This window comes from Magnolia sinica, chromosome 6, assembly GCF_029962835.1.
Source record: "Magnolia sinica isolate HGM2019 chromosome 6, MsV1, whole genome shotgun sequence".
NCBI classification, from domain to species: Eukaryota; Viridiplantae; Streptophyta; class Magnoliopsida; order Magnoliales; family Magnoliaceae; genus Magnolia; species Magnolia sinica.
The window spans coordinates 103,444,367-103,588,545 of record NC_080578.1 but is presented as its reverse complement, the minus strand read 5'-3'; the positions used below and the strand labels follow the sequence as shown (position 1 = coordinate 103,588,545).

The window sequence follows — 144,179 nt, the reverse complement described above, 5'->3', positions numbered from 1 at the left end:
CTAATGACGATCTCTGATGAGCGATATTTCGTCAATGTCGTCAATCTAAGCTTAGGACCCTGCATATCAACGGTGTAGATCCTCACTTGAGGGACCCTCTAGGGAGGCGAGCATTGCATTTCTTTTCTTTTCTTGCTTTGATGTACGGCTGAGATTTTTTGTTGCTTGAGATTTTCCTCTTTTGTTGCATTTTTCCCTTATTTTGTGGGTTAGATGAATGCTTTCTTGAGTTAGATATCACCATTTATTGCTCCCACCTTTTTTTTCTTTCTTTCTTTGTGAGTTCTGTGAGAGGAGAAACACCCCTTCTGGCCCACCATCTGATGATCCATACCGTTCATCTATGAGGTCCCTCAGTGGATGAGCTGCGATGGAAAAATCTCATCCATCAAGGATGTGGCCGTCCGTACGAAGTCGGGTGGGAAACAACGGTCCAGAGTAGCTGTTTCTGAGTGACCTTGGTGTGGACAGTGAGGATGTCTGGTCAATGAGGCTTTTTTTACCGTGCGGCTCATGTACGACTGGGCCATCTATACGAACGGTCTGGATATTTTAAGAAAAGTAACGAACGGTCTGGGTTATCATGTGGTGCAGAAGCGGCTGGCAGCTTGCATTGCATTCAGTTGAATTTGTGCATTTTCTTGAGCAAGCTTTTTTTCGTTTTCAAAGATAATTTTATGGGTTCTGTTAGAGGAGAAACATCACTTCTGGTCCATTATCCAATGATCTAGACCGTTCAACTATAAGGTCTCTAAGCAGATAACCTGCTCTCTAAAAATCTCATCCATCAATGCTATGACCGTCCTTACAAAGTTTGGTGCAAAACAACAGTCCAGACTAGCAGTTTCTGATTCACCTTTGTGTGGACGGTAAGTGTTTATGATCAACGAGGTTTTTACCACGTAGCCCATGTACAACTGGACCATCTAGATGAACGGTCTGGATCATCATATGGTGTGGTAGAAAGGGTTAGCAACTTGAATTGCATTCTGTTGCATTTTGTGAATTTTCTGGAGTAATTTTTTTCATTTTTCTTTCTGCAATTTAAACAAAAATTCTTGATTTTTGGGCGCATTTGGGAGTTTGCCTTAACCATTAGTGAGGTTGAATGTTGGAGTGAAAGCATGCTTGATTGGATTCCAAACCCATTTGGGTCATGCAGAAAGTCGAAATTGCTCAAACTCGATTTTGGGTGGAAATCAATTCCACCTGCAGACATTCTAAAGATACCCAAAAACGCACAGTAATATCTTTCTTGCATTATCTGAAACATATCTGCATTTTCATTTTAGAACCGTTCGTAGCTCAAATCTCTCTTTTCTTTTCCACTGTACTGAAGCCATGGTATTCAATAACTGTAACGGTGGTCATAACAGCCAGCCTCATGGCTGTAACAGCCGTTACAATTTTTTAAAGGAAAAATGCATCGACCATGTATAGGCCTGTTAAAGGCCCGTATCAATTTTTTAAAGGAAAAATGTATCGACCATGTATAGGCCTGTTATAGGCCTGTTAAAGATACCCAAACGCACACTTACATCTTTCTTGCATTATCTGAAACATTTCTGCATTTTCATTTTAGAACCGTTCGTAGCTCAATTCTCTCTTTTCGTTTCCACTGTACTGAAGCTAAGGTATTCAATAACTGTAACGGTGGTCATAACAGCCAGCCTCATGGCTGTAACAGCTGTTACAATTTTTTAAAGGAAAAATGTATCGACCATGTATAGGCCTGTTAAAGGCCCGTATCGGTCCATTACAGCTGTCACGGGTCTTTCTTGTTTCTTTTCTTTTTTCCAAATTGGGCATTACAGATCCGTATCAACTAACAGTCACTGCCATTACCGTCACATAATGGCCATTGTAGCCATGACACAGCCGTTTTTTAATACCATGACTGAAGCATTCATTATTATGCATTTTCATGAATTATTCTAAGTTGGGATTGATGTAGCCAATTGCATTAGTTTTGTCAAATTCATTACTGCATTGCAATTCGTAGTAGGGGTTGAATTGTATCGAATTGCAAATTGTATCATAAATCATAATCTTTTTCCTAATATCTGAAAAAATATAAGTTAGAAAATATTAAAATGCATCAATCATCCACTTTCCATTTACATGCACCAAAAACATAATCATGATATTATCAATTAATATATGTATATGGTATACATATCATGATAGCAGAGAATTCTGGTCTTTTTCTTTTGTTGTCTTTCAAAAATCACCTTAAAAAACATTCAAAAAAGTCCTTTAATAATTTTGTTCTTTTGTACATTTCTTGAGTGTGAATCAGGTTAGAAAAAATGGCATTTGATTGAGTGAATAAAATGATATCTTGATTTCTTTGTTTTGTGTTTTTTATTATCAAAATCCCCAAATATCCTTTTTCCTCTCTCTCTCTCTCTCTCTCTCTCTCTCTCTCTCTCTCTAAAGAAAAATGAGCATAAGGGAGTGCCTTTTTCATGTTTTATAAGCAAAATGGTAAAAAGAAGGAAGAAAAATTGAATAATTTTTTGACTTTTAAGTAATTTTTTGGGCCCATTTATGTAGTATACGATTATTGTACGATTCAAACGAGTCGATAGGATTATCGTATGATTTGATACAATTTGTACGATGGTTATACAATCATTTATGATTTACGATTTGGTTGTATGATTCAAATTGTGTACCCATACGATATGACATAAATGTATGATTCATGTTGTGAATCGTACAATTCTGATAACACTGTTTGGACACCATTTGCAATGAATTGAATTCTCTTCAATATTTGCATAACAACTTTGCACTAGATTACAAGCAGGGTTTTATGTTCATGTGGCATGTGGAGGCCATGATTGGCATCACTGGGATCTTAGACCAACATGTTAGTTGTTGGACGCCATTGCGATGTTGTGAAAACTCTTCACAATTTAGATTATGACTCATACTAGAAATAGGAGAATCATGGGGTAAGTTTTGCCAACAAGTAGGATTTGACTCTTGTGGGGCCCATGGCCGGCAATCCAAACCGTTGATCTAATTAGCCCGAGAATTGATAGGGTACACCACGGAGATCTTCCATGGTGGAAGGTCTCAACCCTTCAATATGGTAGCCTATGAATTGACAGTTAAGAGCAAGGTTTAAGGGCTAAAAAAATTTGATGATTTTTTTAAACTATGTTTTAGAAAAGAGAAAGTAAAAAAGGCAAATCAAAGGGTTTGAATTTTCCAATCTGGGAGATTTCAAGGGCATACCACATCTGTGGTTAGGCTAATCACATGATCTATTGGGATCATTAAAGCATGGGTCGTGCACATATAGGATCTCAAATTATACGGTTGTTGATGAGCACGAGCCTGCAATTTCTCCTCAAAACAGAACTTCCGCAAATTTTCTCTGAAGTAACCTGGTTGTTCAATTCATAGTTTGGTGAATGTGTCCTGATAGGGTTGAAATCTTAGATGATAGCAAAGGGGAGAAGCGAGTCACTGGAAATGGAGCAGTACGAAGTACTTGAGCAAATTGGGAAAGGAGCTTTCGGTTCCGCTCTTCTTGTGAGGCATAAGCATGAAAAGAAGAAGTGAGAATATAGCCATCTGATTTTCATTATCTTATCTTCCCACCCTCTCAGTTGTGACAGTTTATATCTAGCTTGAGAATTTAGTTATGATTTGACTGGTTTTTCTCTCGATTTTTTGTTCTCTTTTAAGGTATGTCTTGAAGAAGATTCGGCTTGCCCGTCAAACTGATAGGTGCCGCAGGTCTGCTCATCAGGAGGTGAGTTCTCTTTCTATTTGTGTCATTCATTTATATTTTAAGTGAGATGGTCCCTTCGTTCAATGTCACGAAAATCATTCTGTTAAGAGCTCTTTTTATGTTTTGCCATGTTGAGTTCCTCGATGGAATTATGTTGTCGACCTTAAGGTAAAGGTTGCCCATTCGTGAGATCCCTAGGAGTGCATAGGTTGAGAAATACAAGATTTTGAGTGTAACTATAGAGAAATTATGACATGAATACATGAATCATTCACTTATGCATGTTGGGAACATTGACAATTTCTGTTGGTAGAAAAACCAGACAGCTAAATGTTTGGGTTTGGGTGTGGGTCTTTGAATCACTGAAATACAAAATGACTTGAAACTCATTGCCTTTTTGTGGTAAATGGTGATTGGTCTACAACTTGAATTGTTTTCCTTCAGAGAATATTTGAATTTTGCTTTCTTTGATTGTATGTTGGAAATATGAGGGCCGAATTTGATCTTACATGCCACATGCAGTGCTTTAAGACGCTAATGGTTCTTCTGACTGTGTAGATGGAGCTTATTTCCAAAGTGCGCAATCCATATATTGTGGAGTACAAAGATTCTTGGGTAGAGAAGGTCAGTAATTTATACCAACATAACCATTTTCATCAGGGATTCTCAATTACTTTGTTTGATAATTTTTGTACATTTTCATCCAATTGATTCTGTTATTTTCTATTTTCTCTGAACCACACATTTTTTAAAATGCTTGTCAATGTGTAAGTTTTGCTATTTCTTCTCGTTTGTTGCAGAAGAGTGAATCCTGTAATTATTGTTGTGTAAGTTAAAACTTACCCCATTGAGAGTGTTTCAATCCTCTAGTTTATTGTTTCTCATCCTTTCTTATATGCCTGAGGATACTGTTGTTACTTTGTTCTTCCTTCTTTTTTTTTTCTGTATACTGTTGAGGATTTCCCCTCTGGTTCATGGTAGTTGGCAAAAACTGAAAATTTCTGTTCCCACTTCTTCTTGTACTATGTTTCAATGTTTAAAGTTCTGGGTAATTCATATGAGGAGAGATTGAAGAGGTGATTCATGGCATTTATGTGAGATATCTGGGTGATTCCTCAGGTAGGGGTCAATGCAAACATTTCCATGGCCCAGAAATCAAGCTAGTCCACTCTTCAGGTGGCCACACATGGATGAGAAAGTTATGACAAGATGATTGAATATATTCCACATAGACATCTGGCCACCTGACTAGCAGACCATCTTGCTTTTTGGGTCAGAGGGCCCCCACCTGATCAATGGCCCGGATCCTTCATACATGTACCCACTGAAACATGTGCAGCGACTCCTGAATTTCCTCAGCATTCTAGTGATGTTCTTCTGGAGCATTCCACAACCGATGTTATTTATCATACTGCCATTCAGTTTTTCATAATGGCTGGATCAGCAATGTGCACTTTTCAGATTGAAAACATTAGGAAAGGATATTCTGTGAAGGGCTTGCAAAATTTTCATTGAATGTGCTCATATTGACCTCAGATTAAAGCTAAACAAAGCTGTTCAACATTTTGAGCCACATTGGACATTGGCAGCATTACTTCTCCAGCAGTAACAAAGTGGAGATAGAACAAAGTTTCAAATGTATGCATATTACAAATGAAAATGCAGCCATCTTTCTGATAATCTACCCACCAATACAAGAACTTGGGGTTTTAGTATCTCAAACCACGAATCTTTGTGATTGATACTCTCTAACAATTTCTTTCTTTCTTTCTTTTTTGTTCTAAGATACAGGATTCTTATACCACATGTTTTTGTGTGAACCAATTGTGCTTACTGCTCTTGTTTGTGGCATGAATAACAGAATTTAGGTGCTTTTGGTAGAGGATAATGCTTTCTGCATGCTTTTGACACTGTTGATTCCTTTTGCTTTCAGGGATGCTACGTATGCATTATTATAGGATACTGTGAGGGGGGAGACATGTAAGCTCCCTTTTCTCTGGGAATTCAAGTATTTGCGAATCTGTCGATCCATCTGCTTGAAAACGATCTTTGACCTGTTAACCTCATATTTAATGTTCCTTTTGGTTGTGCAGGGCTGAAGCTATAAAAAAAACCAATGGAGTTCATTTTCCTGAGGAGGTTGTTTAACTTGTGGCAACAAAATTCTTAATATTTTCAAAGGTTTGCTAGTTCCACATGAACTGTATTCTCCTATATATTTACACAAACAACTACCCACCTTATGCACAGTTCACATGTCCCACTCATGCTAGGTTGGTATGTGTTCCATGTGCAAAGGTGTGCGTGGAGCTAGCAAACCTATGTTTGTGTTTGCCTGTTTCGATTTGTTGTGTTTTAAGCAATTGACCACCCAAGTTCTTTACATTTGGTTACTCAAAATTCGAACTGTATGCAGAAGCTTTGTAAGTGGCTTGTACAACTCCTAATGGCGCTTGATTACTTGCATATGAATCATATTCTTCATCGAGATGTGAAGGTCAGTTATATCTCTCAGTGCAAATAGTGGAGGTAAAAGTTTGGTGTTCTATGTGAAAGCTCTGAAGCTTTTAATGTACTGATAGTGTTGCGCAATTGCCTCAGTGTTCAAATATATTCCTGACTAAAGATCAAGACATTCGTTTGGGTACATTACTTTCTCTTTCTTTCTTTCTTGGGTCCAGAATAACATTAATAAATATTTTGCAATTTCTTTTTTTAAGGGGGTGTTTTGGAATGTGGAAAACCCTGGAAATGAAAACAGATTCATGGAAAGCCTACTTTTCCTCCATTTCAGAAATAAGTAAGTCTTGGAAACCAATTTCCATTTCCTGGTTTTTCCTGAAAAAATGTGGACATTCATTTACCCCAAAAAGATGTTAAATCAAATTCCGAGGCAGAGAAGACACAAGTTGACAGTTTGAGGTGACTGTAGGTGGAATCCATGTAAAATTGGAATCTGAAACAAAGCAAAAGGAAAATCAGAATCCTTGGTTTACTATTTCCTGAGGATTCCAGGTTACATTTCCATATCTGCGTTTTAGTTTTCCTCCATACAAAGCCCCCAAGGGATAAAGGATCAAGTGCTATCAATTATATTCCAAGTTAATTATCAACGACTGTCTCTGGACAGTTCATCTATTGGTACTACCATTGTTGGGTCACACCCAGAAAGTCGCACCAGTCCAATGATCCAATCCAAATGAGTGGAGCGATTTTCAGGATTACAAATGGATAGTTAGAATTAATAAAAAATCTCAACTATTGGCTGACATTCAAGTGATAATTATCCAAATCGATAGTGTGATTTTTGGCATCTGGCTCATCCAAAGTAGGATGAATGGTATGGATCTTGTATTTCTGTGCATTGACAGAGATCGACTGAGATTTCATTTAACTTAGATTTTAGTGTTTATTACCACATCCTTTCCCATTTTGAGGTTTGAGCCGTTTAACTTTCCATGATTGATTGCAGGTGATTTTGGACTTGCCAAAATGTTGACTTCAGATGACCTTGCCTCCTCCGTGAGTATTTTTGGATTTTAAAATTCTCCCTTTTCTTTTTCTTTTTTAGCTTTGCTAATCGCACATGCATTTGTAGTAAAGGTCATCTACATGCCATGCATGTGACAGCATGGTACATAGGTGCAAGATCTTATCCATACATCAGGTTGCTCCGACCTTGTATATGTTTTCGCAAAAATAAAGTCTGGTCCAATCAACATGTGGTCCTCAATATTGGAAACAGGCAGATTGGTTAGAAAACTTCAGCCAAGTTTTTCAGAGCCGTACATCTGTTTTCAAATTTTTGCCCACCTGACCAGTGGATCAACCTGATTCTTGAGCTAGGGCATGAGTATTGTGGTGCTGTTCTGATGGATGGATTGGATCTTGGACCTATCATGCCATGATGGCACATGTGTAGTGTGTACATGAGTTTTATTGCACACGTGTGGCTTTAAGAAAGCTCCATTTGTTTCTTTACCAGTTTGTGTTATTTATGATAGTTATTGGTCATTCCACAGGTTGTGGGAACTCCCAGCTATATGTGCCCCGAGCTTCTTGCAGACATACCTTATGGCTCTAAATCTGATATTTGGTCTCTAGGTAAACTGCACATACAGCTCATGTTAGTCTCATTTACTTGTAAGTTATTTACCCAGATCATTTATGCACGCCTTAATTCTGTATTTGTCCAGGATGTTGTATATATGAGATGACCGCACACAGGCCTGCATTCAAAGCATTTGTAAGTCCCAAGAACCCAATGTTACAAGTAGTTTGTAGTTACTGTCCAAATGGTACTTCTTTAGTCAAAAGTGAGTCCCTTTGCTTGAATAGTGTGGACAATGTATTCCTCTGCTGCAATTTTAGTCCCTGTTTGGTTGCTATCAAAGTTTTGTTCTGATAGAACTTTTTGAACACATGTCTAGATTATGGTTTCTCAACAGGCTTGTATGGTTGGAATATTTTACTGCGTTGTTATATGCTGGTTGCGCTTGTTGATTAACATTGGCATATGCAGCACATGTGGTTACTTGAAGATGCATGGTGGCACGTATCAATCTCTTAACATGTTTGGTGGCACGTGGCATGTCGCATGTGTACAAATGGGTCTTGTCACATATGGGCATTTGAAAGCTAAATGTGGCACATGTGAAATGGTTAAAGATGAGCGGCTTCACTAGTGACATTCTCATGGTTTCTCATGTGGCGTGTGCAGGAAAGATCACTAATCTTTCCTCGATTTTATGGAAAATGAGCTAAAGCCAACTTTGTGTCCAGATTGCCCAATCCATTCTAACAGCTATTTTTTTGGACAGCTTCATCTTTTGTTTTATTGGAATTAGTACCACTGTCCGGATTTGTCTTGTCTGGGCATGGCTTCCGAATGGAACTTTTTCGGTAACCAAATGGCCCCATATTGTATAAAGTTTCATGGAGGGGGCTGCATTGGCAAGTATTTAAATATGGTGGATGAGATGGAAATACATTTTCAGATGTAGTCAAGTAACTCCTAAAGTAATATCTACAATTTAGCTTTGCGCTTCGTGTAAAGAACTAATGATGATGCTAGGTGGGAAAAAGTGCTGTAAATCAGAAATGAAGAACTCGTTTAAGAACTGTGGGTAGCACGATGCGATTTATTTACTCTTCACAAAGATAGACCAACTGTAGTGAAAGATACGCTTGTTGGAATGAAGTTATCTGCTTGGTTTGTTAGAATTAACTCATTTTATCTGAAGGTTTATATCAATGGGCAAACTCCACTGCAGACCTGGTTTCTATAGGTGCATATTGAACCGATCCAGAGCATGGTCAAACATATAATGCTGAAAATCAATGAAACAGCTCACAGGATATAGACCCTTGCCAAGGATATTCATCTAGCACGCATGCGAGTATGGGAAGCATGCCAGGGATTGGGCAGTTCATCAGATTAGTCAAGATGCCCCGTCCCAAAAATAGGCTTGTCTACTCATCAAGTGGGTCTTTTGTACAATCAATACGGACACTGGGCCTGCATGATGAATGGTCACGGTTGGGTTGTTTTTACCAGGGCATGGTCAAAGTGGGGCATGCCTGATAGACAACCCCAGATCTTGTGCACATGCCATGCTTGCACAACTGTGCAATCCACAGGACTAGTATTTGACTTCTCGATATATGAGGTCCATTTACTGTAAAATCCAGGATCCAACTTCAGCACTTTTGATGGCTTGGATCAAACCTCGATATGCAAAATTTTCAATATTGTACTATTTTTGCTTGAAAACTGTTTCTACTGAAGTAAATGAGGGTTAAAGACTGTAGGTCAATGGTAGACAGGGCGTGTTTCAACATTGGTCTCGGTTGAAGCCTAGCTTACCCGATGCATGGATATTAATCCTTAAAAAGAAAGAAAGAAAAACTACTGAAGTAAATGCACTCATGCACCCATTATAGCAACTGATGGTGGGGAACACCATGCGTTCAACGTTAATCATATTGTTGTAATGATCGTTCTACCAAATTTGCATGTCCTTGCATGCATGCACATTTTTCTTTTTTCCTTTCTCAGTAAATATCCATGCATGTGTATATGGAAGTATCTGTCCACGTTGATGCATGTAGACCTATTTTTTTACTAATCATTCAAGGAATGCTTGGTTCCTGCTTTATGATCAGGATATGCAAGCACTGATCAACAAAATCAACAAGTCCATTGTAGCTCCGCTTCCGAGCATGTATTCCGGTGCTTTGTAAGCCCTCATCCTGTCTGCAGTTTTTGTAAAGGTGTATTAGTGTGGAAGTATAATCCTTCTCATCTAGTCTTTTCTTGTTTGTTGTGTGCTTTCAGTCGAGGACTCATTAAAAGCATGTTGCGGAAGAACCCAGAACATAGGCCAAGTGTATGTATTGTACACTGCCACCTCTATGTTCATCAAAGTTGGAGCAGAATACATTTGCATCATACAAACACATCTGCTGTTTGCATATATACAAGAAATGCAAGAGCAATTCACACAGAGAGATTGAATATGCGATTTGTGGTGCATGCGCCAACCAAGGTTGGCTGACTAGGCAAGTTGACTCAGGATTCATCCAAGTCAACCCTGTTTTTATGCCCCCACCAAATAAAAAATGGTGCAGACTTGATTGGAGTAGAACCAAGGCATGAACTGTGCAGGTTGACTCGGTAGCTCTGACGAGTCACTAAGCCTGGCCGAGTCATGTACACCACCTCTTCTTCCTTCCTCCCTCCTTCCTTCCTTTTCTTCCTTTTTTTTTTTTTCCAGAAGGCAAGGAAAATACTCTTGTTTCTTCCAAAAGGAGACGCAACCCAAAAAATATAAGGGGGCCTATACCTCGGGTCAGGGAAAGAAAAGAGAAACCCACACCCCGGGCCAAGGAGCAAAGAAGACACCCGCACCTTGGGCCAAGGCACGCCCACACCCCTAGATAAAGTTAGCCCTCTAGATAAAGGGGGTTAGGATACAATTTAGAGGGGATTTGTGAGGCCAACTCAGTAGAGACAATGATCCGATGGAGATTGTTGGCAGGAGAGCTCACAAGATTATGAATGAGAGCTCTCTTGCTCCTATCAACCTCTACCATTCTTCTAAAGGAGGAAAACCGCAAGTGCAAGGTGCAAGCAAGAGCTGCAAACTCCAAGATGAATCCAATGGATCTTTGATAGCTGTTGTGACAGTCCTCATTGTGCACTTCAATCGGGATACCTGAGGCCAAAGTAGAAGAAAGTCTCAGAAAACATATATAGAACAGGAAGGCTCCTATCCCTAAGCCCTAGATTATCAATCCTCGTTTTTCTTCCTTTTAATTCCTTCTTCCCCTATTTGTCTGCTTTTAGTGATGTTGCATGCGGCTGCTTTTGTCTCATACTCTCAATGATGGTTCACATCCAACCCTAAAAGAAAAAAGAACAGAAATTTTCCAATACTCTAAGAAATTATACATGCACTAAGAAATTATGCATGCAGGTGGCACACAAGTGGCTCAAATCAAACTATCCAAATTGTGGTACACAACTCCGACTAACAATTTTACTGATTATAATACCCAAATATCACACATAGCATGTTCAGATGGGACATTGAAGACTGGTCCAGATCACACTCACCTTTGCCATGAATCATCTCTTGGATCTCTCCACATTGAATATAGACATGCCTGGTCACTTGATGAATAGACCAGACCTGTATCATTTTTTTCTCATGTCATTCAGTGGGACTCTGATGACTGGTCCAGATCACACACTTCTACTGCGAATCACCTCTCAGATCTCTCCATGTGTGAATTGCATTAGCATTTCTCTGTATCTTTTCAGTTTACACTTCTAATTACTGGCATCTATTATTCTCTTTGCATTGTTAGGCAGCTGAGCTGCTCAGGCACCCACACCTTCAGCCCTATGTTCTAAAGATCTACCTAAAATCCAGCCCTGGCCGCAATCCCTTGCCTGTTCACCACCCTCCAAATAACTACATAAAGAAAACTAGATTTCCAGAGCCGGAAGAAAATGACTCCCTATGCATGGGCCAAGAAAAAAGGCGATCCTTCAGCAATGACAGGGTCATGAAACTGAGTCATGCAATGGAGCGGGACTCTGCTGGTTCTACTCAAAGAATACAGGATTCTCCAAGTTGTCTGAATCAAAGAATCACAGAGTTATCTGCTGGCAGCATCCATGTTGAAGAGACCAGTGTTTATAAACCTATAAATGCAAAGGCTTCAAACATTGCAAAGACGCCGAGATTGACTCCTGCTAAAGGGTCTGTGAGTCCAAAGAGAAAAACAGAGCCTTCAAAGATAGTCCGTGGTCGTCTAAATCGCGAATCGGTACTCTCCAGATTAATGGTTACTGATATTTTAATTTTGTCAAAATTGTAAGTCAGAGGAATGCTATTTTGAGCTGTGTGCTTTGCATGCAATGTACTGAAGTGCACAGCAATTGCTGATTTGTCACATGTGACGGATCCAGGAAGTTCATCGGGCTGGCCAACGAATTAGGTGGTGCTCACATGTGCACGTATGTGGACCATTGGTTATCCTTTTTCAATAGTTGGGTCCTACCGATGAACCGCCTGGATTTCGCCCATATGCCACATTGGCATGTATGGTAACTCTTCCGTGCATGATGATTGCACGGTTTTCAAATGGTGTTCTCCTTTTTTCCCAGCTATGCTACAAATATTCACATATGCTTATCACATGAAATTGTCCCCTGTGAGTAGTGCCGCAGCGGACGTTCAATGCAAGCAAAGGTGTGTTGGCCCAGGTGGGCCCCATTGTGGTGTGTATGTGAGATGCATCACCCTATTTAGGCCCAATGCCAAAAAAATCTGTCCAATCCGTGGTTCAGGTGGGTCAGACGATTGTGAAAATTGAACAGGGGAATGCTCACTGACGACCGTTTCCTTTGCTGTGCCCCACCTGAAACAAGGGCCTACCTTGGGCCTAAAGTCTGGTCACACATCTAATGGTCAGAGTGGATGCCACATACACATTACAGTGAACCTTTTAGTCGTAGAGAATCAAGGGTCCATTTCCCCCCTTCAATTGTTTCCCTTGGTGGGGCCACCTTAATTACAGATCAACATGAGCTTGGACCCTGGGCCTAAAACTTGGTGGCTGTGGATGTTCCATACACAGCACTGTGGGGCCCACAGAAATTCAAGGTTGGGTCACCCCCTCTCACAACTTCCCTTGGTATGGTCCACAAGAATCACAGATCAACCTGATTTTTGGGGGCTTGGGCCTAACATGGTGAGGCACTTGATGGTATGAGTGCATTTCACTTACACATTACAGTGGGCCATCAGAATCGGCCATGCCACTTTGCTGGTATGCACTGCCCGCAGGAGACCATTTCTCTAGCTATCACATTTTTATTGATGTATGTTTGGATTATGTAAGCTTTTTCTGTGCACGTCTGTAGTTTGTTGACATTTCGGCTTGAGAAGAATGAACTCATCTTACAGAATCATGCCTTTTCCTTCTACTTCTAATGCAGCTTCCAACTTCACGAACTCCGGCTGATAAATCCACCCATCCAATTCGCAGAGCATCCCTTCCCTTACCCACCAGAGCTGCAACTGTAGAAACCCCATGCAGGCCCAACACAAGTCTCCTCCACCGCATGAACTCACCCGATGTCTCTGTCAATGCTCCCAGAATAGAAATTACGGAATTCCCATTAGCCTCATCTGAGGACCCCCTCTTTCCTATTCGCAAAAACAGATCGATGGCGTCTGCTCAAGGCTCCTCCAACTCTCCACATTGCGGTGACCGGTCGATCATGAAAGACAAGTGCACAGTCCAGACCCACGAGACCTCTTACAAGCCGAGCTTCATTGGTGAGGCGGGGCATGCAATCCGGCATGGCATGTTTTGGGATGGTGGGGATGAAGGGAGTGAGTATTCTGAGAGGAATCCAACAGCAGAGGCGTCAAGCCGGGGGTCATCAGAGTCACGGCAGCGGAGGTTCGACACCTCGTCATACCAGCAGCGGGCGGAGGCATTGGAAGGGCTACTGGAGTTCAGTGCACAGCTGCTGCAGCAGGAGAGGTTTCAAGAGCTTGGGATACTGCTCAAGCCATTTGGGCCAGGTAAGGTATCTCCAAGAGAAACTGCTATCTGGCTGACCAAGAGCTTCAAGGAAACCACGGTGAAACAGGAGTAGGACTCTAAGAGAGGTGGGCCCCACTTGTACTCGACCATTACGATGTAGTAGTTTGAAATTTGAATTTGCAAGGGAAAAGGAATCAGATGCTTAGCCATCATTTTTGCAGTGGCAGGGTGTAGAGACTTTACTGCTTGGAAGTAGGTTTGGCCTTTTCTTTTACCTGAGGCTCTAGTATGTCTATGGTAGCGGCACTGTTACAAACTGGCTGAGATTTTGAAAATCTTGCGATATTTCGGCAATAAATAAACCAAGGATGTGTTTCGTTGCAAGAAATATCATGATATTCGCCCCTAATTAGACTGATTGTTCATAAAATATCATGATATTTGTTGCAACCAATTGCAGGTTAAATGCCCCAATAATATCGTGTGATTTTTTGAAATATTATTGTGTTTCAAATTTTGCAAATTTTTTTTTTTTTTGGTGAAATCATCATGATTTTAAATCAAAATTTCAAAATATTTGTTAATGGGGTGTGGTGCAATGAACAAATGGGGTGTGGTGCAATGAACACGGAGGCTGAAGGGAGAGTGATTTGGAGAATGGTGGCAACTGTCCTGTAAAAGCTGTTAGGAAAAATTAACCAATAAAGGTCATTACAGCCTCCTAAAGGCTAATTACCCCACTTTAAAGGCGATAATAGCCCCAATGGTCCATTATAGGTGCAATGAACATGGAGGCTGAAGGGAGGGCGATTTGGACCATGGTGTGCTGTAAAGGCTGATGTTAATGTATATGTAATGGTGGCAACCGTTCTATAAAGAGAGTTATGAAAATATGAGCTGTAAAGGTAATTACAGCTCGATGACAGCCTATTATGCCCCCTGTAAAACAGCTTCAACAGTCCATTATAGGGTCAACACATGTTTTTCGAGTTTTTCTCAATAGAGAGAGACCATAACAGCCATTGACACCATTACACTTTTATTGTAAAAGTGGCCACCATTAGGAGAATACCTTTAATTTGGAGCGAAAGGGATAGGGTTGCAACGCGAAGAGATTCAAGGAGAGATAAGAGAGATTAAGGAGGGAGGTAAATTAGATAGAGAGAAATTGGGTTGAGATATTAGGGGAGGGATAGATATTAGGAATACATTTGCTGGTAAAATCAAAGCCATTTATCTTGCCGGGATCCACCAACCAGACCCAATCAAAGCCATGTATTCACTGTTGGGTTTACCTTTGGCTACATATTCCATTCTTACACTCGAGTCGGGTCAAGCCAGATTGGCCTGGTTGGTGGAGCCGAGCTGGATTACACGATTAACCGAGCTGGGATGAACTGAGCTTGGGCTTGATGATTTTAATTGGGTAACATTAGGCCACAGTTGGGTAGAACTCTTTAGCCCATTTAGGAAACAGGTTCCGCTCGGGCTGACCCCCAAGTGGACCTGAACTAGAAGCATCGCTCCCCATATGTGTAGGCTGTCAGTAGGAAGGGGCCATGGTTGATTTGGGTCCAGATATTGATCTGGCAGGTAAAGCTTATTGGCCTAGCCCTATACAAATGTTGGTTTTGCACGGCCTGGACCTAGCATGTGTGCTTTGCGAAATGCTAAGGGCCTGTTTGGATGTTGGGCAGAAAAAAAAAAAAGCCCAGCTAACTTTCTGCTATTCCAAATAAAGACATTTTACAGTAAATAAATATGGCTGCTACAGAAAACATGGCCTGAAAAGGTGGGATTTCCCCATCTTCATGGGATAATCAACCAAGTTGGCAGGCTGACTCGACAACTCCTGTCGATCAAGTCAGAACTAAGCCTTGTTCATCAGTTTCTTAGGGACCGCTCAAGATCTCATTGAGTCGAGTTGACTCAGTTGATAATGAAGTTTTTAGAACCATGCTACACGGGTGGGATTTCCTCATTCTTCAAACCATGGTTCTTGCTTGGACTACACTGGATCTAGGGGCGTTGCACATCTGCCAAGCATACAAACTTACTGATGAGTCATCTAGTTTTAGAAGTATGGTGAAAAGTAGGGTCCACCTGATTAGAGGATGGGGCTATTTTGCATAACATAATCATCATAATGGGACCACCCTATTGGGTGGGGTGGATGTCATATGCACATGAGAGGTTAGAAGTTAACCGCAGACTGGACAGCAACTTATCATACAACTGGTTGGAATTGAGTATTTCTCATTAAAAGAAAATTCAAATGGGTCGCCTCCAATTTTCTTAGCACGCATAACAGACCATCTCAGCCTTCTTCTTTTTTTTCTTTTCTTTTTTTTTTAAAAATCATTTCATCTCCTAAATACTGTTAATGATAAGGCCTGTTTAGATTGTGGAAAAAGAAGAGAATAAGTGTTTTCCATTTTTTTTGGAACTTTTGTGTTGTTCAGATAGCAAAGGAAATAGTGGATTCCACATAGTAATCATTATCTAGATACCATGGTCAAATTCTAAAGCATAAAATACACAATACAAGGTGACCATTATCAGAGGAATATGAAATTTTCGCTTGCTATCTAAAACAAGGCTTCCAAAAGTTAGAATACATATTTCAACAGTGCTCATGGATTCCATGGAAAAAAACAAAAGGTGCCTTGGAGGTTAACTTTGTTGGCAAGTATATGAGCCATTTGGAGGGAAATGAATAATTGACGCTAGAAATTGGCTTCAGAGCTGGCTCAGAAGTGCCAAGGTGAATGTCACAAGGTGGGCCTCCTGTTTTGATTCCCTTGTAAGTTGTAATCTTTCCCCATTTTATTAGGCTTCTTTCTTGTAATTAGCCAATGTTTTTAAAGCTTCTCAATAAAATTTTGCTACCGTTCAAAAATTATGTATCATATATGAGGACTACAAGACTCCAATAGGATTTATAAGCTTAAAGCCAAAATCACTATCGTAAAAACCTGATTTGCGAATAAGTTTGGAATTAGAGCTGAAGAGGAGTTGATTCCTGGCCTAGGCAATGCAACAAACAAAGTACATTCTCTTTTCCTTTCCCTTTTTTTTCTCCTTTTCTTTTTAGGGATTGATGCATGTAAATACAAAGTCAAGAAAGGAAATTGAGAACCAAATCATCGTTACTGCATACACTTGTAGAGGAAACCTCTCATGTGGTAGAATGATCAAGTGATGGATTGGCCTGCCCATTCGCGCTCCCGCCTCTTCAGCTTGGCTTGCATCTTATTGAATTTCTCTTTACCCTTCTCAAGAAGAGGATCATGCACCACATACTCATTGGGGTCGTCTTTCCGAGCCATGCCATCCTGCATACAAATGAATTAATAGGCATTAGCCCTCGTACCAACCACGAAACCAGGAAGGGATAGAGGGAAAAGGATCATGCCTTGTTGGAAGGGTCAGGCATGAACTTCAACTGATGTGCTGTCCAGCCAGATTCATCTGCCTCATCATCACCTCTAGACTCATTGCTAACTGGTATGATGGGCTTCAAAGCAACGGATTTCCTAAATCTCTCCAGCTTTGCCAGCGTCTAATATTACCAAATCATGACAATAAAACTAATATGAGGGAAAATAGCAACATGAGAAAATATAGATAAAAGGAGTTGAATAAGAGATTTAAAATTTGGAAGTATCAATAAATGACATGTCTCTTCCCTTTAATAAATGGCTAACCTACTCTAGAAAGTGTGGGATGAGAATGCACAAAAAAAAAAAAAAAAACCCTCAAAAGAGGATTGAGGAAGAAATTATTGGATTTGGGCAAAGTTGTCTCGCAACACGCAGTTGCAGCACCCGTACATGACCATGGTTTGTTAACCCCCCTTGTGCATGAGAATCAGTGAACTTTTGGACACGTAGTCATGGATATATGACCGTTGGAAAATGGATTGCGTGTCTCTTGTGGAAAGGTGAAACTACCTGTCAATGACACTTTACAGCTTCAACGGCCATGAGGATCACACTTATCTATGCACACGTGTAACATGTTCCAATGTGCCACAAGTTCAACTGTCCAAATTGAAGCATCTCACATGTATATATGTGCTTCCAATCTTCAAGAACTTAAAAATGTGGCATGCATCAAATGTGCACATGCATATGCATAAATGTGCCACCAACCAATCTTTAAGTTCCCCACGTATCACAATCTATCCTGTCCACATTCCTGGGTGTTTGATCAATGGATGGAAAACTAGTCAGCAACAGCATGTTCATGACCATCTAGCGCTGACAACATGCCTTGAATTGGTAGTTATGGCACACTTTGCCCAAACCAAACAGGCCTTTTATGACCAGCAAATATTAGGTTAAAAAGAGAAATATCATGATGGCCCACATGCAGCCGAAAAAGGCTCCTATCTTGGAGATTTTTGGGGCATGGTCTGTCCCAATGGACCACGTAGAAAATAGTCTGAATAACTGAAGCATGGGCTCCATTTTACAAACTAAAATACTACACATTCTTAGGTTGAGGAAGGCTGGGGGGGGTGGTGGTGAAGGAGATGACTTGGCTATTCTTGCAAATCAAGAAAGAACTGTTCATATGAGATTTTATTTTCAGGGTATAAAATAAAATAAATAAACAATCAACCACAATTGCATATACACAACATACATCTTCTTCACGGCCCTGTAATCTTCGCTTCTTCTGTTTCTGCATCTGTCTATGCCGCTCATCATCACCCAGTAGCTGTAAGTCTGCATCTGCTTTAGCTAGATGCTCAGCCCTGGCTTCAGAGCCGATTCCTTTTTTCTTCAAAGAAAGCTTTTCCTTCTTGGAACCTCTCCTTTCCAAATCTTCACCGTTGCTCCTGATACATGGAAGTAACCTCAGAAATGAGCTCATAACCCCGAGGACTTCCATAAAAAAAAAAAACCAAAGAAGCACCCAGAAATGAGCTCATAATGCTAAGGACTTCCCATTAGGCTGCATTTGGGTGCACAAGTGAATTAAATGCGAATGCCTAGTTTAGTCAAAGAGGAAATAGAAGCTAAATAATGATGTTTCTAGTATACATAATGAGGAAGTAGCCATCAAATTCTTTCTTTCCTTTCAAGTCCAACTTTGAAGTAACATAATTACAATTTGGAGCCTGGACCCTCAATGTAGATGCTAAGGAATATGACTACAACATGATCATTTCCGCTTGACTGGACTAATGATTTCAATCCAATTTGATAATGAATCAAAACATATGTTTTCTACATCAATGGGAAACAAATATCACCATATAACATAAATCTTAAGCTTGAAAAGTTACTAGTTTATGGGGAGTTATTTGATATTCCGGCTGCATATGAAGCTTGATACACGGGCATAAATCTTAAGCTTGAAAGGTTACTAGTTTATGGAGAGTTATTTGATATTCTGGCTGCATATGATGCTTGATACACAGGCACTTAGAAATGGTACACAGGGTACATTAACCCAAATTAAACCATCTAAATTGTGGGACCTACTGTCATTAAGTTACAACATAAAAATTAGGTTGGTTGAACGATTCCAAATTAAACCGGCTAAATTGTGGAACCTACTGTCATTAAGTTACAACATAAAAATTAGGTTGGTTGAACGATTCCAAATTAAACCGGCTAAATTGTGGAACCTACTGTTGGGTGCCTTGAGTCTAGTACTGAAAATAGAAAGAATACTAACCCCAAACTTAAGAATCCATTTACAAGTTGAAAAACAGTCAAAAGAGTTTAGCAACCAATATATATGAGTTGGTTTCTCATCACTTGCATTCCAAAAGGAGCTCAAGATGCGGACAAATTGCTTCAGATTTGTACTAACATAAATCCTTTGTTACTGCATGTATTCTTTTGTTTTGACTAATGAATGCTTCTGATTTCAACCAATGCATGCTTCTCTTGTAGTCGCATGAAGTGTGAGGCAAAGCAGAATACAGATTCGGGTGATGTTGGGGTGTAGAGTTTGTTTCAAAATCTTAACTAGGAAGTGGTGATGGGAGCAGCACCTGACCATAAGTAGACTCTGGCCTCTAATTTTCACATACAATTCTTATAGTGCATGATATATATAGCATGCTTCATGTCAAAAGATCAATTTGATAAAAATGTAAAAATTTTAAATTTTAAAAAGAAAAAAGCTAAGTATTTAGTGCTTTGATGTTTGTAACACTAAGGTGTCTGTGTCAAGTCAACATGGATATGATGACTCTACGCATCTATAAGCCACAGAGAGCATGACAGTTACACATGAAGACAGTGGCTTTAAGAAATGCCTGAAATATAGGGAAAATGTTAGAATATAGCAGAAAGTTAAATCAATTGAATCAAAACCAGTACCTTGGAGAGGCCATTCCATGTTCCTTGGGACTATATTCATCTGCAATACAAGAGTTGCACAAAGGTTACTTAATGTAATACTCCATCTGTAAATGATCTGTACAAAGGAAATACAGCAAAATAAGGAAAAGGAAGGATATGCAATTTCGTAGTTGTTTTGACTGGAATTTGAAAGACCAGAGCAAAATGTGGACAAGTTCGACATGAATGCATGTCCATTGGTAACATAACAACATTCAATCAGGTCAGTATCTTTCTACATCGACATACAAAAATTTGCACCCCTTTAGATATGCTCCAAGGTATAGTTACACAAACTGTGAAGAGAAGTGACATCAAGTTCAGCTGTAGGAGCAAGGAAGCACCTGTCTCAAAATATTAGTAGGTATAAACAACTAGGAAGCAGGAACGGGAGCACAAGTGAGAAGCAGAATTCGAAGCAAGTGTGGCAGGCAGGTGGAAGATTAATGCAACCGTGTAGTGAGTATATGACTGCACATGCACATATGCAGGTTTGCATGTGTTTTTACGTAACTAGGAATGCATCATATGCATTATAAATCAAGGAGAAAGCATGTGTGTGTAGACATAATACATGGATGAATCATGAAAGAAGTCCACATCCCATAACTTAGAACGTCAAAGCGCTGATTAAACGGCAAATTGTCCAACCTGGGTTTTCTCCACCTTTCACCTGTTAGCAGTTTTGTGTAAAAGTATATGATTGCACATGCACATATGCAGGTCTGCATGTGTTTTTATGTAACTAAGAATGCATCACATGCATTATATATCAAGGAGAAAGCCTGTGCATGTAGATATAATACATAGATGAATCATGAAAGAAGTCCATATCCCATAACTTGGAATGTCAAAGCGCTGATTAAACAGCAAATTGTCCAACCTGGGTTTTCTCCACCTTTCACTTGTTAGCAGTTTTGTGCAGAATTGCACTACGGATGCGCAAATCTGATTCTCTTCAACCCTTTTGTCCTTCCAGCACCAAGCTACTTACCCTACCGTTTCTTGCCCTTGCGCTGGACAGATTTTGCTGATCCAATGGGTATTGCTAGTCACAGGCCAAGGCCCAACTTGAAACACGGGATTTTTCGATTTTTTGGGGATTCTACAAATTCGACGCATTTACTTTCCTGCACTGCGTTGAAAACTGGTCCTATTTACTTTCCTGCCTTTTTTTACAAACATTCCAGTGAATATCGATCTCCTGCTAATACACTAACTCACTAATAATTCAGTTTATACTGGCCCATTTACTCTCCTGCATTAACATTATGCTGCTCCAGTGAATACCGGTCTCTTGCTAACACACTAACTCGCTAACTGTCGAGTTTATACTGGTCCATTTACTTACCTGCACTTACATTCTGTTGTTCCAGTGTATGTTGGTCCATTTACTTTCCTGCACTTAACATTATGCCATTCTAGTGTACACTGGTCCCATTTAACTTTCTGCCTTTACATTCAGTCATTCTGGTGTATACTGATCCCTTTACTTTTCTGCCATTTACATTCCACATTTTGCTTCATGTTGTAATTATCTTTTTCTTTTTTTAAAAAAAAGTTAAAAAATCAGAAGAAAAAAAGAAAAAAGAAAAAAGGGAGAGAGAGATAAAGGAACGAGACGACAACAACAAACCAGTGAAAGCAAGAGGCCCTTCTGTCACCATTGGGCCCAAAAACCGTTTGCGGGTTCGGCGCCCCTTGAAATCCGTGTCAAACTCCCAAAGCATCATCGACACTCTTGCAAAAGCCACCATGTCTATCCAAGAAGACTTTCCCAACCCCTCGCCTCATCCTGACTCGCCCAAATCCCCGACTGCCTAGTCGACCGCTATCCCTTCCATGACCAACATGGTCGTCCGCCTGAAAAGGCTTGAAAATCTCATGGCTCGCTTTCTCCAAACCAAAGCTAAAGTCGCAGTTCCTAGTAAATCGATGAAGCCACTTAGCTTGCGCATCAATCCCCCAGATCTAGCGTCGCGCACAGTCAATCAGTTCCCATCGACTCCCCTTAAAGGGAGACGAGTACATTTCCAATATCCTCCTGTCACGGAGGCCCAATTTTCAGTCCAATTTCCTCTTCCTAACGGGAGCAACAGGTAGGTCCTAGCAGATACCCCTGGCGGGAGCCAGTTTCCAGTCCAATTTCCTCCCCCTAATGGGAGTCGAACATTGCCTCAGCCTCAACATCCACTTCCCAGTCAATCTCGGTCATATTTTCCAGTCATGTACATCCTAAAATACCAGCTTTGCCCCGCAGTTGGGGGTTTCTTTCCAACTCCCTCCTCTTACAGTTCCAACCCAACAAAATCCCCCCACTAGGGATACCAAAAATGTTGAAGAGATCGATCACTACGAGGAAACAAATCGTATAATGCAAGGGGCACGGCTCCCTCCATCTAAACCCTCCGAACTTGACAAGCACTAGGAACATGTCGAGGATAAGCTCAAGGCAATGAGGTAGGAACTTCAGAAACAACATGGTGTGGATCTCCCATCCAACTAAATTTTGGAACCTTTATCCCTTTCCAGATGTCAGGGTAGCCCCAAATTTTAAGGTATCAAATTCAAAGATTCGGCGGTACGGGTTGCCCCATTGTGCATTTGAAAGGCTTTTGCGGCGAGCTTGATGTTGTGGCAAGCGATGATGGGGCACTAATCCGCTTATTTTAGAAATCCCTAAAAGGTGATGCGCTCGATTGGTATACCTCACTTGATTACCACTAGATCAATACCTAGAAACAACTTTCTCAGGCCTTCATAGACCACTTTACGTATAATCTGAACATAGCGCCAAGAAGGGTAGACCTTGCTGCCCTTCAACAGAGAAACAACGAGTCCCTATTGGCTTATGTTAGATGATGGTGGGCTATGGCTGCCAAAATGAAAACACCCATCAATGATAAAGAACAATTTTTTATGATTGTTCATTCTGCAAATCCAAATATATCAGGATATCTGATCTCGTACTCATATGCCAACTTTGTGCAGCTTATCCACGCAGGGAAACAGATGGAAGTCAGAATAAGAGTCGGCACAATCGCTCCTTGGCTACACCAATTCGCTCCTGCACAGAAGGCCAAGTTCGAAGAAAACTCTAGCTAGTATGGGACCAGAAACAGAAACGTTGCCACCTCTCGGCTAACGGAAACCAACAACCTTGTCGCCTCTACACAAGGTGCATTGTTTGCCCCTCGGCAACGACAAAAATGGCAACAGCTTCAACAGTAGCAAACCAAATGGAACCCGCGATACCCGAACCAAAACCGAAGACAGATAAGACTAAGAACCTACGGGGTTCACTCCTTTGGCCCAGTTGTACAGTGACATTTTGACCACGCATGTTCAGCAGCATCTTCTTGCCCCATTACACCTAAGGCCCCCACCGAACCCCTTGCTGTCAAACTACGATGAAAACGAGTATTGCGCATTCCATCAAACTAGGGGTCACACAACAGAGCATTGTCTCTCTTTGAAGCACGCGGTCCAAAATTTAAGTGACCAAAAGAAAATCATGATTATGACCGTTGACTCAACTGCTAACAACAACATACTTCAGAATCATCTACCACAGCATCAAGCAAGTCCCAACACACTGGGCAATCTCATGATCCCATCGTCAACGTCATTCAGGGAGAATACCCCAAGGTATTTCAGAAAATCTTAGCCTGAGGAACAACCAAGATATTCCTTCGCTCATCTCATCTTGCAAGGGCCGCCATCTCTTCCAATGTTAGTCCTATAGGAAAATGCCCCTGAACCCAATCACAATCTAGCTCCCCATCACAGTCAACCATGAAGCTAACTATTGGTTCTTCAGGGGAAGGCCCTGGACCCAATCATAATCCTGCTCCTACTCTGCCATTGATGCTCCAAGGGAAGGCCCTTAAACCCAATCACAATCCAGTTCCTAATCAGCCAGCCACTGGTCCTCCAAGGCAAGGCTCCTGAACCAACCCACAATGTCGACATCACATGAGCTTGCCAAGTCAGGACCCAATCATAATCATGCTCCCACTCTGCCATTGATGCTTCAAGGGAAGGCCCTTGAACCCAATCACATTCCAATTCTCATTCAGCCAGCAAATCGACAACCACTGGTCCTCCAAGGCAGGGCTCCTGAACCAACCCACAATGCCAACCTGAAGTGGAACAGTCCATTGGTTGAGATCCCTCAGTCATCCTAACTTCATTAGCCCTCAACTTTTAATATCTTAGCCTCCTCTGGTTCTTCAGGGACGGGCAATTCCCGTCTTCAATAACAAGGCAGTACCTTGGCATTATCTTGAATGTGTTGAGGTGAGAACATGAACCACAACGGACGAGCCTTCAGAGAGATATTCCTATGAGTGACCCCAAAGGAGCTTTAGCAAGAATTGCATCCAAGAATGAGGTTGCCTACGATGTGGCGCCTCAGCTTGAGATGATTCTTGCCCAAATATCCGTTTGGGAACACCTGTGCACATCTACAGAGAAGCACCACCTGAAATGGTCACACACATAATTGGACAACTCCTTACACCATGGACGGTCACATTTTCAGATGAGGAGCTACCACTTGAGAGCACCTCGCGTGTGGGTGCGTTCACAAATTTGGCCCCCGCACGTGAGGTGCCCTCACTTCTTGGCTTTATCTTAATTTCTCGATGCAGCTGGAGTATAGTATTGACTCATGTGTAAAAATGCATTTGGTTTGGAGTCGCCACTAGCCAAATGAAGCTTAAAATCTATGGTTAAGGGTTGGAGAATCTTACGATTTCCCAACTCAAGTAACTCCTGCGGTTGGTTTGCGACCGTAGATTTCGAGAAAGGGCCTCAGTGAGGAAAAATGAATGGGTTAGGCACCCTTTTTCTCATGCGCAACATGCGGGTCTCTACTTTACGGGGTTTCACGATTTTTCAGGGGATTGGCAGAATTTTGGCACTTTTATATTTGGTCGTGCTTCAAATAGCCATAGGGGTTGGGCATGCAGGAAAAAAAAATAATTTAAAAATGAACCATCTAGCCTTACATCGCAGAACCAAGTAGCCCCATGTAGGTAAATAAAGTAAAAATGTAGTAGATAAAATGGAATGCAAACTAGCCTTACTTCATGGAGCCAAGTGGCATGTTCGTATTTCCAAACTGAACACACATGATAGGAAATGGAAATTTTTTCAAGTAGGCAAATAAAGTGAAAATACCAAAAAAATAAAATGAAGTGCAAATTAGCCTTGCTTCGTAGGATTTAAAACCCTAGGCAGACAAATAAAGTAAAAAAAGATGGAAAATTGAGAATAACGGATAATAAAGTTAAATGAAAATGTGAATGTAGTAGATGCACTTGCAATATGTGGACTGGAATGCGATTTGAATTAAGGTAGGAAAACTCTTAGATTCAGTGACTTCTTTAATGGGCTTATTTTGTCTCATATGTCAGGCAGCATGTCAACATGTCAAAAATCTTTAAGGTACCTCAAGTAGTGCCTTCACGTGAACTCCAACCCTCGAACTCTTTTCTATCTCTCTTTCCACTCTCTCTGTATTTTTCTCTCGCTCTCTTCCTTTTGTCTCTCTTTTACTCTTTGTTCTCTCCTTCGTTGTCTACTCTCTCTCCCCCCTCTCGTATGCATGGTTGTAGATTCCTTATATAGATGACACAGCTTGCCGACCTTACAATGACTTCTGTGGGCACCGTAGTTTTTTTAAATAAAATATTTTATATCTGGCTTCAGACATTACATGCAGTAAAGTTTTATATATATATATATATATATATATATATATATATATATGGGAAAAGGTACTATGCGCTCGACCTCACGATAAGCTCCCGTGAGGTCGAGCTATGTGGGCCCCACCGTGATGCGTGTCAACCATCAACACCGTGCATTTGATGGGTCCCCTTTAAATTATGGGATATCCCAAAAATCAGCCGTATACGAAACTCAGGTGGGCCATACCATCTAAAATCATGTGAAGACACCGTTAAAACATATAAAAGCACTTGGTGGGGCCCACCTGAAATTTGCATGCGTCTGAAACTTGGTCTGAACCCTCATCCAAGTGGGACACACATAATGGATGGGCTGGATTTGCAAAACACATCTCGGTGGGCCCAAAAAATGATTATGAATGTTTTAATGGTGCACGGCCCCTCTCCACTTCTGTATGTGGTGTGGCCCACACAAGTCATGGATTGACTTGATTTTTGAGACCTAGGCCCACAATGGAATGGTGCATCTGACTAATGGGGTAGATGTTCGAAACGCATCACGGTGGGGCCCACACAGCTCGACCTCATGGGACGGACTCGTGAGGTCGAGCGCATAGTACCTTTTCCCTATATATATATATATATATATATATATATATATATATATATCTATATATAGAGAGTGTCATGGGTGTCTAATCTGAACGGTCCATGTGATGCAGAATTCTATGAAACCCCATGTGACAAACTTTCACCCTGATCTAAAATTCTGTTGGGCCATAGCAAAGAGAAATGCAAATCAAGGGAGGACAATGTTTTCATTTTTCATGGGCCATCAAAGTTTTAGATCAAAGTAAAACTTGGGCCGTGGGGGTTTCACGAGGTGTTGCTTCACATGAACAGTTCAGATTTTGGATCCACATCAAGTAGGATGGGTTCTCAAAAAAGTTCGTAGGTGAGCGTTTCCGTATATATATATATATATATATATATATATATATATATATATATCAATGTTTTAAATAGAGTTCTTAACGTATGCTATGTAGCGTAGCGTAGTGTAGCTGTAGCACTACGCAGCGTAGCTAAATAGTGTAAATCCCAAGGTGTCCCGTATCGGTATCGGTTGGCATAACGGTGCCCTCCGAAACCGATACGGATACGGGGGCGTAACGGCCCGTAACAGCGCAATTTTATTTTAAAAAATATGAAAAAATATAGATTAAATCCGAAATATTCTAAGCATTCCAAATATGCATTCATTTATAAATTGGAACATGTTTATAGTAGTGTAACGGTCCACTCTTTGGTAAGAAGTTGTATCGGACTGTCTGATTAATTTTTTAACTAGGTAATTTGAATTTGACTACAAAATTCATATATTTAATTTTTTAAATATGTAATTTATATACTTAACAACTTGATATCATTTCTCCCAATAGTTCTTTAAAAAAATGAAATTAAATTTAGGTAGATGGCGTTGCCAATTTGGGACTGACTTGGAGGACCAATCTATTCTCCAAATCAGCCTCAAATTCATGCCATTTATTGTGATTATCCCACTTATAAATTGGTGGACATTTATTGGATAGTGAATCATAAAAAAAATAAAAAATCAAAAGGCCCTATTTTAAAAAATAAAAGTTCACAAATTAATAATTAAAACTATTCAAATAATTTGATTTTGGCATTGTGAGTTAGCAATTGCAGTCCATAATTTAATTGTCAAATTTCAAGTTAATATATGTCTTGTGTACAATTTTTTAAAGCTTGAATTATGAGGGACTCGGATGTAAAGTGCAGCACACGTGTAAAAGTTTTTTGGGCCTAACTCGTGATGAATGTGTTATATCTACACCATCCATCTATTTTGCCAAATAATTTTAGGGCATGAGCCCAAAAATGAGGCACATCCAAAGCTCAGGTAAATTGCACCATAAGAAACAACAATAATTAAACGTTCACCGCTAAAAATTTATTGGGGGCTAGAAAAGTTTTAGATCAAGTTGACATGTGTGTTTTCCCTTCATCCACATCAATGTGACCCAATTAACAGGTTAGATTGAAAATAAACATTACAGTGGACTTTAAGTAATTTTTAATGGTGAGCATTCTATAACCATTATTTTCTATGGTGTGGTCCACCTGAGATTTGGATATTATTAATTTTTTGAATCCTGACTTAAAATGACGTGGCAAAATGGATAGACGGTATGGGTAAAATATATACATTACGGGGGGCCCAATAAACATTACCGTGCGCCCTATGAATTAATTGTGAAAATCATTATCTCTGCTGCTATTTTTGGCGTGGTCCACATGATCTCTGGATATAATTTATTTTTTGGCTGGTGCTCTCAAATGATCTCTGAAAATAGATGAACGGTGTAGATGTGATAAATACATCACCGTGGAGCCGATATAACTTTGATCTCCTTTGAACCGTTCGTCCAACTCGGAGCTCGAGGAGTGTCAGCGCTCGTCTTTGCGTGACACGTACCTACCGCTGCTGGAAATAAAAAAAAAAAAAGAGAGAGAGGGAAACGAAAAGAAAAAACAGAGGGAAAGAAAGAAAAGAAAAAAAGAGGGAAAGGGGGAAAGAAGAGATTGAGAGAGAGAGAGAGAGAGGAAGAAGAAGAAGAACAGGAAGGAGAGAGAGTGAGAGAGAGAGAGGAAGAAGAAGAAGAAGAACAGGAAGAAGAGGTAGCAGCCGCAGCCGCAGCTGCTCGAGAAGAAGAAGAAGAAGAAGAAAGAGAAGAAGAAGAAGAGAAGAAAGCAAAAAAGGTAAGGTTTTTTTTTTTGTTTTTTTGTTTTTTTTTATTCGCGTAACGGGTCCCACCGTTACCGTTACGTATCGGTTACGGCCGATACGTAACCGATTTGGGATACCCTGGTAAATCCCCTATAGCGCATACGCTATAGGGGTCATAGCATACATTACAGCTACGTAGCGTGTAAAGTTTGTAGCATATGCTACAATGTATTTTTTTCTTTTTCTTTTTTAAGTTTTTTTTATTATGTAAAATTCACATCATAAAAAAACATTAAAAAGTAAAGTCAAAACCAAACCTTTTTATATTTACTTTCACTTAAAATGGTGGTGATCCTTTGTTAAAGTTTGTGTGAAACTCGCACACTGAAAAACTTTAAAACTAAAAATAAAAAGGGTTTTAAAAGAGGGTTTTCGAATATAGATGACATATATATCGTCCTTAATACTCTTAATCTAAGGGATTCTTATTTCTTTTCATCCTTGTGAGTTGTGACTTGTGGTTTCAATTAGACATTATTAATTAAAGTGGTTTTTTTAGAAAGTTGTTGAGCGATAATTATTTGATTTGTTTTTTAATTTTATATATGTAGATTAGCTTTTGATAAATGATAATTAATAATTTGTTTAAACTTTATACTTGAAAAAATGAATCATCTGTTAGCCATATATATATATATATATATATATTTTAAAATTAAAAAATATAAGTATCATGTAGCTTAAGCTATACGCTACAAAGGGTTAAACACTACGCAACGAGCAACAACTATTTAAAACATTGATATATATAAAAGCAATGATAACATTATATATATATAAAGTAATGATTACTTATATATATATATTTATATGTTTATATATATAACACAATGATTACTTTTTTAAATATTAAAATTTTATTGTCTTTTTCTATGGCCATATAAATGTATGTAGTTTCTCTGTTTTCTATTTGTTTTCTGTTTGTTTTCAGTAATTTTGGATCCACTGGAAAGATCGTTGGATAAGCTTTCCAACGAAACTAAAATCGCTTTAATCGAACCTCATTTGACTTATCAAAAGTACAGTTGTTCGGTGTGCGAAACCAATCACTTGCAATTTGACCAAATGCTCACATCTTCATTGTTACATGTCCAGTTTCAGTGATCTTAGGCTTATTGGAAAGGTCATTTGAGAAACTTTTAAATGAGATTGAAACCACTTCAACCAGACCTCATTTAACCAGTCAAAAATGTGGCTAGAGTTATTACGATTTCAGCCACTCGAGAATGCGCAATTTAATAAGCGGGCCAAATTTTCCTCATCATAACTCGGATTGGAGGAAACTTAAGTTCGTTAGGAAGATTATTTGACCACATTTTCAATGTACCATAAATCACCTTAATAGGGGATCATTTGACGTCGAAATTTACTTTCCGTAACATCATGGCCAATTTGTACACAAGAACGACCGTATTTTTTTCGATTTCAAATATGTGACTTTTCAAACCTTAACACCGCATTATCCGGTGGAGACTAAGTAGTAAGGAGAGTGATCCTTGGGTAGAGAGAGCTCATTTTATTCTTTTTGGCACATCAGATGCTACGTACAAAGATTTCTCGATATTCTGGAGTTCGGATGCACAGCCGTGACCGGATCTTTGCTGGATTTGGCGCTAGCCGGTTGGTTCCAATGGTTGTCTACGAGACGTGCCGAGGATGCTTCACGTTTGACCCATTTGGATTTTCAATGATTTCTAAGTTAATAGGAGACCATTTTATTGAAGTCAAGTTAAAGCTCAAAGAATAACTTATTCTCATTTTAGGTGGGGTGTCTATAGGTTCAAGTCTAGTTGTGCTCCCAGATTGCAATTTCTATACCAAGTTCATGTTTTGATGCGAAACAACTAGAGTGGAGTTATTAAAACATACCAAGAAATCCAATCACAAATAGATTTGGGCAAAAAATAACCTTTTCTATTTCTTTAAAAAAATTTATGCGGAGTATGTCACACATTGCTAACATCAAGTGTCAATCAATATCGTATTATTATAACAGGACCCTCACCACATGACGATATATTGGCATGTAACGATGTAATTTTTGTTCTCCCTTGGTTGCATATTGCTGACCAGTGATACTGAAAGTATCAACTGACACATGCACTGAAATTAGACAATTATTATATGAGAATGCCAAATCCAAGTTAAACAACATAATTATTCTGAATAACAAATCAGATTTAAATGGTTACAGTCAACAAGAAACAGGTTCTTAGTTGCAAAGAAGAATTGCATGAGTGATGGCTCATTAGCTCATCCACTGCCATAATTTTTCAAAGTCTAGAAACAAATAAGCACGTTGCATGTAAAGAAACTGTAATGTTACTGAACAGTATAAGATGAAAGAATAGCAGGAACATGATTAAAGTACTGGCATTACATAAGCCTTACATGCCTATATGGTGATTCCAGTAAAGACATAATTAGATGTACTGGCAGAACGATTTCGAAGTTTACACTACCATCAGTCATTTTCTGCCGACTGGTGATTTCTCCCAGATCCTTCCGCTTTCTAAGAATTTGAAGACGCATCCGTGCATCAAATTTGGCCTCATCATCATCGCTCAGGTCATTACCATCAGAAAGATTGATATCTGATTGTCTCTCAGTGTTGTCACGCTTAGAGGCTAGAGCTTCTCTGACCGATATCTGCAAATCCTTTTTCCTCTGGACTTCTAACGCATTCTGCAGATAGAAATTGGTTATGAATATTATGTGCCCTTTGTGAACATTTAAAATAAAGCAAAAGTAAATTCAAAGCAAAGATATCTTCATCTTGTTTAATGAAGATGGCACATGGAAAATTGCATAAATCTATGGACACTCATGTTCCACATATATATCCCAGATAAAGGATGCCAGCTTATACACATACAAGGACAGTCGGGAGTAATGAACTCAACAAGCTAAACCCAACAGCCACACAGCTTGGGTCAAATAATCTTGAAAGCATAAGATCTGCAAAGAAAAGTTACAATAGTACGCATTTACAAAAAAGAATAATATATCAGCACACATTATGAAGTAAAGACAGGAATCATACAATCCTCGACTTAAGGATGAGAATAATATCCTCTAGTTTGTAAATGTGGAGCCCATGGTTTGGAGATCCACACTGCTGCTATCAAAAGTGCCACCATGGATGGACTATGCCCTAAAAATCTTCTACATGGCACAATAATGCAACTAGATGTTTTTTAACAATAATGCCAATGAGAAAGATGTAAAAGCAATCACTTGGCCCAACCCCGCCCAGGCGACTCAACCTTGTAGGGCCAGGGCCTGGGCCCCTGTACTTGGCCCAAGGGCTGGGCCTCAGCTTAAAATCTAAACCGATGCTCAGACCAGGCCAAGCAGGGGCCAACAATAAATTGCCCGGTCTAGTCATCAAGCAGGCCACCATTCTATAGTAAGAATGGACGGTTTAAAGACACTTGTTAGAGGTCTCATACAAACATACATGTGTAGTTGAAGTCATGTTGGATTCCAGATCATGTTTCACTGATCCAAACTGTTTGTACGTGGGAGTCATCATGGATGGAGGATACCCCCAAAAATTAGATTGGAAGTACATTAAACACTTGATCATTTAACTCTTTTCCTCTACCAGGACTTTTTCCACCTAATTAGGGCCAAGGCCAAGGCCAGGCTAGGGCCAATCCTGGCCTGACCCTAGACGAGAATTGCCATCTCTATTGGCAGTAGGTGCTACGAAGCCTACATGACCCATTGCTGGTTGCGATAGGATACTAATTTCATTCCTCTTTCTTTTCATAATAATTTGACCCCCAATAGACGATTCAATTACAATCATGCCTTACATTTGATTTGTATTCTTATATCTCCACATGATACATAAAGACCAGTCTTGAACATGCATGGGCACATGATCCATGTGGAGGGTGGGCCCCACTATGCAAATAACATGGCTTAGAAATTAGTCATGGGCCGTAATCATGTGAGCCCCAAGTGTATGCGAACATCAGTTTTAAGAAACTTGCCAAAGATCCACATTTGACATACACGTGACCCACATGATGGGTGGGAGAGCCTATTTTCATTCAAGGTCATCCACGCCATGGGTTAGGATCGATGAATCATAAGCCCCACTTGTACCAAGTTCCGACTATGATGTCCGCACTCTTTGAGAAGAGATGGTAACATGGGAACAGATCCATGGTTCTGTTTATGCTGAAGGCTAGCGATAAATGAAAATGTAACTGCTTTACAACAGACTCACCCAACGCAAAAGTTAAATAACAAACAAACAGAACGAAATAGAAACAAGCTTCAGTTATGCTTTGTTTCAATTCCCCTTATACAAAGCCAAAAATGAACACCTAAATGTACAAGGAGATGACCAAAGAAGCCAACTGTTTGATGAGCTGTTAGTTTCAGTTTCTGAGATGTATGAGGAGATGACCAAAGAAGCCAACTGTTTGATGAGCTGATAGTTTCACTTTCTGAGACTCAGATCATAGTCTTAAACAGAACCCAAATAATCACCTAAGCAAAAACTAGAAGAATCCAGGAAGTAACTGAATACAACATTTAGGAAGTGAATAACGACATCTTGAGTCTAAAACGAGCTTGGAAAATGGCATGATAATCAGGCATAAGGTTCAAAGAACAATTAATCCTCTATGAATATTGCACAAGGAATGTATCTTCAGTAGAAAAATGGCAGAAACCATAAAATGCAGCGATTGGGCATTACCAATTCCTCTTTTGGTGCTTCTTTAAGCAGACGGGGATCGTTTAATACATCATGACTGCTCTTAATCTTCTCTTTCACTGCTGCCAGCTCTTTCTCTTCTTCTTCTGCTTCTTCTCCAAAAGATAGCAAGTTGAGCTTCCTACACATTGGAATTAAGACATGTGCCTTACTGGGTTATTGGGATAATTTTAAACATGTGAACGCCAAAACTGAATGAATGTTTTCACCATCCATACAAATGTCTTAACTTACTTCACAGCTTTCCTCTTCTGATCTTTGCCCTCAGTGTCAGCTGTAGAATAAGACAACGACTTCTCAGGTGCTTTCCTTGGAATTATATCATCAAAAGGGTTCCACAATACCTGAAGCATAGACTTCAATACTGTATCCCATAACACTCAAAAGAATAAACAATCGCTATTGCTTGATGAAAAAGCTACATTCTCAATTCAAATCAGAAAGAGAAAGCTCATTTGCAACAATGAGATAAATTGGAATTGTACAGAAAATATTCTTTGAATCCAACTATCATGTCAACTACATATTTAAATATGCATATAAACTAAAAAAGCATATCAAACTATCATCATCATTATAATAGGCTTGTCCTAGCTATTTGTGGTCGACTATATGAATCCTACTTCATCAACCATACAAAACAGCACACCAAAGTGACTAGTGTTTTAAATAGCAAAATAGCATGTAGCATAGCATTCACCCCTCTGAAGCGTGAGGCTTGAGCTACAAGCATGTAATGTAAGCTAAATGCTACTTCTAGATTTTTAATTAAGGTTGTGCTTGGTTGCACCACATATCATGAAATTTCACGATATATTGCACGGAATTTATCTGATTGATAGTGAAATTTAATGAAATTTGGTTCAACTAAAAACAGCCTAAAATAATAAGATAAATAGGCAAAGATTTAAGTATAAAGGTAATGAACAAGCAACCTGAGTTAATACTGATATTATTTCTTCTTCTTCACAAGAGTCAAGGTGCCATTCAGCATCAATGCAAAAGTAAGGACAAGGAAGAAGGGAATGAAGGTAACACGGTTGTTATACACAGCTTGGAGAGTAGTTTACATTGCTTGACTCGAGAAAAGGTGACAAGTGAACAGGAATCGGCCACATGGTCCCAACAAGGTTATTAATTCTATGGATTTCAAGCATTTCAAATCTGTATAAGTCTTTCAACCAACTATCGAAGTCTTCTCCTAAGAATATGACATTTGCTATTATGAGCTGCCATCTATTGCCACTTGCCACCAGTGTTCCAAATATCAAAAATAATATTATTGATAATACTGCCAATATTATCTAACATTTCTACTGATAGCTAAATTCACTAGAAATAAGGAAATCCCTAGATACAACTCTTTCTCTAGAAAGGCAATATGCTCATTTGATTGTGAGTCAATGCATTAAATTCCTCATCAAAGAGCTCATTAGTGAATAAACGTTTGCACTCTATCAAATATCAGTTAACCATGCATCACCAAGTATTGCTTTCATAAGATGTCCCATTACTACCCGAAACAAAGTAATCAAGAGCTAAAACATATCACACATATGAATCAATGACAGATGTGTATTAAACAAAGTTGCACCATGTGAAATAAAAACTACCTCAATGGAGATGATCCTTGGAGGAGGATTCAATGGTCGGTCATTCTTATCTGTGTCGACTTCACCTAATCTTAGGAGATTAAATATTGAGTCCCCAGTAACCTGTAAATATGGGGATCAGATCCAACAAAAAGTGAATTCACTTCACAATAAGAAAGGGAAACAGAACCATATACCTTTCCGAAAATGGTGTTCTTCCGGTCAAGCCAATCGCAACGATCCAAAGACATGAAGAACTGGCTACCATTTGAATGTGGCGACCCAGCATTTGCACATGCAAGTAAGCCCCTATGGTTGAATCTTAGCCGTGAATGGAATTCGTCAGCAAACACACCCCCGTAAATGCTTCCACCACCTGAAAAGAAGAGATATGAATTTTTTTAACAATAGACCTATCAGAATCTAGCTAGTGATTGTGGTGAGCCTAGAGAACTCCCCATAAGAATTTCCACGCCTACAATTACAACACAATCAAGACAGTTCCAAATTGGGTATCGATCACCCATCATAACTACAAAGAAAAATAAAAGGGGAGAGCCATAGTTGAAATGGATGCGGAAACAGTATTTTCTACAAAGAGTGTAAGAAAAGCATTTAATTAGTAAACCTTTAAGACACCCTAGATTGCCTTAATCATGAAGTGAAGTCCTTAAATACATGCACAAGGTAGAACTTGAGAAATAACAAGATAGACGCTAAGTAAAAGAATTCATCATCTATAAATAAACTAATTCAATAGTCCGTCCAATATGGGACTTCACCGGGGGGGTGTTGGCATTGTTAAGTGCATGGTAACTGCTTGGTTACTTCTTTTTTCTTCTTTTGGGGCTGTGACAATAACACCCGAGATCTATGGGGACCACCATCTTGTGCGTGTTACATATGCTCCATACAATGAGTGAGCCACTTGCTGCTAGGCCCTGTGGTCAAATATTTGACCGATCAACAAAAAAGGCGGGCCACGACAGAACAGGGAAGATGCTGAGTCGCCAAACATAGGTTTGTGTGCGTTGATACTAACACGGTGTTTATGTTCCCATCCAACACTCATTGAGTGAGCCTCAATAGAAAAAAGGGGGGACAATCTGAAAATCAGCCCAATCCAAAACTCAAGTGGGCCACACCTGCCACATGTACCATGCATCGCACAAGCCAAAGGTTCAAGAGACAAATTTCATGCAGATTTCTCCCAAATAGAAATCAAATGTAATAAAATGCCATTGGCGCTCAGCAAACAGACAGTTGGGAAAGAGAACACAGCCATGCTCACACGCAGATTTCCTACAACCCCTATAACAGGGAGCCTGTGTAACCAAAAGCTCTGCAGGACCCACCATGATGTTTGCGCAACATCCACTCCGTCCATCTGTTGTAACAGCTCATGTTCAGAAGTGTGGCAAAAAATGACGCGCTCCAAAATTTAGTTGGTGCACACCACAAGAAACATTGGGGATTGAACGCTCATCATTGAAACCTTCTTGAGGTCTACAAAAGTTTTGGAGCAGGCAAATGTTTATGCTTTCCCCTCATCCCGGTGGGAATCACTTTATGATATAAACATCACGGTGGGCACCAAGAATGTTTCAATGGTGAGAGTTTCCATCCCTACCGTTTCTTGTGGTGTAGGCCATAGCCCACTTGAGTTCTGGATTTGCCTCTTTTTTTGGCCCACGTTCTAATATGAGATGGCGAAGCTAATTGACAGGGTGGATGTCACAGTCACACAGACATCACAGCAAGCCCCACAGAGATTTTGGCAACACAATAGGAAGTTCATATCCGCAACGGTCCAAAACCAACTAAACAAAAAAATTGTCAAGTATTTGGCAGCTACGATCTTCCGAAATGAGTTTTTATCACCAGTGTCGGTGTTGTTGGGATTGTTGCCTTCAACGAGGAAAATTTTGATGATGCAATGGAAGATGGTGTTGTTGTAGTACTCTTCAATACAGAGGTGGACGAAGTTGGATGTCATCTTCAACACCACCTTCCCCTTCATTGGAGGCTCTGATACGTAGATTGAAAACGTGCAAGCAAAGAGAGGAAGAAGAGATCAAGATCAGAGTTCTAAAAAAGCTAGGGCACCGTTCTTAAACAATTGATTCATCAGATTTGGAATTTCCCTTCTCAGACAATGTGATAGAAATATGGAAGAAGAGAGATTCTCTGTACACGCTTGGGAAGGACTTGGGTGACCGCATCAATTCATGGGACCTTATGTTATCATAAGCCGAGTTTGTGTATAACAGTTCAGTGAACTGTACTATAGGACTCTCTCCTTCTGAGAATGCAACAGGTATTCAATCTCAACAGCCTATCAATTTAGTTCCCCTTCCTATTGCAACTTGACCGAGCCAAGACACTGACGCTTTTACATAGCATATCAAGGAGATGCATGAGGAAGTCATGCAAAAGATGACCCTTAATAATGAAAATTACAAAGGTATGCAAATGTTCAACAGCGTTACGCACAATTTCAAGGGGATAGGCTGATAGGGTCATGGTGTTGTTTAGACTTGAGGCTTACAGTAGGGCTTTACACCAAGCTGCACTTTTTCTTTTCTTTTCTTTTCTTTTTTTTTTTTTTGGGGTGGGGGTGGGGGTGTTAGGGTTCCTTATAGTGTTTTGAAGAAGCTAAGAAATAATACATACATGATCATACTTCACCCGAAATGAAGATCAACCTTATTTTCAATGTGGAAGGCCTTACAGTTTGTCTTGGACATCGCGAAGACAAATGCACAGGAGAATGAGCTATCCAGATACCCAACGTATGACACAAGTTCGAGGAAGTCACTGAAGATGAGCTGGATGATCAGATAGTTTCCACATGCCAAGGAGGATATCAGAAGTTTCTTATCAAGTGGAGGGGTCAACCGATATCTAAAGGCACTTGGATCTCAGGGAGTCGTTGCTCCTCATCCCACACGTGGGCTCAAGAATAGGTCTAGATATGGGCCCACTTACGCACAGGTGGCAAGAGTCTCTTATTGGTTGCAATTTCCTCTTGTTTAAGCTTTCTTAGTTATTTCTTTCTCACTTTGAGAAAGTCTAGTTGTAGTAGATTAGGAAGAGCAATCTTCCATGACTTATAAACAAGCTCTTATGGCTATGCGTATGGAGAACTTATTATAAGATTTTCTTTCAATAAGTATTGCTAAGAGTTTTTCTTGCGATAGAAGAGGGTAGAGGGTGGTGTGATCTCCAACGTAAGGCAAGAGGACTGTCGAAACTTGCTCCGTCTCTTTTCTTCTTCCTATCTATTGGAGCATGTGAATGTTTTGAGCTTCACATGGCAAGTAAATTTCAGTTTGCAATTAGTTTTAGGGCCTGTTTGGATGCCTGTAACTTTTCTAAAATGTAACAAAGTTATAGGTGACTTTGTTACAGTTGGTGTTTGGGGGAGGAAAGTCACAAGTAACTTTCTCTCAACCTGTGACTTTCTTACAAGAGAAAGAGACGAAAATGATACAGACACTTGAGTGGTTTTTCAAGTTACCTGTATCAATGCAGGTAACGGTTGGAAATTTTTAAATGAAAATCTTTTGAAAGAATCACACCTGCATTGAAGAAGCATATCTACCTTCAGACGGAGTGAAGGTTGAACAGCCATTGAAGATGAGGCTACAAGCGGCCATTGAAGTCTATCAAGCTACATGCGAGCACAATGAGGGCTACGAGGCTGACATTGGGGAGAATCGCAGCTCTGTATTGAAGAAGGTTGGTGGCCATTGCTATATAAATAGATATCCCTCTCCAATGTCTTCATCTCCCTCTCTCAGCCTCCGTTTCCCTCTCTCAAGTCTCCTTCTCCCTCTCTCAGTCTACTTCTCCCTCTCCCATTGAGCTTCAACAAGGTTGGAAACCCCTTTTCTCTCTTTCTATTGCGTTTTTTCTTTCTTTCCTCTTTTTTTTTTTTTGCTTTTGCATTGACGGACGCAGCTTGGTGAGGTGGCGTGGATAATGGTTGATGATCTGTGGGGCCCAGCATATTGTATTTGTTTTATCCATACCATCCATCCATTCTTTTGGATCGTTTTAGGGCTTGATTCCAAAAATGAGGGATATCTAAATCTCAGGTGGACCACACCACCGAAAACAATAATGATTGAAAGTCCACCATTAAAAAACTACTAGGGCCCACTGTAATGTTTGTTTCACATCCAAGCTGTTGATTAGGTCATAAAGACCTGGATGAAGGGAACAAAACAAATATCAGTTTGATCAAAAACATTGGTGGCCCACCAAAAGTTTTTAATGGTGGGTGTTCAATCAACATTGTTTCCAGTGATGTGGTCCACCCAAAATTTTGATGTACCTTATTTTTGGGCTGATGACTTAAAATGATCTGGAATAATGGATAGATGGTGTGGATAAAACAAATACATCATAGTGGGCCCACTTAACACGTCAGCAGCCTATGGACGGTTGTCAAGCTGCAGGTGTTGTGGCTGTTTGAGGACCCATTTTTGTTTTTGTTTTTTTTTTTTTTGCTTTCTGCTATGTGGGCTGTTGTGGCTGTTTGAGGAGCCCATGTTTATAGGACCCATTTTTGTTTTTTTCCCTTCCTGCTATGTGGGTTGTTGCGGCTGTTTGAGAAGCCCATGTTTACAGGACCCATTTTTGTTTTTTTTTTTACTTCCTACTATGTGGGTTGTTGTGGCTGTTTGAGAAGCCCATGTTTACAGGACCCATTTTTATTTTTTTTGCTTCCTGTTATGTGGGTTGTTGTGGCTGTTTGAGAAGCCCATGTTTACAGGACCCATTTTTGTTTTTTTTTTTTCTTTTTTTGCTTCCTGCTATGTGGACTATTGTGGTTGTTTAAGAAGCCCATGTTTACAGGACCCATTTTTGTTTTTTTTTTTTTGCTTCCTACTACATGGGCTATTGTGGCTGTTTGAGAAGCCCATGTTGATTGTACATATCAGTATCTTTGGTAGGATTTTTTATTTTTTATTTTTTACTTATAGTTTTGACATTCATTGATGAAATTAGCCTTGTTAAGCACATGGCTATGACAACTGCCCTGCACAGGAGATTCCCTTCCATGATTCACCACAGGCATCACTACCAATTAATCTCCATCTGCACAGAATTGTATTACAGAAACAACTGGAAATTAGAAGATGATAACTTCAAGGGCCTGAACTGAAAATTAGAAGATGATAACTTCAGTGCCTGAAGAGTAGAAGGAATATACATTCGTGGAAGGTTATCAGATCCCAAGCCATCCATGTCTTCGTGGATGGAATATACATTCCTCCCATAATTTGTGAATGCATGGATTATCAGATCCCACAATCCACGAAATACCAGATGTCTAAACTGGCACTAAGGTGTGCTTGTGAGGGAGGTTAACTTGGGACCAACGTTGTTAAATGCGACCACATACTCGCATATGTGAATTCCCATATGCATATCGCATATGCCATCATTGCATATGCCATTGCAGTGCATATGCGATCGCATATGCCAAATGTGCGAGGATATGCAATCGCATATCTGCCAACTGTTGGCACATTATTTTGTTTGTTTATTTTTTATTTTTGCAAAAAATCAAACTTTCCTAAGTAGTGAAACTTTGTAACTATAAGTTGTGTAAGTATATTTTTGAATGTAAGTTAGTGTTAGTGTAACTAAGTTGTAACTTATTGTAACTAAGTTGTAAATTGTAACTTGTAAGTAGTGTTAGTGTTATAATATATAAATAATAAACATTAAGATGTAACTTCAAAATTGTATTTGTACAATAAATAGTTTATTGATTGTTTTGTTACTTAACTATATTGTTGAATGTAGAATTTGATGTACTTCATTCATTTTTCCAACAAGTCACAAACTAACTTTATATATGCAAAATTACTATATTAGTTATCTATTGACTTAGGGAAGCTTCTCCTAGGTTCTTATATTTTTCTCCATTTTTTTCAATTTTTCTCCTTTTTTTTTTTCAAAAAAATAATAAATAAAAATAAAAATTATGCGATTGCATATGAGCACAAGCATATCCGATCGCACAGAACCGCATATGCGGTTTGACAACATTGCTTGGGACGATCACTGAAGTTATGTTGTCTCAGTTACAGTTTATATATTCCCCTCAATTAGCTCATCCTTACAACATGGGCTTTCATCAGCTTCAGCAGTTAAATTTTTATTTAAGTATGGAAAAATAAGTTGATTCCCTGTAACTTTCAAACAACTATCAGCTTCTATACTAGACACTCCCATGGTTACCTCACATGTTATTTGCAGAACATAACAATACCAACAAGTAAAAAAGTGATTTGATTAACAAGCAGATCTTTGCAACAAGTTGCATTTGATCAATAATAGATCTAGATGATGAAAAAGGAGCTCACCTAAATGTTCTTCTGATCATTTGAGACTACAAGACTCAGGGTAGGAATTAAGGAGAGCAACTTTGGGAGCATAGCCTGTACATTAGTGCAAGCAGTGTTCGAGTTGTCGGTGTCGCTACAATTTTCACTGGCCGGAGATAAAGATATAATATCGTTATCGCCGATAATATCGCCGATAACCGGAAATGCAGGGAAAAAGGGGGAAACATGGAGAAATTGGTGGAAATTTTCAGTGAAACTTCAGGACATGCCTAAATACATATATTTACATATTCAGGAATGAAAAATTTGCAAAAAGAATACATTAAATTAAAAGTTTCCATTTAATGGGGGCCAAAAAGCATGTGTTGTCGTAAGAAATCACTCAAATAGTAATCAAAATGAGTTTATCTAATAGTTTTAAGATTGGTCAATGTTCATTCAACACTGTTTCCTGTAATGTGGTCCACTTAAGATTGGGATATACCTCATTTTTGGTCTCATACTGTAAAATTATCTATAAAAATAGATGAACGGCATGGATGAAACATATACATCATGGTGGGGCCCACAGAGCAATGGCTGGTGGCAGGGGAATAGCCAATCCGTTTCCGATCCGCGCGGACGCAGCTTAGATACTGACGGGTTGAGTAGCGGTCGACTACTGAAGTGACGTCACCATGTTCTGTAGGCTCCACTACTATGTGTTGTATCCACACCGTCCATCCATTTTGAGATATCATTTTAGGGCATGAGCCAAAGGATGAGGTAGATAAAAATCTGTAGTGGACCCCACCACAAAAAACATTTGAAGAGTGATTCCCACAATTGAAACTATCCCAAGGCCCGCCATAATGTTATTTGAAATCCAACCCATTCAAAAGTTAAAAATGACACAAAAGAAGAGAAAACACGAATATCAACTTGATCTAAAACTTTCGTGCCATTTAGAAGTTTTTAATGGTGGGTGTCACTGTCCCACTTTCGTGGCATTTAGATATACCTCATTTTTTGTCTCATACCCAATAATGGTCTAGAAAAATAGATGGACGGTGTTGATACAACACATACATCATGGTGGGGCCTACAAAACTTGGGGACGTCACCTCGGTAGCAAGTGTCCCTATGCCAGCAGCTAATCCGCGTCAGGGGGGTTCTTTATTGCAGTGGGATGCTATGTGGGGCCCACCATAATGTTTCTAAAAAATCATGTGGATCCACCCCGTTCATCCGTTTTTTTAGATCATTTTAGGACATCAGACAAAAAATCATGTGGATCCAAAACTCAGGACAGCCACACGAGAGGAAATAGTGGAGATTCAGTGATCACCGTTTAAACATAATTAACCACTCATTTGGGCCCACCTTGAATGTATGTGGTATATCCACGCCGTCCATCCGTTGTTCCATCTAATTTAAGGGGTTGAGCCCAAAATTGATTCATATCCAAAGATTAAGTAGATCATACCACTGTAAACAGTGGGGATAATGATTTCCACCATTGAAACCTTTATAGGCCCCACAGTGATGTTTATTTTTCATCCAACCTCTTCATAAGATCATACAGACATGGATGAAGGGAAAACACAAATAGAAGATTGATCCAAAACTTCCATGGCCCTCCAAATATTTTTCAACGGTACACATTCAATTCAACTGTTTCTTATGGTGTGGTCCATTTGAACATTGGATATACCTCAAATTTTTTTTATAAAGGCCTAAAATTATCTGTTAACATGTATGGACGGAGTGGATGAAATAAATAAATCATGGTGGGCCTTACATGTAGTGGTTGTGCTGCCTTTATACACGCACGGATTGTTTTCTGTGTAATCCGTTGATATATGCTCGCTGCGAACCAGTTCGTACGTAACTAGTGCGAACTTTTTGGTGGGCCATCATACATGATAGGAGTCCAAAATCTGAATGGTCCACGTGATGCAGCACCCCATGAAACCTGTAAGGCCCAACTTTTACTTTGATCCAAAACTTTGGTGGGCCATGAAAGAAGAAAAATGTTTCATCTATTAATTTGCATTTCTCTTTTCTATAGCCCACCATAGTTTTAGATCAGTATGAAATTTGTCCCTACGAGGTTTCATGTGATTCCGCATCACATGGACCGTCCGGATTACACTCCCATGACACGTGTACAAAGGTGCGCATGCCTCATTAGGCTGGTATTTCTTTAAGAAAAAAAAAGAAAAAAAAATCCCGATATCTATTACGGGTTTTTGTTTACGAAAAGAAAACAAAACAAAACCCCTAAGATTTCGTGAAAGAGAGATCTTCACCGAAGAAATGGGATTTTTGAAAGAGGGTTGATGCAGGAAGGGGATTTTCATACCTGAAAATCCGAACGAAATGCCACCCGGCACTGTGGATCGATGCATTCTTCCGAGCTCCGACTTCCGATCCGATCAACAAGTAGGCGATCTTCTCGATTCCGATATTTTTTCTGAAAGAAGGGTTTTCTTACTTCCGATATTTTTTTTGATTTTTTGAAAGAGGGGTTTTCTTACATATTTATTGGATTTATGGGTTGTTGGCCACAGTTTTCCCGTGATAGGGATCCTAGTTGGTAGCCACAGTGCGAAAATCTTGATATTATCGGCGATAATCCAAGATTTTCGCCGATATCTCCGATTTTTCACCGATATCTATAATTTTTCACCGATAATCCGAAGAGAAACGCAATAATGGGGTTTTAGTATCGCAAGAATAGCGATACCGATATTATCGGCAATATTTTGATAATATCGTCAACAACTCGAACACTAAGTGCAAGTACCTCAATTTCTGACCTTTATGTGCCTTTTATGTGGGACAATTGATTATTCGTAAAAGTTTATCCAAACACACCTTAAACATGGCGGATTCAGATCTCATGATGGAGCTAAATAACATGGTGGCAGCAGCTGCGGCAAGTGTACTAATGATCTGTTGGCTTGAGCAAAATAATATGCTAGAAGAGCCTCATGAACAACAACCACGGAATTGGACAGGTGCACAAGCTGCAAATCCAATTATTAATGGGTCGGGGCTAACGTGCTTCAATTACATTCGTATGCACAAAGATGCATTTTTTCGCCTTCGCGACATTATACGAGAGAAGAGTCACTTGCAAGGCACATTTGGCGTATCCTTAGAAGAAGGATTGGTGATTTTCCTTCATACACTTAGCCATCACGTAAAGAACCATATTATGCAGCATCATTTCAACCATTCTGGGGAAACGATTAGTCGTCACTTCAATAGGATGCTTAACGCAATCGTCGGGCTACATTCCGAATTTCTAAAACCGCCCGAGAATGAGTTGCCTCTTGAGATATTGAATAGTACGAGGTTTTTCCCTTATTTTTAGGTAAGTACATATTTTGCATTTTATAAATTCAATCCTAAAGTAAGGAAAAATAAGTTCTAATTCTTTTCCTTAGGGTTGTGTTAGAGCCATAAACGGCACACACATTCCAGCCATGGTCGATTTGAAGGAGCAAGCTAAGTGGCACAATCGAAAGGGATATATCTCCCAGAATATCGTGGAAAGCCGTTCTTTTGATTTAAAATTCCAATATATACTAGCTGGCTGGGAGGGATCAACCTCGGACGAATGTTAGCAGATGCTGTAAGCCGAAACAATAAATTGATTGTCCTAACAGGTATTAATTCAAGTCAATCAACAAATACATATTAATTAGTTAATATGTACCTTAAAATTAAGTAACTTCGGGCTTATGTTTCTTGAAGGCAAATATTATTTAGTTGATGCTGGTTTGCAAATATTTCCGGTTTCCTAGCACCATTCCGTGGAGTTCGATATCACCTTAAGGAATTCAGGCAGGGTTGCAAGCCAAGGACAAAAGAAGTGTTGTTTAATCTTTGCCATTCCTCGTTACGGAATGTTATAAAACGTGCATTTTGAGTATTAAAAGCACGATTTCCTATATTGAAGACTGCCCCGGCCTATCCTATGCACATACAAGTGAATATGGTTCATGCATGTGTTATCCTGCACAATCACATTGTGAATGAAAATCATGATCAAGATCTTGATTTAGAGTATAATAATGATAATAATGACGACGATATGAGAGAAGATGTGGACGCAAATGGAGGTATTAACGAAGAATATGAAGTTAGTGATAATGAGGATGAAGACGAATTTGAGAATGAATCCGTCATAGTTAGAAGGGAGAAGAAGCGATGGAAAGATTTTAGACTTGCAATTGCATCTGATATGTGAGCAAACTATAATCCACGACGTAATGATAACTAAATGCTTCTTTTTAATTTTTTGTAATGAATATTAATGCTCATAACCTGATTTTAGTCTTCGTATACAAATGTAATATTTTGCGGATGCAATTTAGAGTAATGTTTTTTTAATTCCTCTTCTTCTTTTTTTTGCAATTGATATCTTAAATAACTTACAAATGTGAAATCTTTTTAAGGAATAGCGCAACCTTTAAATCCAAGCAATAAAGGCCGAAAGACACGGATCAACTGGACCGACTATATGGATGAATGTATGGCTAATATACTAGTTGATGAAACATTGTTAAGAAGAAAAGCCAATAATGTTTTTAGAGATTCACTATCAACAAAGTGTGCAAAATGGTGGAAGAAACATTTTCCATGCAGGTGAGTAGTGAGAACTGCAGGAATCGATTACGACTGTTGAAGAGCAAATATCTGTTGAATAAGCTTGCGTTGAGCAAGAGTGGATTTGGCTGAGACAATGAAAGAAAATACGTGACTGCCGAACCAGCGGTTTGGAATGAGTTAATACAGGTAAAACTTGAAATAAAAAAGATTAGAAATAAGTCATTCACACTGCTTAAGCGGTTCGAGTCTATATACGGAAATGATTCTGCCACGGGGAGTTATGCGCAAACTCTAGTTGATCCTGATGAAGAAGATGTCGTACCAACTCATGCCTCTGATGATATCCAGTTGTCTCCAGTTAACTCCAATGCATATACACCATTTGCGCCCATGGACTCTTCATTTTGGGATGGGACACAATCTGAAACTCAACAATCTGGAGGAAGTAGTAAAAGGACTATAGGAACCTCAACTCCAGGGGCATCGAAGAAAAAGAAGGCTACTATTGGATCAACTGTCTTAGAAAGATTTGATGGCCTTTGCGGGTCAATAGACAAATTTGTCGCCTTTTAAGTCATCAACTGGTGCTACACTTATGACGACGAAATTATGGGAGGAGTTGGAGAACATGACAACTATCGATGAAGAAATGATGTATAAGGCTTTTAAGTTCCTTTCAGATTGGCCAAATCTTTTGCATGGGTTCCTTCATAGTGTGTACCATGCCCAAAGGCATGTATGGTTGGAGAACATGGTTCCTAAATAAATTACTTTAGTTTGATATTATTTGTTTTTTTACTTTGTTTCCCTTACAGCATTGTAAACATATCTTGTGAAGAAAATGAAATTTTTTTCTTGGATATGTTACGTCAAGTTTTTTGCCCACATTACTAGCATTTTGAAAACATGGGCTCACTTTTATAGCCCACATGTTGATTAGTTTAGCCTAAGAATCGGCCAAACTATTCATTTACATAGGCTTAATAAAATAGAATAATTATATCTCATCTTTTTTATGTGTCAATCTGATTTTTTAACGATTCTCTATTTCAACTCTATCTAGTGTAAATATCATTTGTTACAGGTTATCCAAACACAAAAACAAAGTTACCTGTAAGTTACAATTTACATCCAAACAGGATTACCTATAACTTAGGGCCTGTTTGGATGCCTGTAACTTTTGTAAGTTACAATTTACATCCAAACACGATTACCTGTAACTTAGGGCCTGTTTGGATGCCTGTAACTTTTTTTAAGTTGTAAGAAAGTTACATGCAACTTACTTACAGGTGTAAGTAAGTTACAGGTAATCCTATTTGGATGTAAGTTGTAACTTACTTACAGGTAACTTTGTTTGTGTTTGGTAACCTGTAACTTTGTTACAGGTAATAAGTTGGATATTCACATTAGATAGAGTTGAAATAGGGAATCGTTGAAAAATCAGATTAACAAATAAAAAAGATGGGATAAAATTATTCCATTTTATTACGCCCATGTAAATGAATAGTTTGGCCAATTCTTAGGCTAAACTAATCAACGGGTGGGCCATAAAAGTGGGCCCATGTTTTCAAAATGCTAATAATGTGGGCAAAAAATTTGAGGTAACATATCCAAGCAAAAATTTTCATTTTCTTCACAAGATATGTTTACAATGTTGTAAGGGAAAGAAAGTCAAAAACAAATAACATCAAACTAAAGTAATCTATTCAGGAACCATATTCTCCAACCATACATTCCTTTGGGCATGTGACACACTAGGAAGGAACCCATGTATAAGATTCGGTCGATCTGAAAGGAACCTAAAAGCCTTATACATCATGTCTTCATCAATGGTTATCATGTTCTCCAACTCCTACCATAATTTCATCGTCATCAGTGCAACATCAGTTGATGACTTGAGGGCGACAAATTTGTCTATTGACCATCAAAGGCCATCAAATCTTTCTATGATAGTTGATCCGATAGTAGTCTTCCTTTTCTTCGACAGCCCTGGAGTTGAGGTTCTTACAATCCTTTTACTACTTCCTCTAGATTGTTTAGTTTCAGATTATGTCCCATCCCAAAATGAAGAGTCCATGGGCGTAAATGGTGTATATGCATTGGAGTTAACTGGAGACAACTGGATATCATCAGAGGCATGAGTTGGCACAACATCTTCTTCATCAGGATTAACTAGAGTTTGCGCATAACTCCCCGTGGCAGAATCGTCTCCGTATATAAACTCGAACTGCTTAAGAAGTGAAAATGGCTTATTTCTAATCTTTTTTATTTCAAGTTTTGCCTGTCTTAACTCATTCCAAATCGCTAATTCGGCAGTCACGTATTTTCTTTCATCGTCCCAGCCAAATCCACTCTTGCTCATCGCAAGCTTATTCAACAGATATTTGTTCTTCAACAGTCATAATCAATTCCTGCAGTTCTCACTACTCACATGCATGGAAAATGTTTCTTAAAATATTTTACACACTTTGTTGATAGTGACCTCTCTAAAAGTATTATCGGTTTTTCTTCCTAACAATGCTTCATCAACTAGTATATTAGCCATACATTCATCCATATAGTCAGTCCAATTGATCTGTGTCTTTCAACCTCTATTGCTTGGATTTAAAGGTTGCGTCATTCCTTAAAAATATTTCACATTTGTAAGTTATTTAAGATATATCAATTGCAAAAAAAAAAAAAAAAGAATTTAAAAAACATTACTCTAAATTGCATCCGCAAAATATTACATTCGTATACGAAGACTAAAATCAGGATATGAGCATTAATATTCGTTACAAAAAATTAAAAAGAAGCATTTAGTTATCATTATGTCGTGGATTATAGTTTGCCCACATATCAGATGCAATTGCAAGTCTAAAATCTTTCCATCGCTTCTTCTCCCTTCTAACTATGACGGATTCATTCTCAAATTCGTTTTCATCCTCATTATCACTAGCTTCGTATTCTTCGTTAATATCTCCATTTCCATCCACATCTAATCCCATATCGTCGTCGTTATTATCATTATTATCTCCAAATCAAGATCTTGATCATGATTTTCATTCACAATGTGATTGTGCAGGATAACACATGCATGAACTATATTCACTTGTGTGCGCATAGGATAGGTTGAGGCAGTCTTCCATATATGAAATCGTGCTTTTAATACTCTAAATACACATTCTATAGCATTCTGTAACGAGGAATGACGAAGATTAAACAACTCTTCTTTCGTCATTGGCTCGCAACCCTGCCTAAATTCCTTGAGGTGATATCGAACTCCACGAAATGGTGCTAAGAAACTGGGCATATTTGCAAAACCAGCATCAACTAAATAATATTTGCCTACAAGAAACATAAGCCCGAAGTCACTTAATTTTAAGGTACATATTAACTAATTAATATGTATTTATTGATTGACTTGAATTAATACCTGTTGGGACAATCAATTTATTGTTTTGGCTTACAGCATTTACTAACATTCGTGAATCTGAGGTTGATCCCTCCCACCCAGCTAGTATATATTGGAATTTTAAATCAAAAGAACGGCTTGCCAGGACATTCCGGGAGATATATCCCTTTCAATTGCGCCACTTAGCTTACTCCTTCAAACCGATCATGGCTGGAATGTGTGTGTCGTCTATGGCTCCAACACAACTCTAAGGAAAAGAAGTATAACTTATTTTTCCTTACTTTAGGATTGAATTTATAAAATGCAAAATATGTACTTACTAACCTGAAAATAAGGGAAAAACCTCGTACTATTCAATATCTCAGGAGGCAACCCATTCTCGGGCGGTTTTAGAAATTCGGAATGTAGCCCGACGATTGCGTCATCCTATTGAAGCGACGACTAATCGTTTCCCCAGAATGGTTGAAATGATGCTGCATAATACAGTTCTTTACGTGATGGTTAACTGTATGAAGGAAAATCACCAATCCTTCCTCTAAGGATATGCCAAATGTGCCTTGCAAGTGACTCTTCTCTCGCATAATGTCGCGAAGGCGAAAAAATGCATCTTTGTGCATACGAATGTAATTGAAGCACGTTCGCCCCAACCCATTAATAATTGCATTTGCAGCTGAGCACCTGTCCAATTCTGTGGTTGTTGTTCTTGAGGCTCTTCTAGCATATTATTTTGCTCAAGCCAATAGATCATTAGTACACTTGCCGCAGCTGCTGCAACCATGGTATTTAGCTCCATCATGAGATCTGAATCCGCCATGTTTAAGGTGTGTTTGGATAAACTTTTACAGATAACCAACTGTCCCACATAAAAGGCACATAAAGGTCAGAAATTCAGGTACTTGCACTAATGTACGGGCTATGCTTCAAAGTTGCTCTCCTTGATCCCTACCCTGAGTCTTGTAGTCTCAGATGATCAAAAGAACATCCAGGTGAGCTCCTTTTTCATCATCTGGATCTTTTATTAATCAAATGCAACTTGTTGCAAAGATCTGCTTGTTAATCAAATCACTTTTTTACTTGTTGGTATTGTTATGTTCTGCAAATAGCATGTGAGGCAACCATGGGAGTGTCTAGTATAGAAGCTGACAGTTGTTTGAAAGTTATAGGGAATCAGCTTATTTTTCCATACTTAAATAAAAAATAAACTGCTGAAGTTGATGAAAGCCCATGTTGTAAGGATGAGCTAATTGAGGGGAATATATAAATTGTAACTAAGACAGCATAACTTCAGTGATCATCCCAAGTTAACCTCCCTCACAAGCACACCTTAGTGTCAGTTTGGACATCTGCTATTCTGTGGATTGTGGGATCTGATAATCCATGCATTCACAAATTATGGGAGGAATGTATATTTCACCCACGAAAACATGGATTTCTTGGGATCTGATAACCTTCCACGAATGTATATTCCTTCTACTCTTCAGGTACTGAAGTTATCATCTTCTAATTTTCAGTTCAGGCTCTTGAAGTTATCATCTTCTAATTTTCAGTTGTTACTGTAATACAATTCTGTGCAGATGGAGATTAACTGGTGGTGATCCCTGTGGTGAATCATGGAAGGGAATCTCCTGTGCAGGGCCAGCTGTCATAGCCATGTGCTTAACAAGGCTAATTTCATCAATGAATGTCAAAACTGCAAGTTAAAAAAATAAAAAATAAAAAAATCCTACCAGAGATACTGATATGTACAATCAACATGGGCTCCTCAAACAGCCACAACAGCCCACATAACAGGAAGCAAAAAAAAACAAAAAGGGGTCCTGTAAACATGGGCTTCTCAAACAACCACAACAGCAGCCAAAAAAAAAAAAAAAATGGGTCCTGTAAACATGGGCTTCTCAAACAACCACAACAGCAGCCAAAAAAAAAAAAAGGAGTCCTGTAAACATGGGCTTCTCAAACAGCCCACATAGCAGGAAGCAAAAAAAAAAAAAAAAGGGTCCTGTAAACATGGGCTTCTCAAACAGCCCACATAGCAAGAAGTAAAAAAACAAAAAACAAAAATGGGTCCTATAAACATGGGCTTCTCAAACAGCCACAGCCCACATAGCAGGAAGTATAAAAAAATAAAAATAAAAATAAAAAAAATGGGTCCTGTAACATGGGTTTCTCAAATAGCCACAACAGCCCACATAGCAGGAAGCAAAAAAAAAAAAAAAAAAAAAAACAGAAAGAAAGAAAAAGAAAAAGAAAAAAGACAAACAAAAAACAAAATGGGTCCTCAAACAGCCAAACCACCTGTAGCTTGACAACCGTCCATGGGCTGCTGACGTGTTATGTGGGCCCACTGATGTATTTGTTTCATCCACACCATCTATCCATTATTCCAGATCATTTTAAGTCATCAGCCCAAAAATAAGGTACATCAAAATTTTGGGTGAACCACATCACTGGAAACAATGTTGATTGAACACCCACCATTAAAAACTTTTGGTGGGCCACCAATGTTTTCGATCAAACTGATATTTGTTTTGTTCCCTTCATCCAGGTCTTTATGACCTAATCAACAGCTTGGATGTGAAACAAACATTACAATGGGCCCTAGTAGTTTTTTAATGGTGGACTTTCAATCATTATTGTTTTCGGTGGTGTGGTCCACCTGAGATTTAGATATCCCTCGTTTTTGGAATCAAGCCCTAAAACGATCCAAAAGAATGGATGGACAGCATGGATAAAACAGATACAATATGGTGGGCCCCACAGATCATCAGCCATTATCCACGCCACCTCACCAAGCTGCGTCTGTCAATGCAAAAAACAAAAAACAAAAAAAAAAGCAAAAAAAGGAAAGAAAGGAAAAACACAATAGAAAGAAAGAAAAGGGGTTTCCAACCTTGCTGAAGCTATGGGAGAGGGAGAAGGAGACTTGAGAGAGGGAAATGGAGGCTGAGAGAGGGAGATGAAGACATTGGAGAGGGCTATCTATTTATATAGCAATGGCCGCCAACCTTCTTCAATACAGAGCTGTGATTCTCCCCAATGTCAGCCTTGTAGCCCTCATTGCGCCCGCATGTAACCTGATAGACTCCAATGGCCGCTTGTAGCCTCACCTTCAATGGCCGTTCAGCCTTCACTCCGTATGAAGGTAGGTACGCTTCTTCAATGCAGGTACGATTCTTTCAAAAGATTTTCATTTCAAAATTTTCAACCGTTACCTGTATCAAAGATACAGGTAACTTGAAAAACGACTCAAGTGCCTGTATCATTTTTGCCTCTTTCTCCTCTAAGAAAGTCACAGATTGAGAGAAAGTTACCCGTGACTTTCCTCCCCCAAACACCAACCGTAACAAAGTCACCTGTAACTTTGTTACATTTTAGAAAAGTTACAGGCATCCAAACAGGCCCTCACTTACACCTATAAGTAAGTTACATGTAACTTTCTTACAACTTAAAAAAGTTACAAGCATCCAAACAGGCCCTTAATTCGTTAGACTCTAGTTGCATTACTGAAGGTCTTTATTTCTCAAAAACAGATACAAATGTAATAGAATGCAATCCGCAGTCAGCGAATAGAAAGTTGAGAGAGGGAACACAACAACAGTCCACAATCAACCAAACAAAAATTGTCAAGTATTCAACGGCTAGGATCTTCCCAAATGGGCGATTTTGCGTAAAATTAAAATTACCAGTGCCGGTGCCAGTGGGATCGCCGCCTTGGACGAGGAAAGATTTGATAACGCGGTGGAAGATGGTGTTGTCGTAATACCCTTCGATGCAGAGCTGGACGAAGTTCCTGGCGGCCTTGGGCGCTTCCTTGGGCCAGAGCTCCACGTCGAGGGGACCGTACGTCGTATTCAACACCACCTTCCCCTTCGTCGGAGGCTCCGATACGTAAATCGAAGACATGTGCAGGCAGAGAGGAAATAAAGAGCGATAATGGGATTATGAAAAAGCTAGGGTTTCGTTTACATCGATTTGGATATTCCCTTCTCGGTTGATACTAGAGATGGAGAGAGGGTGATTAGGGTTTTGTTGTTGAACGACCTATTCATCTGATTTGGAATTTCCCTTCTCGGACGATGATGAGAGACGCAGAGATTCTGCGCGCGCGCTTGGGAGGGACGACTTGCATGTGACCCGGGTAATAGGAATCTCCTGTAACCACAAACTCTGTGGGGTCCACCAAGATGTTTGTATTACATCCACTCCGTTCATCCGTTTTCTCAGCTCATTTCGGAAAATAGGGCCGGTAATGAGGGATATCAAAAACTCGACTGTCCACAACAGTGGAGAATGAACGTTCACCAATCACCAGTGAAACGGAAACGGATTTGCTGGCGCATCACACACCACCGACCTGGCTGGTGTGGGTACGTGTCGTGCAAAATAGAGGTGAGGGTCCAGTGCAGGCAGACTGAATTGGTCCAACTCGAATCGATCCGATTTTTCAAGAACCTAACTCAGATTCGATCCGGAACCGAGTTCAGTTAGGCTGACTCAATCTAATCTGAATGCTTGCTGGTCTAACTCGAACCGAGTCCGACTTGGTTTAATAAACCGAATTGAGTTGGATCAAGTTAAGAGAGGGAGAGAAAGAAGAGGATGTGAAAACCAAGAGAGAAAGAATGAGAGAAAGGAGGAGAGGAGGAAAATCGGGAGAGAAAGAGGGAAAGAAAGGATGAGAGATGGGTGGGTGCAGTGCCTCCTTCGAGTAGAGAAAGAAGGGTTAGGATTCGTTCGGATTTCAGATCGAATCGGTCCGAATTGACCACGATCCGAACTGAATCCGATGTACAATTGGATTTGAATGCTCCTAGTCGATCCGCACTAATCCAGGCCTTCGGTTCGATTCAGATCAGGTCGGATCCACTGGATCGGGTCAGATTCCGCCCAGCTCTAGTGCTAAGAGGAGCTAACTCCTCGAGCTCCTACTTTTTTATTATATACACTCCATTCATCCATTTGGAGAGATTATCTTAGATCATGAGCTCAAAAATAGATCATATCCAAAGTTTAAGTTGAACACACTAGAAATAATAATTATAGACAATGATTTTCACCGTTAAAACATTTGTAGGGTCACCATAATATTTATTTTACCTCCAATCTTTTCATAGTATCACACATAATTGCATGCGGAAAAACAAACATTACATTGATCCAAAACTTCCGTGACCTCTTAAAGGCCTTCAATAGTGGATGTTCAATCATCCGCTACCTTTTGCATTGTGGTAGACTTGTTCTTGGAATTTTTCTTATTTTTCAGCTCAAGTCTTACAACTAGCTCGCAAATGAGAGGATGATTTGAATATAATACATACGTTACAATAGGACCCACCAAACTTGGTGACGTAAACACACTAACCAGGTTGGTGGTGTGTGGTACACCGTCCAATCCACTTCCCAATAAAATTGATTCCACACGGTTGACATCACCAAGTTATGTAAGCCTCACCATGATGTATTTATCATATCCACACTGACCATCTATTTTTTCAAATCATTTTAAATTTTTTGCTCAAAAATAAAACAAATCCAAAGCTCAAGTAAACCACACCGAAGAAAGTAGTAGTAATTAGATGTCTACCATGGACTCCTTGAGTTACAAATTTTCTGGATGGATCTTATATTTCTTTTTTCCTTTCATCTAGTCCCGTGTGGTTGGATCATAACGGCCCCATAAATTATTCAACAATGGGAATCACTGTCCCCACAGCCTCTTGTGGTGGGTCCACTTGAGCTTTGGTTACAACCTGTTTTTGAGTTCATCTCCTTAAATGATATCGCAAAATATACGAACAATGCGGCTACATGGGAACTGCTTCCAAAAGATTTCCATGGTACTGATATATGTGCTTGCCTGTCATCTACACACAGGTTATATGGCATATAAACATCATAGTGGATCCCAAGATGATTTCAACCGTTGATGTTTCCATACTCTCTGTTCCTTGTGACTGGGCTGAATTGAGTTTTGGATATGCTTCATATTAGTTCGTGTAGGAAAATGGGCTGACTAAAGGATGAACCGAGCAGATATAACCCAGACATCACGGACCGGTGGAAAGGAACTAGCTGGGCCATGAGTTTAGGGTAGGTTGGGGGCCGTTCTATTAGTTTTCACCGCGTAGTCTATTGTGGTTTAACACGCGCCAGTTTCAATCCAGCATGAATCAAACACTATCAGTTGAACAAGGTGGATCAAAAATGCTAAACTAATTAAAAACTAAAATGTAGGGTATGATCTGAAGATCAGAGAGAATAGAAGCTCCTGTGGGTAGTTGTATTGCTGCTGCAACAAAATTCTACTCTTTATCCAATAGTGTACGGCTGCACTACATTGCTGATGCTTTAATGTTTGACCCACTATTATTTATAAGGCATGTTCGGTCCATGGGATTAAATGGTATTGAATTGTATTAGATGAGATTAACACCATTGTCCCATGTTGACTACATTGTTAATGCTTGAGTGTTTGAACCACTATTATTTATATGGCATGTTTGGTCCATGGTATTAAATGGTATGGAATTGTATTAGACGAGATTAACACCATTGTCGCACGATAATTGCATAGTTGGAAATACCATGATATTTTGGTCATCCAATCCTTATGTTTAGGATAAAATTCTTATTGTTGGAAAAACACTGGATTAATTAAAATCCTATATTTGGTGGACCATGGAATTGTAATCAACAAACCAAATTTACAGAGGATGTTAGTCACTTATACACATGTTTAACTAGAATGTCATGTATGAAGGGTATATATATGGATGGACGGCATAGATAAAACACACGCATCAATGTAAGGCCCACGTGTATGGTAGATTTCAAAATCTATTGGAAATCCCTCATGGGACCAAGTGTAATTTCATCACACTTAATCCCAACCCTTTCAATCCTCCCCAAACCTCGGATAGAATTTGCACATGACCAGAAGCAATTCCATCCAACTTAATCCCAACCATTCCCATCCACCCAAAACGTTGGATGGAATTTGCACAGGACCAAGAGCAATTTCATCCCACTTAACCTCACATACCAAATAGGCCCATATGGTTCCAGCCATGTCCAACGGATGTGATCTGTGTGGTGTGTTATTGAACATTTGGATAAAATATATGCAAGATGAGGAAGCCAGATAATCTCGCTTGCAACTTGATCTCCTCCCATGGGATTACCTACAAGCAAAAAATAGATGTTATAGACATAACGAACAGGTTGAATCAAAGCTTTATGCATCAACACACTTTGTTAAGACTTGATACATAGTCACTAAGGGCCTATTTGATTTTCCATGATACATGTAAATCCTAGTAAATGAGTAATTATTATCTTTTCACGTTGTTTGAAAATGTAAGAGTACTTACACCTCAAAAATCGATACAAAAGTATTAACTTAAATTTGTGGACCACACCGTAATGTATATGATATCCGCACCGTCCATCTATTTTCTTAGAACTTTTTGGGGCATGATTCCAAAAATGAGGCAGATCCAAGGCTCAAATGGCCCACACGAAAGGAAACAAGGGCCTTAATTTGTCCACCGTTGAAAGGTATTTCCTTCACTAGCCCTATATTGAGGTTTTTTTATCATCTAACCCATTCATAGGTTCACATAAACATGGATAATAGGAAAACACAAATATTAGCTTGATCCAAAACTTTTAAGGACCCTAAGAAGTTTTTAATGTCAAGTGTTTGATTCCCAATGTTTTCCATAGTATAGTCCACTTGAGCTTTTGATCTGCCTCGTTTTTGGTCTCATGCCCTAAATTTAGCTGACATAACAAATGAGCGATGTGGATAAGTCACGTACATCACAATGGGCCCCACATTGATTTTGTAAATTTCTCGATTTAAGTGTTAAAAAAGTAAGCTTATCACATTTGGGAAATATGTAGTGGACCCAACTATGAAAGCATAAGTTTTTAGAAGGTTGCCAAGGTGCATTTTGAGTTTTTTCTATCACAAGAATGATTCTAGGGGGTGTTTGATTAAAAATAAAATAAAATACACATAATAATGATCTCTGCCCTACATCTGAAGGAAAGGAAAAATGTGGGTAATTTCACCTGAAAATTTGGGATTGCATGCACTAGAGTCAGCATGCATGAGTAGCGCGCAGAACCTATAGGGCCCACCAAGATGTTTGTGTCATATCATGTTGTTCATCTATTATGTCAACTCATTTTAGTGCATGAGCCAAAAACTACTCCACAGGAAATGGTGGGAATTGAACACCTAACATCGAAAACTTCTTACAGACTCAGGAAGTTTTGGATCAAGTTGATATTTTTGGTTTCCCTTTATTAATGTTTTTATGACTGTATGAACTGTCTGGATGACAAATAAATATCACGTGGACCCTACAAATGTTAAACTTTTACCCATGTCTTAAGGGAAGCAGACTGTGTAATGAATAACGTAGTACACTTTAAAAAAAGAAAAAGAAAATCGGTCACCCACTATCAGTTCACACTTCATTGTTAGCCACCCTCACTAGGGAATTGATATCAAGACCTCATTGTTGAAACAATGTATCTTTCACTTAGTGTACCACTTGATCTATGGACTTGGGTGTTAACTTAGTACACTTAGGGCCCGTTTGGCCGGGCGGATTGGAAGGGATTGGATGGTATTGGAAGGGATTGGAAGTTAAATCCCGGGATTGGTCGGGCGTGCCAAACAGACTGGGTGATCTGATCCCGGGATATAGCAATCCCATGGATCTTAAGACAATCCACTAACAACACCATCATTACCTTTAAATCCCATCCAATCCACCCTAATCGGTTCAAGTTTGCCTGGGGCGTGTTTGGTTTGAGGGATTGAAAGGGATGGGAAGGTTTAATCCTAGGATTGGCTGGGCGTGCCAAATCCTGATATAGCAATCCCATGGATCTTAAGACAATCCACTGACAACACCTTCATTACCTTGAAATCCATGCCATCCACTCTAATACCATTCAATCCCATCCATTCCACCTGGCCAAACGGGCCCTTAGAGTACTGAGTGAACTCCGTGAGGTTTACCATAATTTATGTATTTTATCTCCTCCATCTATCCAATTTACCAATATTTTTAGTGCTTGAATTCAAAAATGAATTATATGTAGAGCTTAAATGGACTACACCACAAGAAACAGTGTGAATTGAACATCTATTGTTGAAAAATTCATGGGGCCACCGAAGTTTTGGATAAACTTATATTTACGTTTTTCCTTCATCCATATCCTTTATCCATATCTTTATGATCTTATAAACAGGTTGGGTGAGGGTGAATGTCATGTGGGGCCATAAAGGTTTCAACAGATGGAAATCATTATTCCCACTATTTCCTGGGGTATGATCCACTTGAGCTTTGGATGTACTTAAAATTTGGGCTCAACTCCTTAAATGAGCTGAAAAAATGGATGGATGGCATGGATAAACCACATACATTTACGGTGGGCCCAAAGTACTGAGTAACTTAGTAAGCAATCCCTCTTTCCCCCTCATCAGTTTTTGAGTTCATGTACAGTCAAGCTGGATAGCCGTCAACATCTACACGGGGTAGCTGCCTGAATTTAATGGTAAGTACTCGTCATTTATTTACAAGGAATTATCATGGTTAAAAAATCAAACAGCCCCTCGACGTGTAATGCGAGTGTAGAGTCAGTACAAGGGGCATATGTTGGGAAGCTATTTAATACTCTGGCAATAATGCCTGGTACGCAGGCACTAGATAACTGTACACAGTCCATGCGTAGACTCAAATGAGAAACTGATTAAGGAACCACCACGAGTTATGAAACGGTTAATGGACACTTGTTTTTCCTTTCACCGCGTGTTCACTTGACAGAGTCAAAGGCTAGCATACTTATAAAATGAGATAGTTTGAATCATCAAAACAATGATCTAAATGAGAGCATCCTGACTTATTGGAAATATTGTTCTGAACACGATAGATAACATTTTAAAAAATTAAAAATTAAATAATAAAATAAAGTAAGAAAATATAACTCATTTGTTTGAATCAAGGTGTGATTGGGTGAGTCACTCAGCTTGAAACTAAATTCATCTTCCTTGGACTGCGTCTTAAGTGCAATATAATTTTTGGACAGCTGCCTTTCAAGATGCAACGACTATAACCCGATGTCAATGATACACTTATTTTACATAGACTCAAACCAACACGCATAACTCAACCAAATTGAGTTAACTCATCAATGAACTTCGTTAACAAAACAACACTAAGTCAAAGACGAATTTTGAAAAAACTAAGAAAGAAAGCGTTAATTTCCACACTCAATTATAATTTATAAGTTATATATATATATATATATATATATATATATATATATATATATATATATATATATATATATATATAAATATATATACAGTGATTAAGTACTTAAAATACAATTTCATATGGGTTAGGTGTACTAGGTTTGAACCCAACTAGTGTGATCACCCGAATAGATGCATCCTTGATTTGAAATTCGTGCAAAATCGACAAGCACAAGTATACTTGGGGAGTACATAACAAAAAAATTTATGACAGTGTATTCTCGTTCTCACAAAGACATATGCATGGACCTGGACCAAGTAGGATTAATGGCATAGCTCACATCAGATTAAATTCTCATGCCCACTAAGAAAGGGGCTTAAGCTCCATATTGTTATATTTTGTTTTAAAATAATATTAAAATTTGAATTTTTAAATTTTCGGTGATTTCCTTCCACATTTGAAAAACTTTGGTACTTTTGTATTGTGGGTTTTGTCTCACATCGGATTTGAAAAAGTAAACTATCTTGTATATAAGATAGTCTTTTTGCCTAGGGCTTGAGTCCCTTTCAGGGGACATGTGAATTTGGTCTTGTGGGGGGGCTATGCTAGTAGCTCTAATCTGTCATTTACCACACACGTGCGCAGGCGCTGAGCCGAGCCGAGCCGAGTCTAAGTCCGTGTGCGTGTACGCGTGCGCGTGCGCATGCGCGGGGACGGGACGGGCTGGGCGTGGGCGCGGGCACGAGTGTCGTGTGAGTGTACTCGCGTGGGTGTGTGTGTGTGGGTACTCGCAGGACTGTATGTGTGAGAGTGTACTCGCACTTGCGCTTTTTCGTTTTAAACCAGAGAGATGCATCCCTTCCGGTTGGTCATCCCTGTTGGGTTTAAACCCAACAGACATAACCTTTTGTAAAGGGTGCTTATGCACCACTTCGGAGTCTATATAAAGACTACCGATTCCAGTTTTAAATATATGAAATTATTATCTCTTATAAAACTCTCTCTAATACAATTTTAAGAATTTTACTGAGTTCATCGCTGAGTCAACTCAGCACTTTCGGATTAAACTGCAAGTGGTTCGAGCCCGTGTACAGTGAGTGTACCGCTGGGACCGAGTCATATTGGTTGTATCCTGGAGGTCGATTGCTCTGGAAACTTGTTGCACTTAGGACGCTGTCCAAGGGGAGCAAATTGATTTCAAGCCGAGTGACTTAGTCACACCTCGACTCAATTCAATAAGTTTTTCTTTCTTAAAATTTATTTTCCTTTTTTTTTTTTTTTGTTCTCGACTTTTAATAGTCTATTTAATTTAACCAAATATTCCAATAATTTTGAAATCGAATTGCTGAATTACATAGACTATGGCTACAGTAACAGTAAATGCTTCTACTGAGTTAGCCAAAATCGAACCGTTCGCTGAACAATGCTTTAAACGGTGGAAACAAAAACTGATGTTCGCTCTAACCGCCCTGAAAGTTTCATACATTTTATCTGAATCATTTACTATAGATCCAGCAAATCAAACTAAAGTAACAGATGAAAATAATTGTAAAAATTATATTCTAAACTCTTTATCCAACGAACTATATGACGTGTATGCTTCTTACGTGTCTGCCAAAGACATATGGACTGCTTTGGAAAAGAAATATATATTAGAAGATGCAGGTGCTAAGAAACATGCAATTGCTAATTTTCTTCATTATGAAATGACAGATGATAAACCTGTCACAAATCAAATTCACTATTTTTAAAATCTGGTTCATGAACTATCGACAGAAAGAATTAAGTTGAATGAAGTGTTTCTGTCAGGAGCACTAATAGAAAAGTTACTGCCCTCCTGGAAAGAATATAGGAATAGAATGAAACATAAAAAGAGCGGTGTTTCTTTGGAAATCACTATCGTACACATACGAATAGAGGAGGCCAATAGAATCAGAGACCAAAAAGAAAATAAAAATGAGATAGATTCAAAGGCGAATTTTGTGGAATCAAGTCGGGCAAATAATAAGAAAAAGGGCAACTGTCATAACTGTGGCAAACCTGGACATTATGCAAATGAATGCAAGCTCAAAAAGAAGAATGCAAACAATCAATTTGAGAAAAAGAAAAACTGCTACAACTGTGGAAAGCCTGGGCATCATGTCAAAACTTGCAAGCTTAAGAAAAACAAACATAAGCCGCAGGCTAATCTTACAGAAACAGGCAACGAGTCTGACATGATAGTAGTTGTGATGTCAGAAGTCTTCCTTATAAACAACTTGGAGTGGGTACTAGACACTGGTGTAACTAGGCACGTGTGCAAGGATCGTAGCATGTTTACCTCCTGCCAAGTATCAGGAGATGATGAACAGGTGTTCATGGGTAATGCTAGAACGTCTCCAGTTGTAGGGAAATGGAAAGTACTTATGAAACTCACTTTTGAAAAGACTCTGATGTTGAATGATGTCCTACATGTGCCCGACATTAGAAGAAACTTGGTCACTGGTTCACTTCTCAATAAGACTGGTGTTAAGTTAGTATTTGATTTAGATAAGCTTGTAATGACTAAGAATGAAACCTTTGTTGGTAAGGGGTACTGTAGCGATGGTTTATTCATTATAAATGTATCCAGTGATAATAATAAGAAGACATTCTGTTCTGTTTATATCGTTGAACATTTTTATCTATGGCATAGTAGATTAGGTCATGTGAATATAACATTTTTGAAAAAAATGAAAAGATTAGGTTTATTACCTAATATATCTAATGAAGAATTTGACAAATGTGAAATATGTGTCGAATCAAAATTCATTGAAAAATCCTTTAAACAAATAGAAAGATCATCTATTCTATTAGAGTTAATACACAGTGACTTAGGTGATTTTAGAAATCACATGTTTAGAGGTGAAAAAAGATATTACATAACTTTTGCAGATGATTACTCTAAGTTCACTAGAGTCTATCTGTTAACGAACAAAGATGAAGCTTTAGATGCTTTTTCTAAATACAAAATTGAAGTTGAAAATCAATTAAATATAAAAATTAAAAGACTTAGAATAGATAGAGGATGTGAGTATGAATCTTCTCAATTTAGAGAATTATGTGAAAAGAATGGAATAATTCACGAAACTACAACTCCTAGCAGAACGTAAGAATAGAACTCTAAAAGAGATAATGAATGCTATGTTAAATAGTTCAGGCTTACCCTCAAATATGTGGGGAGAAGCAATTCTATCTGCTTGTTATATTCTAAATAGGATTCATTCTAAATCTTTAAAATAAACACCATATGAACTTTGGAAGAATCATGTTCCTAGTTACAAATATATTAAAGTGTGGGGGTGTCTTGCTAAAGTAGGATTACCTGAAACTAAGAAAAGAAAGTTATGTTCTAAAATGACCGACTGTGTATTTATAAGTTACGCACAAAACAGTGCGGCCTACAAGTTTCTAGTTTTAAAAACTAAGGATAATATTCTATATCCTAATACAATTATAGAAGCTAGGGATGCAGAGTTCTTTGAGAACGTATTCCCTATGAAATCTAAATCTATAGGAATAGATGAAGTCAATGAATCAGATATTACATTTACTAGTAAAAATGCATACGAGAAAGTAGTAGAAGAGATATAACTAAGAAAAAGTACTAGGGTTAGAAGGGAAACTAACCTAAGAGATGGTTTTTTCACTTTTTTAGTAGAAGATGATCCTACAACCTATATAAAAGCAATTAACTCTCCAGATGCAACCTTTTGGAAGGAAGCAATAAATGATAAGTTAGAATCTATTATATCTAATAACACTTGAGAAATCGTAGACCTACCACCTGGAAATAAACCAATAGGTTGTAAATGGGTGTTTAGAAATAAACTAAAACCAGATAGGACTATTGATAAGTTTAAGGCTAGGTTGATAGTGAAAGGCTTTAGACAAAAAGAATGAATAGATTACTTTGATACATACTCTCCTGTAACTAGAATTACAACTATCATGGTCTTAATAGTGATAGCTTCCATATATAAACTGGTGATACATAAGATGGACGTTAGGGCAGCTTTCCTAAATGGAGAATTAGAAGAAGAAATATATATGGAACAACCTGAGGGTCATAAGATATCAGGAAAAGAAAATAAAATATGTAGATTAATTAAATCATTGTATGGTTTAAAACAGATTCTTAAACAATGGCATGAAAAATTTGATGGTGTTTTAAAATCAAATGGTTATCATATAAATGATGTAGATAGATGTGTATATAGTAAAATTTTTGAAAATGAATATGTTATTATATGTCTTTATGTTGATGACACGCTTATTTTTTGAACTAATATTAAATTAGTTAATACAACTAAGAAATTATTATCATATAAGTTTGACATGAAAGACTTAGGAAAGGCTAGTGTAATCTTGGATATTGAAGTAACAAGGAAAAATGACATTATTATATTATCTCAATCTCATTACATTGAGAAGATATTGAGAAAGTTTAACCATTTTGACTGTTTATCAATTATAACTCCTTATGATTATAGTGCGACTCTCATGAAGAATACAGAAAATAGTGTGTCTCAATTGGAGTATTCCAGAATAATTGGTAGCCTCATGTATCTAACAAACTGCACTAGACCAGACATAGCTTTTGCAGTAGGAAGACTAAGTAGATATACACATAACCCTGGAAAAGAGCATTGGAATGCTTTGTCTAGGATTCTGAGATACCTAAAAGGCAGTATAGCCTATGGTTTACATTATAATGGTTTTCCTACTGTATTAGAATGATACAATTATGCTAACTGGATTAGTGTTTCAGATGAGACAAAATCCACGAGTGGATATGTCTTCACTTTAGGTGGAGGAGCAGTCTCTTGGAAGTCTACTAAGCAGACATGTATCGCTCGGTCTACTATGGAATCCGAGTTTATTTCCTTAGAAAAGGCTGGATCAGAAGCCGAGTGGCTTAAAAATCTCTTAGCTGATATACCATTGTGGCCAAAGCTTGTATCGGCCGTATCTATTCATTGTGACTGTCAAGTAGCCATAGCAAAAGCAAAGAGTAAAATATATAATGGAAAGAGCAGGCATATTAGACTCAGATACAACGTAGTGAAACATATGTTGCGTGATGGAGTCATATCTATTGGCTTTGTGAGGTCAGAGAAGAATCTAGCAAATTCTCTGACCAAAGGACTATCTAAAAGGTTAGTCAATGATACATTAAAGGGAATGGGGCTGAGCCTAATATATGAGCTGCTAGTATCGGCAACCCAACCTATACAAGTGGATATTCTATGAGATAGGTTCAATGAGTAAACAACAAAACACGGGGTAGACGATTGCACTGAGTTATATGAACCCCTTCTATGGTGTACAGTGCGAGCAGCAACGCAGAAGGATGAATTTTTAGAACTCTTAATGGATCCATAGCCATATTTTTGGTGGTGTATACAGTTGCTGTATACACTTGATGAAATTCACTTATATGGGTGTAGAGGTGGAGGCCGCTTCCTATAAAAATCTACGCGAATTTTCTAGAGCACTAATGAAATCCAGGTAATGGTGTATGGTCGAAACGCACCGAACTGCAGAATCACTTGCAGAGGAAGAGTTGTGTGAGTAGCATGTACTTGCGATCTACATTAAAAGGATTCAGGTTTAAGACTATGGTGTCACTTGATTCCTTTAGACCTGTCTTGCTTACTATAATGTTGGTTCAAGTCTATGGTGACACCGGCACCATTGCACAACTATTACGCTTTAATCCGAAAGAGTTTTATTTTAAAACATGTGGGGGATTGTTATATTTTGTTTTAAAATAATATTAAAATTTAAATTTTCAAAATTTCGGTGATTTCCCTCCACATTTGAAAAGCTTTTGTACTTTTGTGTTGTGGGTTTTGTCCCACATCGAATTTGAAAAGGTAAACTATCTTGTATATAAGATAGTCTTTTTGCTTAGGGCTTGAGCCCCTTTAAGGGGGCATGTGAATTTGGTCCTGTGGGAGGGGCTATGCCAATAGCTCTTATCTATGCCATTTACCACACACGCGCGTGCGCCCTGCCGAGCCGAGTCCAAATCCGTGTGCGTGTGTGCGTGCGCAGGGACAGGATGAGCTGGGCGTGGGCGCGGGTACGGGTGCGGGTGCGACATGAGTATACTTACGTGGGTGTGTGTGTGTGTATGGGTACTCGCAGGACTGTATGTGCGAGTGTGTACTCGCACTTGCGCTTTTTCGTTTTAAACTAGAGAGATGCATCCCTTCCGGTTGGTTGCCCCTGTTGGGTTTAAACCCAACGGACCTAACCTTTTGTAAAGGGTGCTTATGCACCACTTCGGAGTCCATATAAAGACTACCGATTCCAGTTTTAAATATATGAAATTATTATCTCTCTTATAAAACTCTCTCTAATACAATTTTAAGAATTTTACTGAGTTCATCGTTGAGTCAACTCAGCACTTTTGGATTAAACTGCAAGTGGTTCGAGCCCGTGTACAGTGAGTGCACCGCTGAGACTGGGTCATAGTCGTTGTATCCCGGAGCTCGATTGCTCTGGAAACCTGTTGCACTTGGGACGCTGTCCAAGGGGAGCAAATTTAATTTCAAGCCGAGTGACTCAGTCACGCCTCAACTCAATTCAATAAGTTCTTCTTTCTCAAAATTTATTTTCTTTTTTTTTTTGTTCTCGATTTTTAATAGTCTATTTAATTCAACCAAATATTTCAACACATACAAAACTCATCTATTACATATTTGTGTTTTACTTTCATCATTTTGATGTGGGACAAGAGAAATACTCTAAAAATATAACAATTACGAAAAGAAACACGAAGAAACAAATTTGAATTTTAAAACAAATTATTTTGAATATAACATGGCTGAGCTTGTACCTCACATGGGCTAAAAGGCAGAGTATCATGTGTCTACCCAAGTATATATATAAGGAACCTACACTTCCTCCCTTGAACTTATTTATTATCCACGTGGAACGTAAGAACAACTTTGATACTTAGCAAGTATGATAATCAATGCACAAGCATCAAATAAGTATTTTAAAATTATAAATGTGGCATGTAAGCAATTTAGATTAAATTATCCCAATTATTACTTATTGATATATTGAGTTGGGGCCTTGCCAAACAAGGTAAAGGATGTAACAAGGTTTAGCTGAGCTAGCACGTTGGGATCAAACCATGCACTTTTAAACATGTGGCCTCATCTTTTACAGCTGTGCATGGCCCAATTAAGTTTTGCCATGTCAGGATTTTACTGTGATCAGTGGATCCCTGACCCTGCCTAATTTGCTCCCACAATATTGGACTAGCACGCCCTTCGTCGGGTAGAAAAACATTAACTTCAGTAAGGTCATGATCAAGGGGCCTACCTTGATCTATATGTTGTATATCCAGGCCATCCATATGTTTTTTTCTGGTTCATTTGGAGGCATCAGCCAAAAAAATGAGACAAATCCAATTATCAATTGGACCACACCACAGTAAATAATGGTGATTGAAAGCCTACCTGACATTAAAAACTTTCCAAGGCCTACCCTAATATTCGTTTGCCATTCAATCCATTGATAAGGTCACATAGACCTAAATGAATGGAAAACACAAATATGTCTTGATTTGAAACTTTTGTGGCCCACAAGCATCCAATCACCTTTGTTTCTAATGTTGTGATGTACTTAAGATTCGGATTTTCGTACATTTTGAGACAATGCTCTAAAATGAGCCAGATAAATTGATGGACGGCATGGATATACAACACGCACGTCATGGTGGCTCCAGGGTCATGGCTTGATTCAACTGGGAGACTTAATTGAATTGGCACCTATCTAGCTATACATATAGATAGATGTGGCCCATTAACTGAAGGGTTATGTATTTTTCACTCAAGTGACCATACCATAAGAAACAGTGGTAATTGTCCATTACTAACTTCTTACAGGTCACAAAAGTTTTGGATCAAGCATATATTTGTATTTTCCTTTCATCCATCCATGTCTATTTTACCTCACCAACAGGTGGGCTTAGGAAGTTTTTAAGGGTAGACATTCAATCACTACAGTATCTTGTGGTATGATCCACCTAAGATATGGAATAACGTCATTTTTGGACAAAAATGCAATCATGAAAATGAATGGACAGCATAGATATACAATGGCCACGGTTCGACACTTTCTTAATATCATTCTAAGGTATAAACCTAAAAATGAAGCAGGTCCACTGATCAAAGGACTACATCAAAGGAAGCTGCATTGATAATGACACCCACTGTGGAAACCTTTCTAAGGGCCATCGTTTCGTGTTTTTACCGTATAACTTATTCAAAAGGTCACGTAGACTTCGATGAAGTGAAAACACAAATATCAGCTTGATAGGAAGCTTATCCAGCTCCCAAGAAGTTTTTAATGGTGAACGGCCAATCCCTACTTCTTGGTCCACTTAAGCCCAGGACCTACTTACGTTTTTAGCTCATATATTGAAATTATCTGAAACAAACGATGAACAGCTTACATCACAGTGAGCCTCACGGAGCCCTGCCTAGACGGATTACTGTCCGGGTGGGGGTAGGAGGCAATCCGCGTCCATATACAATACACACATAAGGTAGGCCCACTGACGGAATTCTGTGAGGTCCGGATCCATCTGAATCCGCGCCCGGCAGGTAGGCCACCTGGGTATGTTGGACGCGGTCGTGCACCAAACCCAGTCACGCTGCTACCTGGTGTGAGGACTTTGTGGCCCACTGTGATGTATGTGTTTGATCCGCAAAGGTGCATCCGTTCTCCACCCACATTTTTGGGCACGACCCCATTTTTAACCATATCTAAGCTCATGTGTACATAAAACAGTGGGAAGTTGATATCCACCATTGAAATCTTGCCAGGGCCCACAGTAATGTTTATTTTTGATCCATCCAACCTGTATAAAAGGAAAACACTATTGGGAAGTTTTAAACGGTAGGTATTTAATTCCAACTATTTCCTTTAATGTGGTCCATTTTAGCCTTGGATATGCCTCAATTTTGTTAACTTACCTTAAAAAAATCTGGAAAAACCGATGGACGGAGGGGATAAAACACATGAATTATGGTGGCCCCACAGAGTCCTTATACACGTGTTGGTTTCAGCATGCAATCCGAATCCGTGTATGTTGACCGTCTATTAATGGCAATTTTCTCCCAACTGTTACTTTTGTAGTAGATATGCGGCCCGATTGATGAATCAGCGGGGCCCATCTTTGCTTCACGGTGGGCCTTGCTCGATCAATGGTCCCGATTTCGTACACGCGCAACAAGTCGGCACGTGTTACGCGATGCCCCTCAACCTTGAGTAAGCGAGGACCGTTCATTAGCACTAAATTCCTCTTCACCAGTTCATTTCCTCGTCTGAGAGATCTGCCCTTCGTTGCCACGATACGTTCATCACGGATTCGCGCGCCGAGAGATGCAAGTGGCGTTTCGCGGCACACGTGAATCCATCCATCCAATCAGGACCACTCATCAAAAAGAGCCTTTCAGCTTAAAATCTGGGCCGCAAATTTACGAAAAAACGAACGGTTAGAGAAAACCCAATGTCTATGCTTGTGAGATGAATTTAGAGCCGTGGTAACGGTCGCAAACCTAGAGCCATATGGAAGGATCTGTCATAGGATCCACTCCGTCCATCAGCTAATATGTCCCATTTTAAGCCCTAAAAATTATGATCCTCTGAATTTAGGTAGCAACACCATATGAAATAACAGGGATGGAATGCCCACCCTTAGTTTTCTGTAGGACCCACAGTGATGTTGATATGACATCCAATCCATTCATCTACTGTGCTTACAATAAAACTACAAAAAAATCTTGGTATTCCAGGTTTCGGGTTGCTCATTCCACTTGAATTTAGAGATCTTATATACATATATATATTTTGGTGGCCCATCTAAGTGTTGGATTATCATAAATTTTGGAATCAAGGCACAAAAGGACGATGTACATGATGGACGGATTGGATTCCATGCACGTGAAATCATTTGTCCCATGTTAGTGAAATTAACCCCTGTAGGTGGCCAGCGCGAGGTACCCAAGCGCAGCGGTCCCACCTGATTCGTGAAACGAGTCTCACCCGTGCTGCGAAGAGAATTTTGATTTACCCTCGCGCGAATCGCCTGCGTATTTGCATGCCTGTCTAAGAAAGGAAGAGGTTGATGTTGTCTGGAGGGGGTTTGCATTCGCAAGTGGTGGTGGCGGAGAGAGAGAGAGAGAGGGAGAGATGGGAGATCGAGGCGGAGAGGGAGATGGTGAGGAAAAGGATACGCCAGAGGAGGAGACGACGCTCGGCTCGAGTCTGACGATGGAGAGGGTCGCCGCGGCGAAGCAGTTCATCGAGAACCACTACAAAGCTCAGAAGAAGAACCTCCAGGATCGCAGGGAACGGTAATTCCCCATTTTCTCCGCATTCTCATTCCCTTTCTGGCAAAAAATCAAACACCTCCCATTCGTTTCCTATTCAGTATGCGTCGCCATGGTCTCTCTCGATCTCTCCTTCCCTTCCCCTTCGGTTCCTATTGACGAATCTTGAGCTGCTTTTACCGCTGGATATTAATGTTCGTTTGATCTCTCTCTCTGGAAATTATCGCACAAGCTGTCTTTCCTTCGGACACCTGATCTCTTTGAAAAATGGGCCACGCCGTGAGGATTACTTGCCGCAGAAATCAGTCTGATCCGCTCATTGGGTGGGGGTGCTGCACATTGATTGGGAGGCATGGTCTGCTTGGTGGAGTCGATTGGCCTGATTTTTGTGGAGGGTGGTCTTCTGACCTGCGCCTTTTTGCATTGGATGATACATTGGCAGGAAAAATGAGGCTTTATGTGAAAGTTCACACGCTGTGCATGCATATTATCATTTGTTTCTCTCTTTTCTTTCGTAGGTATTATTCAATGCTCCATTTTTTCTGTCTGTTTGGTTGGGGATGGTGGTTCATCGTTACAAACCATAGTAATGGTGGCCTCTACGTGGATGGCGTATTCTCCTGATTGGGGAATCTTAGGCATCGAATCCTTGATCCTTTTTGTTTATGGTTGAATGTGGACCGTTGATGTATTTTTTTTCTTCAACTTCCTATTCGCTGGCTGCCAATTGAAGGGTTAGGAATTTTGTTTTCTTCCATCCCTGAAGTTTTTGCTGCCTGGGTGTCCAGAGTGAGGCCAAGCATATTGAAGGTTTGGATCGCCAAGCATATTGAAGGTTTGGATCACCAAGCACATAGAATCTCTTGGCCAATTTTTGTATAATGCATGTTATTCATTGCGGACGATTGACTGAGGTCATGAACTGTAATCAGAATCAAATTCAACAAAATTTTGGTCCTATTGAGGATGGAGCTTGTCACTAGAATCACATTGATAAAGCAATCCTATCCATCCCATTGTATTTTGAGTTCCTCTGTGTTGATTTGTTTTCTAGTCCATACATGCAAATACTTTTTTGAATTTTTCAATAGTTTGTATATATAATTGTATTTTGAGTTCCTTTTTGTGTTGATTTGCTTTCAGGACATACATGCAAATGCTTTTTTGAGTTTTTCATATATTTGATACCTTTTTCATTTTCATGTTCAAATGTTTTTCATCTTACAATAGCAGTGTTGTTGCAAATTACTCTATTATGAATCTGTCCATTAAAAATTCTGCTTCGGTTTTTTCTCTTCTTTTCATTTCAAGATGTGTTTTTCGTGCTCTTCGATTTTATTTTTTAAAAAAGGGCTTGTTTGGATAGTGGGAAAGGAAAAGAAAAGAAATGAAGAGAAACTGGGTGCTTTTCCCATCAATTCACTATTATTTTAGTAACCTCCGAGGAACCACCTTTGAGTGGTTTTTAGGGAGAAGACAAGTTGGCTTGAAGCCTGATCATTCCCCTAATGGGGATGTCTCTACCAGGTCTACTAATGAGTTGGAGATGTTTCAATATGTTTGGATGACAAAGAAATATTGGATTTCAAAAAGCAATTGTTACCTAAACACCATAGTCAAATTCTATGCACAAGATGCGAGGCGACCAATGCGAGAGCTTTATCATATTTGCACTTCCTATCCAAACAAGCCCATAAAAATGGAATCCATGTCTCATGGAAATCTTAGAAATCATTATTAGGTAATCATTGTATGGAAATCTTAGAAATCATTATTAGGTAATCATTGTAGTTTTGATTTCTTTTCTTTTCTTTTCCCACTATCCAAATAGGCACTAAGAAATGAAACATTTGATATACCTTTAGAAAAAAAAACATTTGAGATGACTCAATGATTCATATCTTTAGCTAAAGCTTTTTATATTGCTTTTGATTTGATTTGGTCTTGTTACAGACGATGGGTGCTAGAGAGAAAATTAGCTACTTCACAAGTGCCCGAGGAGGAACAAATCAATCTAATAAAGGATTTGGAGCGGAAGGAGACAGAATATATGCGACTGAAAAGGCACAAGATTTGCGCTGATGATTTTGAGCTTTTAACCATTATTGGGAGAGGTGCTTTTGGAGAGGTTGGAGACATGCATGGTTTATTTGCACTTCTCCCAAAAAAAAAAAAGAAAAAAGAAAAAGAAAAAAAAGCATGCTTTATTTGCAATACATTTTTTTACTTTCTCTGCATTGATGGTTTCTTTTAATGCATGAAAGAGAATTTAACTTTTTATTTATTTATTTATAAAGATGTTGAAAGAGAGTTGCACTTGGAGATACTTGACATAAAAAGGTAAGAAGAAGATGGAATAAAGAGAATAGTTGAAAGGAGAAGAAATTTTGATTTGAAATTCAAGAAAACACCTCACATCTCATGATGGTTTACTTTCAAATGTAAAACACTTGGCATTGCACCTTCGAGAATGGAAAATACCATGGGATTGGAAAATACAACAGATATCACATAAAGTTTTGTAGTCAGAGGGAAACTTTGATTTGATGAGATGGTGAAAATTTTCAGAGATGTTAAAAGACATGTCTTCACACTTGGAATAGAAAATACTAACAGAAAACCAAGCACAATGTTTTCAATATCTTGTGATATAATCGGTATATTCCACGATATATTTTTTATCCCAGCTGGGCGATACGAAACCAAGCTTTAATATCCATTTTTTATGGTTTTGTGCAATATATCGCACAATATCGTGATATTGTGCGATATATGCACCACACACTTCCCCTTTATAAATTCTTAATGTATCTTGTGATATATTGATAGCGAGTGCTATATCGAAATGGATAAAAGGCAACCGATGTTGTTTTGTTTGGAAAGTCCTAAAAAATTCACATTTTTTTTTTTGTAAAAAAAAAAAAAAACTTCTTCCTAGTACATCATGAGGTGATTTCGACTAGTCCACTTTAATTTGCTGGAAGAAAATCTTCGACATTCCTCCGAAATCATGATTGGAAGCTTTTTAGGGCCGCATTCTAAAATGCGCATATTTTTAACTTTTGATTCCTTTTTTTTTTTTTTTTTCCATTTTGTATATGTCGTAAATAGTATCAAATGATAATAAATCCATGATTCTTTATGTTTTGCATGAAAAATTATGGATTTGGAGCTTTGATTTAGAGATTTGAGGGAGATGGGCCGAGTTGCAAAAAATCGAGGAAAAATCGAAGTTTTCTCAAAATTTCCCGGATTGGTAGCAATCTTAATGTCCAAATGCGAAATCAAACATGTACATAACCTGATCTACACATTCTTGGCAATTTGGGGATTTTTCAGAAAAATTAATTTTAATTAAAAATAATTAAAAATGTTTAGAATATTTTTTCCTTCTTATGAAATCCACATGTATATTTCTAGTTTTCTACTTCTTCTTTTGCTTTTGAATGTAACGCTTGTGTTTCCATACATGTCTTCTTACATTTTATAAATTTTATGAATTGAATTTGAATATAATTACATCGGTTTAGTTAGATAGCGCGTGGATTAGGTCCCTATACAAAGGAGACCTATTTTGTGCATTTGCTTTTGTGTTTTTGTGATTTTTTGATCGCTTGTTTTGTGTGTGTGTGTGTGTTTTAAATAAAATTTCTAAGGGCCTGTTTCAGAGCGTGGATTCGGAACCCCTTGGATTTGAAATTTTCCTGTTGTGTTTGGCACCTTGGATTCAGAATCCCCTATAATGCAAAAGTAGCTATGCATAGTATATTTACAGGGGTTTGAATTTAATTACTAAATCAACTTTAATATCTCTAATTAGTGTATGCATGTAATGTTTGACACAATGGTTGCAATAAGCCTGTTGAAATATGTACTTTGCCTGAAAATGATGAAATTCCAAGTCTCGGATGGGCCACAAGCACAAGATCACATCTGAGCCACTAACCAACGATTTTTAACCGTTGATTTACATGGACAATGTTTGGACGGTGCAGATCATTGTATTAAAGTAAGTATAGTGATGCAATTGATAATATGATTGTTTTGGGATATCATTAGTGGGGCCATGTGCCCAATAGATTAATAGCCTAGTGACACACATGTTACACATGCAACTCTTGGAAGGATTTTAATTGTAATCCAAGCTTTCACCTTGGATTTCAAACCCCCTCTTTGAGGGGATTTGAAACCCCCAGTTACTTTATGGTGCCAACCCCCCCAAATCCATGGTGCCAAACGACTCCTAAGTGTGTATTGGTGTCTGTTTAAACAATCCATGAAGTTTCATTGAAAATTTTTACCAATTTCCCCATGTTTCACAACAACAACGATAAATTATGTGATACAACTGACACGTCCTGTGCGATAACCAATATTTATCAGTATGCCAAGGGTGTGATACATTACGTGATAACAATACAGAAAACATTGACTATGCATAATAGTTATCAATTGTTTAGGGGACAAAAACTCTGCATCGCTAGTCATAAGTAATGCAATTATATCCAAAATGAGTTCATATTATTCAAATCTCATATAGTTCAAACAATAAAACACAAACAATACACCAAAGCATAAAAGAATAAAAAATAACTTATTCTCAGATCCATATTGAGTTACCCAGTCGTGGAAATTGCTTGTCGTGTTTGACAAAACATGGGATTTAGCTTCAACGAGAAACATTTCATTTGTCCATGGTGAGAGGAGTGTAAATGTAATCACCAACACCCTTGCTAAAAAGGAATCAAAAGACCATCTATGTATCGGTAGCTTTCTTTCCTTTTAGTTTGAAGTTGCTCTTTTAACTTTGTTATGCACCTCGGGTCATCTCCCTAAATTTCTGTTTACTTTTATTGGTTCTTATAAAAACTCATCCTCGTACATAGAAAAAATATAAAATAACGAAAGTTATGTGGTCTCCCATCTCCCTACGAGAAAGAATGCATGCTCTTCGGAACCTTTTTTATCAGATAGTGGGATTCTACATCAGTACCCGTGGCTTTATTCACCCAAAAGAATAATGTTTTGAAAGGAAATATCAAAGTCACATGTTCCTTACTTTTTGCATTCAAAATTCCAAAGAAGTAATAGGATGACTACTTAACTCATAATTGTATAATCAATCGCATTGTTTCCTTGACCCTTTGTCATGGAGTAAAGAGAGGGGTGGAACTTATTTATTTTTTAAAAGATGGCTGAGTGATTGTGCTTAAGCTGAGGGGGAAAAGTACATACAATTGTAGATTCATTATTTCTGCTTGATTCCCATGAATAATATTCAATTACAGACCACATTATTAATTTCCATTAGTTTACTAATTTATTCAACTAGAAACAAAAGGAAGAAAACCTCATATAGAATGAAGGATTGAACACTAGGTTGTGGGTGGTCTGGTCACAGGAAATATGGCAGATATCGTGGGAAATTTTGGAATGTTGTAGATGTCTTAATATAAAAGTTGATATTGACAGTATTATCATTGATATCTTGTAAAAAGTGTATTATAGTAAAATCATATCTCATGTGGAAAAACTGAGATATCAGGCAATGTTTTGGGAGATATTGCTGATATTTTGAATGCTGGAAATGTGTAGCTTGAGATGTGGGAGAGGAGGGAAGAAAAAGAAAGAAAAAGAAAGAAAAAAGAGAGATGAAAGAAGAAGATGAAGGAAGTCCAGTATGGTACTTTACATGACTATTGTTTGTTCACTCCTAGTCTGTGGCAATTGAGTCCCTTGCTGTTATGCTGTTCTCCTCGGATGCGTCCCCATCGAGTTAGTGTCGCTTCGATGTTTTGGGTGCTTCTGTGCCTTTTCTATTTGAATCCTTGAAGGAGGCCTTGAACATTCTTCTCATCCATTCAACTATTTGTCTCGATGAGGTTCGTACCCCCTAGGGCAATTTGGCCTCCTCTTCTCTTTCTTGGGTGAGCTTTGAGGTGCTGGCTGCATCTGTTAGTGGTAAGTGATGGGTGAGGGAGGCCCTTTGTCACGTGGCTAGATTTATAGGGGTAGCGTTTGGAGATAAGGTGGAAGACAATATTGCCCTCTTTTGATGATGGAAGAGTGAATCAGGGTTTCAACAGGTGGTTTTCAATGCCGCTCTCCCTAGTCTTCCAAGGGGTGTAGGGAACTACTTAAGCTAGAGTGTGGTCCTTTTGGTCAGCTAGAGGGGCCTCCTAGGAGTTACAAAAAGGGTAGAGGGGTCAGATTAGTTCCTTAATGAAGATAATGAGTTGGAATGTGTGAGTGTTAGGGTGCCCCCAGAAACGCATCCAAGTTAAAGCAATGTGTGGTCCAAAGCTTGTGTTATAGTCCTGCAGGAATCCAAACTGCAGTCGATTGATAGGAAGATTGTTGAGTCCGTTTGGTGTCGGAAGGGGGTGAAATAGGAAGCCTTAAAACTCCATTGGCTCTGCAGGTGGTATTCTTTTAATGTGGAATCCCACTCTTCAGTGTAAAGAGGAGTTTGTGGCCCTTCCCGTCCTCCTTTTCGGGGAGCTATCCTCAGTTGCTGATAGATGGCCTCTTTCCTATGTTTTGGGAGGAGGCTTCAATGTTGTTAGGTTCCTGCATGAGAGATTAAGAAAAGAGGGAGAGGGTAACATTTTTCTCTTTCTCAAACTTCTTTCTACAAGTTCTCTCACCCATTTTTTCTTCACAAAAACTATAGAGTCCAGCTTACCAATCCAAGAAAAGAAAGAAGAAGAAGAAGATATATTATCTGCATCTTCATACTTCAACAGGAGAATACTGCAGTCATGTAATTCGTTCCATGGCTTCGTTCAATATCTGCATATTTGATAGGATACCCCTGCCAATATCTGTATCCTACTCTTTAGGATCTGGTCATGTTTGTTTTGATCTCTTTATACCTATTCCATTTGTCAATGTGGCATCACAGTTCACTATTGTATGTTTAAAGAGATGTCCTGGTAATAGTTCTCGTCATGTCAGGAATGGTTCATTTATGTATTTATCCAGATCAATAATGATATATATTGAATCTTCATAAAAAAATAATGATATATATTAGCAGCAATGATTGGTCTTTGCAATTTGTGGACATCGAAAGTGAATCAACTCTCTTGAATGAAGATTGTACCCAAAGAACTCCGCTGATGAAATAGGAATGTCTTTAGTGTCATGAACTTCTTGATTCACGAGAGATTCTATAATTTATGGAAGACCTTGTTGGATTGTTGTGTGGGTTGCAGTAATCTTTCTTCTTACAATCTTTTATTTTTTGAAGTTAAGAGATTGTCTTATTGTGTGAGTTGAGATTCTTTTGCTTCGCCATTGGGTATAGTCTAACTTGACACCTACTAATAATTCATTCATCATCTCCAGTGCTGATGTACCGGCTGCTTCACACTTTCCTTTCCTGAGACCCTCTTTTAAGAAAAATAAAAAATCCTTCACTTGAGTTCAAATTCCTTTCTGGTACTTGCATCCATAAGCAAGTAACCTTTGGTAAATTTCTTCATACTTCCCTAAAACCTTTGAAACATTTACACTCCTTCCCTTTTCTCCTTGCATGCTTGATTTTTCAGGTAACTGCCAACTCATTTCCTTCCCTGGACCTTAAGTTCCACCGACTTATGTATGGAAATGAATGACCTTGCCTTCCTGTCCTCTCCTATTTTATTCCACTAAGAAGTTTCATTTATTGTCAAAGAAACACAACAACATTGAACAACTGTAGAATTCTGTGATGTCTGTATATGCTTTAGCTGTAAGGTAACAGGGATTCTCTACCTTTGGAGCTAATTGAAAGTTGCTAGAGTTAGGCTGCCAATCCTAGAAATCCCCGGCTTCTTATGGAGATAATATCATGTAATTTTCAATTCAAAATGTTGTGCTTAGGAACGTTTAACTAAAAAAATGCTCTTACTGGTACTCATGGTCGTAGTTCATAAACCTTGACCTGAATTCGGAGTCGGTCATTTACTGGGGCAAGGTGACCATGAACTAGTTCTGCCAATTAGGAGGCTTGGCAATGTGATCATTCTTTTTTTTCTTTTTTTTTTTTTGTAGAAAATACATTCATTATATTGAAGGTGGGTCTCATTGCTCCTTTGTGGGGATAGACTTAATACCCGCTTAGTTACCATCAGTAAGCTCTGTTTGACTAGGCTGTTTCAAACACCTGGTAAGGCCTATCTGAGTAGGCTTGTACAGATAGACTTTTCTGCTGTACAGATTGTTGTTTGTCAATCACTCTGAACAAGCATTTGTGGCTCTTGTACCATCGTATTAAAAAGGGTCATGTAACGGCCGTTACAGTCTGATACATTTTCTTCCTTAATTTTTTTATTTATTTATTTTACCATTACAGGGCCGTAATGGTCGTTACAGCCTGTATCATAACGGCCGTAATGGCCGTTTATGACCACCACTACTGTTTTTGAATATCTTGTCTTGTACAGATTGGGCACATTGGCATATGTGGGCATGTGGCACCATCGTAGATTAATATTGGCACATGCAGTACATGTGGACCAGTTAAAGATGCAAGGGGTGCTTGAAGATGGACATGTCACTTATGGCTCATGTGGCACATCTGTCCTATCGAGACAAGGATGCCCGAATAGAACTTGTTATGTTGCCCAACAGGCCCAAAGTATAAACTTTTTTATTTTAAAAATTGGTTATTACTATAATAAGCTGTGACAATGCTAAGATAATGGCAGCGGCAATGATGGTGATCTTACTGTAGGACTGGGAATGCCCTTAGGCTTTAGTTGTACTTGTTGAAATACGAACTTCATAGTTATCTCATTGTTGTTTTGAGATGGAATTTCTCATACAAGCTATGCTGTTTTATGCTGTCAATGCAACTTTTGTCTTCTTCTCCAATCTTAATTTTCATCTTGTGGTCCGGGATACTTATTCATTATTAGACTACAGGTCAGATTATGTCGGGAGAAGTCTTCTGGCAATATTTATGCGATGAAAAAGTTGAAGAAATCAGAGATGCTAAGCAGGGGACAGGTTAAATCTAACAACATTTACCTTCTTTTATGAATCATACACTCAAAGCATGCAGGCAAATGACCTTTTTCTTCATTAATCTTTGACTCGACATTTCATATTTTACATTTTCCTTATTTTGACTTGTACCGCTATGGGAAGTTGTAACTTGAAAGGAAGGTGAATGGTTTTATTACTTTGATACAATTTGGGAGAAATGGTATGAGAGTGTGAAAATACTCTCTAACCCACTTCTATTAGAATAACCCTAGTTACAAATGACACAGTTTCCTGAGGGAGGATTGAAATATGAATTAAAAAAGGCACTCTAACACTCCCCCTTAAGCTGGAGCATAGTTATATCACACATGCCTGGCTTGCCCACAATGCCATGGATGTGAGAAGACTGAATGGCCTTAGTGGGAATATCAACTAGCTGATTATTGGAGTGAACATGAGGCGGAGACAGTTAGCTAGAGGAAACCTTTTCACAAATAAAATGACAGTCCACCTCAGTAAGCTTGGTTCTTTCATTAAAGATGGGGTTTGATGCAACACTAGTCGCAGCTTGATTGTAACAATATGGTGGAATGGCTGTGGTGGCTTCAACTCCACGATGAAGAAGAGATCGAAGCTAAATGATTTCACATGTAGCATGATCCATGGAGAGGAGAAATATTATGCTTCGGCAGAGGAGTGGGCCATGACATTCTGTTTCTCACCCTTCCATGAAACAAGATTGCCCCCCACAACTACCCAGTAATGGATTGTCTATCAGTGGAAGACCCTGCCTAGTCAGCGTTACAGTAGGCACTAATATTAATATGACCATGATTGGAGTATAGAAGGCCCTTGTCAGGAGAAGACTTCAGATAGTGAAGAATTTGATTAACTGCTTCAAAATGATTAGTACATGAACTGGTTCACAACATTAACAAATGCAGTGTTGGATCAGGTATGGATGAGCAAATAAGTTGATCCCCAAACAACAATACATGCCGGGGTCCTTATGAAGGCCTGATCTTTTAGAATTCTTAACTCAAGAGATTACAATGTGGGAGAAATGGACATAGAAGAGGAAGAAAAGAGAGGAATTAATATTTTCTTCATCCTCTACTAGCTCTTATTAATAGACCATTTGTTACAATCGATAATCTTAAAATAAATGTAAATGAAATCTAAAAGACACAAGTCCTTGTCTCCTGAACACAAGTCCTTCGTTTATACTTTTGAGTGTTCTTCCTTCACTATTCCTAAAAATTATAAAGAGGCTCTGCCTTCTCCTTTGTGGCGTCAAGCTATGGAGGAGATGGCTGCGCTTGAGAAGAATTATACATGGTAGATGACTACTTTACATGTCGGGAAGATTATGATGGGTTGTCACTAGGTTTATGCTTTTAAATACCACCTTGATGATATTATAAACAGATATAAAGGTTGTCTAGTAACTAAAGGGGGTTTACACAGACATATGGTGAGGATTATTCTGAAACTTTTGCTCCTGTTGCTAAGTTGAACTCAGTTCATGTTATCATTTCTCTTGCTGCTAATATGAATTTGCCGTTGCACTAGTTTGATGTTAAGAATGCCTTCTTAAATGGTCATTTGACTGCTGAAATTTATGTGCTTGCTCCTCTTGGTTTTACTCCAAATGAGGGAGGAAAATAAGGAAATTAAGTATGTTGTCTTAAAAAGGTGATATGTGGTTTGAAGTAGGCCTATTGAGCTTGGTTTGACAAAGTTATGAAGCAGGCGCGTTGAGCTTTGTTTGACAAATTTAGTGGGGCCTTGATTGGCATTGGATTTAGTTATACTCAGTCAGACCACTTAGTGATTGTTAAGCAGCGTGTGCAAGGAATTTTCATTGTCAGTGTGTATGTGAATGATATTGTGATGATGCTAGTGGGATTTCTGACTTGAGGCTCTATTTAAGCAAGGTTTTTTACATCAAGGATTTGGGGTTGCTCAAATATTTTCGTGGTAATGAAATCGCTTGTTCAAAGAAGGGTATTGTTTTATGTCAGCAAAAATATGCTTTTGATCTTAATAAGAAACTCGAGCTGATGATGGGGAGCTTCCTAATGATCCTTGCATGTATTAGTGCCTGGTTGGTCGGTTGATATATTTAACTATTACTCATCCTGACCTATCTTAAGCAGTTAGTTTGGTAAGCCAATTTTTGCGTGCACCCCACTCTAGTAATCTAGAAGCTGTTCGTCGCATTCTTCGCTACATCAAGTCTTCTCCATGACATAGCGTTCTATTTAGTTGTCATAATCATTTGAATATTAATGGTAATTCAGATGCAGATTAGGTAGTATTTCCTGATGATTATCGTTCTACGATATGGTATTGTACTTTTTTGAAGGAAATCTCGTTACATGGAAGACTAAGCAAACTGTTGTTGCAAGATCCAGTGTTGAGGCCCAATATCAAGTTACGCTGAATACTGCATGTGAAATCTTGTAGAAAAGCTTTGTTGTTAAGTTAGGATTTCTGGTAACTACTACTGTGCCCATGTACTGTGACAATTAGGCTACAATTCATATCACTTCCAATCCCTTTTCCATGAGTGCACAAAATATATCGAAGTTGGCATTATTGCTACTCCCTTTGTCAGGTCTGTAGATCAACTTGTTGATATCTTTACTAAGGTCTTTTTAGTTAAAGTTCAAAGACTATTCAAGGCAAGCTGGGTGCGATTGATTTCTATGCATCCGCTTGAGGAGTGTTATAGTATATATGGGCCTGCCGTGGGCCTCTAGGTTGGGCTGTGGGCTTTTGGGCTTATTAGTTCTATGTTATTTTAAAAACTTTTTTCCTGTTTCCAAATTTACCTTTTTTACTTAGGGGTATCTTATTTAACTTGCCTATTTTGTCTTTTAAATACAATAGGGTTGGACATGCAACTCTACTGGTCTTTCCTTTCTTTCAAAGCTTTCCTGCTTTACGTAACAATGGTCACCTTGCTGCTATGACCTATTTAATTAGTAATTAGTGTCCTCTACTGTCTTACATATGATGCAGGGTTCCTGAATTCTTGGCATATTCCTAACATGTCAACACTAGATGCAGTATGACTTTTGTCTACAATATTCTAAGTTTTTATTCAACTTGGTTAACTATGACACATTGTTGTTACAACACATGGTTAACAACAACACATGGTTAGCAATTAATGTTCTCTATTCTCTTCTCTCCCCCAAATAGTTGGGACAAGGCTATGATGATGATGGTGATGAGTCTCGTACATCGCTCTGGTTTTTTACCAGTATAGTTTACAGCTCTATTCAGAATATCTGGTTCCATATTTTCAATAAATTATACCGAGGCTGACAAACATGCATTTGGCCATAGGTTGAACATGTTAAAGCTGAAAGGAACTTGCTTGCTGAAGTTGCCAGCCACTGCATTGTAAAACTTTACTATTCGTTTCAAGATGCTGATTACTTGTATTTAATTATGGAATACCTGCCCGGAGGTGACATGATGACTCTGCTGATGAGAGAGGATACTTTAACTGAAAGTGTGGCCAGATTTTACATCGCCCAAAGTGTCTTGGCCATTGAATCTATTCACAAACATCACTACATTCACAGGTTGGTGGTCATCTATTAGACTATTGCTAACACTATTACTTCAATCAATGCCAAAAGAAGGTTCACGTTGTGAGGAATTTGAATGCACCTGATAGGCTTTAGGTGCCTTAATAATATTTCTTTTTCATTTATGCATCGGCCATTTCTTTGCAGAGATATTAAACCTGACAACCTTCTATTGGACCAAAATGGTCACATGAAGTTGTCTGATTTTGGTTTGTGCAAGCCTCTTGACTGCAGTACTCTATCTGTGCTGAATGAAAACGAACCCATCAGCGAAGAGAACCTGAGGGAATCAATGGATATTGATGGATGCTTCCCAGATGCAAATAGTGGGAGTCGGTGGAAAAGCCCACTGGAGCAACTTCAGCATTGGCAGATCAATAGAAGGAAGTTGGTATATAATACATTTTCATTCCGTCTTGCGTTTATTTGTGCTTGTTTGCATGCTATTTTTTCCCGACCATCTCAGACTTGCCATTGTTTGCAGATCCGTTCAGAGATGGCGCTTTCCTTTTCAGAAGTTGTATTAGTTCTTTTAAGCATTTTTATTCACAATAATGGCATTCAGTTTGCCTTTTCAGGCATTTTCCACTGTGGGCACGCCCGACTATATTGCCCCTGAAGTATTACTGAAGAAAGGCTATGGCATGGAGTGTGATTGGTGCGTTTTTTATTTTTATTTTTAGTTCATTGGTACTGTCTGCTGAATTCCTGTTAAAGTCTTCTGATGTTCAGGTTTTCGCATGACATTACATTTTTTCTTGTTAACTCATTGTTTTGGAGATGTACCTTTTCTTTTGAACGTACCTTTTGCACATCACCTATATGTGTACCTTTGGGAAGCAACAGCTCTTTACTAATACAATCTCGTTATTGCCACGAATCTATTTCCATCATATGAAGGACATTCAGATAGATCAACTGTTGTTTGAGAAAAAGTGGTACTAGGTGATATTTGTATCCTTCACCTCCCTCTTTCACTCCATAGCGATGATGCACACACTAAATCATTGGACTGCCTTTTTTATTTTACCAAGTTGGATGTTTGTCAAGCACCGCTACCCAACTTGAGGGGGAGAGTGAACAGACAGTTAAAAAACATATTTTGCTTGTATTTTCTTCCTTGTACGCCTTCCAAGTTGTAAGCTATTGTACTGTTATGAACCTGGGTATAAATAGACATTTCTCACTATGTAGTGATCTTCTTGTTTAGCGCAAATGAATTATATACTCTATTTCTTGTTGCTGTTGTTCCCTTTTGTTTAATCTTATTCTCTGGCTTGCTTGCAGGTGGTCACTGGGTGCAATACTGTATGAGATGCTTGTTGGTTATCCACCATTTTACTCCGACGATCCAATAACAACATGCAGAAAGGTCACTCATCTAAGCACATTTTCTTCTCTGTATGAGTTGAATCATATGTTGCATGAATTTCATGTTATAAATCATAATATCCTGTTACGAAGATGATGAACATCTTCAACACTGGTAGCATATGGGTTCTAGTATTTCATTTTTTAACACTTTCTTAGGTTCTATTAATATTAAATGTTTATTGTTATCCTCCCCGTGATGCTTCCTATGCACATTTGAGATAATGAACTGAAGATACCAAACTTGCAAGTGATCCAGTTGTTTAACTCAATACCACTGCTGCAGTCCATTGGGCATATTGATTGTTTAGATGGACTGTTTCGTTTATTCACTGGGTCCATTGGTATTTGCAGTTTGTATAGGATTGGTTAATAACAGCTCATAGGTTCTCCAGTTTTTATCAATTATTTTCTGGGCCACTTTCTGTCACTTATCTTCTAGGCCATTTCTCGGGCAGTAAACAATGTCTAATGGCATGAAATTAGTCCCATTTCAAAGCAATGAAATCATTTCATTTTCTCTACTAAATTCTGCTATCAGATTACTTTTAGAGTGATGCTCTAATTTGTGGTCTGATCCACAAGAGGGCCTAGAATTGATTCTACTTCAATTAGAAATTTAGAATATCTAGATTTATCCTACGTTTTGCTGTTTAAAGGTTTATGGTTGTGAATTTCATCTCCTAGACTATCTTCTTGATTGGTTAGTCTAATTTTCAAATTATAGTTCAAAAAATTGATAAATCTAATCATTAAAAAAATGATATTGCAGCAACGTCAATTCCTTGGGATTGTTTTTGATGTTAGAAAACATTGGGATTGTTTTTTATGTTGGAAAACATTAACAGTGTAGTCTATGTAGAATTAGATGTATGATATATGGAAAGATCGTTGAAATGTTAATAAAGGGAAATAGTTGTGAGAACTTAATCAAAGAGAAGAACAATATCCAACCCACTGTTACATCTTGCTGTATTCCTTTCAAGAATCCTACTCTGAAGATCTGGTGTCACTTGTTGGTCAAATGGACCATTGCCATATCTTGGAAGACCATAGATGAAGGATTAAAATGCTATCCATGATACAGAAAAAGAAGACTAACAAGTTCCTCAACAAGAAATGCAAGAGAATCATGGATGTAACGGTGGAATTGTTAATGGATGGATAAGAAGATGAATTGACGGACAGGTGGACAGTCAGATTGATAGAAAAAGTGACAGACAGACTGATGCTTGGTTATAAATTCTGACAAAAAAGTGCTTAAACTGACATGAGCACGTTGATCATTGATATGGATATGATTACACCATGGTGTTGATTGTGACAAGGATGGTGATGATCTTGAGCCACTTGAAGGTTGCAAACATGAGAAAACTACATTGTTTTGGTATCAAATGATTACCGTGCGGATTCAACTTTAGAGTTTTCATCCTCAACTGGCACCTAAGCTGGAAGGGAATGATACAGAGACGGATCATTGGGGCTATCAATGGGCTGGGCTGCCTGACAGGCCATAGGGCCCAGCCTGTCGGGGCTGGGCCTGGTTTGTTCAATTAGGTTCAAGGCTGGGCCCTGGCCAGAAAATCAAGCCTATGCATTGATCCCGGACCTTTAATTTGTACACATTACTACACACACAAGCAACTAGTTATGGATGCAAAGTTTGTGCAACTACAACTTGTGTGTGGAGCTTGCCATGGTGTGGGTATGGCATCCTACCTGTCCAGCAGGGATGCCCCAAAAGTCCGTCCATCTAGTCATGAGTTGGGCTTCACATGAATTTGGTGGTTTTCGGGTGGTTGTCCATTGTTTTCTTAAGTGTGGCCCACCTGATGCTTGAATTGGTCTGACTTTCGGGTTGTCCCAAATCTTTAAGTGACATGTGGCATGCGCTATAGTTTTATATGGACAATCATTTATTCATACCCATTGGGTGAAAGCCATGGAACTTTCTAATAATATTATTTGAGGGCATATATACATTTCTTGATAGTTTTATGCCTTGATGCATCAGTGTTGTTTATCTTAGCCCATTAATGCCCATGTTTTGTTGTTGTTGTTATTATTATTATTATTTTTATAATAGCCCATTAATGCTAATAGCTTTTTATACATCCACAAGGACTTTCTAAGTTTCTTATTATTCGACTTTATTGGGCGACTAGAACAATTTTGGCTTCACAATTCTTACTTCTTTAGGCACCTTATTAAAAGGGTCTACTAATAATGATATATAATATTTGTTTTCAAACGGTATTCGTTAATGATGTTCAGATTGTGAACTGGAAGAATCACATAAAATTTCCTGAAGAGATACGGTTGACACCCGAGGCAAAGGATCTTATCTGTAGGTTGCTATGTGACGTCGACCACCGGCTGGGTACTGGAGGGGCTGACCAGATCAAAGTATGGTGTTGATCTATTACAGTCTTCGCCTCTTTGCTTTCGTATACAGTTTGTTCTGTCTTAAGTTTGTTTCAATTGGGGTGACTCAGGCTCATCCTTGGTTCAAAGATGTTGCATGGGATAGACTCTATGAAATGGATGCAGCATTTAAGCCAGAGGTTAACGGGGAGCTGGATACACAAAACTTTATGAAGTTTGATGATGTATGTTGCTTATGCTAACCCTTTCTTTTTCTCCCTTATTTCACATCATTAAACATTTGCGGTTTATTTGACTTTTAACTTCTCAAGATAAATGTTATATACTTCTGTGTTACTACTTACAATTGCTATTTGATATGTAAAATCTTCTGTTGCATTGCTCTATTTTCTTGCCACGAGTGTGCCTTTGTCTATCTGCTCATGCATATAGTACAAGCTGTTAGACATGCTGTTTTTGTCAGTCTTACTCTTACCCAACAAAAGAAAATACCATGTGCCTTTTTCAGAAACTAAATAGCACCTGGTTTTCAGTAGTTGATTTTACTTTTTGTAACTTCTTGGATGAGTTGTTTCTCTCTCTCTCTGTTTTTTTTTTTTTAAAAAAAAAAAATTCTTTTGAAAACTGATATGCCTTTCCTTACGTGGTATTTAGGGTATGCATGTTATTTCCCACAGACTCAATATTATTGTGCTCTTTGAGAATATGTTTAGGCCTTTTAATGAAATATGAGCATGCTTGTTGCAAGGCTCTACCGTATTTATTTATTTTTATTTTTTTACACACGCACACACACCATCACACACTCACGCCGCAAGGCTCTACCTTATTCCTAATTACAATCTACTCTTTTTCCTATTTCTAAATACCTAAAATGCTTGGAGAAATCATTCAAAGAAGGGGGGAAAATATAAATTGAAAAAATGAACAGAATTCTCAGATTATGTTGTTTTCTCAATCCACTGGTTTTATTGCATGTTTCAAGTTTCTAGGCTGTATATAATGTTGTTGTGTATGTGCAATACTCAAATCAATTTTCTTATTGTGTCATAGTTGGATCCTCCACCAGCGAGAACTGGCTCTGGACAATCAAGAAAGGTACCTAAATTTATCTACATTCATTACAGTTGCATTAATAATGTATGTGCACAAGGATTTCTAACCATTTGATTTCATGTTACTCAAACTGTGTCATGGTCGCTAATATTGACATGAACATGAGATGAAGATTCCTAATTGCTTAATACCCTTATCCGTACTAGTGAACCTAGTAGAGAGAATAAAGCTACAGTTTTGCAATGGATTTCTGATTCATGGACTGTGAGTCAGTACCTTCCAGGCAGTGTCGTAAGAATCATGGTCAAATCACAGGACAATTGAATATCATCACTATAGGCATGGCAAGAATGAAGGGGGGAACATATGCAACATGAAAAACACTAACCATATTATCTTAGAGTTTGGCTTCTACGACATTATCTTCCTTTTCTTTGATCTAATGAGGGTTAAACTGGGCCCAAATTGAACCCTACCCATAAGGGTTCAGACAAGCCTTAAAGCCTTAAATTGCATTTCTTTTGTTTATGATTATGATAACATTCTTTTTGTGATTCCATAGTCCATGTACAATTGATAATCTTGAGATCATGAAAGTTTAATTATTATTACTTTTTCACCTCTTATCATGAATTCAGTGTGATCACTGCCATCTCGATCTAGTGTGGAAACGAGAACTTTTATGGGATCGCGCTGCTGAGAAAATATAATTTAAGGAACTTTTATAGTTGTACATCCAAATTGTTAACACTCAGTGAAGGTTGAAAAACTAAGCAGATCATATTTTCATTGACTGATACCAATTGTAACGCTCCGAATTTTTGCGGCCCGAGTACATGCTCGTGCTTGAGAATTCCGGGTGTTAATAATGTATAAATTGGATGCTTTAAAAATTGCACTTTTTTTTTTTCATTTAGATCACATCTAGTTACATTCATGAAGGTAACCATTCACGAGAGTAAAATCAACCGTATTTATTATTCCATTAGATTAAAAGAATTCAACAAATTATCAAATGCCTTCTCAATGGGAGCTTATTACATTATCAAAGCTTGCAGCGGAAATAAATAAAACTAAACGTAAAGCTATCTCTTTATTTATTCGGAATAATCCTCCGTAGGAGGATTGTCATCCGTGTCTTCAATCTGCATATCACCTGCATCGTCTATAAGGTTGGAGAGGGTCAATGCCCTACTCATAGTGACAATTATCCTTTAAGATTAACAATAATTCAAGAGATTCATAAAAGTAATGTAAAGGTTCCGATATGCCTCGTACTCCACCACTACGAGTGGTATCGGTATGCACAACCAATATAAATGAATGCATGCCTAACAAAGTGTGTGCGGCTCATCATACGTAGTGATCATCACAATGTGGAATATAATTCATAGAAAACCCGGCTCGCGCCCCATTCTCACACTATGGAGATTCGCCAGCGTGTCCAACGCTACCGTGATTTACGTGAACACATCGAGGCGGCACAACACATGAATTAGACGAATTACGTGACACGATTTGTTCATGGAGCGACTATTTGCGACATCTAATCTCAGAAGTGATGTACACGCATTGCGGATTATTTACATCGATTTGTGCACCACTACTCAAAATTCATGGAATTAAGTGTCGACCAAGAGGGTCACTACCCAGAGCGCATTACATTCACGATAAAATATATGACTCACTGGACGTGAGACCTCTAACACATCATTTGCATCAAAGGGAAAATAAATTGAACCATGGGAGTTTTGGAATTTCAAGACACATGCCCAAGCCATAAAGGGAGGTAGCACAAGGCTAACGTAATAAAGGAGAAAAGTAGCATCAAGCTATCTCAATAAAAGAGGAGTAACAAATATACTAACTCAGCAAGAATAAGGGGAGAGGAGCAAAATGCTAACTCAATATAGAGTGGAAGCATGCGTCGCTCTCAAAATTAGCAAAAGGCAAGGCTTGTATCCATTACCCCACATAAATTCATAAAAATCACGCATAATTAAAATCATACCTTAACCATAATTTCCAAATGGATAAATAATTGATAATGATAAATCAATCAATTGCATAGAAATCGCAGTGAAAGTATGCAAGAACAAGATGAATCATATCAACTCAAATTAATGTAAGCTTAAAGGAATCCCTCACATTTTATAGTTAAATCGCTCCCCGACTAAGGTTAGACTTTTACTCCTTTTCAGTTATTATGTTAGGCCTTGTAGTAGTACTCAAGAAACCAGGATGTCTTGTGCCCTTAGTTGTAAGTGTAGTTTCATTCTAGCTGGAATAGGAAAAATGTTGCTTTCCAATTTTTGAATCTAGATGACTCAGTTAAATGAATCGGATTTGTCTCATAGTTATATTTCGAAGTGTATTGGCTCTTGTTCTCGTAAATTTCTGTTTATCATCATCATCTAAACCTCATCCCGACTAATTGGGATTGGCTAAATGAATCCGATTCCACTATTCAACTCTATCAAGAACCATAAGTTAGACCATGGGTCATTAAGTCATTTTTTTACTACCTCCACCCACGACCTTGTGCACCTTCCCCTTGTCCTTTTAGAGTGTTCAGCTTGCACCAATTCACTCCTGTTGTTTTGGCTGTTCTGGCAAATTTCTATTGTTTATGGCTAAAATGGACTGTTATTAATAATTTATGCCTGCGATGATAGTCACGGTTGCAAGTATCGAACAACATAGTTATTAGTATTGTCGTTTTTGTTACTTTTATATTAGTATTGTCAAGTTTATCTGGATCTATCCATAATTTCTCCCTGTATGCTGAAATATAACATTTGGTATTATTAATGGATTGAGTGTCTTGCCTTTTCCACAAGCAAGATGGTATTGAGACTGAGAATCTATATAGCACCATGGATTTATCATGGCCTTCTTATGCTCTCAAACTGTTCATTGTTGTGCATATTGCATATTATAGACTTTTCAGTATTGTCTGCAGGTACTTCTATCCTAGCATTCCTACTGTTGATAATCTCTATAGCATGTTGGATATAAACCAGCCTTCTTGATTCTTATGTTTCGAACTGTTTATTGTTCTACATAGTAGAAACGTTTTGGTATTGTCTGCAGATATTCTATCCTAGGCTCCTAGCGCTGCTAGAAGTGATAAAAATATTAAGGCTTTAAAAAAAAAAATCTTTGTTGACTTTTTTGACTAACCTAGTCATTTTTGTGTAACTTTGTGGGCAGGCATTGTTAGCTCCAAAAGATCTAAATTTTGTTGGCTATACTTACAAGAACTTTGAAGCAGTGAAGGGGCTGCTTCATCCTTTGGGTATGACAATATTGCACTTTATCCTAATTTGTATGGAATCTTTATTTGATTGGTAATTAGAACATGTAAGTGAACTTTTTTGCTGTGCTTTCATGAATTGGGAGACTTGTGCTTGTGTTTGTTTGTGCATGCATGTGAAAAGGCCACATTTGACTTTTGGGCACAACAATTTTCACTTCTTGTACTTGTATGGTATTTCTATTTGATTGTTGAATAGAACATGTAAATTGTTGTTTTACGGCGGTTTGCACTTTATCTATATTCATATGGTATTTCTATTTGACTGGTTAAGAGAACATGTAAGGTGCTTTTTTATTCTTCCATTATAATGTGACTAACAATCTGGATTTATTTCAAATATTTTATTTCTGGATCTAAGGATGAAGACATGAAAAGGCCCCAAGACTAGATGGTATATCTGCAGAGGTTTGGAAGTGCATGGAATATGCTATACCTTATTTTGTTTGACAAAGTTGTTCAACAAAATCGTAAGATCGAAGAAAATGGTAGACAAAGGATATGACTTTTCAAAGTAGGGGAGTAAATAATTTTCAGATGTGGAGTTATGAGAGGAGGAGCCACTCATGAGGGTGCTCAAGGTTTAGATTGAGGGAGTGATCCTTTCGAAGGAACTTGCAGGTCCGCAAGAAAGTCTACATCTCCTCGGAATGAGAGGTGGGGCATGGAGACATTGAAGAAGAAGAGCAGTTGAGGGAGGCTGTATATCGGGGGATACAAAGGGAAGGAAAGGGGAGGAAGGAGGGGAGGGAAGAAAAGGGCAAAGGAATGGAGCTCGGCGTAAAGGGATATTATAACCAACGGTTGTGGGATGAAGACAAATAGATGGTGGAGAAGAGGGTTTCCAACAGAGCTGGTCGTGGGCAAGGTCGAGATTTTCGATCAGTACGGGACTTCCCAACCTTGTTCGTTGATAACTTCCCGGTCGATTGGTCCGATGACCATCAATAGAGGGTGTTTGGGAATTGCAAAAAGGTAATGGACATGGTCATTTCGAAGGATAGGGAGACACTCGTGGATTCGTTTTCATGAGAATAGAATTGCGGAAGGAGTTGGATCGTACTATCGCAACCTACAATGGTAGTCTATCAGGGAAGGTAGCTCTTTGTGCAGCAAGCTCACTACGGCCTGGAAGCCATCAACAACCTTGTGTTCAAGGAAGGAGGGAAGTGGAAAAGGGTTGAGAAAAAGAAGAGGGAATGGGAAATCGAAGGAAAGGAAGCGGAAAGATCCTACAAAGACTTGAGCCGGAGGGGAGTGAGGTCCTATTGAGATGCGGTAAAAGGAGCCTTGCAAGAGGAGTAAAGGGTTCAGGAAGAGAAGAAAAGGGATGAGGGAGGAAAGCAGAGGGTAGAAAAAAGGAAAGGGGAAATCTTTCGCAAGGGGTAGGTATGGTATAGGTGAAGAGAGGGAAAGAGGTTTTTTGGAGGTCTGTTTCCATATGGGGGTGGTGGAAAAATCATGGAGCAAGATTTAGTGGAGCCCGGTAGCATCAATAAGGCCTAGAACTTCGACAACGGAAGTGAAAGAATGGTTCACTTCTTGCCATGTGGAGGACTGCATACTAAAACCACCAAGTGAATTAAAGGTATGGATCTCTTTATGACCTCATGAAAATCTAGATGGAGTCCTTATATATATATATATATTTAAAAGATAACTGGAACTTCATTAAAGAGAGGGGAAACATAAAAACGAAAGGAAACAAAAGACAAAACGAAAAGAAACAGAAAAACAATGAAAAAGCAGAAAAGGGTACCGCTGCTGAGATAGCAGATGGCCCCCTAACCACCTAAAAAGCTAAAATCGAAGGACCTCAACTCCTTTACATTAGAAGCCCATTCGAGCACCAGATTTTTGGCCCTAGATCCCACCCCCAAAGCAGAGAACGACACGTCTTCAAGACAGCGGTTGTTTTGTTCCTCCCAGACAGACCACCAAATAGCAATAATGACCATGCGCCAAATGAGAGTTTTGAGCTTCCCCAATTTGAAACCATTCCCAGAAGAGAGGAGGGTTGCTGCCGAATCAGGGACACACCAATTTGCAGAAAATATCTAAGAGAACTCATCCCAGATTTTAGACATGAACGGACAATGAACGAGCAAGTGGTTGACTGATTCAGCAGCAGACATGCAGCAAAGGCAAATATTAACAATGTGCATGCCACGCTTGATAAGATTGTCCACCGTGAGAATTCTATTACGACTGGCCAACCAAGCAAAACAAATGAATTTAGGGGGGACCGGGTACTTCCAGATGAAAGGAGAGGCATCAGGCACACGGAGGGGCGCAGGGCAGGAAGCAGCATACAGGGACTTGATGGAGAATCGCCCCGATTTCTCTAACTGCCAGAGTAGACTATCCGTCTGCTCAGTATTAGGCGAAGCCCTGAGGAGGCACTCCAAAAGAGTCTCAAACTCCACCGTGAGAATTCTATTACGGCCGGCCAACCAATCAAAAGCAAATGAATTTAGGGGGGACCGGGTACTTCCAGATGAAAGGGGAGGCATCAGGCACACGGAGGGGCGCAGGGCAGGAAGCAGCATACAGGGACTTGATGGAGAATAGCCCTGATTTCTCTAACTGCAAGAGCAGACTATCCGTCTGCTTAGTATTAGGCGAAGCCCTGAGGAGGCACGCCAAAAGAGTCTCATACAGGGACTAGATGGAGTCCTTTTTGCCGGAGCTATTTTCAACAAGGGTCCAATGGAACAACTGCACCGATGTTCTGACTGGAGGCATTCTAGGTGGTGGGAGCTTGTATCAGAGAGGTGTTGGCAATAAATAGGGTGATAGAAGCTTTGGTGGAGTTGCTCATGGCAAGGATATGCTTTAGGTAGACGAGAAGAGACATAATGCAAAAAATGGTCTCCATTGTAGTTGGAGATACAAAGCACTCGGTGACGGTAGTATGTGAGGTGACTCAATCCTATAGTAGGCGATGTCACAGCGAAGTTGTAAAAGGGAAAGGCAATTAGAGGAGGGAGCATAGGGGAGAAGATAGAGTATCGGAAAAATGGTCGGTCGACACGAGGCGGAGATGCATGTCCTTGATGTTGACAAGAGAGGAGAGGAAAGTCTCTCCTGAGGATTCACGTATGGCATGTGTAATGGGAAAGGTTACAATGAAGGCTTGAGAGTCAGGTTTGGAGAGGGGAGGGAGGTTTGGAGTCTCGAAGTTGCCAGACGAAGATGCATGGCAATATGAAGCTACTCTCGATCAAGAATGTGGGTATAAGTGGAAGTAGGGGTTACACGTGTTTCCGGCAAGGAGAGAGTTGGAGAGACGATGTGCTGAGACACATGCTTGCTTCTACACATGTGGACTTCTTAAGTGATTAAGTACATGACTTTGGCTTTCCCCCGAACAATCTTTCATTCCTCCATTGAAGTGAGAAGGCAGTGCACACAAATCCCACACATGGAGCTTCCAACAGTATTCCCTTCGCATCGATGGAGATGGTGTTGATCCCACACATTGAGGAGCAAACTGTGGTGGTAGTGGTACACAAAGATGAGCTTCTCGACATAGTAATCGAAGATGAAGGTTTGGATGAAGGGACATCTGAATCTCTACTTGTGGTGTTGTGTATCCATCCTATTCAAGAATCCAGGGTTTGATATGGCCTTGTGTGAAAATTATGGACCACCAAGTTTGTTTATTTATTTATTTATTTTTTTTTTTTTGGGGGGGGGGGGTGGGGGGTATGTTGATCATCACATCCTTGGCCCAGGTATTCAGGTTGGCTTTCTCATGATTGTACGCAAAAGTTCAATGCCCAGCAGCCTAGTTGACATCAACCCCCCTCTACGTTGGCTGGGAGCATTTCTCCTAGCCGAGTTTAATTACGTAGTCACACAACGAACTGGTGTTTTAAGTATCAATATCACACATGATATTGCACCTTTGAGAATGGGAAATTTCGCGGGATGTATTGGGGCGCATAAAGTATCATAGTCCAAGGGAATCTTTGGGGAAACAGTAATGAAATGGTGGAATTTTCACTGAAACTTTGGATTTTAAAAGACACATGATTACACACTCAGAAGTCAAATCATTACCAAGAAACTATGTATAATAGCTTTCCATCGTTAAGAAGACAGCAATGCACTGCCGGCCATAAATGATGCAATTAGATCCTAAATGAGTTCATTTCATTTGAATGTCATACAATAGAAGCAATAAAATGTAAACAATACAATCAAACTAAAAGGAAATAAAAATATAACTTTTTTCTTAGATCCACATGGATTTACGACGTGGCTTGAAGTTTTCATACCTATCCATAGATTCCCTACTGTGTTGGTCATAAATGAAAAAAAAATCCAAAAAATAAAAAATAGAAATGAAAGATTCTGGCCAATTGCAGATCGGCCTACATTTGCCAAGATATAGAGGTGTCAAGTCCAACCGGTTGGACCACAGGGTATGGTCCTCTCAGTGGATGAATTCCAACATATTCAGTTCATATGAAATACAGTCCTTACTAATAGGTTGGCCCCACCCTTCCAATTGCCACTGAATTATGTTGTTTCAGTCAAAACAAATATTGCAACTTTCTGTTGACAGTTTATTTTATATAGCTGGAGGTGTGCCAATATGTTGTGATAAATTCGATATCCCAATATATCGGCCGATATCTATGATATCTTGTAAAATTTGTATTCCAGCTATCTTTTGTATTGGACAGCAGGGAAGGCACCAGTTGACGTCATCGATACTTGGAGCATTGAACAAACAATCTAAGATTAAACCTCCATGGTTGAAGAATAAAAAGGAGAGAATGGAAAAAGAAAACAATCAAACAAAATAAATATGCACGTGGAGTCGTGGACTGCCCAACAGCTAGCAAGCTGGTTGGCAATTATCTAAATCCAGCTAAAAGGGAAAAATTAACGCCTTCCCTAAGATAGATATTTAAGGAATGATAGAAAATAATGAAAGGAAAATAAATAAAGAATAAAGAATAAAATATAAAAGAAACTAAAACGTCCTCTGGCTCCCTTGCCTGCTCATAGCATCATACAGCTAAGCACCCATCAATTATGATCAATACTATGGTGCTTCATAAATGAGAAACACAAAAGATGGAAATAAAATAAAGAATAGAGTAATTGAAAAGGTGTCAAACACTAGAAAGTACTGGATTTGAAAACAGTAGTCAATAGAGACAATAAGCTCTTCAGAAGCAGGCATTAGTACAGGTTAGTTGGTTATGTTATTCTTTGTATTTTCATTTTGGTTTCTGACAATGGTGAGGGAAATTATCCACTGTTGGACATCAATAGCAAACTTCTGATATTGATTAACCTTATTTCTGTCTGGTCAAGATCAGAATGTGATCAGAAATAGGCATCATTTGCTTGACATTTAGGATGCTGTGTGATTAATTGTGGCGGCTTCTTATCTGTGTTGGGTGGTTATGTGGTTCACCCGTAGCGGAAGTTTACTATGCATTCACACAATGTATCATTTTCAAGTGTGGACTTCTTGTAACGGTTTTTTGAACTGCTATGGAGGTGTTGTCGATCACCAAAGAGAAGTTTGAAGCAATATGCATTTGATCCTGCCCCAGCTATTTATAATTTCAGGATTGTATGTGTTTATATCTCGGAAGTCATGGCTGCCTCTCATGCAACCTCACTTGTTTTTTCTGGCTGTTTAACCTGTAGATTCAAAGAGGAGTACATCGCCGAAGCAGCGTTCCATCGATTCTATCTTTGGTATTAATTTTGAGAAAAACCCTAGTAGTGTCTTTGGTATCATATTAGAGGAACCCTAAGAGTATCTTTGTATCTTGAGCTGGTGGTACTTGCACATTACTCAATCGAAGAAGATATCCTTTATACTCAATTTTCAGTTTGTACAAGTGGGGTCCATTGTTTCAGTGATTCAGACCTTTCCACCCCATCATGGATTCCCCTGGCACTAAAAATCTCCCATAATGGAATATTGTGGCCAATGACTATGGCCTTTCTTAGGATGAATGCCAGACTATTGCTGTTTTTCTCTTTCTTAACTGTCTATTTGCTGGACATGAAATGAAGGGTAAAATATGGGAAGATCTTTTGCTGCAGGGGTATCGATAAGGGGCCCGTCATATCAACAGTTTAGATCACTGAACCATGGGCATCAAGCAGAAAGCCCAAGCTTACTGTAGATCTTCCCAGGTCAAGTCGTATAGTATTCAATGGTCAATATTACTTTCTGGCTCAGTGGTTGACACTGTGTCTCATCCATGAGGTTAAAGGGTTCGAGAACCCATGTGGGGTGGTAGTGTGCGTGTGTTCCTTACCTTTCAAAAAAAAAAAAAAAAACTTTCTGGCTAAATCTTACATCATGCTACATTACAGGCAATTCTGCTGCAAACTGTTCTGGGAAAACAAAAGAGGAAACAGAAGTGCAAATGCTCGTATCAACTGATGCCATGTCACCGTAAACATGGTCTGGCTACTCTCTAAAGCATTTGTTCAACATGGCTGCCGGAAAGACCTGCTTGTTTTTTGTCAGGTTGTCTACCGCGCATTTTGTAGAAAACAACTTTTTTTTTTTTAAAAGTGTACAGCAAGCATTATGCTTCTCCAGTAATATATTGTGGTGGTTAATATAAGGTTGGCTGAATCTCTCTGTCCTGGCTGCCCAGGTTGGCTGAAGCAAAACATGCCTTCTCTTGTGGCAGTTTCTGGCCTGATTATTGTTATTATTATATATATATATTTTTTGGTTTAATTCTGCCGACAGTAAGAAAAATACCTACAGACTGTTCAAGTTAATGTTGGTAATTGGAAGAGTTAACTGTTATTTTGGCAACTTGATATTTGTATATGTAAGGTGAAAAACCAGGTTTTGGTGGTTAAGATAAAAGTAATATTTTTGTGGTGCATTTAATATCTTGATCTTGACCTTGAACTGCTTTCTGCCAACTGGCTTCCCCGATTTCTTTGCAATCACTTGGGTTTTTCTCGCTTCTCGCAACCTAAGGTTGAATAAGGTGGAAATGACTAAATTGTAAGAGGGGTTATATGATGATACTCAGGCTGCATATGACGCTTGATATGCAGGCACTAAGAAATTTTACACCTAGCAAATATTAACTCAAATAAACAAACTGGATTGCAAAGCCCACAGTCGCAAGATGCCGCACCAGTATTGGAATTTTGGGACAATCCTAACCTCTGATCCATGGACACTTGTTTGTCGAAATAGGACTAGTATATTTTTCAATTTTCATTTTTAACTGTCCAATAAACGTCCACCAATAGTCAGATAACTAGGTACCATAATTTGGATAGGTTAGTTTGTGCCACTTGCAATTTGCAAGTAATTTCCAAGTGCCTGCGTATCATCTATCACCCTCTGTCAGAGTATCAATTTTTTTATTTTTTTATTTTTAAATAAAAAAAAATTGCAATCACCTTCCTCAGGATTCACATCGAGGAAGTACGCTCCAAATCAAACCCCAGCTGCACCCCTTGCAATTTCACTGTTGCCTTTTTCCTGCTATTCTGGTTAGCTTTACGAGCCTGTCTTGCGTCAAACGTAGTTCAAAAGCTCAGCTTGACTCGATGTATAGTTGGGTTGAGTTGTCTTGAGGACTTTTAAAAAAATAAAAAATAAAATACACGCGCACACCCCACACACGCACGCCGTGGGATTTCACCACTGATGGGTAGTCGAACCCTTGACCCGGTGTTGTCTTGAGGACTTGACTCAATATACACGAGCTAAAATAAAAATTGAAAATGGGAAGTGTTCTTTTTTAGGTTAGCCCGGCCGAAGCTCGGCATGGGCCTAACGCAGCAAGACCAAGCCCAGATTGAAAATTGGTTGGGGCTGGCCCGATCTGGCCCAATCTAAAATTTTGATTGAATGTGAATGTTTCTAATCTATCCCTTGGGTAGATGGGCAGCATATGCATATTAAAAAAATATATATAGAAAAATGAAAACCAATGGTCCAGATGCAAAATGCATGCGTTGCCTAACCCACGTACATATATTTGTAAGACAGAGCAGGTACAGGTTGAGCCGTTTGGTGCTGGGGCCAGCTAAAATGATCCGCCCAAGCCTGACCTGCATGCCAGGCCTAAGCCCGGAACAAACGGGCGTGGATTTGGATACTGACAAGGTCCGTAGCCAAATCGCTACTGAAGTGACGTCACCAAGCTCTGAGGACCCACCGTGATGCATGTGTTGTATCTATACCGTCCAACCATTTTTAGAGTTTGTTTTATGGGATTACAAAGAGAATGAAATAGAACTAAATTTCAATTGGAGCCGCCAAAGAAAACTGTGGGAGCAGTCACACCCACCGTTGAAACATTTATAGGGCCCACCGTGATGTATTTTTGAGATCCAACCTATTCATAAGTTAACATAGAGATAGATGAAGTGAAAACAAAAATATCAGCTTGATTGGAAACTACTGTGGCCCCTAAGAAGTTTTGAACGGTGGATGTCACTGTTCCCACTATTTTCTATGGTGGGGTCCGCTTGAACTTTATATCTATATCATTCTCTTTGTAAATCCATAAACCGATCTCTAAAAATGGTTGGACGGTAGGGATACAATACATGCATCATGGTGGGGTCCACAGAGCTTGGTGACGTCACTTCAGTACCGATTTGGCTACTGACCTTGTCAGTATCCAATCCGAGCCCGGAACAAGGGCCGGGCTCATAGGTACCTAGCTTCTTGTGACGCGGATTGGGTACCACTGGGTGCTCTGAGGGTTTCACCGTGATGTATGGGTTTATCCACACCGTCCATCCATTTTTTTCATATCATTTAGGGGTATAAATCAAATAACGACACTTCAGTACCGATTTGGCTACTGACCTTGTCAGTATCCAATCCGCGCCCGGAACAAGGGCCGGGCTCATAGGTACCTAGCATCTTGTGACGCGGATTGGGTACCACTGGGTGCTCTGAGGGTTTCACCGTGATGTATGGGTTTATCCACACCGTCCATCCATTTTTTTCATATCATTTAAGGGTATAAATCCAATAACGAGGCAGATCCAAAGCTTTGGATAAGGCTGATATTTGTGTTTTCACTTCATCCAGGTGAATGTGACCTTATCAACAGGTTGGACGGCAAATAAACATCAACGTGGGCCCTAGGAAGGTTTCAACGGTGGGCGTCATTACATCCGCTGCTTCCTATAGTGTGGTTCACTTGTGCCTTGGATATGTTTCATTTTTTATGTTATAACTTAAAATGACATGGGAAAATGGATGGACGGTGTGGATAAATCTATACATAACGGTGGACTTCTCAGAGCCCCAGCCAGTGCAGGGCTAGTATCCAATCCGCGTCCAGGACCTTCGGAACTATGAGCGGTCCGGATGACAAATAAACATCACACTGAGCCATCGGATGGTTTCAACCGCATGAATTTCCATTCCCACTTTTCCTGTCATGTGGCCCATTTGAGTTCTAGATCTTTCTAAATTTTTGGCTCAAGTCGTACTGTGTTCTGTAGAAACAGATGGGTGGAGTGGATTTCTCACGGACATCACGGTGGGCCACACGGAGCTTCCTCTGTAAAGTCGCGTCCCAACAACGGGAACGGATTGGCTACTCCCCCTGACACCAGCCAATGGCTGATGGTCGGTGCTATGTGGGCCCCACCATGATGTATGCGTTTCATCCATGCCATCCATCTATTTTTACAGATCATTTTACAGTATTAGTCAAAAAACGAGGTATATCCAAATCTCAAGTGAACCACATTAGAGGAAACAGTGTTGAATGAACTTTGACCATTAAAAACATTTTGGGGGCATAAAAGTTTTGGATCAAGCTGATCTTTGTTTTTTCTCTTCATCTGGGCCTGTATGACCTAATCAACAGATTGGATGTCAAATAAACAGTATAGTGGGCCCTGAGAGGATTTTAATGGTTGATATTCAATCACTGTTGTTTTCATGTGATGTGGTCCACCTTAGATTTATATCCCTCTCATTTATTGGATCAAGCAATAAAATGATACGTAAAAATGGATGAAACACATACATCATGGTGGGGCTCACAGAGCACCGACCACCAGCCACGGAGCTAGTGTCAGGGGGAGTAGCCAATCCGTTTCCCCCAACCATGGTCTTTCTTATTATTATTCCTCTCTTTCAAGGTTTTCGATGGGTGGACCTTCTACGGTGGGTCCCATCATATCAACGTTTCGGATCGCACGGGACATGGCCCCTGGCACCCATTTATTCAAAAGCTAAAAACCCGAACAAACCACAGAGACTCCCGGGCCGAGCATTGTAGAAGACTCAATCGACGCTTGGCTGGTGAAAGAGGGAGGAAGAAGACGGAAAAGAGGGGAAGAAGAAAGAGACGAGAAGAAATAATGTCAGATCCCTACTGGAGATATGGCGCTGCAGAAAGAGGTATTTTCTTCTTCCTATCCCACCCTCTCCTCTCTCCCTTCCCTTTTTTCACAGAGAGAGAGAGAGAGAGAGTTCTGCGCTTACCTATCTCCCACTGGCGGGAATCCCGGCATGTATTACAAAATGGGATTTCGAGATGCGTTTTGGATTCCTACCCACTTTTTGGACGGTGAGGAATGTTTCCACGCAGGGTCTGAAGTGGCTAGGATAGCACGGCAGCAGAGGTACTGTTGTGGCTAGTTCATCTTGGATTCTAGGGTTAGGAACTCAAGATAACATACCCATGTGCGAATGGTTGGAACGGGGAATGATAGGGTGCGGTATTGCTCCCTGGTTGTAAACATGGCATGTACCTCGAATCCGAACCGTACAAATGGTGTGATCCGCTGTTGGTGATCATAACCCAAAAATCGCACCGGAAGTATGATCCTAGCCACCTGATTGGTGGACATTTGATGGACGGTATAGATGGAAAATTAACTCACTTCTAAATTCGACAAGAAGCTGTCCATTATTCAGAGGTCGGGAAAGTCGTCTAAATCTGATTTGGAGATGTGAACACTCTATAGTGATCTGCGTCATTTGAACAGTTTGGATTTTGAGGTACATGCTCTTCAGTGTAATTTTGGTATCGGATGGCAGAAAACCCTTCCGTGCATATTTCGTTTTTTTTTTTATTTGAATGTTTTGACTTTTAAGCAGGTAATTTTGTGGCAGTCAGCATGCATTTCCAAATGCCATCGAAATTCAGGAGAATGACTTTTAAGCATCTTGCTCCAAGAAATAAAATTCCATTCAAATTCTATCAGAAGTCCTTTTATAATTTTCAAAATTGAGTATTTTTGCTAATTCTTGCAGCAACCTAACAAACTCCAATAAACTTCCTAACTAATCTTTGATTAGGGCTAACTAATTTTGTGATTAGTTGGTCCAACCCTAACTGTAACTACCTCAACTGACTACCAATGACGAAATACCCAAGATGCCCCCAATTTCTCTCCAATGCTTGAAATTTAAATCTGTGGCCTGTAGTCCACCTGTATTGCATCATTGATGTAATTCGCATTGGGATATTGAACAGCTTAAGAGGCAACTAAAGCTATGATGAATGGTTATCAGGGAAAGAGGTCCTAGAATTTTACAACTCACAGGAGCCAACTAAAGCTATGATGAATGGTTATCAGGGAGAGAGGTTCTAGAATTTTACATCTCATAGGAGCCATGCTAATTTTCATCACCCAAGATTCTGACCCATTTGTATCATTAATGACATTTGAATAACATGAAATTGGTCTGGTTTGAAAGCTTATCTAGTTGCCTTTAACAATGGCCTCAAGATCACATGATTTGCAGAAGAATCAAGTTTTGAAATCAAGTTAGCATTAAGATACAAGGTTGCCACAGGATCTGAGACTTGGTGTCTCCATTTGGGTCCTGTAAGTGGTCGTTTAGGAGTACTTCAGTCCTGGGGTCTCTTTTGGCAAACCATGGTTATAACATGGAGCATGGATTGATTGGGTTAATTATTGATAGGCTAGTTGCTTGGTTGGATTTGAATTAGTAGTTTTCCAAAGTGTGTTTTTAATTAGGTTTCTATGTTAATTGTTAAGGATGACATTACCGTAACCATACTGTAGTGATATAATTGTAAATATATTATTTTGATTTCCCAAGGAATGACAAAACACGGTACTTGTCTTAGCCCCTACACATCATTTTCTCTTCATGCCTTTCTGATGCTTAATTAGGTAGGGTGTACTGCTGGTCATCGGTCCACTATTGGGTGTTGCATTTCCTGGTTGATGGTATATTTTCATGGAGCTTCAAAAGCAACTTACTGTTGCTAGATCCAACACTAAATCAAAATATTGGTTGATGCCTTATGCTATTGCGAACTGACAAATACCAATACTAATATTGCCATGAATCCTATTTTTCATGTCGAACAAAGCACATTGAAATTGATTATCATTTTATCCAGGAGAAGTAGCAATGGCGATATCTGTATTCTTTTGCATCTTCTTGGAGTTTTACAACTTTACATAGCACTGACTAAAGAGCATGTACAATGGTTTCTAAGCAAGCGAGGTGTTTATATTTACTCTTTTTCCATTAAGCTGTGTTTGTATTTGCATTTTGACTATTACACTTATGTACTTCACTACTTGTTCATTCTACATCAATAACACATGCAAATCGTAATCTCCTCACTCTACACAAAGAGCTATTAATCGTTACAGAGCACATTAATAAAAGAGCAGTAGGGGTTTCCTTAGAAGCCAAAGCCACATGTATGTGTGTATTATCACTCACGGGTGCTTATATCATTGTGCATCTTTAATATCGATGGCAACCTTCTCACGCCACGTAGTTCTGTAAGAACTATCAAACTTTTTAGTTTACATGTTGCCAACTTCTCTGCCATTCTTACGAGTTATGACAACAATCCCACAAAGCAATCTCAAGACCCCCACCTAAAAGGAGTCCAATACATTTGATTGGAAGACAGTTTTCATGCACCCCATCCAATCCACCATACAGGAATCACATCTGTTTGCCAAGATGCCGGCGATCAAACTTTTGCCTACATTCACGTAAAATCTGGCCACAGTTTCAAAATATCTCAACAGCCTTTTGAGGTTCTTAAGTTGCTCAAGAGAGGCCCAACACAAAATGAGTGTGTTGTTGGCAAATTGAAATTGTGAGATAACTCTCTCTGGATCACCTGGTGCAGATCCATTCCCAAAGCTCCTGTCCAAAGCATGGTGAACAGGCTGACTCCTAGATTGATGATCAATAATAGAAAAAAAAAAGGGGATAGTGGATCTCTTTGCCTCAGACCTTTTGAGCTCTTAAAGCAACTCTCTACTGTTTATGTGTAGTACACCACTTTCTACATAGTTGCATACATATCTTAACTGCGATAGTAGTACTAAAAACAAATGATATTAATGTATTCAACTCCTGTGGTGTTGTCAAGTCTATATAAACTATTGCCCTATAGCAAGTTCAATTATGATGGGCTGAAACAAATTCTTAATCAAGAAAGCGAAACTCAGTGGTGATGGGTGGCTACTGGCTAGTATCCAGCTCAACATATCAAACAATAACCATTTTGGGGCTAAGCCCATAGCATAATGGAGGGAACTCTTTGTTCTTGAGGTCTCAGGTTCAATCCCTGCTTGCATGCCAGAAAAAGATGATGATGGCTACCTGCCCTGCTTGCATACCAGAAAAACATGATGATGGCTGCCTGATCTATATTCTTTTGGTCTTGCTATGCGTAACTGCTGCCTGGCAACTTGAGTTAAGAATTCATTGTCGATGCCGGACACTTAAATGTTTTACGATATTGTGCTCTTGGGAAATGGGAACACAAAGCCTTCTAACAAAAATAACAGTGCAAAAACTGCATTGTACCTTTTCTGACAGTCTCATCTGCTTTGGGTCCGTTTGATTCTATCTATCGAAAGAGAACCTCTTTCGATATTTCTCACTGTTTGGAGATCAAAATGGCATCTAAGCTTTTCAAAAAGAGTACCCAGCTCTGAATCCTGTTTTGCAGAGATCTGGCTATTAGATTGTCTTTGCTTTGTACCCCAAAAATGTAGCTTCTTCTTCTTCTTCTTTTTTGATGGGTAATGATAATGCTAAAAATTACAACAACCAGGCACAATCTCCTGTCCATGATTGACAAGGAACCATCACCAACTCCTGCTCTAGCTAAACCATCTGCCCCATGAAACCACTCAAGAGAAGATCACCTGCCTAGCTCCAATTATATTGTCCAACTCTTCAAGAAGTGCCACAATATGGCATTCGACGAATTACCTTCAACAATCGCGGGGAAGAAATTAATCTGGATCGCCACCTTTATAGCTCGAAGAACAGCTACTGCTTCCGCATAATTAGAGTCAGTTATCCTGATCAGGCCCAAAAAATCAGCAAGAACCTTTCCTCCATTTTCACCCACCAACCCCTGCAGGCTCTGGATTACCAAGCGACATAATGACAAATCTCGTTCTCAGCAATTTCTCGGGAGATTTTTAAATTTCGAGTTTTTCCTCTTGATGTTATCAGGAAAATCACACCGAAAATAAAATTATGTACAAATATTTATTCTAAATCAATAAGTTAATTTAGAATTTAAATAATATATTTAGATAACAAATTACTTAAGCTTTTTACCATTTCCTAGTTAATATTGCAATATTATTCTGAATTTATTTTGATGTTTTAAAATCTCATGATAATATAGTTTAGTGTATTTTCCACGATATTGTTGTGGGATTTTCAAAATCTCAGCGATATTTATCACACTGTTGAGTGAGCATCCATCAAAGTCATTTTGAACCAACCCTCTGGTGGAGCCAACCATTTTGCCACTTTCACCAGTTCTTACCTGTTTAGTTTCAACACTTCCTCCTCTGGTTCCCACCACTTTCACTACCTAGCTTCTATTCATCTTCCCATTTTACTCTACCAAAGAACCTTAATTGAAGATAAGCTTTACTTGCCACGTTGGTTGACCCTTTGATGTAGAAATACTCGGCTGATTGATTGGCATAGTCTTACTTGTTAAAGGTTGGGTGTTGACCTCATTTTATGTTTAGATGGTTTGCTTCTGATCATTCCTCTCTTCTTGGGCGTCCATGCTATGTTTGTATAGTAATGAGTGACTTACTGGGTAGCGCGCCCCCCCCTCCCCTTTGCATTGATGCTTGGTTTAGTCTTGTCTTTTCTTCAATTGTATTATTGGTCTTTCATTATTCTGAGTATGAATGTCTTGGTTGGTAGCTCTAAATGTTGCAGATGGTGTTCCAAGGGCTAGTTTTCCTGGTTACCTGTCTTCTGATACTTCTAGCTTAGCATCTCAACACTTGTGGAGCACAGGTGATCGACGAGGGCCTGCTTCGGATTACCTACAGACTGATGTAAGAGTTTCGTTTAGCAGTTGGTTTTTGCATTCTTGGGTGATATACTGATATTGCTACTGACTTACTGTGAAGTTTTGGAAAGACTCATGGGTGTTTTTTTTTGGCAATCTCTAGGTATTACCCTTACGACCTGGAGCTTATGGTTTGGATGATATTGCGGGTATTGGTAGTCGTGCCACACCCGGACTTGGTGGATTGGCAGCCGGAACAAGCGCAAAAGGGTTTCCGACTCCTTTCGAGGACCCGGCTTTGATTGGCCAAAGACGAGATGTTGCATTAGGCATCACTCCAAGCATCACGGCAGGCATCTCTGATATTCTTCCTGAAAGATCCAATTTTTTGAAAAAGGCTGATGGCCTGTCAGTTGATGAATCTAGCATTTTATTTGTTGATGGACTCCCAAATGATTGTACTAGAAGAGAAGCAGCTCGTATCCTTGTGAATCTTAGTTAGCTGTGTGGCTTCTGACTTATACTTAGCAGTGTTACTGTATGTATTTCATCTATGTTCCTTCTCTTTAATCCTTGACTTTTACTGTAAAGATCTTTTCCGTCCCTTTATTGGTTTTAAAGAAATCAGAGTTATCCATAAGGAGCCTAGAAGGGTATGTCTGTTCATCTGAGTTGTTTTACTTTAAGTGGTTTTAGTATTTTCTTATCTTATCTTTGAACTTGCTGATGATATGGTTATTGTGTTTAAGAAATTTGAGATTTATGTACTCATCTATTGCTCTACGGTATGTATCATGTGTATGTATATACATAATTACACATGCGCGCGCGCGCACGGGTTTTTGTGCTTCAGAATTCTCTAAAATTTTCTTGCATGGGGCATAAAATGGCAATCTTCATTTCACTATGGGGTTGATTGCATGTGTGGAACTCTTTGCTTTAAGTTCCATTGGACCAAACGCGGAAACCATTGAATTTCCATTGAGTTCATGTTCTTAAATGGAGTGTTCCATGCATCCAATCAATCCATATGAATAGCCAAGTGGTGTTTATTTTTCTTATGATTAGTGTCGCTAAAGGCATGCCACCTAGGCATTCTGGGTCACATATGCCTCACCTTGGTCCCAAGCTAGGCTCTGCTCTTAGGTGTGTGCCTAGTAATGGAACTTAAGTGGGCCTGCGTGCCACCTGTAAAATCACGAGGTACCTCAAGATGGGTTTGTTTGGCTATTTAACACCCATTAAAGGCAGAAAACGGGGGGAGGCCCTTGGACCAGATGATATACCTGAAGTTTGGAAGTGTATGGGGAGATACTAGGTTATTTTTGTTGACAAAGTTGCTCAACAAGATTATAAGATCAAAGAAAATACTGGACAAATGGAGGAATAGTATGGTGATACCTAATTGTAAGAATAATTAGACATACAAAGTTGCACTACCTATCATGGGATTAAACTGATAAGCCATGTTATGAAACTTTGGGAAATAGTGATTGAGACTCAAGCATGAGACTAATTTATCAAAAAATCAATTTGGTTTCATGACAGGGAGGTCTAGCACTTAAGCTATTTTCTTGCTTAGACAATTGATGGAGAAATATAGGAAGAGGAGGAAGGATCTCCACAACCTCAGGCAATGCGCCACTGCTGTCATCTTTTTCTCTTGGACCACGCCTTTCTGTCTCGTTGAGCTTCTCGCTCTCATATGCTAGTGGGTGTATTGACTTATAGAAAACAGACGATGGATTCACTAGAGAGTTAATCTGGTGGTTGTTAGGAAAGAAAGGTGTCTCAAGAGGATATAGTTTTGTTAAGGATATGTATGTGGGAGAGGTAACAAATGTGAGGGCCACTAGTGGAGAGACAAATGAGTTTCCAATTACTGTAGGCTTACACTAGGGGTCGGCATTAAGCTCGTACCGTTTTGCGTTGATTACAGATGAGTTAATGAAGCATTTGCAGGTAGAGATCCTATGGTGTATGTTGTTTGCAAATGATATAGTTTTGATTGACGAGATGAGGGAGAGCGTAAACACAAAGCTAGACTTATGGAGGGATGCTTTAGAATCTTAATGATTTTTAAATTAGTCGGACTAAAACAGAGCATATGGAATGCAATTTTAGTAACAACAGTAGAGGGAATGAGTAATTAGTAAAGATTGTTGACCAAGAAGTTTCTCAAAATAACCACTTTCAATATCTTGGATCGATAATTCATGAGAGTGGAGAGATTAAGAAGGATGTTGTTTATAAAATTCAAGCACGGTGGATGAAACGCAGATGTGCCTCCGGAGTTTTATGTGATTGTCGTGTACCACTCAAACTGAAAGGGATTTTATAGGATGCTATAAGACTAGCCATTCTTTTTGGGCAAAATGTTGGGTAGTTAAGGAACATATCCATGGGATGAGTGTAGCTGAAATGAGGCTGTTGAGATGGATGGCAAGCATGACGAGGATGGATAGAATTAGAAATGAATGCATTAGAAGGAATTTAGAAGTAGCACCAATAGGTAACAAGATGAAGGAAAGTAGACTTAGGTGTTTTTGTCACGTGCAACAAAGACGAAGAACTGTGCCAGTTAGGAGTGAGTTTGTATGAGTTGAATGCTTTAAAAGGTCAAGGGGAAGGCCCAAAAGGATGTGGATGGCAATAGTAAGAAAAGACTTAGAGACCTATGGTCTAACTGAAGATATGATAGAGTGGAATGGCAGAAAGGATTCATGTAGCCAACCCCAATTAGTTGGGATCAGTGTTCGAAATATCGGTATCGCTTTACGTATCATATTCTTGGGATACAGATACGTATCGGTTTTCGCATGGGATATATCGGTTGTATCGTGTAATGTATCACTATTGTTGAAACATGGGGAAACATTGGGAAATTGGTTGAATTTTTCAATGAAACTTCGGTGATTGTTAAAAGAGACATCAACACACATTTATAAATTAAAACATTACAAAAAAACAAGTACACATAATAGGTTTTCTTTGTATTGGGGTCCTAATCATGCGTTGTCTAACTGAATTGATGCAAGTATATTCAATGTCTATTCATATAATTTATAAATGTAAGAAGATGTGTGGAAACACAAGCAATATACTCAAAAGCAAAAGAAGAATCACTAGATTAAGTTACATATATGTTTGATTTGATGTTTGGACACAAAGATTGCAAGCAATTTGCAAGAAATTAGGAAATTTTTATTTTTTTTTCAATTTTCCACAACTTGGCCCATCCCCTCCAAATCTCAAAATCGAAGCTCCCAATCCATGATTTTTCATGCAAAACATGACAAATCATGGATTTGTAACAATTTGACACTAATTTAACACGATTTACAGAAAATAAAAAGACTGAAATTCAAAAATGCTTACGAGATCGAACATGTGGGATATATCGCACTATTTGTGCGTTTCGCATCTCACTGGTGGGATACAAGATATATAGTGGGATATATTAGGCCGATATCGTTGATATTTAAAACATTGGTTGGGATGAGGCTTAGATGATGATGATTAAAATGCTTTATAAGATCATATAAGGAAAACAGAATCGATGAATTTTACATTTACATCAACATCCCCTTGGATATCCTAAATTAATTACAACTTAACATGTGCTGAAACTTAACTCCGGTTTATTCAACTCTACTTCAGATCTTTAAGCAAAAAAAGAAAGAAAAAATGTGAACGATATATGTATCTAGCTGCCCATGCAGACTCGAACTCTTCGTCTTTCACACATGCAGTGAAATCAAAGCTACATATAGTGTGCATGGCTGTATCCGTAGAAGATTATCATCTTATGGTATTGAGTTTTGTATGGTTGTGGTATAGGCATAGCTGGTACAATTTGGTAAAGCCCATATTGGAACATACTGTTAGGATGTATGAATGCTAGAGATATGCTGATACATGTTTTCCTTCTGCATATTTCAAGGAATGTTCTCCATTGAGAATCATCCAACTCCGCCTGGTAAGGACACGTTAGCCAGTCCTGAGCCCTGTAAGGAAGGTTAGCATCAGATAGACAGCCAGTCATGAAACCCTTTTTAACAACATCGTGACAAGCCGACCCCAAATAGCTGGTCAAGGGTATGATGATGATGACAACAACATTATCACCGTCAATGGACAAGTTATGAGATTGACGTCAAGTGGATGATTATTGATTTAGGTTGTTGATCCTTGTTGTGTTGCTAGATATGTCCTTTGCATTGCAGTTGCACATCATGCTTATGGGTAAACGTATTTTTATGAAGTATATGGTAACAAGGTTGTACCCTGGGCGAGTCTCTCACCATTGAGCCTTCATAGAAGTGTGACCGACAGGCCCTTTTTTTTTCTGAGTGGTTGATCTTCCCATTTGTTCTTACCTGCTGTTACTTATCTTTTCGAAAGTTCTTATCCATTATTGGGCATGATGTTGGGATTGGCAAATTTGTTTTTCACTCTATATTAATATGTTTTACTCTTGAAATGCTTTATTTACAGAGTGGAGAAAAAGGTCACGTCTTATGCTTTGTTGAGTTTAATGATGCAAAATGTGCTGCGACTGCTATGGATGCTCTCCAAGGTGTGTGCCTAGTGCCTACTGACAATTATCTAAGGTTTACAGATCCATTGATGTTCTCTGTATCAAGCTTTTGAATATCAGTTCCGCACAAAGTCTTGCACCTTTGAGAATGGGAAATTTTGTGGGAAATATGGGGAAATATTTCAAAATGGTGTGAAGTTTTGCTGCCTGAGGGATACTTCGGGGAAATTTTAAGAAAGTGGGGGAATTTTTTATTTTTTTTATTTTTTATTTTTTTGAGAGGCAAAGTGGGGTAATTTTTTAGCAAAGGAATGTTAAAAGACGTGATTACACGCTTAAAACATTTTCTTTTTAAATATGTAATAGCTTTACATTGTTTAGGGGACAAAACCACGTGTTCTTGACCTTTCTTAAATAAATAAAGCAATCATGATAATTTTATTAGAAGGGAGGAAGAAATATCCTCCCAAAACTACAAACAAGACCAATAGGAAAAAAAAAAAAAGAGTAGAGGGAAAAAAAAAAAAAGCTGCAGAGCAAGAAGAAAAGCAATTAAGGATCCTTGCCCAGGAGTGAACACCTCATCAGAACAAAAATGACGATTCTGGAAGCATCTCTCAATCTGTTCGGCCCATATTGACCTTATACTTGCCAGGAGCAAAATTCTCCCTTTAGGACCTCCCCAGCTTCTATGGATTTCAACATCACCCAACTGGATTAGATAGGTCAAGGAATCATCTCCAAACCACTCTCAGGTAGATGCAGTGAATGAACGAGTGATCTACAATTTCTGCATCCCAAAGACACATGATGCAAACTTCCATAATGATTTTATCTTTTTTGAAGATCGTCCACTGTGAGCACCCCTGTTCTTCCCCACAAACCAAGCAGTCATTACCCTAGGCAAGCCTCTATGGCGCCAGACCACCTCCGCTGGTCCCTCTGTCTCTCTTGTAAGTTGTAACTGGAATTTGGATGGCCTTATACAATGATCGAACCAAGAGCTTCCCACACTTCTACCACTTCCATACCCATGAGTCTTGCTTGGAATAAAATCTCAATTGATTTTGAAGAAGCTTCAATAACCTCAACTTTTCATCAATCTTTAAGTCTGATAGATTTCCTACGGCGTGGGGAACCCATACCACTTGACCACCCACAAACTCAATTGGATACATGGATCTCCAAATCCACAATGATTCTAGCCAGCCTAGGAAAAAACCCATCAAGGGGTCTGTCAGTGCACCAAGCTTCCAGCTAAAATCTAATGCAGGAGCTTTTACCAACCGATTAGGAGATTCCTTTCTGGAAAACATCAGCCATTCTGACAAGTGCTTCCCAAGCTGCTGAAGCTCCATACAACAGCTATTCCTTTGTGAAACTTCACCATATTCGCATACTATCACCCTATTCCAAATCTCCTCAGTTTGCAAACTCACCCCATTACAGGGTATGGAATTTACGCCCGTCCTCTGTTCCTTGCCATAAGAAGTCATGCCGAATCCTTTCCATTCAATTAAGGGCATTAGTCCAAAATGAGTTAGTGTCATTCAAATGTCATACAAGACAAACAAGACGACCAAAAACTAAAAGGTAAAAAAAAAAAAAAAAGATCCTTTAGATTTTTTACTTTTAAAATAATTTTGATTATTTAATTAGCTTTGAATAGTCAATATTTTTATAACACGAATATGTAATGGTCTCCCGTTACATATTTATCATATACTAATTAATAAGTATTTTTATAATTATTATATACTAATTAAATAATCAAATTTGAATATGCATCCAAACCCCCAGGTGTCTTATCTCCAATCATGTAAAAAAGGGAAATGCTTGCAGGTGGAAGCTTCACTTGTGTAATGAGGCCGACCCATTAACATGATTTTAAGACTCGGATGGGTTTGATGCGACTTGCCTGAGTCGACTCGGACTTGTTCGGACCGAATCTGGTTTGATACCCTTGAATCACCCCTGCCTCTGGCGGATTCAACTTTGTCTGCAGCTTGGGTTTGGGTCTGGTTGTTAAAGTCCACAGGTATGGGTTAGGGTTCAAAAATTCCTACCTGATTTGAGATTGGGTGGGGCTCAGGTTGTGCACATTCCAGTTGAGTTAGGTCAGGTTGGGAATGATCACTGAATGATCACTTGCAATTGTATCAAGTTGGACCAGCTTGGGTAGGGTTGAGTGCAGAGGAATTCGGATTGGAATTTGGGTTGGGTTGGGTTGGGTTGGTGGTCTTGAGGGCCTGACCCGACCCCCCAAGTTGCTACCTAGATTCAACCCCCACTCGGGCGAGTCTTGACTCGACTCAGGGTCTAATGAGTCTAGTTGAGTTTCCGAGTTTTTTAACCATGCACATTAACATGATTTATTTGATTGGGGCTCTGCAGGTTACAAGTTTGATGACAAGAAGCCGGATGCACCAGCCTTGAGGATCCAGTTTGCCAAGTTCCCTTTCCGTCCAATTTCAGCGCATGAAGACCGTCGGCTTTAGTGTCCGCGAACTCTTAATTCTGTATGATCGGTCACCTCTTACTTAGCTTATGCTAATGTTATATCCTTTTGTTAAACTTAAAAGACACTAGTTACATAATTAAAGGAATTACATGATATGCAGTGTGCACTTCGTGTTTTCTTCTTGTAGACCAGTGGGCCCATGGTTCAGTGAGTCAAGACCATTGTTTTATTAGACCAATGCCCCAAAATCTACCAGCTTGTAAGATCCTAGCCATCGATCTCGGGCCACCTTTTCTGTCAATCTCATTGACTGCCCATTTGCAGGCTGACAGAAAGGTTGAGGATTGTTCCATCTAGGAGATCTTTGTGGCATGATCTGCCTGCTGTGGCCCCAATCATAATCTGGACACTGAACGATGGTCCCTATGTACAAACTGAAAACCCTAATCTGCTGCTTAAATTGACGACTAAGAGGTTGAATCTAGGGCTGTCAACAGGCCAGGCTCATGACGAGCCAAAACGTACGGCCCAACCTCATCCAAGATAATCTGTGGCGCCAGTTCTCCCCTTCCACCCGCCTTTCTGCAAGATAGGGGAGCTGTTCATTTGGTATGTGGTGTGCCCCACTACATTTACTGCAGACACATGACAGCAAGTATAATCAAATCCTAAGCTATATATTCACTTGTTGTGGCCCACCTAAATTAAAGAATTGTGTTGGGGTGTGTCCTTTAGTCCTGGTGGGTTCCACCCGTTGATTGGGTTGGATGTCTCATATATACATAATGCAGTGGAGCAGTGGAGCCCGCGTTCCAGCTGGAAGTTTCTTCCGTGGGCGTACCCCTCCCCAATGTCATCATTTGTTCCCTTTGGTGTGGCCCATCTGGTTGTGAATCAGGCTGGATTTTGGGATTGAGGCCGAACATTGATGGGCACATCTAATGGACGGGTTGGATGGCACTTTCACAAATTGTTCCACTTAACTCAAACATACCATGCAATTCCAATGAATGGGATCATTTCCGGAACATCAGTGCAAGGAATGAGGAACTAATGATCCTCAAATGAAACCCGAATCTCCACAACTGTGCTGGCCGTGATGCAATGATCCGGATCATTGATATGTGGACCCTACCATGGACAGACTATGCCCCTAAAATCTAATTGAAATCTTGATCGTTCATGTGATGGCCACAGACGGATGAGGAAAAAAATATACAGCGGTTCGCATGCATTACAGAAAAAATTAAAAATTAAAAATTGGATGATTGTATCTTTAAATCCGAGAAATCTTTCCAGCAGGATCTATCCACTTTGGCTCATCAGATCAATGGTGTACATAACTCATCAAATTGCGGGTCCCACTGTAGATGGGTCATTGTTCCTGGATTGGTTGGACAATCCGAATCTGACTCGCAAACGCTTTGCTGAATTTGAACTGTTGAATATTTCACATTTTGATTTCTGACCATCCAATGGCTGCCTGAATGGCTAGTTAGGGAGCCAGATAAATGGAGTCCTCAAATTTTGGAAGCTTTAATTTTAGTTAGTCGTGTTGGATGTATATCAGCCATCTTACTCTGCCAGATTATTCAAAGTTTCGCTCTCTCTGGAGGCATATCCCGTGCAACTCATGCGGAGAGAGTGACTGAGATCAAAGAGAAGAAAAGGGAGAAAGAGGTAAAGAGTGTTTACACACGTGTATACAGGTCTCTAATTGTTTCAATAGTTGGTGAACCATTTTCACTTTTTTCAGTGTTGTGGTCCACTACAAAAATTGAGTTGATTTTTCCTTTGTATTGTCACAAACTATGTTTCAAGGGTTACAAAACTTGAGCTGATTTTATTTTTACAGCTGTATATTTGTTAAGTTAATTATAGCTCACCTTGCTGGATCTCTGCCCTAAAAAACTAATGTGAATCTTGTCTATTAATGATGTGGATGTGATATTGATCATCTTATTCGTATAGCATAATGAACATGACTTGTTGATGGATATTTTGCAATACTATAATTAATATGCGAAAGTACCTTAGATGTACATGAACATGAGTTAGAGGAGATGGATTTCTTTATCTGTCTTTTGAAAGTTGAGATTCGACGCAATGATCAGTGATCAAGAGTTGCGAGCCACGGATCTCAATACTTTATTGTTCCATGATCACTTAAATCGGTGGTTACTATTATTATTATATGGTCATCCTTTGTGAGAAGGGTAATGATGAGTCATGATAGAAGATCTCTACTACCAAGTTTTTTGACAAGTAGGTGCCTTTCCCTATCTCACATTAGAGTATGAGTGCTGTTAGAATAGGCTCCTGGTGTTGGACATGTTGGATATTAGCATTGTTGAATCAGTTCAAGCATATAAACAAAAAGGCCCATCATGCATGTACTAGGATTGAATTCAGGATGTGTTGAATCTATTTAATCCTATGACCTAAGGACATTTGGAGTTCAAGGCCGTCATTACATGTGCTTCGTTACACTTTTGATGTCATCACGTGGCAAATAAAAGTGCATTTAGGTGCATACATAAAGGTAAGGTCCAATTGAGTCTCACATGATCCAACAAGGGATTCACTCGTTTTTTAGGAACTGTCTTATGACTTTAATCTTATTATCAAACATTCATCAAGTGATTTTTCTAGTAGGCCTAGCATTCAAAAAGTTTTAAAAGGTTTAGTAAATGTTTTTTACTATTAAAATTTTGTGTCAACTATTAAAAAAATGTTGATCGCACTTAATAATATTTGATAGTTTAGATATTGGGGTCCACCACTTGATTAACATGAGTATTGGATCTATGGGAGAGAGCCATAACAATGGAAGGATTGGATCATAAACGTCCAATTTAGCAGGCCATATAAAAGACCTAGTGGTGGTAAAATACTATATTGGTGAAAAGAGAACCATGGATATCCTTCACCAGGATATATGCAGGTTTTTCATCGAAGGATCTGCATCAACAATTGGGCAGTTTTTCATCAGCTTGATCAAGGTAATCCTAACCATAAGATTTATGATTTTTAAAAAAATAAAAAATAAAATTGACAACATCCAACAAGGATCCCCAATGTTGTAAATCTAAAATATGAACTCTTAAAAATCTTTTATATTCCACTACATTTCGAACATAACTACTGCACTAACTTTACTATTCTGATAGGGAATCTACGTAGTGACACCGTTCTAATGGATGCCTTGGATGTTGCACATGGTGCATAAGCTGACTCGTAGAGACGTATGGGCTTAGCAAAGCTCTCCAAGTGATATTAAATCTAAAAGTCATGTACACGTGGCGTACATTAATTCAAATTAAAACTAAATTATAGAACCCACCTAAGCCCCAGTCCAAAGAGAGAGATGGCATATGAGAAGGGCCAGACGAATGGAGTGAGAGAGGGAGGTGGAAGGCACTAAAACGGGCCAAAACAATTACTTCCTCTTTCAACTAACTTTACAAAAAAAAAAACAAAAGGTAACGTGACTCGGCTGCTCGTCTACCAGTGCCAAAAGTTAGGAAGGCATTTATAAATATGCGAACCCCAAGCGATTATTTGAAATTTAAGGCCAGGCCCGCAATGGACTGGGCCTGGGCCCAGCAAAATAGAATATCGGAACATCCCAATAAAACTCAAATTTCAAATGAAGTCGACAGCATAATTCTAAAACTCGCTAACTCGACTCCAAACTCTGTCAAATGAACTCGACATGACAGGCTTAGAGCCAAGTTCTGAGAAATTCAGAGGCAAGCTTGACTCAGTCCAAACTCTCAAGAATTGTTGACTCATGCTGACTCCATAAAACTCAGTGGCTCGAACTGATTTAGCTGCCCCATAAATTGTAGCTAAAGAGATTCAAACTAACAGCAAAATTCATTGAAAGGGCGACCTTGTTACCAGCATTCCACAAGCGAGAGTTGAGCCATTTTATGAATAATGTTAAATGTTAATTAATTAATTTTATATATATATATATATATATATATATATATATATATATATATATATATATATATATATATATATATATAATAATTTCATAATAATTAACACCACTTATGATCCTCAATTATATATTATAATATCAAGTCGAGTCAATTTAAGACTCAGTCTTCAAGTCAAGCCAGCCTGAATGGACATAAAGAGTTAAAAGAGTGACTTTTCGGGCTTTTGAGCTATAATTTGTGTTCCTAAAAGGAAAGGGGTTACAGGCAAAAACACAACGAGAAAAGATAAAAATGAAGCTCAAACTATAGTTCGAAATCCCAAAAACTCAAAAGTGATACGGCTAAACTTGAAGACTAGAAAGGCATTTTACTTGGCATCACTAAATGGCTCTTGACTGGGAAACTGACTTCAAGCCACCTGAGGTCAGCAGAATCGTCCAACTGATATGTCGAATGCAGACAGAGTCACGCTTTTAACCATGTTTCTCAGAGAATTGGCTCGAAATTTCATCAAGTTAATCCCCTGAGTCGAGTTCATACAGCAGAGTTTCCAGTTGAATCAGCTAGTTTCAAAACTATGGCCCCAAAAGCTTCCCATATTAGGTCCTAACCCTTGGGTCAGTGGCCTCCAATCAGATGAGTAAAACACAAACAACAATCCATAAAATCTTGGCGGTTCCCCATCCACTGCTGAGGCGGCCACATAATGGTATGGACCACCAGTCCATGGACCCCACACATCATGATGCATCAAGACAGCATATAATTCCTCATCACAAATACATCAAAAGTTGAACAAAGGGAATGCATTCATGTCACATACATGGCTCTGGTGACACCCCCCAAGAAACCATATAAACAAAAACAAAAAACCCACCGTATATCAAACTACATTGTGGGGGCACGATTTCCGGCCCACCCAACTCTGCCTATCGAATTAATGCCAAATAACTTCTCATCCCTACTCCCTACAACCCTCGGAAGCAAAACAATTACCGTCGACGCATAAATTACAAGGTGCAATCCCGGGCACGTTGTCGTTAGCGCTAACCTTCTCAGTTCACGACGGAGTTATGAAGCTTCTCTATTGTACAAAATTAGCATGTAAAAAGGACCTATTATCAATATAAGCAACAATACCTGCTCTACTGCAACCGCTTTTTCTTGCCAATATCCGCATTCCCATCAAGCATCAAAACCACATCGTCTTCTTCTTCCAGGTTTTGATTGCAGGCTGACACAACCTCTCCATCTGCATTTGATATCTCCAACAGCCGTCTCTTGCTCCCGGCGAGAGCAGCGCCAGGTTGTGTAACCATCTCTATCTCATCGGAATCATCTTGAGCCTCCAACGCCTTTTGTGCAGCATCCGATGTGCTCTCTCCATTGCCAATGGCCCGAGTGTCTTTGTCGATGGGAGCAGGTGTCCATCCGGTGAGAACCATTCCGTCAGGTTCCTTCTCCTCATCGAACTCTTCTCTGCATGATTCAGCATGACAAGGACATGTAAAATGAATTGTAAAAGAGGACTTTTTTTTCTTTGTTTTTTTCCTTTTTCTTCTAATGAAACAAACATGGACCACAATGTAATTTTAGATTTATCCATGGCACCACAAAATGTATAGCACAAGATTACATGGTACTGATATACGATCTAAAGAACTATGCAGACACTCACCCACACACGAATGCAACCATGAGAACCTTTTTGAAGGAAAAGCTGGACCCTATGAGTTCATCTCTTTAGTTAATCATAATTATGTATTAGAGATCATAATTGTTAGTTATCAAGATTATTTTTAATCCTTGGGTGTGTTTGGTGACACCAAATAGCAATGAATTTTGCACCAAAATAGACCGATTAATCATGGTATTTCATGATATCACCCTACTAAAGTGAAATATGATCTCTAATTAAAATAAAATGAGATCAACTCATTCTTAGGTGTCTACCAAACAGTCCCAAAGGTAATTTGTGTGAAAGGTTGAAGAGGTGATTTGCAGCACACTGCAGTATCCAGACCATTATTGGGTCATCGTCCATCATCAGGTGGGCAATGCATGTATGAGAAAAATGAATGGTTTGACAAACTATGACACACTATCTATTACTCGATATACACGAGCACACAGCCCACTGCCCACCTGATGAGCAGAAATTGACTCTTGGATCGGAAGTGGAATGAATCTGCAGTGCGCTAGAAATAAATTGATCATTTGATTGAAGATACAGCTCACACTCCTGATGGGTAAAATCAGAAAATTCTTGCCTCAACTAGCATGCATGGCTGCGGTCTTCATCAAATTGATGTTAAGAATTATTTATAGAGAAGGAACCTTGGTAAAATGGAGTGTTGAGGAGAAATGTTTTAAATCAGTGTATCGGGTATCAGATTGTTCACCACAGATATGGCATCTTCTTTCCACACATCACCCCTGTATTGGGCTGATATAGCCATATCAATCATGGGCAACACCAGTACATATCAGGTGATATGTACCAGTTTTGGACAATACATGGGTTACGAAAGTCCGCAACTCACAGTTAGAAAGCTTTGTAGTGTATTGAAAGAAAAGGGAGGAAGAGATAAATTCAGGTTATCCTCTATGTGTAAAGAGAACCTTTGCTAAGCCCACACCCCTACATGCATGTACGAGTAAGGTGATGTGCAATGCCACCACATTTTCTAGTGTGGCGGACAATTGAAATATCCATGCCATCCATTAGAAGAATATCACTAAGTAGATTTCCTGTATCCCAAGAATCAGTTGTCCACACGTCAGGTGGGCCACAATTAATGAATAAATGTGCAGTTGTGAAAAAATTAAAAAATGGTTTTCTAACCTAGCAATTCATTTGTTATAACATGGCATCCCTACTGAATGGACCACATTCACCTTTGGGCAGTAACACCTACACAGAGAGATCCACCTGATGGATGGCTTGGATATTTCACGTCTGCCATGCTGGCATATGTGGTGGTATCTGCATTAGCTGACTTGTACATGTGTGTGGGCTTAACAAAGCTCTGTAACCAGTGAAGATGCAATAATAGTGTGAGCATACATGCTTGTGAAATTCAGATGTGTAAAGCCTAAGAGGGACTTTATTAGAATTTAATCTATCCCACTTGCATGAAGACACCGAATACTATTCAGGCCTCCTTATAAGTTTATTGGGCAAGGGATCAGGAACAAATTTTTGCTGGTTTCTGGTATTTGTATCACGATTAATGGTGGTCGTCTCTCAGAACAGCGGCAAACAACGTACGGTAGCATAGTCTGAAGTAGAATAAATATAAATGGCAACAACACAATGGAGCATATAAAATGCAAATGAAGCAATATGGGAATGCATTCCCATTGTGCAAATTAGTTGTGTTTCTTCAATTAAATTCCTTTTCACCATAAGTTGTGTTTTTTTTGTTTTTTTTCGGGGGGGGGGGGGGGGCGGCGTTGGGGGGAGGATAAGGACATGTAATGTTGCGTGTTAGTCTCAAATATATTTGCAAAAAAGCATGAAGTGGCAAGAAACTCGGGTGTGACAGCAACGAAGCGTCTGTTTTAAAATGTTAGCAAGCATAAACCAGTTACGGGAGCAGGAGCGGGAGTATGTAGCATGATCCCAAGTGGGAGCAGCACCTTGATAGAAGGATCATGCAACTTAGCTTTCAAATGATCAACACAACCTTCTAATATATGAGAATGGTATGGTATCATTGTTTTCATGTGCAACTGCATGTGTGCATAAGCGATCGCATATGCGCATATCTATATGCAGATCGCATATTGGCCAACGGTTGGCACATTATTTTATTTTTTTTCCGTAAGAAACAACTTTTTGCCAATAAAAAAGGCTTCCAAACCTCTCCCATTTGCAATATTCTCACTCCAAAACTCTCTTACATTTCTTAATTCCAAGCTCTCTCTCTCTCTCTCTCTCTCTCTCTCATGGAAGTTGAAAGATCAAGATTCAAGCACTTGATGTTTAATTGATTTTATCTCTCAAATAAATTTTAAATATATAAAATTAGTTATCTATTAACTTAGGAAAGTTTCCCTTAATTTCTTTTTTTAATATTTTTTTCATATTTTCCAATTTTTTAAATTTTTCAAAAAATTTAAAAAACAATATGCAGTCGCATGCGCAATTGCGCATAGGCATATGCAATTCGACAACATTGTATGGTATGCCACAGGAATATACAAAATACACAAATTTTGTATAGTCCTATGGAGAACAATACAGTTATCATGCGTCTCTTTACAGTTAGAACTAAAATGGTTAGGATTTAAAATTCAACATGAGAATTCAAATGGTTGCAACCTCAACCAAATAGATCAACCAGCACAAAAAACAACATAGGTAATCAACTAGCACAAAAAACAACCTAAGTGCTATAAATTGTTGTGCCTCAACCACTTTTTGTGGTATACATGCACATCACTCCAAAATATCCATAGTGCCCATAGAACATGTAGTATAGCAATGAAAATCTTGTTGATCAAACAACCCTAGTGATCAAGTTGGTCACTATCAAATGAGTGGTTAAACTAAAATGGTTAGTTGTTAAACTCAACAGGAGAAATGAAATGGTTGCAGCCTCAACCAGAAAAATCAAACTTAGTGTTTTCAGTCTAGCACAAAAAAGAACATAAGTAATCAACCTGCATGAAAAACATAAGTGCTATAAATTGTTGTGCCCCGACCACTTTTTGTGGTATACATGCACGTCACTCCAAAATACCCATAGTGCCCATAGAACATGTAGTATAGCAATGAAAATCTTGTTGATCAAACAACCCAAGTGATCAAGTTGGTCACTATCAAATGAGTGGTTAAACTAAAACGGTTAGTTGTTAAACTCAACGGGAGAAATAAAATGGTTGCAGCCTCAACCAATGTTTTAAATAGTTATCACGTAATGTATCGCACCCAAGGGATAGGGATATGGATACATATCGGTTATCGCATGGGACATATCGGTTGTATCGCATAATGTATAGTTGTTGTTGGGAAACATGGGAACATTGGGAAATTGGTCGATTTTTTCAATGACACTTCAGAGACTATTGAAAAAGACATCAATAAACACTTAGAAATCAAAACATTACAAAAAAGTGCACATGATAGGGGTTTCCTTTATATGGGGTCCTAATATATGCGTTTTTCAATTGAACTAATGCAAGTATATTCAAAGTCTATTCATATAATTTATAAACGTATGAAGACATGTATGAAAACACAAGCAATACATTCAAAAGCAAAAGAAAAATCTCTAGATCAGGTTACATACGTGTTTAATTTTGGGTTTGGATACAAAGATTGCAACTGATTTGTGAGAAATTGAGAATTTTAGATTTTTCTCAATTTCCGCAACTTAACCCATCTCCCCCAAATCTCAAAATCGAAGATCCAAATCCATGATTTTTCTTGGAAAACATGAAGAATCATAGATTTGTAACCATTTGACACTGGTTTAACATGATTTATAACAAAAACATGGATCGAAAATCGAAAATGCTCACTGGATCGAATAGGTGGGATATATCGGCACTACCTGTGCATTTTGTATCGCACAGGTGGGATACAAGATATATCGTGGGATATATCAGCTGATATCGTCGATATTTAAAACACTGGCCTCAACCAGAGAGATCGAGCTACGTGTTTTCAGTCTAGCAGACAACCAATGGCACAGGATGAACAAATCCAGAACCCGCAGCTCTTTTGGAAGCAGACTGAATTGTGACTTTCCAAAGCTGGTTGAAAACACGACCCACACCCCCACGCCCACACAGGCGGCGGGCCTATTCCGGCAGCTGAACTTTCTGTCACGGACCTGGGTTCTATATCTTTGTAGAGAAGGTTAATAATCTATGTAACCCTGTACATGACAAGGTCTGCGAGAAAAGAGCAGAATCTGAACATAATCAATCCCATGTCAGATCTCTGTGCCAAATAAACGGATCAACAATGAATTATAAGGATTAATTAGGTCTTCAGAAAATCTCCTTTGGGAATAACAGAACATAATGAAGACTCAAAAAAGATACTATCAACTGCCAAATTAATCGAGCTTTAATACGGCCCAAGTTTTAAGCATCCAAACATATGTAAATCCTAAATCTGGGGGGAAAAAAACAGAACTGAAAAGAATGAAACCTGTGCTTTATATTAATATTGCATGATAATTCCTGCTGAAGATCCTCAACAGTGAGAATCGTCCCACTGGTAACAGGAGTCGGAAGCTCGGCCAAAACCTGGAAAAGATTGTGCGTGCAACAGCAGTTAAAAGCATCTTTAGACACCACAAATCTACCGCAATCAAGAAACTGCAATAGAAATTGACCAAAACAATATACCTTGTCAAGGTTTGCAGCATAATTGGCGGCGACATCTTCCTCAAGATCATCACCAACCTCGAATATCAAGTTCGAGCCATGCATGATCAATGGCGAACTCATTCCAAGTTTATTTTTTACAATTTTCTCAACAAAGTCACGCAGCTTTGATTGTTGAGTGTTAATCTCAAGCAATAGGGGGGTCTGTTTTCAGTCAGGGTGTAGGTGATAAGGATGCAGAATGACACGAACGAAAACATTAAAAGAAGAGGAAAAAAGAAAAAGAAAAAAGAAAAGAAAAATAAAGATCTGCATGTTCATTGAATGATTTGTTGATACCTCAGAACAGACATAACAGGATTTATTAGGTTCAAATGGCTCCACAGGCATCAAAAGCATCTTTCCCGATGGATGTTCGACACAGTACGTCATTCTGTATGGACACAGATCAGGTCAGTGGCAGTTTATAAAACCAAGTGATGTCGATAATATAAAAAGTACAAGAACGAATGGGGGGAAAAAGGGACATGCAAAAAATAAGAACTCTTCGATCTGCAGTATCAACAAAAGGACATGCGAAGTTTTTACTTGCAAGTCCTTTACGGCTCAGGTCTTGAGTACACACAAGATCACAAATGCAATTCTTCATGGAATCTCCAGTCTGAAACGGATTCAGGGAAGCACATAGTAACACATTCATGTATAGGGGCCGTTTGGATGAGAGTAAATGAGAGGGATTGGGAATAAATGGGGGTAAATGGAAGTAAATAGCTTTTTGGTGTGTTTGGATGGAAGTAAATTGAGGTCAATGAAATGAATTGGGGGTAAATGGGGCTGCAACTGAAACCCTCCCTTCACGGAGTGATTTGAGAGTAAATGGAGGTAAATGCCTTTTTCGACTCCCTTGGAGAGTCGCACGTGTAAACAAAGGTGTCACAACGCACGTGTCCACCGTGCACATGGCACGCTGATGATACACTCTAAAACAGCCACTTATAAGCTACATCACTAAATTCACATCAGTAGAATGATCCACGTAAGGCTAGGAATTTCCTCATTTTTTGGCTAAAAGATATATTTCAATGTGCTTATTATAATTATTCTTTCAAATATCATATATGTACACTAATTTGGGATATTAAAGCTTACTTAGAATATCACGTGTTCCTGTGAATATATTAAAAAATTCAAATGCATTCCAACTCCTCCCATTTACTCCCATCCAAACATAATATTTTGAATTTCAATGGATTTCATTTACTCTCATCCAAACATAACTTATCATTTACTCCCAAATCATTTACCTCCATTTACAAGCTCCCAATCGAGCCCGTATTTTATATGCACGAATGTTTAGAACATGCCAAACTAGATCAGGTGATGATCAGAAAGACATGAAATTGCAAATAGAAAATGATACTCAATTCTTTGTTTGTGGTAAGTTATGGAGATAAAAGTAACATGGGCAGAGTACAAAAGCGAGAACAGTGACATTCAAGCACAACAAAAACAAAAAAATCTGAAGCTTGGGAGGATTGAAGTTAGGAAGCCCATCCACGATATGTGGGCTTAACAATGCAAATGAATTTATGAAAAATAACCTCAATTCACACGCACTACACTCTTCTAATAAGTCAATGAGGGGATTTTTTCTTCACCAGACACTATAATCCCAAATACTTGTATAAGGCTAATGTACCAGAATACAATTTGAGCCATCTATTATAGATTTCGACAGCTATAGGCATCCTATTCCATTAGCTCTGGCATATCTTGCCTTTACGTTTGTATCAAAGAATTCATAAAGATCTATGCACATAAAGAAGAATCTTAACGGTCATTTGCTATAATATATGGTGAATAGGAAAGGGAATGATTGTCGGAAGATGTTTGTCAATGGAGTGGATCTGAAATGTGAAAGCCATAAGAAATCTCAGCAAGACCTACAACAGAGATGGTGTGATGAAAAGACTAAATAATCCTTTCCATATTATCTATCACATGGGGGTTTTATTTTTCTTTTATTGCTAAATAACTGGCTAAGGGTTGTTCAATCTTCATATCTTCCATTCTGTGATCTGCGTATTGAGTGACCAGGCTATAATAGCACGGAGCACAAGGGAAAGCAAAAGAGTATTTGTGATGCAGGGAAGAGTAAGAGGAAGTCAAAATTTTAGGGTCTTGGGTTAGATTGGGTCTAGGACTGATCAAACAAGAGTGACTAGGGATTTTTGTGGTGGTGTATGTATACTAGAAGGTCACCAAAAAGAAGACGAAGAAGAAAGTATAAGAAAGAAGGATAACGGGCCGAGTAACACGGCCTTATCTAAGGTCCTCATAGTATCACCTTAGACCTCTAATTCAAGATAAGAACCATCAATCAATCAGAGATGTCACAGCTTCGAAAGGTGTTGAAGGAATCACACACCATGGAAGCAAGTGCTGGAAATTTTCATATCCCGTCATCCATGCTCAAAAGAGAACTAGTACATGGCTTTTTATAGAAGACAACTTACCGATGAAGCTATAAACAATAAATATTCTTGGGCCTGAACAAGCTTCACAGAGCAAACCACGGTTTGCCTTTTGCAGTAGATGATACTTATACGAGTATTTTAAATTTTACAAAATTATTATATTGTCTGTGAGAGGTTTATGCTCCCACTGCCAGTCTCCGGCCCAAATAAAGGAGAGTTGTGTTAGGTTGGCAGCCAGCGTCAAACTCATGCCATAACTTCTAACATGAATCTGAATGGCAGAAAAGGATTTATGTAGCCAACCCCAATTAGTTGGGATAAGGCTGAGAGGATGAGGAGGAATAGAAAAACCACAATTACCAAATGCACACTTCAAAAAAATTAAAAAAAAAAGGTAACAAGAAGAGCCATAGAAATTTTTAACTTGATCTGAACCTGTAGTTGCGAGCATCACCCTGGAGCACCTTGATTGCTTCAATGACAATCAAACCAGCAATAATTGCATTTGTCGTCGCAACAGCATGCACAATGTTGCCAGCAATACCTTTAGCTTCAAAAAGGCTATGCATGGGAATACCAAAAGAAGTCGCCCTGATATTTGCTGCAGCAGTGACAAATTCTACAGCTAATCGATCATCTTTATCGAAAGTCAGGCTCCCAATTTCCTGAAAACGAAAGAGCAAACTAGCCCTAAGTGCTTATAGAAACAGGGAAGATGCACCATTTAGGAAACACAAATTGAAACTAACATATATCAATTAGACAGGCACATGAAGTGAGACCTTTTCTCTTTTCCCAAGAAAAAGTTTTACAGCCTCCAAAAAGATTCTTGTATTTTCTGCAAGGCTCCAAATGTCCTGTGGATTCTTCAGGCCAACAGAAGACATTGCTGACACGTTTGGCCCATCAACCGCACAATTCTTATCCATATTTCCATTCTGTTGATTGGATTTCAGAGTTAGGACATCTCTAATATATATAGGCTTTGGTCTATTTCTGTTCCTCCACATCTCTTCATTCGCTAAAGCTGCTTCGATGTTATATCCGAAGACATGATCATACACTCTTCGGCCATACTGCTCAGCATCTTCACCTTCAATTCGTTCAAATATGTCTTCTGTCTGTTTTGATGGGCTAGCAGCATTACTAGAACGTGCATTTAGATCATTTTCCAGGTTTCTGTCCCCAAACAATTTCGCAAAGAGCAGGTCCTTTGCCCAGACAATACAGTGAACGAACTGCAAAGTTTCAGGAACAAATTCAGCACTAAATGTTCATGAAACATAAAGCTCTTCAGGGAAATAACTTGCTTAAAAAGGAAGCAGTTGACAGGGAACACCTGTGTGCAAAAATGTAGTATCGAAATACATACTCAAAATATCTTTTTGATATAAGAAATCAAACCCTTAGGTTCAACACAAAAGGAAGCAAATATGATCTTATAATAGCAAAAATAATTATTATATATATATATATATATATATATATATATATATATATATGTATGAGCAAAAGACATTAGGAAGCATACTGAAAAGACTAATCAAATGTAAAATTGTAAGGGAAAGGATCCAGAAATCAACTCTAATATCTAAGGTACATATCAAGGCTTGGGCCCTACCCCACATGGAGCCATACTTCAATCTCCACATGCATCTTACACATTTTGGATATCCAGATTCCACACTTGGCCAGTTGGCCTTACAGCACGGAGAGCCATGCACCAAAAACCATACCAAACATTTAATCCTAGACGTTGATTGGAGGACACTTCCCCACTGAGTGCCAACTGTTGGAGACGAGATTTTATTTTTTGGAAAGGTGATAATTCTATTAAGCAAGGCCGAAGCCAAAAGATTTACGAGTCAGACCAAGAAATAGGAAAAAAGGAAACCTTGCCTAAGACATTTGAGGTTGAGGCCCAAACCATTATATACAATTGACCCCAATGAATACCTCAGAGGCCACCCACATCGGTTCCTAAAACATCGAGATTTGCTTTCTTCCCACAAAAACCAGACGCCAGCCAACAAAGAGCCTCCAAATTTTCTTTCCTATCTTACCCACATCTCCCCCATGCCAAGCGATTATCAATTGAGCCCAACATCACCCATGTCTCTCCGAACAAATTAAAAATAAAAAATAAAAAAATAAAAATAAAATGCAAAATTCCTTTGGCAAAAGGTCAATGAAAGAGGTGATCGACTAAGGCCTCTCTTTTCATACACATCAAACATATATTTGGAATCAAAATCATCTGCTTGCGACGATATAAACCGCAAGCAACTTGTTTCCACCAACAAACCAAGCCAAAGCTGCAATTTCATGAGGAGCTCCGTAATGCCATACAAAAGTAGTATAACATACCTAATTTCCTGATAAAGACATAGAAATTGCTTCATACAAAGATCTAACAGGTACCGACCCAACTTGTCTTTAGTCCACTCTAACCCAACAAAGGGGCTCACAAGATGAAGCACTTCCAAGAGCCTTACAAAAACTCCTAACTCTTCATCTGTCAAATTCCTGCTAAAAGGGGGTGCCCAAATCACCTCCTGAACAAGAGAAACATTGTGCCACCGTATTATTTGCCTCCTGTGAGATTGAGGCAAATCTAGGGAAAATAAAGGGAGACATGGAGGGAGTGGTTTACACAAGATAGCATAGACAGCAATATAGAATAAAAAGGAATGAAAGAGAGTGGGTCCACCTAAGATGGAGAAAAATAAAGAGAAGAGGACACAAAAGTCACAGATGGAGGAAGTGGTTTATCTCCATTTTCTCTTTTTGATTGTTGCAGAAAGCTTGAGAAAGCTCATACAAGAGATGGCGGCTGTTGGAAGTTTAAGGTTCTGTAAGGTGGGAATCATTGAATTGGAATTTCACAAACCCAATTTGCCACTGACACTTGCAAAGCTGGTCGTTACCAAATCTGACCATCGACTTAATGTTGTGGTGCTTTGTAGTAAATCCTAGCTGCATTAATCTCAAAAGAAGCCTGATTGATGATATGGGTCATCATACGAAATTTGATAATTGCTTTGGGGCAGAGCTGAGATGCAAGGCCATGTTCCTTCCAATGCTTTACCTTCAGCTTCCATGCAGTGCTAACCCAAGGGCTATGTCTAGTTGATATCTAGTGGCGGAAAGGTCTGAGAACAAATGAAATGCCTAAAATAGATGTTATATTGTCCTTGGATAGGCAAATTGCTCTCATTAAATCAACACTAGTGAATTTTGAGATCCACAATCTGTGTTTAGAATTTCAACATCGGTCCAAAGAGGCTTGAAAAATCCAGCAAGATTTTCTACAAAAAAAAAAAAGAAAAAAAAAGAAGAGGAAGCAGATTCAAATTTCATCTGACGAGATGGGACAGTGCAAAAAGCCAAAGAGAAAGGAGAAATCTGTATTGACAAAATCCTAGACAAAAATCCGGCTCTACTTTCAAGTGGCAGTGGCGCTCCAACAACAATCAAGGGGTGCTGCAGCAAGGTGTTATTGCCAGTAAATATGGTGATGAGGGAGAACTGTTCAAAGGTAATGGTACGAAGAAGCTATATCAAATTTGAGGACAGCTTGAAGGGGGTTGGGAAGTCATCGAAGAGGGGAGAAGAATGATAGTAAGAAATGGGGAAAGAAATCGTTTCTGGAAGGATGCATGGGTTGGGGAGAAAAAGCTCGCACATTGCTTTCTGAGATTCTATACCCCTAAAATTGTGAAGATTAGGGAATGTTTTAAAATGATGTGAGTATGATGATTTTGTGGGTTTCTGTTAGAAGAACCATGGGACCACAAAATTTTACCACAAGACCATGAAGTTCAAATGGTTGAAGAGTTTCTGTCTTTCTGAGTGTCCTTGGCGGTGTGCTTGTTGGTTAATAATGTTGAAATGGGTATTTGAGTTCCCAATCCAAGAGGAAATTTCTTTGAAAATGAGCTCTTCAATTCTATTTGCCGTAAGCATCATCTCATCCTGAATGTGCCAAAGTTTTGGTTGCAGTTTTTATTTGGAGATTGATCATCATGGCCGCGTTATGGGCTATATGGGGGGCTAGGAATGGGCAATGTTTATGAATGTTCAAGAGGGAGTTGTTGAGGTTATCAGAAAAGTTAAAGACCTTATCGCAGGTTGGGCTATCTATGTAAAGGCCACCAATGGTTTGAAGATTAAGTTTTGGGAAGATGTGTGGGGAACGTGAGGTGTTTCCTAGGCTGGCAAGGTTATCAAGGGGGAAGGGTTTAGTAGTTGCAAGTTGTTTTTCTTTTCAAGGTGAGGAAGTGATATGGGCCATCATGTTGAAGAAATCTAAATGATGCAGAGTTCAAAGAGTCGGTTAATTTGTTAAAGCTTCTCTCTAAAAGCTTCTCTCTAAGGTGGGGCTAATGCTGTCGGAACCGAACAAGATGGTGTGGTTAAATGACAAATCAGGAAAGTTTTCTGTATATCTTTTTCAAGATGCTTATTGGATGGGCCTCCAATGATGGGGTTGGTCCATCTGCTTTTGTTTGGCATTACAGGACGCCCCCAAAGGTGGCCACTTTAGCATGGCTAGTGGGATGTAATAAGGTGCTCGCGGTTGATAATCACCACAAAAGAAAAATAATTCTCCCAAATGTATGCCTTATGTGCCTCCATGATGAGGAATCGGTGGATCACTTATTTATTCATTGCATCTTTGCACGGCAAATGTAGGAAAACTTTCTAAAGCTCTTTGGAATAGTGTGGGTGTGGCCAAAATCTATTGTGCGGTTGTATATGATGTGGCATGTTGGTGTCTCAAGCAGAGTGGGGTTAAAAGTTTGGCAGCTAAGTCTTCTTTCAGGGATTTGGTTCCTATGGCTAGAAAGAAATAATCAATGCTTTAGGAATCAGGAGGGGTGAGTAGAGGAGGTCTTTGAAAGGGCTAGATTGCATGTGATGGAGTGGGCAAAGACGTCGAAGGCTATAGACCGTTTCCCATATTGTTGGGCTGAGTTGAAATTGTTCATCTCTTGGTTTTGTATAGTGCTCCTTTGTATATTCTGGTTGCGGCCTTCTTTTCTAATAAAATGTTTTGTAATGTTCAGAAAAAAAAAAAAAAAAGATCATTTGAGTCTAAGAAGTACTATGATGTAGATTGAGCTAATCGTCTGATGACAGGCCTAGCAATAATTATTGTCATTGCTAGAGTTTTGCTGCACATTCTTCAACTGAAGCTGAATATATTGTCATTGCACATGAAACATGTGAGCTTATATGGTTCTGTTCTCTTCTTCATGGAAAGGACTGAATTCGTCCACTCTTGGTCCCTCACATTATGACAATCAAGCCACTTTTCGCACTCGATCAAATGGACAAAGCACAAAGAAGTTGACTTCCACTTAGTAAGAGAAGTGGCATACTGATGACTATCAGGTTATGCCTTGTGTTTGTTCAGATAATTAGTTAGCAAATACTCTTATAAAGGCATCCAATCGTTCTCGCCTTCATGATAACTTGAACAAGCTGGGAATGTGTGATATCTAAGAGTAGAGGACGTAGTTGCAGTATTTCTTTTCTATTTTATTTTATTAGGTGCATGTGCAGCATACAATTCCAAGGGTTCAACCTACATTCACCATATATTTGAACAGATCTAATATTTCAGCTAAATATTTACACACACCAGTGATATTTTCTTAATTCATTCAGAAATATGAAACTGTGCATTTATCCTAATGAACTTTGACAGAAACAAATCACCTGGAATTAGCATTATACAAATAAATCTAGCCTGCATCTAACTGAAGCAAAAACTGTTCGTTCAAAAGAAAAGAAAGTGAAAAGAAATGAAAAGAAAAGGCTCCAAGACAACATCAATAACTGTAACCATATTCAAACCAGTTAATCAAATAATAATAATAAGGCAAGCAAGGAACATTGCTCTTATCCTTCCAACTATCAGGACCTTGGACGGAGTACTGGTGATGGTGCAGACAGGATATGTCTTTGGAGTTGGTTTTGGTTGGCATTCATAGCACTCGGTTTTACCCTTCACATGTACAGTGACCTGCTCTCCATAAATTGGAAAAAAACAGAAAACAAAAAAAAAAACAAATAATACCATGATCAGAACCATCAAGACAAGGTAACAAATGAGGCAACCAAAGCAATCGCATAAAGTAATTGATAACAATTCTGCACATTTTCATTCTTCGAAGTATAAAGACTAAAAACATGTCTACAACGTAGAGACTTTCCCATAACTCTATTTCATAGAGCAAGACAATGAATAACAAAAATAACTCCATTTCATAGAGCTAAACAATGAATAACAAATGTCTGATGACCACGAATGGAATAAAGCTAAGGTATTTAAAAACCTGGCTATTATAGTTTCCAAAAATGTGAGAAGATTAAAATTTAGGAGAGATTGAAGAGGTGATTCACGAAACACTTACTAACATGACACAAGCGTGAGAAAAGCTCTCTCTACCACCCAACCTAGCATTTCTCATAGTTTTTTTTTTAGAACAATTGCAGAAAGACGAGAATGGTAGTGATTCATGCCACAGGAAGAAGCTTCCATCAAGATGTCAGCAACCAGTTGCAAGGTAGAGAAAAGTTGTGGATTGTACTTAGCAACCCACCATATAATCTACTGACACAAAACAAATGAGGACCACTGTGAAGGGTTAAGAATGATAAATATTCATTCAAAACTGTTCCACAAATGGAGTCACGCCCTGCAGTGTGTTTAAAAGCTGTTTCAGAAATATCCCCAGCTTGACCTCTTCCTGCATTTTTGAGATGATGGTCATGCTTTCCATGGCCATATATTTAGTTCCTTTTTTTCAGGAGACATTTGACATAGGGAGAAAACTATAGTTTTAAGGCTTATCTACTGTACATGTGGCACGCATGAACATCAAGTCAGATTGTCTAAATTCTGGAGCCCATTATGGATGAAGCATAACAAACGAAACAAAAAAAAAAAAATCGATTGATCCAGCTCATTAGTTTAGTTGGTAGAACACGTCACTTTCTAAACCTACCACTGACAGATCCCTCTGATGTACAGGTTTCGGTCCTGGCTGTCAGCTGAGCCAACTGGTAATCCAACCACAGGATCATTCTAACAGTCCAGCTGTGGCCATCAAAATGATGGTTGAAAGAAATGATCAGCAGTCAAATTCAGGGTCAATATCGAATAGTTAGTATATGTTGATCAGTGCAGTTTTTAGCTAGGCTTCATCCAAAAAGAGGCACCACATCAAACATCCAGCTCAACGTACACGTACACTGCTTCTGGGTTGATAAGTCACTGCAATTTACAAAATGGCAAAAAACCAAGGTATCTCGTATCGGTATCAGTTGGCGTAACGGTGCCCTCCGATACCGATACGGATACGAGGGTGTAACAGCGATACGGGGGTGTAACGGCAATACAGGAGCGTAACGGTGCAATTTTATTTTTTTTGCCAAAAAAATATGGATTAAATCCGGAATATTCTAAGCATTCCAAATATGCATTCATTTATAAATTGGAACATGTTTATGGTGGTGTAACAGTCTACTCTTTGGTGAGAAGTTGTATCGGACTATCTGGTGAATTTATGAACCAAATAACCTGAATTTGACTACAAAATTCATATATTTAATTTTCTAATTATATAATTTATATACTTAACAATTTGATATCATTTCTCCCAATAGTTCTTTTAAAAAAATTAAATTAAATTCAGGTAGATGGCGTTGCCAATTTGGGGCTGACTTGGAGGACCAATCCATGCCCCAAATCAGCCTCAAATTCATGCAATTTATAGGCATTATCCCACTTATGAATTGGTGGACATTAATTGGATAGTGAATTATGAAAAAAAAAAATCAAAAGGCCCTATTTTAAAAAATAAGCGTCTACAAATTAACAATTAAAACTATTCAAACAATTTGATTTTGGCATTGTGAGTCAGCAACTACAGTTCATAATTTAATTGGTAAATTTTAAGTTAATACATGTCTCGTGTACAATTTTTTAAGGGCCCGAATTAGGCGGGACTCGAATTGTGAAGTGTAGCACACGAGTGTCAAAGTTTTTTGGGCCCCACCGTGATGAATGTGTTATATCCACACCGTCCATCCACTTTGCCAAATAATTTTAGGGCATGAGCCCAAAAATGAGGCAGATCCAAAGCTCAGGTGGACCGCACCATGAGAAACAACAATAATTAAACGTCCACCATTATAAATTTATTGGGGGCTACAAAAGTTTTAGATCAAGCCAACATGTGTGTTTTCCCTTCATCCACGTCAATGTGACCCAATTAACGGGTTAGATGGAAAATAAACATTACAGCGGGCCCATGTAACAAAACGGTGCAAGTGCACTGTTCAGCATGCACCGCAGAACACAAAAAATAAAAATAAATAAATAAATAAAAATAAGTGCGCAGTCCATTCTGTTTTTCGATGCCGGAAATGAAAAAGAAGAGAGAGAGAGAGGGAAACCGTAAAGAAGAAAAGAGAGAGAGATAGAGAGAGAGAGAAGAAGAAGAAGAAGAAGAAGAAAAAGAAGAAGAAGAAGAAGGGAAGAATCCGCAGCCGCGGCTGCAGACACAGCAATCTGAGAAGAAGAAGAAGAGGAAGAAGGAGAAGGAGGAGGAGAAGAAAAGAAAGAAAAAATATATATATATATGTTTTTTTCTTTTTTTCTATTTTCTTTAGGCCCGTAACAGCCGTTACGGTCACAGAATCGGGGGGTGCCCATTTCGACCCCGCATCGCGTAACGGTGTCGGCCGTTACCGTTATGTATCGACCGAAACGGCCGTATCGTAACGGATACGGGACACCCTGCAGAAAACACTCTCGAGCAATCTAGCACTCAAAGTCGAGCAATCTAGCACTCAAAGTCGAACAATCTTGAATTCTGAACAAATGCCCATTTGTCCTCGGACAGTAACTGAATTTAACATGTGATTTTCTCATAATGGCATTAAAAATGGTACAAATTTGAAACAATCAACACCATCATTATCACCATAACCTTGTCGCAACTATTTGGGTCAGCTTTACCATCCTATCCTCAATAGGCGAACTAGCCCTCATATCCCTTCTTGTCGCCTCAATCCAACTCCATTCCTTTAGGTCTCCTCCCCATCCTCCTCCCTTCAACTCTAATCGAAGCCCCCTTCCTTATGTACCACATGGTTGGATCATGCCAATTGGCTATCCATCAGTCAATCTCCTAGCAGGTCCACTCTTAAGCAGCTTTAGGTGTCCTTTCACTTGATTATATCCTTTATTTCTTTCTACTCATCCCACACATCCATTCCAAAATCCTCATAGCTGCATACCCATCATTTATTCTTATTGTGTCCTAACTGCCAAATACTCCATATGGCACTACCAATTGAGTAGTTGTCTTATAATTCTTTCATTAAGTTTCATCAGCATGCAACGATCACACAACCCTCAAGAGAAGAATCTCCACTTCTCCACCAGCTCTAATGTTATTGGAATTATCCTCATCAATCTGACAAGCCTTTTGAATTATAGATCCAATGTCCACTCAAGAGAATAGTAAAGTCGAGCTAACGAAATAATGGCTTTGATGAATCTCCTACCAACCAATTTTAACTGAAGGATCACTTCTATGAAGCTCCCTACTATCCGCTATGATAAGAAAATTCCCTTTTTTTTTTACAAGCTACTTCTATACCTAAGAAGTACTTCAAATTACTAAGATCTTTTATGTCGAATTGTGTCTTAAGATCGTGCTTCAGCTGCCATTATCATCATGGCTTGTGACTATAATATCATCAACATTTACTAAAATAATCACTATTCTTGAAGCTTTTTGATTGATAAACATCTAATTGTCCAAAAGCAATTAGAGTTTATATCAATTTTTCGAACCAAGCTCTTGGCAATAGTTTAAGCCCATAAATTGCTTTCTTTAACTTGCATATTATACCATGTTTTCCCTCTCGAGGATGTCCAAGAGGTAGTCTCATGTTTACTTCCTCGTGGAGATCTCCATGTTAAAAGGCATTTTTTTACATCTAATTGATATATAATTGCATTCGAAACAGTTTTACTAATTTTTATACTTCTAGCTTCTCGTCCAAACCTCCTATTTAGCAGTAACCTGCTCTCTAGTTTTCTTGACCAATACAACATCTGCAAACAAGATTTAACAAGACGTCATCACAATATTAGTGGTCAACTCATCCATAACAAGTGCGAAAAGGTAAATGCTTACTGGTAACCATGGCAAACCATTGCTGCAGCAAACTCATCTGACTTGCCACAACCCACAACTCATTCTCACTCTCATAAGATAACCATGAAGAGACACCCTCATACATGTCTTTCAAGACGATCATATATCTTCTAGGGACCCCTTTCCTCCACCACATAAGTAACCTTCCTCTATCCTTCATCGCGTACTTTCTCAAGATCTATAAAAAAACATGTACAGATTCTTCCTCTTTCCAATCTTTCAACCAAAAAAAAAAAACACTTCCTCTTTTATATATAATTTTCGCTTAACCATCGTTAATAAGAAAATAACCTCAATCTCTCAAACATGAGACCAAACTAATTTCTGATATCCTTGTTTCTTGCCAAAAACTTTTCTTCACCTTCCTCTCCCGTAGCTTCATTGTGTGATTCATAAGTCGATCCCCTAATAGTTGGTGCAACTTGCACATCTCCTACTCTCTTCTAGATGAGTATCACAATGCTTGTCATCCACTCGTTAACATTTTTTCTTTGTCAACAAAATTGAGTTGAAAAATGAATTAAGAAAGCAAATCCAATTAGGAAAGCAAATCCAACTAAGAAAGCAAATCCAATTTCCTGTTCTCACTCAAGATGTTAGTGAACGTGCACATCACTGAACTTGCTTAGCAAAATTAGCAATAAGCCCAACACCTCATCCTAGAATCCTTTGAAGCCTTATGTTCCAAGTCATCCCCCACTAATTCAGAACAATCCAGGACTCATTCTTCCTATCTACTGCAAGCTCATACAATTCCCAAAATGAAGATTCAAAAGCGTCATCCTGCCAGAACCTTACTTTGTCACCTCCACCAACTAAAAACCAAATTCCTTTACTAAATTCCTTCCCGACTCTGTTTGAGATGTCCCAATTGCTTCTGTATTGATGCTTACACATTTCACTAATAGCCTTCCATTACCATTGATACCCTTTAATCCAAAGCAAAGACCTGGAAACGACCCCACTTCATCACACTTCCCAAAGACCACCGATCTTCACAAAGTTTTTTTCCCTCAAAACAATATGCCCATTTACTCAAAACTGCCCAATTTCTTTCCCTAATACTAACGTTCTCAGGCCCGCACTATAAAGAGCCTTTTGAGCCTCCTTCCAATTGGCAATATGAAATTTCCGACCCTACTTTCTCCCCTCCCACATGAAATTCTTCTGAAGGAGCTCAATCTTAGATGCAACCACTGCCAGTAATACTGAATAAACAGATGAAGTACACTAGGAGATTAGATAGCAATACGTTCATTACCATCTGGCCATTTTTTTTCTCAATTCTATCAATAAACACAAACTAAATATGCAAGATTTCCAAATCCAGAAAGGCCTTTCAAGCTAGATAAGAAACTAAAGGAGATACGTTCACCAAAACCAAGAAAAAAAGCCATGGATATGCATTCTCTTAAAAACCCAGTAGATTTCTCACCAAATCCCATCCTGGCAAGGGAATAAGGAAATCCCAATCAACATGGTCATGTGCCTTTTCCATGCCAATCTTCCACATAATTCCATCTCTCCTCGATGAACATTTGACATGCATGTACATATGCATATATTGACATCATCATATGCCTTTTCCATGTCAATCTTACACATAATTCTGCTTCTCACCAATCAAAATGTGGTAGATTATTATTTTTTTGAGAGAGAGATGACAGATTTTTATTAAAACGCCCACGAAAGGAAGAAAAGAAAACAACCCTACACTAATACTCAAAAAGACAAGATTTGCAGCCTTTACTGCATTAACATAAGCAGCCCAACCCAAAACAAGACCCTTAACTTTCCTAATAATCGATTCCACTGAAGAGCTCTCATTTGAAAGCAGCAGCCATTCTAATCCCCCCGTATGAACCAAAAGAAAGCCATGATAATGAATCTCCACATGGCTTTCCCAGATTTCACCACCCCGCCCCAATGCCAAGCCAAAAAAAAGGTCTTCCACTGACTTTCGAATCACCCAATTAGTATGAAAGAATTATAGAAAGTGCTCACACACTTTACGAACAAAAGGACAATGAATGAAGGAATGATCAATCATCTCCGCATTCTCCATGCACATCAAGCAGATGTTAGGGGCGAATAAGGATCTTTAAGGATTGTTGCGGTAGACATCATAAACACCGTTGTCAAAATGTTACAATTTACAAATTTTACGATTTACAATTTACAATTTTGAGTTGGAATCTTAAGCAAAACGACTTGAATTCATGTTTTTTTTTTTTTTTTTTTTTTTTTTAAAGGTAACACTTCCGAGGATTGAACCATGGATCACTCACACACACTATGTTGTCTCTACTCATCTAACAAGCAGGAGACTAGAATTCCACTTTGAATCCATTTTTGGATGGATCCTATGATTCTATGATTTGTATCCAACGATTTATGATTCAACTCTAGATTTACGATTCAAATTCTATTTTTTCTATTCCTTTTTAAACTTTATGTGGATTCCTAATGCAGTGGCAGTTTCACACCGGGCTCGAGTGAGGTAGCCTATGGGATGCGGGGACACACTCGGGGTGGGCAGCCCGTGTGAGGCAGGTAGCTCGTGTGAGACGGTACCCATGTGATTTGGAGCCCACGAGGGGGGTTCGGCCAAGGTCCTAACCTATGAGATGTGGGGACTGGGCTATGAGATAAAGGGATTGATTTGCCATGCTCTAACAGTTCGAGCTTTTAGAGCAAGTGGTTAATTGTCCTGCATCAATTCCATTTCGTTTTTTTTTAAATTTGTGGATGCTTTAAGCATCTTTTAAAACATGTCAATCGTTTTATTTTATTCTTTGCAAGAATAAATGATAGATCTTATCTTCAACCTTGAATTGTAGAGTTTTTTTAATGATTTCTACCTCTTAATTGGTCAAAACACCAAACTGATATATGACTTATCAAGTATCTTTTATGGATGACCATGATCATATTTACCTATATTTATTGCAGTAATGGTGTTTAGGATTTGACCTCAACTTAAAGACGCATACTTACTTTATTTATTTTATCCACAAACCTTAAATCCAAATTGTGTTTTTCAAGAGTTTCATTATGGGCCTGTTTGATTTTCCATGATACATGTAAATCATGGTAAGTAATTACTACTTTTTCACCTTGTTTGAAAATATGAGAGTAATTCCACCTCGAAAATCGAAACAAAAGTGTTGACTTAAATATGTGGACCCCACCATAATGTATATGATATATCCGCACCGTTCATCTATTTTATGTAACATACATCATGATGGGCCCCACATCGATGTTGTAATTTTCTCGATTTAAGTGTTAAAAAAGTAAATTGTCACATCCACATTGGGAAGGATGTCGTAATTACCTAGGTAAATAATTATTACCCATTTACATGGTAATTACACTTGAGCCGAAAAATCAAACAGGCCCTATGTGATTTTAAACTCATAGCTATATTTGGTTCTTTGTATAATAATGAGAACTTATAAAAGATTTTTTTGAAGTCTTCGTTGAGAACTTGCACTTTAGAAATTTGACTCTAAAACATGTGAATGTTTATTCTTTGAGAAAAACATTAAATTTGAAGTCCATCGAGTTAGTTATAGGTTCCCAATTAATAATGTCATTATATGTTACTTTTCTTGGGGCATATTGATGGAAAATGAATGTTGATGTGTTTTCTTCTCCTTTTTAAGATATGTTTTCTTTTTCTTTTTTCTGATTTATAATTTGTACAGTTTTTTTCTGATTTTTTAAGAAAATTTAAAAAAATAAAATAAAATCTTACAGTTAACAATACAATTCAGGCCCCCTACTACAATTTGCGATACGATAATGATTATGATAACTATGGTTGTAAGAACATATATGTATTGTAGGCAGCAACACACAAGTCCAATTAAGGAAGCTCCCCTTTGACACATTGATGAATTTTTAGGATTGCCTATAATCTTTGTGCAAATAGATTCTACGGAAGAAGTGTTAGGCATGGTGGCAACAATTATATGCATGTCAACTTGACGGTATATGTCAAGTCATCTAGATTCTGAAGATTGAATTAGGGCAACACTACAACTAGGTCACCATGGTATTCAAAAGGATCATGTAACAGTCATAATGATTGTTAAATAATGGTAGCATTCAAAAAGTCCCTTTATGCGATGCAAGGCCATAACACCCGTTCTGAAAAAGGAAAAAAAAAAGGCCCACAGCGGGCAGGCCCATAATGGTCCGATATGGGCCGATAGCCCAAACATTTTCCTTCCTTCAAAAAAATTTTGAGCTGTAATGGTCATCATGGCCCATATTGTAACGGCCATAAGGCTGGCCATTACAGCCACCATTATCATTATTTGAATACCTTGTAAGTCAGGCCTTCTTTTATTATTGTTATCATTAGAAGTTGTTATAACTTGACAGGAAAAATGTGCTAAAAAGTGGCCTTTCCCAAATGATCTCAAAAGGAACCATATTTGAGGAAATAGATGTCTCTCCCTTCAGAACTGATTTCATCTCATGTCTTGGAAACTATGCAATGTAAAGAGAAGCAAGATCACTTTCCTTAAAATCGTATTTGCCGAAACCTCTAATATACAAAGAATACAATGATTTAACTGCATAGTGATATAAAAACAATGAGACTGAAATACATAGGCAAGAAGTACACTACATAACTACATTTACAGCAGTACTAAAATATAATTATGTGCATATGATAACAAAGAGGAGAGCACATTATGTGATTAAGGGCCCAACGCACAAAGAATACAATGATTCAAGTGCATAGTGATGTAAAAACAAAGAGACTGAAATACATAGGCAAGAAGTACACTACATAACTACATTTACAGCAGTACTGCAGTACTAAAATACAATTACGCGCATATGGTAACAAAGAGGAGAGCACATTATGTGATTAAGGGCCCAACGCGTGGTGTCACTAGAGGCAACCTATAAATCATCAAATATCCAAGTTATCAGCATTGCAATGGTTGGATCTAGGAAACCTAAACAAGGAAATGATCTCTAACTCTCCTGCTTTTTCCCAGTTTTGTAACTAAATCGGTGTCATGGTCATCGGCCAATCCTAAATAGCAGGAAAAGGACTACAATGATGATGGTGATGATGGGTCATGGTCAGTGATCACTTTTGTTTTAGCTCAATTTTGAGTGACTTGGTAAAGCCTCAAGTTGGCACAAAATAAGCATTTGTTGAGTCTCAAGTCCGGCCACGTTTGTTCAAGCATGTTTCTATGATGATGAGGCATAACCACAAACAAAATCTTATTGTCAAGATGCATAAGCAATCAAGTTAACACATAAAATAGATTATATTGATATGCAATGAAGAGTTTAAAGGGAAAAATCCAAAGTAAAACAGTCACCTGTCCTAAGAACCCTGTAGTCCCACTTTCAACCAAAGGGACATCAGCTGCCAAGCAAAGGCGGTTCACATGTCGTCTAGCGTCTAGGTTGTCGAGGCCATTCAAAACCACATTGAATTGCTTAAAAAAATCCACGTTAAACTCTGGATTCTTGACATTTCCGTGATGTGCTGTAATATTTATATGTGGCCTAAATCTTAGCACCGCGTCACGAGCAACCTGGTGGAAATAAAGATTCAATTAAACTCTGTTTGTATTACTGCGAAAGCATCCAGCGCACTCAACAAGAACATGTCAAGAACCACACAAGATGGTTTTGACATAAGAAATTAAAATAAATTAATTTGGTTTGCTTACTTTAGCCTTGGACTGCCCCACATGTGATTGGCGAAACAAAAATTGCCTATTTAGGTTACTTACTTCAATTGTGTCCATGTCAATCTACAAGAGAAGATAAATATATATGAATTGAATGCGTAAATGTTAGAAATAAGAATGCACAACAAAACCATATTCAATAGGATCATATAACTCCAAATACTCCAAACTTCTGAAGGATATTCATCCTCATGCACAATACTAGGTGCTTTCATCCAGATGAAAAATAATCAGCAATAGACAGCAGAAGAAATCCCTTTATGTTGAATAGTGGAGGATCTTCTTTTTTCGAAAGGAAAGTGGAGGATCATCTTTGCAATATAATTTTATAATATTTATCTACTCAAAGTAACACAGCAAAGTTTTAAACCTGTACATGTTCGAGCCACACTTAAGTGGCCTCTTTTACCATAAATACCAAATGTTGGCTTCACAAAATGGCAAAAACATCGTCTAGGGATGATGATAAAATTGATGGGAAAATAACCAACAAGAAACACAGCGAGAAATTATGCACAACACTCACCTCAAAATGGATCATGCATCGAAAGCATGTTAAATTTATTTTCTTTGGAAAGTTTGGCCAAAGAAAACTGATTTGAGGTATGAAAATTTTGATGGGCAAACCCAGGAAAAAGGTGTTGAGTAGACAACAATTATATATGCTCTCATGTCATAAAATTTAGAAACATGCCCTCTTTCTATGTTAATTTGACAAGCAAGCTTTGCTAGATATGTGCCAGGAAATTAACACGTAGTACATCTAATGGAAAGTCCAACACTTTGGGAAGGGGTGGATGCTTTCAACAATTACTACTAAAGAGGCCACGAGCACAGTTATCAAATTATCTTTTCTTTTAATTATGATTTTTTTGGTGAAATTCTTTTCCTGCCTTTTGGCGGGTCTTCTAATAATTTTTGTTCTGTCAAAAAAATAAAATAATAAATAAATAAAATTGGTTGTCAAATTTTATGGATTTTTTTTATCTTTGAGAGGTTAAAAGAAATCCCATAGATAGTTGGCAAGTTAATTATGGTTCAGAAACTATTCATGGACTTTTATTTTTATTTTTTGAAGATTTAATTGTGTTTAGTACTGTTGTAAATGTAGTTATGTAATTTTCTTCTTGCCTAGGTATTTCAGTCTCATTGTTCATGAACCATCGCCATCATCATAACCTTGTCCCACCTAAGTGAGTTGGCTTTCCCATAATTGCATGATGGGAGTTCAACGAACGACTACCAACCAGACATCAACACTCCTTTACCCAGGCTGGGGAACCAGCTGGAGCATTGCTCCAGCGCAAAATCTTTTACAGATTATTCCTAAATAATGCGCAAATTAATATAACTTAATTCACCAATTATTCAATATTTTAAAAATAACAAAAAAAAAAAAACTCATATAAAAAATTTGTTGGTTTCTATCTTTCAATAACTCTTCTGAAATTTGTGCAGGAATTAAACTGCCTCGAAGAATTTTTTTTAACTGAACCCGAACTTTGAGATAGTATAAACAGATGTAGCATGTTTGGATTGACTATGGATTTTACATCATGGACCCTAATCTGCCGCTTTTTAGTACGTCTGGCATCCAAAAAAGACCCAAGACCGAATCAAAAGTCAAAGACAGGGAGAATAATAAAGGAGAAGTAATTACAATGTGAATATCTACGAAACCGGAGAGAGCTAGAGTCTTGAGAAGTTCGCAGCCGATGCCACCGGCCCCAACCATCAGGACCTTGGAACCCTAGAAAAAAAACAGTAGTTTTCCGTACAGCTTTAGTTCTCTACTTCAATGGAGTCTAAGAAATCTTCCTTAAAAATAAAATAATAATAATAAGGAAAGGTGGGAAAGGGAAAGGTACCTTGATTGCCTGTTGCTGCTGCTCTGAGGCCATTTCGAGAGACAGAGAGACAGACAGAGAGAGGGAGGAAGGGACGAACGGAGAGAGCAGGGGAGAGGAAGGGAGAGAGAGAGAGAGAGAGAGAGAGAGAGAGAGCGCCAAAAAGGTAAGAGTCAGCTTCCCCCTCTTTGGCCTTTGCCGGTTTGCCCTCCTTTCTCTCTCTCCTTCCTATCATATAAAAACTCCAGCGGGGCCAAAAGTCTACAGAAAAGGGTAAAACGATTCGCGCGAGGGGAGATTTGATAAGCTGAGGTGAGTTCCCGGCACACGTGTGAGAGATGGTAGCCGCGCACGCTGTACATGGGACGCGGGTTCCCTGCAAAAGCCGATAGTAGATTTGGTGCGGCCCTTACGGTGGGGGCCACCTTAATGTATTTATTGTATATTACTGCTGTTAATCTGTTTCGACAGGTTCTAATGGCATGAACCAAAAAATGAAGCAATCAAAATCTCGGGTGAGAATGCAGCATTGGTAAAAGTGGTGATTTAACGCC

The 144,179-nt window shown here is 38.8% G+C and overlaps 5 protein-coding genes across 7 annotated transcripts in view; 3 read left to right on the top strand and 2 right to left on the bottom strand.

Moving 5' to 3' along the window:
- LOC131249370 (serine/threonine-protein kinase Nek2-like) overlaps positions 1 to 14,090 on the top strand; it is a 14,291-nt gene extending 201 nt beyond the window's left edge. The window contains exons 2-15 of one of the 2 annotated variants that reach the window (XM_058250089.1): positions 3,440 to 3,572; positions 3,703 to 3,769; positions 4,307 to 4,372; positions 5,682 to 5,728; positions 5,842 to 5,887; positions 6,165 to 6,245; positions 6,350 to 6,392; positions 7,221 to 7,270; positions 7,771 to 7,852; positions 7,945 to 7,994; positions 9,914 to 9,987; positions 10,086 to 10,137; positions 11,621 to 12,085; positions 13,260 to 14,090. In XM_058250089.1, coding sequence (XP_058106072.1) covers positions 3,454 to 3,572; positions 3,703 to 3,769; positions 4,307 to 4,372; positions 5,682 to 5,728; positions 5,842 to 5,887; positions 6,165 to 6,245; positions 6,350 to 6,392; positions 7,221 to 7,270; positions 7,771 to 7,852; positions 7,945 to 7,994; positions 9,914 to 9,987; positions 10,086 to 10,137; positions 11,621 to 12,085; positions 13,260 to 13,928 — 1,911 coding nt within the window. In that variant the 5' untranslated portion in view covers positions 3,440 to 3,453 and the 3' untranslated portion in view covers positions 13,929 to 14,090. Of the gene's footprint in view, positions 1 to 3,313; positions 3,573 to 3,702; positions 3,770 to 4,306; positions 4,373 to 5,681; positions 5,729 to 5,841; positions 5,888 to 6,164; positions 6,246 to 6,349; positions 6,393 to 7,220; positions 7,271 to 7,770; positions 7,853 to 7,944; positions 7,995 to 9,913; positions 9,988 to 10,085; positions 10,138 to 11,620; positions 12,086 to 13,259 lie in introns of those variants that run through there. The other variant, XM_058250088.1, reaches the window with a different exon arrangement.
- Positions 14,091 to 16,779: 2,689 nt separating this feature from the next.
- On the bottom strand, positions 16,780 to 53,571 carry LOC131249369 (peptidyl-prolyl cis-trans isomerase CYP57). Its single transcript, XM_058250087.1, has 10 exons — positions 53,061 to 53,571; positions 35,214 to 35,392; positions 35,038 to 35,139; positions 33,659 to 33,768; positions 33,407 to 33,545; positions 31,152 to 31,374; positions 20,161 to 20,200; positions 18,467 to 18,662; positions 17,232 to 17,378; positions 16,780 to 17,151 (listed from the first exon to the last, which is right to left on the bottom strand). Exons 1-10 carry the CDS (start codon positions 53,278 to 53,280, stop codon positions 17,011 to 17,013), a joined length of 1,497 nt encoding a protein of 498 aa, XP_058106070.1. The 5' UTR covers positions 53,281 to 53,571; the 3' UTR covers positions 16,780 to 17,010.
- Positions 53,572 to 69,834: 16,263 nt separating this feature from the next.
- Positions 69,835 to 97,623, top strand: LOC131249368 (uncharacterized). Its single transcript, XM_058250086.1, has 13 exons — positions 69,835 to 70,054; positions 71,984 to 72,158; positions 78,941 to 79,024; positions 82,361 to 82,602; positions 82,756 to 82,999; positions 83,187 to 83,266; positions 83,896 to 83,980; positions 86,254 to 86,385; positions 86,475 to 86,588; positions 87,418 to 87,462; positions 90,634 to 90,718; positions 96,413 to 96,463; positions 97,094 to 97,623. The coding sequence occupies exons 1-13, from the start codon at positions 69,891 to 69,893 to the stop codon at positions 97,177 to 97,179; spliced, it is 1,587 nt and encodes a 528-aa protein (XP_058106069.1). The 5' UTR covers positions 69,835 to 69,890; the 3' UTR covers positions 97,180 to 97,623.
- Positions 97,624 to 100,881: 3,258 nt separating this feature from the next.
- On the top strand, positions 100,882 to 113,177 carry LOC131249367 (RNA-binding protein 1-like). The gene is made up of 6 exons (XM_058250085.1): positions 100,882 to 101,135; positions 105,933 to 106,069; positions 106,187 to 106,502; positions 106,615 to 106,676; positions 110,521 to 110,602; positions 112,958 to 113,177. Exons 1-6 carry the CDS (start codon positions 101,096 to 101,098, stop codon positions 113,059 to 113,061), a joined length of 741 nt encoding a protein of 246 aa, XP_058106068.1. The 5' UTR covers positions 100,882 to 101,095; the 3' UTR covers positions 113,062 to 113,177.
- Positions 113,178 to 117,768: 4,591 nt separating this feature from the next.
- On the bottom strand, positions 117,769 to 143,853 carry LOC131249366 (SUMO-activating enzyme subunit 2). Of its 2 annotated transcripts, XM_058250083.1 has the most exons (11): positions 143,647 to 143,848; positions 143,439 to 143,528; positions 141,758 to 141,841; positions 141,401 to 141,619; positions 131,729 to 131,830; positions 126,582 to 127,037; positions 126,235 to 126,464; positions 123,662 to 123,755; positions 123,344 to 123,526; positions 123,144 to 123,241; positions 117,769 to 118,456 (listed from the first exon to the last, which is right to left on the bottom strand). In XM_058250083.1, exons 1-11 carry the CDS (start codon positions 143,677 to 143,679, stop codon positions 118,123 to 118,125), a joined length of 1,923 nt encoding a protein of 640 aa, XP_058106066.1. In that variant the 5' UTR covers positions 143,680 to 143,848; the 3' UTR covers positions 117,769 to 118,122. The 2 variants fall into 2 exon arrangements, with proteins under 2 accessions (XP_058106066.1, XP_058106067.1); XM_058250084.1 differs by lacking the exon at positions 141,758 to 141,841 and having other exon boundaries at positions 143,647 to 143,853.
- Positions 143,854 to 144,179: the final 326 nt, after the last annotated feature.

What these genes read in the sequence shown, in the direction of transcription:
- LOC131249367 (XM_058250085.1), top strand. Translation starts at nt 101,096, where the DNA reads ATGTCAGATCCCTACTGGAGATATGGCGCTGCAGAAAGAG. An exon ending in CGGATTACCTACAGACTGAT is followed by an intron (nt 106,070 to 106,186) that starts GTAAGAGTTTCG and finishes GGCAATCTCTAG; the next exon opens with GTATTACCCTTACGACCTGG. An exon ending in TACTAGAAGAGAAGCAGCTC is followed by an intron (nt 106,503 to 106,614) that starts GTATCCTTGTGA and finishes TTTACTGTAAAG; the next exon opens with ATCTTTTCCGTCCCTTTATT.
- LOC131249366 (XM_058250083.1), bottom strand. Translation starts at nt 143,679, where the DNA reads ATGGCCTCAGAGCAGCAGCAACAGGCAATCAAG. An exon ending in AGCAGCAACAGGCAATCAAG is followed by an intron (nt 143,529 to 143,646) that starts GTACCTTTCCCT and finishes TTTTTTTTCTAG; the next exon opens with GGTTCCAAGGTCCTGATGGT. An exon ending in CCTGTTATGTCTGTTCTGAG is followed by an intron (nt 123,527 to 123,661) that starts GTATCAACAAAT and finishes GACTGAAAACAG; the next exon opens with ACCCCCCTATTGCTTGAGAT.
- LOC131249368 (XM_058250086.1), top strand. Translation starts at nt 69,891, where the DNA reads ATGGGAGATCGAGGCGGAGAGGGAGATGGTGAGGAAAAGGATACGCCA. An exon ending in AAACATCACTACATTCACAG is followed by an intron (nt 82,603 to 82,755) that starts GTTGGTGGTCAT and finishes ATTTCTTTGCAG; the next exon opens with AGATATTAAACCTGACAACC. An exon ending in GCTCTGGACAATCAAGAAAG is followed by an intron (nt 87,463 to 90,633) that starts GTACCTAAATTT and finishes CTTTGTGGGCAG; the next exon opens with GCATTGTTAGCTCCAAAAGA.
- LOC131249369 (XM_058250087.1), bottom strand. Translation starts at nt 53,280, where the DNA reads ATGTCTTCGATTTACGTATCGGAGCCTCCGACGAAGGGGAAGGTGGTG. An exon ending in CAGAAGAGGAAAGCTGTGAA is followed by an intron (nt 33,546 to 33,658) that starts GTAAGTTAAGAC and finishes TCCAATGTGTAG; the next exon opens with GAAGCTCAACTTGCTATCTT. An exon ending in AAGCACCAAAAGAGGAATTG is followed by an intron (nt 31,375 to 33,406) that starts GTAATGCCCAAT and finishes TTCTATCTGCAG; the next exon opens with AATGCGTTAGAAGTCCAGAG.